The sequence below is a fragment of the Oncorhynchus nerka genome, linkage group LG7 (assembly GCF_034236695.1).
Source record: "Oncorhynchus nerka isolate Pitt River linkage group LG7, Oner_Uvic_2.0, whole genome shotgun sequence".
NCBI lineage: Eukaryota > Metazoa > Chordata > Actinopteri > Salmoniformes > Salmonidae > Oncorhynchus > Oncorhynchus nerka.
Genome location: NC_088402.1, coordinates 42,210,946 through 42,355,124, shown reverse-complemented (window position 1 = coordinate 42,355,124; position 144,179 = coordinate 42,210,946). Strand labels below are relative to the sequence as shown.

Sequence of the window (144,179 nt, the reverse complement as noted above, 5' to 3'; positions counted from 1 at the left end):
GCAAACTTTAAACTACACTTTTTATGGATATCTTTAAGAAATGGCTTTCTTCTTGCCACTCTTCCATAAAGGCCAGATTTGTGCAATATACGACTGATTGTTGTCCTATGGACAGAGTGTCCCACCTCAGCTGTAGATCTCTGCAGTTCATCCAGAGTGATCATGGGCCTCTTGGCTGCATCTCTGATCAGTCTTCTCCTTGTATGAGCTGAAAGTTTAGAGGGACGGCCAGGTCTTGGTAGATTTGCAGTGGTCTGATACTCCTTCCATTCCAATATTATTGCTTGCACAGTGCTCCTTGGGATGTTTAAAGCTTGGGAAATCTTTTTGTATCCAAATCCGGCTTTAAACTTCTTCACAACAGTATCTCGGACCTGCCTGGTGTGTTCCTTGTTCTTCATGATGCTCTCTGCGTTTTTAACGGACCTCTGAGACTATCACAGTGCAGGTGCATTTATACGGAGACTTGATTACACACAGGTGGATTGTATTTGTCATCATTAGTCATTTAGGTCAACATTGGATCATTCACAGATCCTCACTGAACTTCTGGAGAGAGTTTGCTGCACTGAAAGTAAAGGGGCTGAATAATTTTGCACGCCCAATTTTTCAGTTTTTGATTTGTTAAAAAAGTTTGAAATATCCAATAAATGTTGTTCCACTTCCTGATTGTGTCCCACTTGTTGTTGATTCTTCACAAAAAAAATACAGTTTTATATCTTTATGTTTGAAGCCTGAAATGTGGCAAAAGGTCGCAAAGTTCAAGGGGGCCGAATACTTTCGCAAGGCACTGTAGCTTATTCAAGCCTGTCTCAAAATACAACACTGCCCCTTTAAGACAAAAAAAATGCTCTTTACCTGACTTGCTTTTAAAAGATTTCTAGAAATGTACACGTGTTGTGCTCTTGTAGGAAGCAATCACTCCCCTATTGCTGACTACAAATGTTCTATAATTGAACTCACTAACTAGCAAAGGATATGAACAAAATGTGGACACCTGGCTACATGCAGCTCTCACTTTGATCTCAAAACAAGCACATCTATTCACGACCGCTCATGCTGTAAACACAGTCCAGTTCAAAGTGAATGGCACAGATCCATATATGGCAAGGATCTATTTGCATATAGGCCTACTGCAGCTCTGATTGTTTATGCGACACCGGTCTGTGTAGAATACGGGCTGAGTTGTCCAAGTCAATGCAATAGAATCCTACTCCGATGCATTCTGCCCACAACAAAATATCTTGCATAGTTAGTTTTGTTTCAGTAAGTTGCATTGAAAGTGACTAATATTGCATTGATTCTATCACAATTGCCACAGTAAAGATAAACGTTGATAGTGTTAACAGAGAAAACTCTAGAACAGTGGTCACCAACTTCAAGATCACTTTTTGAGTCAACTTAAAAAATGGAAGCCTATGCAATATTAACCAATTAAAAACAGTACTATGGCAATGAGGTTTGTGCAGTCGGCTATAGGCCCAATACATTATCACTGCATATTGTCTTTGCTTGAATTGCCATGCCTCTGCATTGTTGTTCAGAACATTTAAAAACATTATATTTCAACATTTGAGGTAGGCTATATGATCACACCGGTAATAGATCCCTTGTTTTATTTGTGAGGCACAGCTGAGTGAGCATACATTTAAATAATTAGCTTTGATTTTACTGGGCTGATGGTCAATCTCAGCGGAGGGAGAGAGCAGCAGACTGAGGTGACCGTGAAACTCGAGTTGCACCACATTATTTCGGCCTCAAGCACAAATTCATGTTGTTACTCCTATGAACAGAGAAAGTGAAATATTCCTTGATGTTAAAAAAAGACCCGCTAATAATAACAACAACAACGCAAGCCTATAGATACACTTTCATACTCATTCATTACTGCTGCAGTACTTGTTGAAGGAAGGACGTGCCTTTTAGGACTTATAAAAGTGTTGAATACAACGTGTTGACAGTGCTGGGCAGTGGAGGCTCCTCAGAGGAGGAAGGGGAGGACCAATGAAAGTTTTTCAATGAAGGTCTACAGTAGCCTCAGCAGCACTCTGTAAGGTAGCACCATGTTTTAGCCAAAGCTCACCCCCTTCCAAAGACTTACACAGTAATTATGACAACTTCTGGAGGATGTCCCACAATCTTTCAGAGCTCTTGCAGCATGAACTGATGGTGTCCACCCAATCAAAGGATCAGAGAATGAATCTAGTACTGAAAGCATAACATACAGCTATCTAACACTGCAGTGCATACAACGTGGTGAGTAGTTGACACAAAACTGTTTTTAACAAATTAATTTCTTCCAAAATTAAGAAGAAGCAAGAGAGCGAGAACGAGAAAGAGAGGCAGAGAGAGAGAGAGAAAGCTAGCTATATTTGGTTGTATTTTTTTTTTTTCACTTAGCTAGCGAATGCAACAACCTAGTTTACTCAAATACCCAGCTCAAACAGAGAGGGATGCTATGTTAGCTAGCAGCTGGCTATGGCTATCCAATACTGGACCTCTTCCAAGTCAAAGTAAGCTTTTGGTGGTATTAATTTATTGCCACCGGTCTAACTGCTAAACTGCTTTCTGACTGTACACTGTGCTGCATGATTGTAGGTGGTTTACCAACGCGTTAGTTCTGGTACGATGACTATGTTGTGACAAAGATGTAGGCTGTGTGTAGCAGTTACAGGGCATGATATGGTTTGGCTTGGAAAGGTTTTTTCGCCTGGTCACACAGCTAATGTGTTGTGCACTGAAGTCCACAAGGAAAGGGAAAAGGTGAGAGGAGAGCCCGTAGACAGTTGAGAGAAGGAATTATATGTACAACATGCAAAGTGATCATGCTGTTTTTATGTGGCTGCTATGAAAGTGAACTGTATTCAGGGGTGTATTCATTCTTTCGATTCTGTTGAAAAACATTTCTTAAACGAAAGCAAATGGAACGAAACGGGGATAAACATACCTGAATTTGTCCAATAGAAACTCTTGTTTGCAACTGTTGGACTAATGATTACACCCTAGATCAGCTAGATGCAGGCAAGACTGTGCAAGGCGGTATTGAATGTGTCACTGTCTGTCACCTTGATTACTCAAAATTCGCACGATCTGGGCACCTACATTATAAACTTTCATTCATAGACTAGGTTGTAGCAACCTCATGATGGGTATAGGGAAAAGAAGTAGTAGCATAAAACCAGCTGTGTTACATTGAGCTAGGTGAATGGAATAATGAATGTCCATGGTACTGGAGTGTGTGTGTGTGTGTGTGTGTGTGTGTGTGTGTGTGTGTGTGTGTGTGTGTGTGCACAAGTAGAAAAAACATGTTGATTCACCCTACTTGTAGAGGAACGCCTATGCAATCTTCCTCTCTGTCATACAGTAGCCGACCTACTTTTAGTCTTTGTTGTCCTAGACTAGGCTACCAGGCTAAAAGGCATGCCAGCAAGCCTAACCTAATTTCATGGCCGACGATGAGCCAACTCGTTCATGTTAGCCTAATATATCTAGTTACATGTTGAACTTCCATCCTCTCAGGGCAGGGGCACAATGTATGACTTTATGGTTGGATCAGAATTGCCATTATAATCATTGGCTGGTACACCAAGTCCATAAGTCCAAATCCCAATCTCCATCCATGGCTAATTTAGGAAAGGGACGATTTTATCTAACTAGCTAGCCACCGGAGGACAACTTCACAACGAGATGGAACAATTTTTTAAAATTCTATCAGTGCTTTTGATGCAATATGATTTGTGTGAAGTCAAATCCAAAATGGCTTCACTTGACACTTTTGTTTGGTGCGCCAGGACCATTCACAGTAGAGCTCACTCAGTTTAGCTCAACACTGATTGGCTATTATTTTATTTAAACATTATCAAGGGAGTCCAAATGCTTGCTGGCTTCTCTCGCTAATGAATTCAATGCTACAGGCGGCAACAATGTCATACTCTTTTTGGCCAGACATACTGAGACAGAGGGATGCTGTTTCGCTCAGTTGGATGCTTTCTCTGGTGAGATACATTCAGCCACTTGCGAATTGAAGGACAATTATGAAACACAAAGATCATAAATACGCGCCACTGCACACAAACACACACGCAGACACACAAACACGCACATACTATCACTCTGTGTCTGAGGGCACACTGTCACGTAGAGTAGGCCAGAAGGCTAAACTGAAAAACATAACCTGTATCAAATAAAAAGATGGCGGCGCCGCAAAAGTACTTCTGTGCTTCTGGGTGTTTATTTACATAGTGAATACGGAAGAAAAACAACAGTACTGTCATCCGAAGTATCCATTATGGGACAGCTATAAAAAATTACATTAAAATAACAATGCTGCCCCATCAACAGCTCAATCCAAAATGGTCCCCCCCTTGAACTGAAAGAGAGGCTCGTTTCTCATGATACAATATACCAATATAACATTTACAAAATCCCATCCCTACTGACATGGTGTCTTCCAATAAGCTCAGTCACATGAACGAGCCATTCGGGACAGGCACTACAAAGCCAGCCCGATTACCGTAGCTCTGGTCCTTATACCAGCATACCCGGACGCTACAGAGACGGAGAGAGAGGAACAGAACCAAACAAACAACGCACTCACCTCCATATCATTGATACAGTGCCTTGCGAAAGTATTCAGCCCCCTTGAACTTTGCGACCTTTTGCCACATTTCAGGCTTCAAACATAAAGATATAAAACTGTATTTTTTTGTGAAGAATCAACAACAAGTGGGACACAATCATGAAGTGGAACAACATTTATTGGATATTTCAAACTTTTTTAACAAATCAAAAACTGAAAAATTGGGCGTGCAAAATTATTCAGCCCCCTTAAGTTAATACTTTGTAGCTCCACCTTTTGCTGCGATTACAGCTGTAAGTCGCTTGGGGTATGTCTCTATCAGTTTTGCACATCGAGAGACTGAATTTTTTCCCCATTCCTCCTTGCAAAACAGCTCGAGCTCAGTGAGGTTGGATGGAGAGCATTTGTGAACAGCAGTTTTCAGTTCTTTCCACAGATTCTCGATTGGATTCAGGTCTGGACTTTGACTTGGCCATTCTAACACCTGGATATGTTTATTTTTGAACCATTCCATTGTAGATTTTGCTTTATGTTTTGGATCATTGTCTTGTTGGAAGACAAATCTCCGTCCCAGTCTCAGGTCTTTTGCAGACTCCATCAGGTTTTCTTCCAGAATGGTCCTGTATTTGGCTCCATCCATCTTCCCATCAATTTGAACCATCTTCCCTGTCCCTGCTGAAGAAAAGCAGGCCCAAACCATGATGCTGCCACCACCATGTTTGACAGTGGGAATGGTGTGTTCAGGGTGATGAGCTGTGTTGCTTTTACGCCAAACATAATGTTTTGTATTGTTGCCAAAAAGTTCAATTTTGGTTTCATCTGACCAGAGCACCTTCTTCCACATGTTTGGTGTGTCTCCCAGGTGGCTTGTGGCAAACTTTAAACAACACTTTTTATGGATATCTTTAAGAAATGGCTTTCTTCTTGCCACTCTTCCATAAAGGCCAGATTTGTGCAATATACGACTGATTGTTGTCCTATGGACAGAGTCTCCCACCTCAGCTGTAGATCTCTGCAGTTCATCCAGAGTGATCATGGGCCTCTTGGCTGCATCTCTGATCAGTCTTCTCCTTGTATGAGCTGAAAGTTTAGAGGGACGGCCAGGTCTTGGTAGATTTGCAGTGGTCTGATACTCCTTCCATTTCAATATTATCGCTTGCACAGTGCTCCTTGGGATGTTTAAAGCTTGGGAAATCTTTTTGTATCCAAATCCGGCTTTAAACTTCTTCACAACAGTATCTCAAATCAAATCAAATCAAATTTTATTTGTCACATACACATGGTTAGCAGATGTTAATGCGAGTGTAGCGAAATGCTTGTGCTTCTAGTTCCGACAATGCAGTGATAACCAACAAGTAATCTAACTAACAATTCCAAAACTACTGTCTTATACACAGTGTAAGGGGATAAAGAATATGTACATAAGGATATATGAATGAGTGATGGTACAGAGCAGCATACAGTAGATGGTATCGAGTACAGTATATACATATGAGATGAGTATGTAGACAAAGTAAACAAAGTGGCATAGTTAAAGTGGCTAGTGATACATGTATTACATAAGGAAAGGATGCAGTCGATGATGTAGAGTACAGGATATACGTATGCATATGAGATGAATAATGTAGGGTAAGTAACATTATAAGGGGTAGCATTATTTAAAGTGGCTAGTGATATATTTACATCATTTCCCATCAATTCCCATTATTAAAGTGGCTGGAGTTGGGTCAGTGTCAATGACAGTGTGTTGGCAACAGCCACTCAATGTTAGTGGTGGCTGTTTAACAGTCTGATGGCCTTGAGATAGAAGCTGTTTTTCAGTATCTCGGACCTGCCTGGTGTGTTCCTTGTTCTTCATGATGCTCTCTGCGCTTTTAACGGACCTCTGAGACTATCACAGTGCAGGTGCATTTATACGGAGACTTGATTACACACAGGTGGATTGTATTTATCATCATTAGTCATTTAGGTCAACATTGGATCATTCAGAGATCCTCACTGAACTTCTGGAGAGAGTTTGCTGCACTGAAAGTAAAGGGGCTGAATAATTTTGCACGCCCAATTTTTCGGTTTTGATTTGTTAAAAAAGTTTGAAATATCCAATAAATGTTGTTCCACTTCATGATTGTGTCCCACTTGTTGTTGATTCTTCACAAAAAAATACAGTTTTATATCTTTATGTTTGAAGCCTGAAATGTGGCAAAAGGTCGCAAAGTTCAAGGGGGCCGAATACTTTCGCAAGGCACTGTAAGTGCAATAAACGTTGCTTAAATTAAACATGAACGCTTGTCTGTATATTCTTTATACCATGAACTGTTACTGGCGGGAGGAAAGAATAAAGTGTGAAATGTATGTACTGAGATAGAGTTAACTTCTCTATCTTAGTACATACAACTCTCATTGTTAATGTAGCTAATAACGGAGCAGGGAGGCGCGATGAATGTGTGTGTGTGTTAGTGTACTGACGGACTTCTCCGTCACACACTCTATCTGTGGGGGCCCGTGAGGCGACTGTATTGGCACGGCTGAGGCTGCTGCGTTGAAGGTGTTCTTACTGCTTCTAAACATGGACGCCGGGGTCTTCATCGTCATCATCCTCTTCCTCGTTGTTGGCTCCCTTGTGCATGAGGGTGGTGCAGCTGGCTTCCCTAGAAACCAAAGGTAGGAAAACAGATATCAAAGTTCAAACATAACGGACATAAGTTCAGAGGTGTGGAAATACAATGCATTCGGAAAGTATTCCCTTTGGCACATTTTGTTACATTACAGCCTTATACTAAAATGAATTAAAAACATTTCCCCCCTAATCAATCTACACACAATACCCCATAATGACAAAGTGAAAACAGGTTTGCATTTTTTTTTTGCAAATGTATCCAAAATAAAAAACAGAAATACCTTATTTACAGATGTTGCTATGAGACACAAAATTGAGCTCAGGTGCATCCTGTTTCCATTGATCAGCCTTGAAATGGTTCTACAACTTGATTGAGGTCCACCTGTGGTAAATTCAATTGATTGGACATGGTTTGGAAAGGCACACAACTGTCTATATAAGGTCCCACAGTTGACAGTGCATGTCAGAGCAAAAACCAAGCCATGAGGTTGAAATAATTGTCCATAGAGCTCCAAGACAGGGTTGTGTCGAGGCACAGATCTGGGGAAGGATACCAAAACATTTCTGCTGCATTAAAGGTCCCAAAGGACACAGTGGCCTCCATCATTCTTAAATGGAACCACCAAGACTCTTCCTAGAGCTGGTCGCCTGGCCAAGCTAAGCAATCGGGGGAGAAGGGCCTTGGTCAGGGAGGTGACCCAATGGTCACTCTGACAGAGCTCCAGAGTTTATCTGTGGAGATGGGGGAACCTTCCAGAAGGACAACCATCTCTGCAGCACTCCACCAATCAGGCCTTTATGGTAGAGTGGCCAAACGGAAGCCACTCCTCAGTAAAAGGCACATGCAAGCCCGCTTCGAGTTTGCCAAAAGGCATCTAAAGGACTCACAGACCATGAGAAACAATATTCTCTGGTCTGGAAAAACCAAGATTGAAGTTTTTGGCCTGAATGCCAAGTGTCCCATCTGGAGGAAACCTGGCATCATCCCTACGGTGAAACATGCTGGTGGCAGTGACTGGGAGACTAGTCAGGATCGAGGGAAAGATGAATGGAGCAAAGTACAGAGAGATCCTTGATGAAAACCGCTCCAGAGCACTCAGGACCTCAGACTAGGGCGACGGTTCACCTTCCAACAGGACAACGGCCCTAAGCACACAGCCAAGACAATGGCTTAGGGATGAGTCTCTGAATGTCCTTGAGTGGCCCAGCCAAAGCCCGGACTTGAACCCAATCGAACATCTCTGGAGAGACCTGACAATAGCTGTGCAACGCCGCTCCCCATCCAACCTGACAGAGCTTTGCAAAAATGTCTAAAAAACAGTTTTTGCTTTGTCATTATTGGGTGTCGATTCCTGAGGGAAATGTTTTTTTAAATCCATTTTAGAATAAGGCTGTAACAAAATGTGGAAAAGGTCAAGGGGTCTGAATACTTTCCGAATGCACTGTACAAGAGATATTCAGAAGTTCAATAGAATGTTTCCAGTGCATATTATCAGTCTCTTACACCTCTAGTTTGTTCTTCCATTCAACCTTCTGATATAGCGAACATATTTATTCCCTAGCCTGGTCCCAGAACTTTGTGCTGTCTTGCTAACAATTGGAGTGACAATGGCCATAGGAGTTGGCAAGACAGCACAAAGCTCCCCCATCAGGGTCTCTCGGTTACACAGCGTGGCCTGGCTCTGATTCTTGAGTCTGTTGCGGTGGAACAGGTGAGGAGCCTCCTCCCGCGGATACGGCAGCAGGGACACCATGACTGGGGAGTGCTGGGCCACGAGCTTACTCAGGGTCAGAGGACAAAAAGCAGAAGACTGAGGACCAAGTTCAAACTGGTGCCTATTCCCTAGGCACTAGATGTTCATTTATTTGGATTTGGGCATAAGAGTGAGGAGCAATCCTACAGTGGGAGGACAAAATCACACAAGTCATACTGTAGAATTTCCTTAACTTCTTATGGCTGCAGGGGCAGTATTGAGTAGCTTGGATGAAAGGTGTCCAGAGGTGCCCAGAGTAAACGGCCTGCTCCTCAGTCTCAGTTGCTAATATATGCATATTATTATTATTATTGGATAGAAAACACTCTGAAGTTTCTAAAACTGTTTGAATGATGTTTGTGAGTATAACAGAACTCATATGGCAGGCAAAAACCTGAGAAGAAATCCAAACAGGAAGTGAGAAATCTGAGGTTGGTATATTTTCAACCCAGGCCCTTATTGAATTCACATTGGGATCTGAATGAAGTTGCACTTCCTAGGGCTTCCACTAGATGTCAACCGTCTTTAGAAGCTTCAATGAGGCTTCTGCTGTGTTGTGGGACTGAATAAGAGCTAATGAGTCAGCTTACTGGCAGAGAGCCATTTCCTGGTCATGCGCATTCCACATGATATCGACTTGCTTCTGTAGACACAAAGGAATTCTCCGGTTGGAACTTTATTGAAGATTTAGGATAAAAACATCCTAATGATTGATTCTATACTTAGTTTGAAATGTTTCTTTGATCTGTAATATAACTTTTTAAAGTTTTTGTCCGAGGTTTTTGTCCAAACGCACGAGCGTTTGGATATGTGTACCTAACGCTAACAAAAGCAGCTACTTGGACATAAATAACGGACATTATCGAACAAATCAAGCATTTATTGTGGAACTGCGATTCCTGGGAGTGCATTCTGATGAAGATCATCAAAGATAAGGGAATATTTATCATGTAATTTCTGGTTTCTGTTGACTCCAACATGACGGCTAATTTGATTAATTTTCTGAGCGCCGTTTCAGATTATTGCATGGTTTACTTTTTCCGTAAAGTTTTTTTGAAATCTGACACAGTGGTTGCATTAAGGAGAGGTATATCTATAATTCCATGTGTATAACTTGTATTATCATCTACATTTATGATGAGTATTTCTGTTGAATCGATGTGGCTATGCAAAATCACTGGATGTTTCTGGAACTAGTAAACGTAACGCTCCAATGTAAACTCTGATTTTTTATATAAATATGAACTTTATCAAACAAAACATACATGTATTGGGTAACATGAAGTCCTATGAGTGTCATCTGATGAAGATCATCAAAGGTTAGTGATTAATTTTATCTCTATTTGTGCTTTTTGTGACTCCTCTCTTTGGCTGGAAAAATGGCTGTGTTTTTCTGTGACTTGGTGGTGACCTAACATAATCGTTTGTGGTGCTTTCGCCGTAACGCCTATTTGAAACTGGACACCGTGGTGGGATTAACAACAAGATGACCTTTAAAATGGTATAAGATACATGTATGTTTGAGGAATTTTAATTACGAGATTTCTGTTGTTTTGAATTTGGCGCTCTGCTGTTGTCATATCATCCCGTTAACGGGATTGCAGCCCTAAAAAGTTTTAAGTTTTAATTATATTAAAATACCAGCGAAAGTAATTCTAACAACAAATATTATAAAATACCGTATATATAGCTGTACTATTAATCATCAAATATGTAGACAACAGCTGTGAAGATATCAACAAAAGAAACTCCCCACATATGATTAAGTTGGTTCTATTTATGGAGTGCAGACTTCAAGATTAACTTGGGCTGTTTTGGCCTGGTCCTGACAGCATAACAGCAATAGACCTCAAATCACTTACAGAACTGTCTGTCAGATGTTAGGAGCTGACATTAAACATCCTGTCACTCATATCTGACAAGTCTTAAATCTGTCTCAATCAGTCCTATGAGTCCTATGGGATGGGAGGTAGCTAGACATCATTCAAGCAGAGATGGCTTTCCAAACCAAACCATTTGGTTCTTTACTGCAACATAGAAATCACTCAACATTCAATGTGGGAGTGGATAGATAGCCACGCACGCACCCACACCACCCTAGCCCTCCCCCACTCCCCACACACCTTTGGTCTGTCCTTTGTGGCCTCCACCCTGTTCCTGAGGGTGGGGAACGCAGCAGGAGCCCTACCTCCTCCTGGATGCCCCTCGGGTCCTTCCTAATGAACGTAGCAGAAGAAGCTATACAGACACTGGGACAGACCGAGCAGATAGCCAGGTAAAGGTAAAGGTTACCTGAAAAATAGAGCTGAAATGCTACAGTTGGATTGGTGCAGCTAGTTTGTTTATGTTTACTGCTGCCGGCACCATCTTCAGGAGACAAAGGTACAGTTATCCATCCATCCATTCATTCAGGCAGTCAGCCAGCCAGCCTATTTCAAGGTGCTAGTAAAACACAGAATCTGGGTTTGTGTCACATCATCATTCCTTTTTTTTTTTCAAAAGACATGTACTAAGGTCATAAGAGCTATTCTGGTACTAGATGCAGACACACCGGGTGCTACGTTACCCTATAATAACCCTGATATACTATACCACCACCGCTGGTTAAACGGTACTGCCTGTCAAAGCAGTAGCCTCTGTTGAGTCAACATCTCCTCTGGAATATACAGTCGCAAAGGTCAAATCCCCACTCTGTGGTGTTTGGTACTAACCTCATTACAACTGCCTCTTTATAGGTCAGTGCCACGTCTCCTGTATAAACAATGCACTTAAAGTGATAGTTTAGCGCAGTAGGTGAAAATGTTTTGTGCATGGAGGTTTGGCCGCCACACACAATTTCTGGACGTATTAGATGTGGTGTATAATCTACGTACATAGATTATTCTGAATTTAGGCTTTAACTGCTAATCGCATTGGCTCTAAGCATCTTCTTAATAATAACCAAATTACTATATATCCCCTCCAGCCTTGCTGAGCGGTGACTGACCTGCCATAATCATTAATAAGTGAATTAAATAATAAATATAAAAAAATACATTTATATACACCTACCCAAATAATAGTGCAAAAAATATGTGCACAAATATAAGTCCAGAAAATATTGTAACATTTGCTACTGCTGTAGCTGCCTGTTACCGGTTAACCTCAAGGGCTTGGGTTTCATCATCCCGGATACATTGCCCAGGTATGCTGATCTGGTCATATGAAATAACTGAAATAATTGTCATTACTGTAAAATGAATCGTTAACACGTTCACGAGTGAGCGTCGTTATTGCAGCAACACGTGCTCGCTTTGTTAAAACGTTGCATTCGAGCCCTCTCGGGCAGTTTGTTGTTCTATTTGTGGCACATCGTACAATTGCTACATTGCAACATTCACAAAAACTCAATGGCAACATTATGTCAACCTTGTCACGTTTTACAAACTTACCGTTTCCTTCTTTTGTAGCTTCGGGCACGTCTACTTTATAAAATAACGCTTATCTTCGTCCCTGACTCCCCCGATTTGTTAACAAAAAATGTAGGCCTAGGGGTGTGTTGGTAAATTCAATCTGGAGTGTCAGAGTGCGCTCAGAGTGCGCTCAGAAGAGTGCGTTCAGATGCGTTCAGAGTGCGCTCAGAAGCGCTCAGAGTGCGCACTGGGCGTTCGTAAATTCCGAGCGTTGTCAGATGCGTTGTTAGATTGACCGTTGGTAAATTCCGAGCGTTTCGCTCTCTGAGCGTCCAGAGCGCATACTGGACGCTCTGGCCTAGGAGTAGGGTTGACCCCAGCGTTCACAACGGCTGTCAAGCACCCAAACTAACTGGATATCTTGCTGTCTTCTTCCAGACACAAATGAGATAACACCTCTCTGCCCATTTATCTCGCCCTAGCAGAGCTTTTTAGGCTGTTTTCATGTTGGCGTTGTTGAGCATTCATAAATCAATCAGTTATTCTGCACTCTGGCACACTCGGACGAAAGTGAAATCGGAAGTGGATAGCCAGAGTGAATTTACGAACGCACCCCTAGTATCTAGGCAACAGCAAATCGGTGTCTAGTGGGAAGCAGAACGTGACAGCACGCGAACAAAGAGAAGTGCAGAATCCAATGTATTGGTTAACAATGAGGAACCTATGCATTTCAAGACAGGTCAGAATTATTATAACAATTGCTGTGGAGTATCTAATGCATGTTCCTTGCTTTCATTGTAGATAATTGTTTTCTTCTTCAACAGGACACAATATCTATGCTACAAATAATAAAAAGCAAAGGCACACGGGGTATATTTTATTTTATTTTAAATGCCAGACATTTCAAAAACACTGTAAATTCAGTTCATTTCCCACATGAAAGAATTGACTTGGCATATTTCGACATGAGGTCATTTCCAAACTGTCAACAAAGCTAATAACAACATCTAACCTTCACAGAACATCTAATATCCTGACAATCATTTTCAATGCGCTATTTCGCTCAGACATCTCTCCCTGTTGTCTCAGAGAAGCCCATGACATCATGTTTATGAGGCCTTTGGGGTGAAGAGATGAACTCTCTCTATGAAGACATCCAAGCCCCATTCCTTATCCTTCACGCCTGGGAGAGCACCTGAAGACTGTATAAACTCAATATCACAACTCCTCCCTGGAATACATATCAAATCAAATGAATATTGTGAAACTACCTTGCCACAATTCTCTCCTACAATATCTTCTCATAGTTCACTCAATTGGTTTTTGTGTCAAATATCAAATTCAGTTCAATGACAGGTATACAAAGGAATATCAATAAAGGTACTATCAATGACAAACACAATTGTATTAATAAAACTCTTCAGAAAGTCTGTTTACACAAGGCACATCAAATGGAGGACATATAGAGAGGTGTTAACGAATGACAATGGAAGGTTAATAAACTACACGCATACTCTACTGTATGTTTGAATAAATATGCTACTCACATGCATCTAGAACAAATGGAAGACAAATATCATTTGAGCTGTTATTTCAGGGGAAGATCTTACCTTTGAACTATTCAGAATTGTATTTTTTTTTTAAGTGTCCAAGAGGTATCGTCAGTCCTTGTCCACAGACGACATGATCAGTGCTGCGTACCTGTTACAGACGTAACTTGTGTCAAAACAAGCTGTGCTTTCTTGTTGAATCTCAGAGGGAGGTCCAGTTCACGTGGTCTTACTTTTTCTTTGTCCCGTGGATTGATGGCCACCAAGGAGCCTCTGTGAACAAACGTTCATAGTTTTAGAAAAATATTATGTTACTCTTTTACAAAAAAAATGCGGGGAAATGGGTTACTGTTCAAATGATCTTTACATGGAGAATTTGTATTGGTCACACCGGTACAAGGATAGCTTTCCATCTGAACGTTTCAGATATTAAGGCATAATCAATATGATCCACAAAAGGAGTAGATGGAAGGATGGACACGCAAACGAGATTGGCCCTCAGGAATGCGAACCGAAGTGCAATGGTCTTCTTCATACCTTGTAAACCTTGGCACCAGGTATTGCTGGGACCACTTCTTCACTGTAGATCAACTTCTGATCTTCAAAGAACTGCCTGATACCCATCTCAACTATATCCACACCAACAACTGGGTGTCCCATATCTGCAAGCCTGCGTATCAACAGGTAGGAGGAGATAATTCAGGCATGTACAAGTTCTTTCTAAATAAAAATAAATAAAAAACATGTCTATGGTTATAGAAGTGTAATATTATGTTCGTGTGTGTGTGTTGAATTTCCGCAACCTACCATTTCATATCAACGGCTTTCCCACATAGTGGGAAGAAAAACCGGACTCCCTTCCGTTCACAGAGAACCTTGTCAATATAGCTCTCCAACATCCTATTACATAAGAAAAATGAGCTATGTTGTACCACTAAAAAAGGCAGTGAAAGGCATCTCAGTCATTTCACACAATAAGCCTATTCAGATGACAGACACATCTTGAATTATTAATTCCTTGAGAACTACAGCTAGAGATTCAGTAATATGAAAAGAAAAATAAGTACTGAGAGCCAATCTCTCCCTCTTTCCAACCTTGCTCCCATTCTCCCAGAGTCCTGACTCTATACGCCTGAGCTTCCATTCTGTAATACCTTCCACCCGCTCAGACAGCAAGAAAATAACAACAGAGGAAATGGGTGGAATGCCAGACCCAATCACATTGCCAAACTGACATTTTTACTGCTGATCAATTCAAATCAAATGTTATTGGTCACATACACATGGTTAGCAGATGTTAATGTGAGTGTAGCAAAATGCTTGTGCTTCTAGTTCCGACAGTGCAGTAATATCTAACAAGAGATCGAACAATTCCACAACTACTACCTAATACACCCAATCTAAAGGGGTGAATGAGAATATGTACATGTAAGTATATGGATGAGTGATGGTCGAGCGGCATAGGCAAGGTGCAATAGATGGTATAAAATACAGTATATACATGTGATATGAGTACTGTAAGATATGTCAACATTATTAAAGTGCCATTATTTAGAGTGGCATTGTATAAAGTGTCTAGTGAGCCATTGATTAAAGTGGCCAGTGATTGGGTCTCAATATAGACAGCAGCCTTTCTGAGTTAGTGATGGCTGTTTAGCAGTCTGATGGCCTTGGGATAGAAGCTGTTTTTCAGTCTCTGGGTCCCAGCTTTGATGCACCGGTACTGACCTCGCCTTCTGGATGATAGCGGTGTGAACAGGAGGTGGCTCAGGTGGTTGATGTCCTTGATGATCTTTTGCACTATCCATCCAAACACATACAGACAGCTATAAATAATGAGTCATCCAGAGGCCATTAACCCATAAAATATAATTTCTTCCTTCATAAGTGACAAATCAAATATTGTATGTGTGAAGCTGGATGATAGTACCATTGACATAAGTCATAAGTAGATGTACACATGACGAATTCAAGAGCAGAGAAGTATATGTAGCCAGTGATGTATATGCATTTGGAAAGTATTCAGGCCCCTTCCATTTTCTGTATTTTATTATTCAGCCTTATTCTAAAATGGATTCAATAAAAGTGTTCCTTATCAATCTACACACAATACCCCACAATGACAAAGCGAAAACAGGTTTTTAGACATTTTTGCAAATGTATTAAAAATAGAAAACGTAAATACCTTATTCACATAAGTACTCAGACCCTTTGATATGAGACTCGAAATTAAACTTCGGTACCGTTTCCATTGATCATCCTTGAGATGTTTCTACATCCTGATTGGAGTGCACCTGTGGTACATTCAATTGATTGGACATGATTTGGAAAGGCACACACCTGTCCATTTAAGGTCCGAAAGTTGACAGTGCATGTCAGAGCGCAAACCAAGCCATGAGGTTGAAAGAATTGTCCATAGAGCTCAGAGACAGGATTGTGTCGAGGCACAGATCTGGGGAAGAGTACCAAAAAATTGAAGCATTGGAGCATTGAAGGTCCCCAAGTACACAGTGGTCTCAATCATTCTTAATTGGAATAAGTTTGGAACCATCAAGACTCTTTCTAGAGCTGGCCGCCAGGCCAAACTGAGCAATTGGGGGAGAAGGGCCTTGGTCAGGGAGGTGACCAAGAACACAATGGCCACTCTGACAGAGCTCCAGAGTTCCTCATTGGAGTTGGGAGAACCTTCCAGAAGGACAACAATCTCTGCAGCACTCCACCAATCAGGCCTTTTTGGCAGAGTGGCCAGACGGAAGCTGCTCCTCAGTAAAAAGCACGACAGCCCGCTTGGAATTTGATGAAACCAAGATTGAACTCTTTGGCCTGAATGCCATGCATCACATCTGGAAGAAACCTGGCACTATCTCTACGGTGAAGCATGGTCATGGCAGCGTCATGCTGACTAGTCAAGGATCATATCACCGTAGACCCACCGCAATTTGCATACCGCCCCAATAGGTCCACAGACGATGCAATCGCCATCACACTGCCCTATCTCATCTGGACAAGAGGAATACCTATGTAAGAATGCTGTTCATTGACTACAGCTCAGCATTCAACACCATAGTACCCTCCAAGCTCATCATTAAGCTTGATCCCCTGGGTCTTAACCCCTACCCTGTGCGATTGGGTCCTGGACTCCCTGGTGGATCATTAGCAAACATTTCTACAAACTTGTTTTTGCTTTGTCATCATGGGGTATTGTGTGTAAATTGATGAGGAAGAAAATGATTTAATACATTTTAGAATAAGGCTGTAACGTAACAGAATATTTAAAAAAGTAAAGGGGTCTGAATACTTTCCGAATGCACTGTATATCATGTGCCTCTACACCTGTAGTCAAACATGATTTTGCTGAACCAGCTGTCTCAGCAGTTATTTAAATTGTATCATCATTCAGTAACTACTGATCCCATACAGTGGCAATACAAAATGGCTACTCACTCTTTATTACAGCTACTACTATTCCATTCAGGTAAAGAGATTTAGAAACTATTTTTACATTTATTTTTCCCTAAACAAAAACCTGGATCAATTATGTTACAAGTCTGGAAATGTATGACTTTTACAATACTGTGTTTACTAATGAGTAAAGAACATGGGTTTATTTATATAAAAAAATGTATTTATTGACATTTCTTCATTCCATCATAGGTAAAAACGATTCACCCAATTCAGGTCACATCATGCCACTAAAAAGCTGAAGACAAGCCACTGAGAGTATTTTCTTCAATATGTCCATATTTGAAACCTAAATAAGAGTCATCACTGGTTCCTCAGTTGGTCTTTAGAGTGATGAGATGCACTTTTTCTGTGAAGAAGTCCATGCCCCGAGCCTTCTCTCTGTCTGTGAGGGCATCCAGTGACTGCAGCAACTCTATATCACAGCTCTTCCCTGGAATTAAAAACAATATCACACATGGAAACTAATCTCTAAATCCTCCACGACGATGTAACACATCACATTTATTTCTATGTAGTTTGATCTGAAAAATCAAATACGGACAGAATTACAATCAGAGACTATCTCCGCCATGAAATAACTTACCAAATAGACTTTGCACTTGCTCGTCGGGCACAAAAAAAGGAGGACCTAAAGAAAAAGGGGTATTCACTTTAACTCGGATGTACTTACAAGTGACACGCAAGTACTCTGCGGTCTAATACAAATAGCATATCATCATTAGCTACAATGCTAGCTACAGGAAAAGCTGTTACCTTTGTACACTTCCGGGTTGTAGAGCAAAGTGTCCAAGAGGTATCGGCAGTCCTTGTCCATTAACGACGTGATCAGAGCCGCGTACCTGTTACATACAGAAGCGACAGAGTTTGCAATCAGCCAAAGACTCTTCCCATCATGCCATGCTCTGTTCTCATGTTGACTTTCAGAAGAAAATGAAGTTCATGTGGTCATACTTCTGTCTGTCCCGTGGGTTGATGGCCACCAAGGAGCCTCTGTCCCAAATCCCTCCAAACTGACCCTCAATGGCACTGTTATACAAAGTGAGAGGATGTCATACTGTAAATAGTCTCCTCCTTCTGACCCAGTCAAAAGAGAAAATGTATTGATAATAGTTTAGACTCTTACCTGGAGAAATTGTATAGATCACATTGGTACAAGGAGATATTTCTCTCTGAGCTCTGTGGAAGAAAAGCATACGAACCACACAAGTTAAACGCACTGCAACGTTAGCTCTTTCGCTATTGGAACATGACTGTGCATATTGGCCGCAGAGTCTTAAAATCATTCTATGGACTCCTTTCACAAACACCAATCATCATCTATGCTGGATCTGTAGCTGGTATGAATAAAATCCAAGACTTTGAACTTCTAGGGTAAGAATGCATCGTTTCCCCTATATGCCACCACAGCAATTGTTGGTTTTCATGCGTAGATGTATGCCTCAGGAAGACCACATCCGCAGGAAGAACCCCACACTGCCACCACTGCTGAAAGAAAATCCTCCAACACCTTGTAACATCTCGTCTTCCACATACTCCTCCATTGTAGCGTCATAGCAGCCAACCCAGCCGCTCTCTGGCACACAGTACCTTGTAAACCTTGGCTCCAGGTAATGCAGAAACGGTCTCTTCACTGTAAGTCATGTTACTCTCCTCAAAGAACTGCTTGATGGCCTTCTCTGCAATCTCCACCCCTACAACAGAATGGCCCATATCAGCCAGCCTGGAGTCGAACACGTGGTAAAAGACAGTAAAGTCAAAGGTCATTTATGGGATGTTAATTCATGAACTGTGACTTTCACTAGTTAATGTTAATTGAGAACACACGTTTGTTTGTAATGCACATCGCTTACCATTTCATGTCCAGAGCTTTCCCACATAGAGGGAAGAAGAACTTAACCCCCTTCCGTCCGTCGAGAACTTTCTCAATATTACTCTCCAGCATCCTGGAAATATAATCAAATTCGTCATATGAAGTTTACCTTATGGGCCTAGGAATAACATGCTGGCAAAGACATGTTAAACAAACATGCATTTAATACAAGCATGAATTCACTCTTTAATCCACATCATTGTAAGGTAAATAAAAGAGATCCTTACTTGTTTACGTGGGGCCGGTGCCAGCCTGTTTGGTCTTCCCTCCACCGTTCCTCCCACTCTCCCAGGGCCATCACTCTGTCCGCCTGGGCTGACAACATTTTGTTTGTCTGACACCAACTAGAGTTAGTCAATGAGGGGGAACAAAGAGAAAGGATAGGTGAAAATGACCTCTTTCACACAACTGATCCAGAGAGGGAGTTCACGCGTGGTATTCTATGCACGCTCACGGACACACAAGTAAAAACAGTCAATGTGGACTGTGCCAGGCTAATTGTATGGAATTGTGTCATGTCATTGTGACTCATGATCATTACGTGTGAAAGACTAGGGGTGTGCACTTTGAGGCAAAACTACAGATAAGGTTGGAAGACTTTGGGCTTTTCATGTAAAAAGGGCTCTTTGTGCACCTACCAATGCTTAGGGTCATTTGTCAATTGTGCAGGTCAGTCTGATGAGATATTGTCCCTAAAGTGGATAACACTACTAAAGGGACATGGAGTAGTCCAGACTCCAGACTGACCTAGTACTGGTCAATCATATGCTGATCAGGTGTGTCAAAGACCAGTGTAGGCCTATTCATGAGCAGAATTGCCTATAAACTGATCATGTTTAGACAAGGTGGCCTAAACATGATCCAAAGAACAGCTATCATTCAGGATAAACCATAATTTCACAGGCAACTTCATAGGAAACACAACAACATGGGATTTTGTAAAGGAACCTCCCCCTATAACACCAATCACCAGAGAATGAATTACATAATCTTGCTGTAGACATTTAGAAATGAGTAAGTGGGCGTATTATTACGATTGTGTTACGCAAGTTTTTAGTAGGCCCAAATAGTAGTCCTGTAAACAGAGCAGCAATTATATCGACTGCATTAGTTCCTTTAGCAGTGTGTATTGAAAATAGGTTGCCGTGCGCAGTCTTTCTCTAAACCAACCCCGATTCGACATAACGAATCAGCTTACCTAGGCTTCCCGCCAAGCATAAACATTACGCTGACGAACATAACTGAACTCGACTCGTACAACATGTCCACGGTCGTCGCTTACCTTCTCAAAAATGTTGATATCGATTTATACGTGATCTTCACGGAGCCACAGCCAATGAGTTGCACTACTGGTATGGGAGGAGCCTTTGTCAACACTGCTCTCCACGTGATCGACAGCGGATGTTCATTTCAAAGGAGATTTTTTCCCCCGCTCAACTTTCGTCCTCAGCCACGCAAAGAGCAGAATACAAAATGTACTCTAGTACAATTTATGTGACAGTACTGTATCTCTTACTAGTTTAAATATGAAATCCTTGCTCGAATCCCACTGAAAATTGAACCATTCTGCAGTAGTCATGACAAATAACGGCAGCAGTTGATTTTAAGGGATCACGTAATTACACTGTAGCACAGGTATTACAATTAATTGTAATAATTCAGTTACACTGTAACAACAACATGTAACTGGTGGTAATCGCAGTCTGTAATTACTGGGATGTAACAACGGAATGCTTGTTATCATGCTTGTTACAAATGTTAAAGTTTTTTGAAAGCATCTCAATACCCATATTTCAGCCTTCCCAGGTGGTAAGTGTTAGCCAATTGACCACCTCATTGACACAACTCTGCAATAAAGGGCTCTGGAGTCTGATGCCCAGGCCCAATGGCAAAAACGGGTTCACAAACGGTTCACATGAAAAACTACTTTAAATTGTTACATCTTTAAAATTACTTTAGGCATCAATTCAACCATTTTAGACACATTAATAAAAATTGTGAGATAGTAATGCTAGATAGTGCTTGTCAAATTGTAAACCTATTAAGATTAGTTGAATAATGGTTTATAAATCCACTTAAAATGATCAAAGACAAATTCTTATTCCATAATTTAACCTTGCAAGAGTTTCACTCTTTAGGAACAGTCTCCCTTTTGGAAGCATCATGTTAAGATCTGCCCATCTGCACAACACGCTTAAAATAAGGACAACCTACAACGTGCCCACGTGTTGATACTGACTTTATGTTACAGTGTGAAAGAATGGGGTCGAGTTCGAAGGTCAGTGTGCAGAATCAAGACATGAAAGATTGCAGCGAAAGAAACAATGTTGTAGGTCAAAAATGTAAACACAGGAGAGAGAAAGTTTTCTCCAGTGTGCCAGTGGCCATTGTAGGTGAGCAATTGCCCACTGAAGTCGGTTACAACCGCCAAACTGCAGTCAATTCAAGACCCTGGTGAGGGCAATGAGCACGCAGATGAGCTTCCCTGAGACGATATCCTTTTGTTGTTTCCTCAGCTGTCTGGATGGCTAGTGTCATATGATCCTGCAGGTGAAGAAGCCGGATGTGGAGGTCCTGGGCTGGCGTGGTTACACGTGGTGAGGCCGGGTGGACGTACTGCCAAATTCTCTAAAATGACGTTGGAGGCTGCTTAAGGTAGAGAAATGAACTTCCATTTTTTGGGGAACAGCTCTGGTGGACATTCCTGCAGTCAGCATGCCAATTGCACACTCCCTCAATACATTTATGGCATTGTGTTGTATGACAAAACTGCACATTTTAAAGCTATGCCTAATAAGCTATACACCTAAACTACAGTGTTTTCAGAAAGTATTCGGACCCCTTGACATTTTACAAATTTTATTAAGTTACAGCATTATGCTAAAATTGATTAAATAAAATGTTTTCCTCATACATCTACACACAATACCCCATAATGACAAAGCAAAACAGGTTCTTAGACATTTTAACAAATGAATTAAAATCAAAAACAAAAATTCCTTATTTATCTAATTATTCAGACCCTTTGCTACGAGACTCAAAATTGAACTCAGGTGCATCCTGTTTCCAATGAATATCCTTGAGATGTTTCTACAACTTGGAGTCCACCTGTGGTGAATTAAACTGATTGGACATGATTTGGAAAAGCACACACCTGTTGACAGTGCATGTCAGAACAAAATCCAAGCCATGAGGTTGAAGGAATTGTCTGTAGAACTCAGAGAAAGGATTGTGTCAAAGCACAGATCTGGGGAAGGGTTTCAAAAAATTTCTGCAACATTGAAGGTCCCCAAGGACACAGTGGCCTCCATCATTCTTAAATGGAAGAAGTTTGGAACCACCAAAACTCTTCCTAGAGCTGGCTGCCCGGCGACACTGAGCAATCGTGAAAGAAGGGCCTTGGTCAGGGAGGTGACCAAGATCCCTAGCTCCAGAGTTGATCTGTGGAGATGAAAGAAATAATACGTTTATAAAAGTTAAGGAAAATGTTTATATATTTTTTATATTTATGTTTAACTCACATAATATTTTGAAATTGACATTTAAAAGTATGCAATAAGGTTTCTGTCATAGAATACATGTCAAAAACGACAGTAGACATTTAAAAAAGTATTTATATAGCTTCCGAAATCTTAAAAAAAAAATGTTTTTACAATTTTTTGTACCAAGTTGGCTGCTAAGTGGCTTCAGTCAATACATTGCCCCCTGTCAGTCATCCGGTGTTTATACACAACATTGATAATAACTAGTGTCACGATCGTCGTCAAGGAAATGACCGGACCAAGGTCAACATACATACTTTTATTTTAAATGTCGCCAACAACAAACAACAAAATGAACTTGAAGCTCTGTAAGGCTATACATGCCACTAACAAAGGCAACAACCCACAAATGAGAAAAGTAAAAAAGGCTGCCTAAGTATGATTCCCAATCAGAGACAACAATAGACAGCTGTCCCTGATTGAGAATCATACCCGGCCAAAAACAAAGAACCAGAAAGCATAGACTTTGCCACCCGAGTCACACCGTGACCAAACAAACAGAGAATAAAAGGATCTCTATGGTCAGGGCGTGACAACTAGGGGTAATGCAGTTTATATGCTAAATTGTCATACATTCTTCTTCTTTACCACAGATTGCCACAAGGTCTCAGACTCCAGGATGGGAAATGCTTACAAGAAAGAAACAGAGTTGTCCGAGACAGAGTTGGCAATTTCCATTGTTACTTGTAATGTCGAAAAGGGAAGAAAAAGACAATCCCATTTTTCTAAATGAGCTATCTAAGCTACTTACCATACTATAGGCAAAAGATATGAGACATCACTAGAATAGTTATTTTTATGTTATTGAGAAAGGCTATGTATCTTTGATTAATCCAATTAATCTATTAATCTAACAATAAAATGTTGCAATGAAGTTGACTAAAATAGAAACTCGTCTTTTATTTGTATGTATTTTTACTTGTTAATGAGTAATAAGTAATAATATAGAAATTGCTCAAAGGTAACTATAAAGTTACACTTCACTTTAACACTTTAAATAGAAAAATCTTGTTTAACAACTAGCGACAACCTTACTTTTGCAGATATTACAGATATGTACTCTGTGGTGTTGTGAAGGAAATTTTACTTTGTGTATCTTGTCTTTGGTGTCATAAACAATCCTTGGTTCCTGCCTATGTCTGGTAGAGATATTACACTATTTGGCAGAACACCCAGAATATGTTCTATAAATTAAGACAGGAGACGTGCCAGACACATGGAACCAGCCCTATGAATAACAATGTAATAACAATGGACGTATGCAGATATTACATGTACTCTGTGAACTAGTGTGTTCATTTTCTCACTCGGATGGTGCTTCTGGAAGCCTTAAAATAATGGCCAGGTTGTCAGGATGGGTAATGTACTATAAAAGTACACATTCATTTCAAGTAAGTACCCCTCAATATACACTTCATTTTAACTTCATTTTAACTATCTAAATCCTGTGTAACACCTGGTATTTACATTGTACTTCTGTAGATATTACATGGTGTATTTGTGGTTGTATTGTCTCACTTGGATGGCAAGAGGTTCAGGTTTTCATAAGAGTAATGTACAGATTAATTATAAATTATTTTTTGTTATAATCTGGGATGACACCCGTATGTAGACCCCAGTCAGTGAGGTTGACCTACACAATATATACAAAAGTATGTGGACACCCATACAAACGAGTGGATTCGGCTATTTCAGCCTCACCCGTTGCCGACAGGTGTATAAAATTGAGTACACAGCCAAGCAATCTCCATAGACAAATATTGGCAGTAGAATGGCCTTACTGAAGAGCTCAGTGACTTAAAAGTGGCACCGTCATAGGATGCCACCTTTCCAACAAGTCAGTGCATCAAATTTCTGCCCTGCTAGATCTGCCCGGGTCAACTGTAAGTGGAAATGTCTAGGAGCAACAACGGCTCAGCCGCGAAGTGGTAGGCCACACAAGCTCAGAGAATGGGACCGGCGAGTGCTGAAGCGTGTAGCTCATAAAAATGGTCTGTCCTCAGTTACAACACTCACTACCTGTAAGGAACGACGCTGGAGAAGAGAAGTAGGTACGGTGAGTTGACATTTAATTTGAAACGGACAACTCTCCTTCCAGACTCACAATAAGCATCTCCAATCCAAAATTAAATCTAGAATCAGCTTCCTATTTCGCAAACAAAGCCTCCTTCACTCATGCTGCCAAACATACCCTCGTAAAACTGACTATCCTACCGATCCTTGACTTCAGCAATGTCATTTACAAAATAGCCTCCAACACTCTACTCAGCAAACTGGATGTAGTCTATCACAGTGCCATCCGTTTTGTCACCAAAGCCCGATATACTACCCACCACTACGACCTGTATGTTCTCGTTGGCTGGCCCTCAGTACATATTTGTCGCCAAACCCACTGGCAACAGATCATCTATAAGTCTTTGCTAGGTAAGGCCCCACATTATCTCAGCTCACTTGTCACCATAGCAACACCCACCTGTAGCACGAGCTCCAGCAGGTATATTTCACTGGTCATCCCCAAAGCCAACACTTCCTTTGGACGCCTTTCCTTCCAGTTCTCTGCTGCCAATGACTGAAACAAATTTCAAAAATCCCTGAAGCTGGGGTCTTATATCTCCCTCTCTAAATTTAAGCATCAGCTGTCAGAGCAGCTTACCGATCACTGTACCTGTACACAGCCCATCTGTAAATAGCCCAGCCAACTACCATATTGTTATTTATCCTCTTGCTCTTTTGCACCCCAGTTTCTCTACTTGCACATTCATCATCTGCGCATGTAATACTCCAGTATTAATGCTAAATTGTAATTATTTCGCCTCTGCGTGTAAGGTCCTGGGTGTCGTGAGGCTGAAATCAGGCGCAGGAAAGCAGAGAGTTCAATAAAGTGCTCCTTTAATGCACACACGGTGAACCACGACCACTCCACTTTTGGGTGCTCAAACAAAATGCCCCAGACACAGGGAACGAAAACAGTCTAGCACTAAATACACAAACACGTTCGTCTGTAGCAAACACCAGGGTTACAATGATCAATCCCGCACAAAGAAAAGGGCGGGCCGGCTGACTAATAAAGCCCAACTAATTACAACAAACTCAAAGCAGGTGTAATCAATAAACACATAAGGAGGGGGAGAAAAGAATCAGTGGCATCTAGTAGGCCGGCAACTACGACCGCAGAGCACCACCAGAACGGGAAGGGGAGCCACGGGAAGGGGAGCCACGGGAAGAGGAGCCACCTTCGGTTGATGTCGTGACACTGCGGCCTATTTATTGCCTACCTACCCACTCTTCTACATTTGTACACACTGTACATAGATTTTTCTATTGTGTTATTGACTGTACGTTTGTTTATATGTAAATTTGTGTTGTTGCTTTTGTCGCACTGCTTTATCTTGGCCAGGTCACAGTTGTAAATAAGAACTTGTTCTCAACTGGCCTGCCTGGTTAAATAAAGGTGAAATAAAAAATAAACAAATAAAATAATCTTTCTAAATATAGGTTTTTGCCAATTTGCAATTTATTCACTGTACATATGGACATACTGGACTTCTTCATTGTAAAAAAAAATGCACTTGAAAATGACCTTCCAACATCTCCCTTGGCTACTAAGGTCATGCTATTTACGGAATGCAACTGAGAAATGTATGTTTTTTCCCCCTCATTCTTACACTGACACTTATCTAATGAGGAGTTTGTCTCCTACGGTTTCAGATCATCAATTATGTATAAAAAAAATCCAATCCAATCTCATGAATATAAATTAAAACTTTTGTGCTTTGAAATATAATTTGTGTGTTGTGCTTTGACAATTAAGATCATATCATTTAAGGATATTATGAAGCTGAGCAATTATTCTAACGGTGCAAATTCACTTCAGGTTTCATAGAGTTTTGAAATAATGTTTTATTTTGATTAGCCTACACACTGGCTCATTGTGTGGAGTACGATGCAGTCAGGGTGTTTGGAACACAAGTTTATCCTAAATGTAGCCTACTTTGTTTACATTTGGAGAGAAAGCATCCTGGAATCACGTTGAAACTGTGACAGATGCTGTTTCTATTCTGCAGACAGCCCTGCACAGCGTTGTACAATGATCTCAGTCCTGGGAGATAGCAGATAGGGGATAGGCTATGATGTCATCATGAGAGCAGCCCGTTGACATGGGTGTTTTCTCATTTGGTCAAAAGTCCGTCCTCCACCCTCTCTCCTCCGTCCTCTCTCCACCGTGACCCGGAAATCGATAAGTGGTTGAGTGGTGGAGGAGATGTCAATTCATTAATAGGCGAACGGAAGAGTGTCCCCTCCCCGTCCTCGATAGCCACCTTTCATCGAGGATAGTCATGTAGTATCCTACCTGAGTCCTTTGTAGAACAATTCTTTAATCTCCCACACCCCCTTTGAGGCTTTTGTTTTTTGTTGCATGAGAAAGCATGCACAAGTTTCAAAAACAATATGCTACTCATCATTGTATCTATAAAATGTCATGCAAAACGAACTAAATTCGTTTTTAGCACTGTACACATTATATTTGGACTCCACCCTTGTAAATGAGTGGAAAAGGAGAGTCTCATTTCATACAGAGGCATTTTCATCCCAGGTTACCTCTCCTTGCCACCTCGCCTCGATTACCTATGACCTTTTTCAAAAGGAGGAGAGAGAAGATGGAGGAGAGAGGATGTAGGAGTTGAGCAAAACAAATTGAGAAAAGGCCAGGGAGCATGGAGCAGCCTCACAAAGGAGACAGAGACAGTGTGAGTAGTTACAACTTTTGAACACAGGGAGGCGCGAGGTGCATAGAAAATTACCAGCATTTGGGTGTGGGCTAGTCACAAAGAGGACCACCTTGATTATACTGATGTCTTTATCATCTTCCTCATATGAGCATAAAACCCTTTCCTTTCTCTTCATTTTGATGATAGCCCTGTATACTGTAGGCCTACAGAATATTTAATTGCCATTGTAACATATTAATTAGGAAATAGGCTAAATTATGAATTGTGTGTGTGTGTGTGTGTGTGTGTGTGCATGTGTGTGCATGTGTGTGAATTGAAATGTTCCATCCTTGTCCTTTCTGCTATACTGAAAAAAATATTTAAACGCAACATGCAACAATTTCAACAATTTTACTGGGTTACAGTTTATATAAGGAAACCAGTCGATTGAAATGAATTCATTAGGCCCTAATCTATGGATTTCAAATGGCTGGGCAGTGGCATGGCCATGGGTGGGCCTGGGAGGGCATAGGCCCACCCACGGTGGAGCCATGCCCAGTCAATCAGAATTAACAAAAGGGTTTTATTACAGACAGAAATACTCTTCAGTTTCATCAGCTGTCCGGGTGGCTGGTCTCTGACAATCCTGCAGGTTAAGAAGCTCGATGGGGAGGTCCTGGGCTGGCCGTTGGATGTACTGACAAATTCTCTAAACCGACTTTGGAGGTGGCTTATGGTAGAGAAATTAACATTCAGTTCTCTGGCAATAGCTCGGGTGAACATTCCTGCAGTCAGCATGCCAATTGCACCCTCCCTCAACTTGAGACATATGTGGCATTGGGTTGTGTGACAAAACTGCACATTTTAGAGTGGCCTTTTATTTTCCCCAGCAGAAGGTGCACCTGTGTAAGGATCATGTTGTTTAATCAGCTTCCTGTATGCCTCACCTGTCAGGTGGATGGATTATCTTGGAAAAGGAGAAATGCTCACTAACATGGATGTAAACAAATGTGTGCACAACATTTGAAAGGATTAAACTTGGAAAATGTCTGAGATCTTTTATTTCAGCACATGAAACATGAGACCAACACTTTACATGTTGCGTTAATATTTTTGTTGAGTATAGATAAAATTAAATTACATAAAAAGTCAGCATGCAAGACTAGTTTAGAGTTACGCAATGTGTATCTTGAAACCAAATCAATTGCCGACGTATGTACGGTTCACTTCAAAGTCGAAGCTGTTCTGTGTGCGTAATTCAGTGGTTCCCGAAATTCTCCAGTTGCGCGGAACCGCTGGCCAGATCCAGATGTGCCTGTTTTCTTTAAATACAGCTTGCGAGACCGAAGTACCTCGGCACCACGAGAACCAATCACAAACGCCGGGGGCGGGTCATCTTTGGAATGTTGTGGATGTTTAAAATGGACAACTTGTCGCAGATACCCCAATACCGGTATCGAATAATAACCTGTGCATTCACATGGAGGTGATTTGCAAATGATTGGTCGAGGAGTGAAAAGGAAATCGCCTGAGCGGGGAATTGCGCTTTGTTTCCCCCCGGTGAGGGTGAGTTCTCCGTCCGGAGAAAGCAGGCGGATTGCACTAGCGATGTAGCCCGGAGACTATTGCTGGGCGCTCTTATTTCTCTATGGTTGTTCAATAGCCTATATCAATGACTGCATATTGCACTCCGGAAGTAATCTTACAGGATTATCTTCAATCATAATATAGACAAGTGTTTATAGACGGAGAAGTGAACCTGCATGTGATATCGTGCACAGTGTCCAAGGGCATTGTGCCTCTTCAATGTTCATATTTAATATTAAGTGAACGAGCATAGCATAACCTACGGAGTCTGCATATTCGACTAGGTCATTACTGTCACTGTTGACATATTCTACGAGTAGCCTATCAACCGATGGCAGCGCATTTGAATGCTTGCTTTATTTGTCGCCACCACTCAATTGTTTATTTCCCCAATGCATTGTTTCCATAGCTTCTGCCGAATTGCTCCAACGGCCTCGACACACTCATGCTCAGATAAAGAGAGTGCAAATACGGGAGTGATAGACACTTGTCGTGACAAAGGGACAGGGTGCAGTCTATTACCAATAGGCTAGCATATAGTGGCACGTTGAATATTGAGTGAGAGTGAATGATCTGAAATACTCTGTTCATTTCCTTGGTGCACAGAAAGCGTGTGGTTTAATGTGGGTCCAGGTAGTGCGAACATCAAAATTACGCCACTTGTGGAGAGGGAGAAAACTGTAGCCTGTGAGCACAGACAGGGGCGGTGAGATTCTTTTTATGGACGCGCCCTGAGTGATTTGCGCGTGTCAGTCGTGTGTACTCAATCATGTTCTCGAGCTCGTAAATCGAGAGGACCGCCAGTGCGAAGTGCCTCAACCAGGAGGGGCATTAAATCCCCGGTGCCGCTAAAAAGGACGCTCAACTTGTACGCAAACAAACCGTGCCGCTGTAGCTAGAGGAGCGTCAAGAGAACAGAGGCAAGCAATGACAGATTTTGTTGACAAATTGCTGACAACTCGGTGAATATTGCCGACAAGGACTAAATACTCTCTTTCGAAAGTGGAAAACACAGTTTGCCTGTCATTTCCGTATAACCACAATAAAGGACCACAATAAGTACAGGTAACAACACAATAACCTCGGCTACTATTCTACTGTCTGCTTGCTTTTTGAGAATGAAGAATGATGTAGAAAATGATAAAGGTAGACTTTTCTCTGCTTCAGAAATGATCTAATATCGGTGTAATTGTCTTGATGCAATAGAACGATGGCACACGTAAATGACGTTTCAAATCTATTAACATAACATTATGCATGACCGTGTGTGTGTCTTGGATATGCCCTTGACACATTTTGAGTTGTGATGATGGATGACCCTGTTTTTTTTCAAGTGTGGGTGTTGAGAGATGCCTTTCTTGCACACTCCAATTGGATACTGGCTGAGCTATGAAGCTCAGCATCCCCGATGTTAAGAGAGGTGTCAGAACCAATTCAGTTGTGAAGTATGAGGGTGGAAAATGACATCGTGACATCCCATGACAATAACTCATTTATGGTATTGACTGATGAAGTGGTATTGACTGATGAAGTGCAGCCAAGGACAGGGTCAAACGGACACCCCGGAAATAATTTGAAACCAAAAACACAAAACCTGTGGAATGATTTCACATTCACTGCTACTCAACAGTCATAGTTTTTAACGGGATGGGGATGGGCCTGGAGAAATGTAACAACTCTCAAATTCATAGACAGAGCTTTGGATGCAAGAATTGACCATCCGTGATAACAAAATTAGTTTTAACCATGTTTTGAGGCTATACAGCGTTTGTGTACATTTACATTGTTTACAAACATTGGACTAAAACAAGCTTTTATTTGGGGTTTTCTTGCCAGAATTAATGAGTATACACTGAGTGTACGAAACATTAAGAACACCTGCTCTTTCCATGGCATAGCCTGACCAGGCGAATCAAATCAAACTTTATATGTCACATGTGCCGAATACAACAAGTGTTGACTTTACCGTGAAATGCTTATGATCCCTTGTTGATGTCACTTGTTAAATCCACTTCAATCAGTGTAGATGAAGGTGAGAAGGCAGGTTTAAGAAGGACATGGTTTTTGTATGTGTGCCATGCAAAATGCCTTTCAGTGGGGTATGGTAGGGTTAGGGTTAGGGTCAGGCGCACCGGTTTGTGTCAAGAACTGAAACTCTGCTGTGTTTTTTCATGCTCAACAGTTCCCCGTGTGTATCAAGAATAGTACAACACCCTGCGGAATGCTTTTGACACCCTGTAGAGTCCATACCCCAACAAATTGAGTCTGGGGGGGGACTCAATATTAGGAAGGTGTAAATCAATCATTTGTAAGTCTCAAAATGAATGTAGCAGCTAAGGATTCTAGCTTCTCTTTCAGGATACTAGATTTGAGTTATTATTTTATCTGTATTTGGAGAACGTACCGTAGTAAAGGTGTTGAAAGAATCATCATGCAGTCTGACTGTATAACTCCTCTTGAGTGTCATACCATGGTATCTAGTGATGTGGATAGGTGACTCAAAGTGACCCGTTCCCTGCTGCTCTGACAAGGATGGCGGACTCATTGCACCATGCCACACTTAATATATTACCTCATTTTGTATAGGGAAGGACGGGGTACGAGTTGGCTGCTTCTAGAATGGGATTCATAACAGCGGAAGCTATGTTTGAGTTATAGGATTGCTGGGCACTGCCATAACAAATCAGGGCACCCCCATAAAACACTGGCACCCCATAGTCATACAAATATTATCTTTCCTTGGACTGATCATCATGTAGCTGTGAAATTCTCCTTTTTCAGAATGGATCCAAGATCACATTTTGCTTTCATCCCTTGCAGTCAAGGTTAGGATATTTCACTATAATCTGATCCCAGATCTGGATACAGAGGGCATCTTCTGCTTAGAGCCCCATGCAGATAGCACGATAAGTTGTGTTCCATATCCTGCATGCTCTGCTGTGCGAGCAGCACTAGTTGATGTTGAGCTAGCTGCCCTAATTGTTCCAACCCATCTTGTATGTTTGCTTAATTAGCCCTCGTGGCGTCGGAGTGAGAGCAGCATATTGTTGAGACATAATTACAACCCCGGCTTGATTAATTATCGTTAAGGCGGTGGGAGGCTAGGCACGGGTTGTTCAGGGTAGAGGTAAACATCTTATTAAACTGTGTCAGTCTCTCGCAGACTCGCACCACGCAGAGCAACAAGGTTTTATTAGGTAGAAAAGCACAACTATCAAGAAAATGTCCTCATAAAAATACCAGGGCTTGATTAGGTTTATGGTGATTACGGTCCTCAGGTAATCCCTACTGAATTGAAAAATTCCACTCTACTAGTTCACTGTAGATTGAAAGAAAGCCATTTGTATGGCCATGGTCATGGATAAAAAATGTGTGTGTGTATACTACCTTGTAACGGGCATAAACTTGGGCTGAAAATGAGGCAAAGAGAAAGAAAACATGACATTTCAAGTCAACTAGAGGCCCATGGTGCCCTGGGCATTGGTAAGATTGCGCCGGAGCAGAAGGCAGACATTTTACGTGCCGCCCCCAACAGATTGTGTTTTTTTTGTTTGTTTATCTGAGTTGTTTGTAACTTATTTTTGTACTCATTTTGTACATAATGTTGCCGCTACCGTCTCTTATGACCGAAAGATCTTCTCTACATCAGGACTGCGATTACTCACCACGGACTAGCAGAATCGTTTTTTCTTCTTTCACGACTCTGGCGAGCCCAAGGCAGAGGACATACAGCTCCCTCGGGAACAGGCCCCAACCCCCGTGATCTGCGGGAAGAGGAGGCTGAGAAAGAGACGCCGGAGAGCGGGCTGCCTTCTGAGAATTCGTGGGCGAACTAATAAACCCCCACTTCCCTCAATTCTGCTAGCAAACATGCAATCTTTGGAGAATAAAATCGACGAATTACGGGGAAGATTAAACTACCAAAGGGACATTAAAAACTGTAACATCTTATGCTTCACAGTCGTGTGTGAACGACCACAATATCAACATACAGCTGGCTGGTTATACGATGTACAGGCAGGATAGAACAGTGGGGTCAGTCTGACGATCCTTGTCTTACCCATGTATTTTTGTAAATAAAAGCTGGTGCACTATATCTAAGGACGTCTCGAGCTATTGCTCGCCTGAGGTTGAGTATATCATGATAAGCAGTAGATCACACTACCTACCGAGAGAGTTCTCATCTGTATTCTTCATAGCTGTTTACATACCACCTCAGTCAGAGGTTGGCACTAAGACAGCATTGAATGAGCTGTATTCCGCCATAAGCAAATAAGAAAACGCTCACCCAGAGGCGGCGCTCCTATTAGCCGGGGACTTTAATGCAGGGAAACTTAAATCAGTTTTAACAAATTTCTATCAGCATGTTAAATGTGCAACCAGAGGGAAAATAACTCTGGACCACCTACGGTGACTGTACATACCCCGACCAGAAGCCATGGATTAAGGCAGTGTCCGCACTGAGCTAAAGGCTAGAGCTGCCGCTTTCAAGAAGCGGGATTCTAACCTGGAATTTTATAATAAATCCTGCTATACCCCCCGACGAACCATCAAACAGGCAAAGCGTCAATACAGGACTAAGATCGAGTCGTACTACACCGGCTTTGAAGATCGTCGGATGTGGCAGGGCTTGCAGAACATTACAGACTACAAAGGGAAGCACAGCCGAGAGCTGCCCAGTGACACAAGCCTACCAGACGAGCTAAACTACTTCTATGCTTGCTTTGAGGCAAATAACACTGAAACATGCATGAGAGCACCAGCTGTATGGGTGACTCTGCGATCATGCTCTCCACATTCACAAGGCCGCAGTGCCAGACGGATTACCAGGACGTGTCAGGATTTGATTTGATTTGACTGTTCCTGTATTCTCTTTTTCACAAAACGCACTTTCTGAGATGACCGCAGACGGATATGACAGCAGACAAACCTCGCCACAACCTCAGTCATTCCTGGTCAGGTTTTCCCCACAAACAGATACGTCCCCACAAACACACACGTCCCCACAAACACACATTGCATGGCCGAATAAGGCTAGGACTAAGAAGCCCTTAGAATTGCCGCTATGGCTCTCCAGCCTTTAATGACAGAGACCAGCGTTTAATTTGAGTCTTGTGTAGCCTTTCACATCACCGCAAAATGTGTTTTTCTTCAGGAAAAGTTCATTTCCCTGGACTAACATGTGTATTCAGCTTTAGTCCAGTAATCAAACGTGTGTGTGTGTGTGTGTGTGCAGGAAAACACACATGCACACTGCCTACTGAACTAAATACGTTGGCAGAAAGGCAAACAAGTAGGAGTTCAGCATTTGAGTCTCCGTGTAACTTTATCAAGGAGATCTTTAACCCTTATTTTACCAGGTCGACTGAGAACACATTCTCATTTAGACACTGACTGCCAACTCTTTCCTTCGTTGTTATTTTTAAAAACAGACGCTGCTGATCTTAGTGTCAGTTTACGGTCTCTGTTTTATATGCCCACGCAAATCATCTCTGACATCATCGTATTGCCTCCCCATGCACAGAGGAAATGACTACCCCCCGTCAGAGTTCAACGCAAGCTCATTTCAGTTTCTATCAATGCCTTCATGCACTTTCCCTACCCTGCTACCTTCCTGTATTATTGCATCTGAGTTGTAGTTGACAGTTGCTGTAAACACCATCCAATCTACTGATGGTTCAATTCAATTGCGTTTCCTTCGATAGTTGCAGAGACACTCTAGTTGGCCTTGAGGGAACAGCAGGCAACGTTGAGGGCAGGCGGGCAGTCCTCGAGGAGGAGGGATGAGCTTTGAGCAGGCCACTAGTCCAGCTGTCACGCTCACTGACTGAAGCATGTGAACTAACAACAAACCCAGAGACAGAGACTAGGATGCTGTGTAAGAATGTGGGCAGAGACGTTAGGATGGACAAGAGAACTTGGGGCTTGTTTGTCTTACTAATGAAGAGATTTCACAAGGGACAGTCTACACCTTTTAATGTTTACTGTGTGGCTTTTCATGCTCAGTGCAAACACACAGGTGGCAAGTAGATATGTTGTGTGTAAATAAACATTGGGGTCGTTCCATGCAGGGTTACAAAAAAGACGGTAACTGTAATCCGTTACCAGCAAACATATTGTAATCAGATTACAGATACTTTTGAAAAACTAGATGATTACTTTGAGGATTACTTTTTAAATTCTGAATGACATTCAAATCAGCATTGAAAAAAGGCGCAAGTTTAAGTTTGTTCAACCTGAGCGTATGACTGCTGTCGGCATCCAAAGATGATCAAACTTGAATAAAGGCTTGGATGTAAGGATGACAGCAGTGGTGTCGTCTACGGCGATACGGATGTCAGTTATTATTGTTATCTACATAGTGCATTGATGTGATTCACACTGCTGCTCTCTCCTTTAGGGGTTGTGGATGGCTGTTCACAAATCAAAATGTGTATTTGAACCCAATAATGATAGAATTCAAGAAATGTAAACTGCAGTGAAAAATGGGCTCTTGCAACAGCTGCACAGTGCGGATCCCAGCCTACGGAATAAAAGTGGGGCTAATTCATGCCAATACATTGTTTTTATCCATAGGCCTGATGGACACATGTTCAAAGGGGCAATATTTTGATAGACTTAAAGGGGCAATCTGTAGTTGCTACATCCATTTTTGGATTTATAAACTATAATTTATAAATGCCTCATGAGCATAGTTCAACTGTCACAATCCATGAGAACCCAAAATATAACCTTGTTTTTCTCCCATGTTTGTAAACATTGTAAATGTAAACACACACTGTATAGCCTCAAAACATGGTTAAAACAATCATTTTGATATCATGGATGGTCCTTGTATCCATAGCTCTGCTTATTAATCTGAGAGTGGTTATATTTCCTCAGGACCATCCCTCAGCTTCTGACCAAAGCACCTTGTTGATTTGCCCTTTAAACAGCTGCATTATTATCAAGATATTAAAGTGTCACCAACAAAACGTTTTAACCATAGGCCTATAGCAAATGCAGCATATTGCATTCATTTTTCACATGTAAATAGCACTTTTCAGTAGTGATCAACAGAGTAGGGCTGGCTAAAAAGTCCTTAGTTTTGGGGTTATGCTCAGATAAAACAATTTTGGCTAATCTATACTTCCATATTTACAAGTCTTATAAAGTTGCCACGACATCCCAGGCTGTGTCACAGCCTGCAGTGACCAGGAGCCCAATCAGGCAATGCACTATTGGCTAATTCATTTCCAAGTCCTATTCTTGAAGATCAAGGGGTATTTATTGGAATGACTGGAATTCTGATAGACTTTGGTTTTTAATGTAAAGATCGAATTTAATCATATTATTATATGTAGTAGAAAGCGATGTGTCAGAAGAAGCCTACATAACCAACCCATAAAGTAAAATGTAACATCCATATATGGCCAGCTATGTAAACTTTAACATTGATTTATCCTGCAATAGATGTGTTTCAATTGGTAACATACATTTTTATCTTCTTCTAATGCCTCTTAAGGGGAATGTAATCTAAAAGTAACTGAATGTAATCAGATGATGTTACTGAGTTTGGGTAATCCAATAGTTACATTACTGATTACAATTTTGACAGGTAACTAACAGATTAAATTTAGAAAGTAACCTACCCAAACCTGGTTTCCTTGTCATTTCAAGCCATGACACCCACCATCTCAGATTGATCTGTAATCGTTTCTGTAGTTAGAAACAGATAAGATTAGCATTCCTGCAACATTATTTTGTTGAAAGACGATTAGAAATCTAAGAAATTAAGCTAATTGATTGCACCCAAATTGGCCATTTAAATTTATAGGATTCATATAATATTCAATAAATATAGTACCAAACTCTAAGAAAAAAACTTAACAATGATTAAAAAGAATCCACATTTTTACTTAACTAGGCAAGACAATTAATAACAAATTCTTATTTACAATGATGACCTACCCCGGCCAAACCCAGATGACGCAGGGCCAATTGTGCGTCGCACTATGGGACTCCCAATCACAGCCAGATGTGATGCAGCCTGGATTTGAACCAGGGACTGAAGTAATGCCACTTGCACTGAGATGCCTTAGACCACTGCGCCACTTGGGAGCCCAATGACTAGTCAAATGAATGCATGGTCAAACGCCACCCACAGACCCCCAGTATACAGTATCAGTTCTCTGTGTTTGACATTTTATCCAGAGTGACTTACAGTTAGTGCATTCATCTTATTAAGATAAGTACATTTTAACTCAATGAAGTAGCTATCGGCAAAGTCAGAACTAGTAGGGGGGTGATTAAGTGCGAGTGTTAGTTCACGAAAGGCATTTTCATTTGATCTTTTTTTGGGGGGGGTCAAGATCAGAAGTGGGGGTGCTGTGGGTTTATTTACTTTACTCTTTGAAGAGGTATGGTTTCAGACATTTTTGGAAGATGGGCAGGGACTCTGCTGTCCTAGCTTCAGAGGGTAGCTGGTTCCACCATTGGTGTGCCAGGTGCCAGGACCGAGAAGAGCTTGGACAGGGCTGAACGGGAGCTGCCCTCCCGTAGGGATGGAAGGGCCAAGAGACCAGAGGTGGTAGAACGAAGTGCTTGGGATGGGGTGTAGGGTTTGAGCATTGCAAGCATTTGACATGTTGTATGAAGCCGCAACTTGGGAGTATTGTTTATTCATACTATGTAATTTATTCTCAGTGAATTTGTGATGTTTTTTTCCCCTGTTCAGAGAAATTAGCCATTGAAGTCGCTTGCATTTCCCCCATAAATTAAGTGAAATGACCAGGTTTTGCCCACTAGATGCCGCTGTTCTTGCTACTGCCCCTTTATCAATTTTGCTGGTCTCTTTGTTCATCAAATGTATGACAACATTTTCGTTGCAGCTTTGGGTAGAAAACCAAAAGCTTTTGCTCATAATGAAAATAAATGCTATGCTCATCCTCACATTTCAATCCATTCAACCATGAAAGCAATTCAGTTTGCCCTTCTCGTAGCAACCTAATTCTTCAACCCAAGAGGGCTATCCCTATGGTGCAATTCTCATATGTAGCCCAAAAATGTGATGGAGAAATGGGCTAGTGACTAAAATGTTGGGACAACCCTAACAAAAGAATACAATTATAAACCATTGCATGGTAGTCAATACAATTATTGGGAAACATCTCTGTTTGATTAGTGACATTTACCTTTCAACTCAACCCAATACCATTGCAAAATACTATACAATGTGTGTTTGTGACTTTTACCGTTGACAATCCCTTGAAACATTGAAACCATTAGAAATGCTGTAACCTAATAGTTTGCTTGTTCACGAAACACACACACGGGCGGTTCCCTGGACGCAGATGAAGTCTAAGCGAAGGAAAAACGGAATTGCTTTCATGGAGGACTGGCTTGAATTGTGAGGATGACCAGAATGTATTTTCATCATGAGCAAAAGCTTTTGGGTTTCTACCCAAACATGCAAGGAAAACGTTGTCATAAACTGGATAAAAGGGCAGTAGCAGGAACAGCGGCATCTAGTGGGTGAAACCTGGTACTTTCATTTAATTGACTTGGAAAATGTCCTGTTGACTTCAATCGCAAATATCTCTGAACAGGGGGTAAAAAAATACACCACCAAATTCACTGAGAACACAGTTCCATAGCATGAATAAACAATACTCCCAAGTTTCCCAAGTAGCACAGTTGTCTAAGGCACTACATTGGGGGGGGGATCCTTGTGACAGGCTGGGCGCCTGCAAGCTGACTTCGGTCGTCAGTCGAACGGTGTTTCCTCCAACACATTAGTAAGGCTGACTTTCGTGTTTTAAGCAACAGTGTGTTAAGAAGCCGTTTCGGAGGACGCAGCAATGAGACAAGGTCGTAACTACCAATTGGATATCACAAAATTGGGGAGAAAATTTTGTCAAATTACAGTAAAGTACTCCAAGGTACAGCATGGGGATTGTGGAGTTTGTGGGTGGTGTTTGGATTCCTCACAGAGGTTTTTGTGCATATCGGATGTTGGGTACTATATTTATTGAATATTATATGAATTCTATAAATGGACAATTTGGGTGCAATCGATTAGCTTAATTTCTCAGAGATCAAATTATATTTCAACAAAATAATGTCGCAGAAATCCCAATCTTTTCCATTTCTAACTACAGAAATCATTTCAGAGCAATCTGAGATGGTAGGTGTCAATCCTCTTTCTTGTGCTTTTTGGGGTGGAGTGAGGAGTTTCTGTATATTTAACTCTGTAATGCTCTGATGAGCCGTCTTCTTTTGTGTGTGTTGCCCTTAACACAATGCATCGGCGTATCTACATCACACATCTTAAAAGTCCTTCTTACTTGAATCCATGACTTACCTTAAAAGGCAAGTCACTGTCATCTCAAGGCTGTATTCCCTAGAGATACTGTGCTCTTTTCAAGTCTCATGTCTTCTAGTGAGATAAATTACTGAAGCATTTCCTTGGCTGCTTTTTCTGTATTGAGTTTTTAGACAGCTTCCACACATTCTTTCACCCCATATCTCAAGGCTAAGCTGAAATACTTCACAGATTCCTTCTTGATCGGATCTTGTGTCTGACATCAGCGTATTGGTGTTGGAACTAGAAACGAGTCCAAACCCTTGTTTTCCGTATGTGTCAAAGCTTCCCAATCCTGTCAGACCAGTGATCAACCATAGAAAAGATGGAAGAATGGGAAGGATGCAGTCTTAAGATCTTCCAACAAGAACCCCAAAGGTTCACCTCTGTCTGAACCCTGTACTTTCCCTTAGGCTCCGCAAGGCTCCTCAACAGACACTGTGGTCTGTCTTATTGCTAGGCTCCACCATACTGATCCATTCATCGTTGATGTCTGACAGTGGAGCCACACACACAGTGCCTTCAGAAAGTATTCACCCCCCTTTACTGTTTCCACATTTTTTTGTGCTGCAGCCTGCATTTAAAATGGACACAATACCCCATAATGCAAAGTGGATTTTTATTTTTTTATTTTATTTTTTACAAATGAATTAAAAATGAAAACCTGAAATGTCTTGAGTCAATAAGTATTCAACCACTTTATTATGGCAAGCCTACATAAGTTCAGGAGTAAAAATGTGCTTAACAAATCACACAATAAGTTGTATGGATTTTGTGTTCAATAACATTATTTTATTTATTTATTTTATAATGACTACCCCATCTCTGTGCCCCACACATCTGTAAGGTCCCTCAATCAAGTAAGGAATTTTAAGCAGAGATTCAACCACAAAGACAAGTGAGTTTTCCAATGTCCAGCAACGAAGGGCCCCGATTAGTAGATGTGTAAAAAGGAGAAAAAAAACAGACACTGAATATTTATTAATTAGGCTTTGGATGGTGTATCAATACACCCAGTCATTACAAAGATACATGTGTCCTTCCTAACTCAGTTGCCGGAGAGGAAGAAAACCGCTCCGGGATTTCACCATCACCAATGGTGATTTCAAAACAGTTACAGAGTTTAATGGCTGTGATAGAAAACAACAACAACAACAGCATTGTAGTTACTCCACAATACTAACCTAATTGACAGAGTGAAAAGGAAGCTTGTGCAGAATAAAAAATATTCCAAAACATTCATCCTGTTTGCAACAAGGCACTTAAGTAATACTGCAAAGAAAGTATATTTTTGTCCTGAATATAAAGCATTATGTTTGGGGCAAATCCAGCACAACACATCACTGAGTACCACACTTCATATTTTCAAGTATCGTGGAGGCTGCATCATGTTATGGGTATGCTTGTCATCGGCAAGGACCAGGGGAGTTGATTTGGATAAAAATAAATGGAATACAACTAAGCGCAGGCAAAATCGTATAGGAAATTCTGGTTTAGTCTGCTTTCCAACATACATTGGGAGAATAATTTGGCTTAAAATCTATGACAAGACTTAAATGGCTGTCTAGCAATGATCAACAACCAATTTGACAGAGGTTGAAGTATTTTAAAAAGAATAATGGGCAAATATTATACAATCCAGGTGTGCAAAGCTTTTAGAGACATACCCCAAAACACTCACAGCTGTAATCGCTGCCAAAGGTGTGTCTAACATGTATTGACTCTGGGTTGAATACTTATTTAATCAAGATATATTAGTGGTTCATTTTTCATAATTTATCAAAATAAATGTTCCAATATTTCTTCCACTTTGACATGAGAGTATTTTTTTTGTCACTGTCTATGATTTATTGAGAATTCAAGGCACACTTACCCAGCATGGCTACCACAGCATTCTGCAGCGATACGCCATGCCATCTGGTTTGCGCTTAGTGGGACTATCATTTGTTTTTCAACAGGACAATGACCCCACACACCTCCAGGCTGTATAAGGTTTATTTGACCAAGAAGAAGAGTGATGGAGTGCTGCATCAGATGACCTGGCCTCCACAATCACCCAACTTTAAGCTAAATGAGATGGTTTGGGATGTGTTGGGTGAAGGAAATGCAGCCAACAAGTGCTCAGAATATGTGGGAACTCCTTCAAATGTTTTGGAACAGCATTCCAGGTGAAGCTGGTTGAGAGAATGCCAAGAGTGTGCAAAGCTGTCAAGGCAAAGGGTGGCTACTTTGAAAAATCTCAAATATAAAGTATATTTTGATTTGTTTAACACTTTTTTGATTACTACATAATTCCATATGTGTTATTTCATAGTTTTGATGTCTTCACTACTATTCTACAACATATAAAATAGTAAAAGTAAAGGAAAACCCTTGAATGAGTAGGTGTGCTCAACTTTTGATTAGTACTCTGTCTGTGTGTGTTTGTGCATTTGCTTTGTTACTGACTAAGCCAAGTCCAAACGTGCTCTAGTTTTGTATTAGCTTACATTTATTAGCTAGCGCTCCCAGTGCTAATGGGTTTTCTGTGTTACTATGGTTAATGCCGTGTATTGCTACACTGCTGTTTTCATTTGCACAGTACAATAAACAGGATTGAGTTTTGGGTTCTATTGTTGCCTTGAGTAATGGTGGCAGTTGGTTACGGGGATGACTGATATATACAGATGGGGATAGTTGACATTGTGTAGTGGCAGTGTGGGAGTTTTCTTTTGGTGTCTTTTGTTTTAGGATATACTGTATCTTTCTGTTAGTTGGAGAAGAATGTGAGAACCTTTCCTTGTGATTACCATCATGTCACCATCATAACAATGATCATTATCATATCTCCCATAATCATTGGCAATCACCCTAAACCACAAATCATTAGAGTCATTATACTGCTCGGGTCAGGGTGGAACCAAAATGATTTTCCAATAGTTCCGTTCCGAGCAGAACCCCCATATTTCTGGAACCAAAAAATTATGTTAATTTTAATTATTTGTAATTTGTTGTTGGTATTTTACCCTCTTTTGCTCCCAAATTCTGTGATAACCAATTGCGATCTTGTGTCATCGCTGCAACTCCCCAACAGACTTGGAAGAGGCGAAGGTCGAGTCATGCGTCCTCCGAAACATGAACCGCCAAACTGCGCTTCTTAAATCCCAGCCGCACCAATGTGTCGGAGGAAACACCATTCATCTGACGACCGCAGTCAGCCTGCAGGTGCCCAGCCTGCCACAAGGAGTTGCTGGAGCACGATGAGCCAAGTAAAGCCCCCCCTTGCCAAACCCACCCGGACAACGCTGGGCCAATTGTGTGCCACCCTATGGGATTCCCGGTCATGGCCTGTTTGTGACACAGCCCAGGACCCAGGTCTGTAGTGACACCTGCGATGCAGTGCCTTAGACTGCTGCGTCACTCGGAAGGCCTTTAAAAAATAATAATAATAATAATTTAAAAGTACATTTTCACCCGGTTCTCAAGATTTCAGAATAACGTTTCTGTTCCGGAACATTAGAGATCACTTTCATTCCCTCTTCCTGTTTTCGTTCCTCAAAAAATCACGTTAGTCTTTACTTCCCTATGCCTGTTCCAACCCTTGCCTCAGGTTGGCTTTTTCTGTCAGATTGGATATTTGTCTCAGCTGTGTGAGAGTATCCTGAGGTAGATTGAGTTTCACTTCAGCAGGAAAGGCAGGGGATATAAAGCAAAAAGAAATTCAGAAAGGAAAATCAATATGTTAACTAAAGGAGCGGGTGAATTATTGATGAGGACTACGTGGTGGGATCCGTAGTGTCCTTACAACTTTGTCTGCTTGCCACTGTTCTGTGGGAGAGGAGCTTGGCTGAGCCAAAAACCAACACCCAGAATCTCTAAGGCTCTCAGTGAGCTCACTATCTGACACTACCTGACGTGGACTCACTTACACACAAGCACACACATACATGGACACATACATACACACACATATAGTCACAAGAGGCCTGCATACAGACACATAGTCGTAAGCACCTGCATACACACTCAAGTACCATACATACACATGGTTGTATTTAAACATACACAGACACAATGAGTCGGAAATTAACGTTTTAGTAGTCTTTCGATTTACAATCAAAGGACGTTATGTATAGTATGACAATACACTGGCCTAATGAGACAATGCATTGTTGATCAATATCGGGCTCCAATCATACAGGTGATAACAGGAAGAACAGGCAGGGTGGCCTTCAATTCCGCACGGATGGAGAAGGTAGAGGAATGTGAGGGAGAGGTAGAAGAGAGGGAGGGAGGTAAAAGAGAGGGATGAAAAGAGAAAGCGAGGGAGAGCAGGTGAGACCTGAAAGCTGCCTTTGTGTGGCGGCTGGCAGTAGGAACACTGGCCTGCTCTGTGAGGTTTTCCACACACACACACACACACACACACTGGGGAGTTATGGGGGGTGCTTGGGCAAACATACAGTGTTGAAAACCGTTGCATGATGTTTTCAAATATAACAACAACAAAAAACTCTCCCCACCCCAAGATGAACGGACATTACAACGCCATAAAGCGGCTCTATTTTCCCTTATTTTACACATCTCCATTTCAGTGGCTAAACGGCTCCCCATTTCCCCCTCCACTGCATCTGTATCTGATGCTGTTCAACTGGAGCTTGAAGTGCATGATGATATCAGAGCCGGCTGCTTCATGTTCGGCATACGAAAACCACGACAACACGGTTCCAGGACTGGACGTCAATTAGCGTAACCAGACCAAACATTAAAACTACTTTGACCATTTTCAAATATAGAGATAGTGGGGGTATATTTAAACTTTGAGAGTCTTGCTATGTGTGCGTCATCAGAGCTGTCAGCTATGTGAACTGAACTGAGCGAGCTCTGTGTTTGAGGAGACTAGCTTTAATCTTCAAGAGAGTTCTACATAAAGATTTGATCAGTTCAGTTCAACTTAAGAGGGTTGTATAGCCTAAAGTAGTCCAACTGCACTGTCATGTGTATGAAATTACCCTCCGTTGGGCTAATTTATTGCTGAGTCTGTACACGCTTCATGCTGATAGTGTATGTTTTGGTTTATACAGTATATCTGTAGGTTGGTATAAGGGTGTGTTGTGTGCTTTACATAATGGTTTGCTGCTGAATCATTTGAGACAGTGTTCCTTGACTTGTTAATGTACCTAGTGCTGCATCTGTGCTGTTAAGTGCTCCTCCGGTTGTGTACTGAGCTGTGATCTCGTTTGTTTACGTCCCCAGGAGAGACCCGGGAGACAGCGGGCGCCATGAGGCGGCGAGGAGGGCTTGAGAGAGAGGAGACATCGCCCTTCATCATCCTCAGCATCGGGCAGCGCAGGAAATGCACACACGCGCCACAGAGACTGTCTAGCAAGAGACAGGCTAACAGCACCCAATTCTGAGAGAGAGAGAGAGGAGAGAGCGAAACCGAAGAGAGTGGAGTCAACATCCATTTATTTATCCTCAATGGGCTTAAACTGGACTGGATCAGACTTGGAAGAAATGATGTCCAAGTTACCAAACTGTTCTATATTGGACCCTCCTTGTTAGACCTTCGAAACAACTCACCCACCTTTGTGAGGCTTGGAGCTGAGAGGCAGAGAGAGGGGGGAAAAAAGAGAGCGACAGCGATAGAGGAAGAGAACGAGAGACATTGGGCTCCATGCAGGCGCGTAAGAAGTATGTCCTGCTGGGGCTGTGTGCTTGCTGCTGGCTGCTGCTCTTCTACTGGGGCGGTGGGGTCCAGGTCCGTCTCCTCAAGCTGCTGGGGCAGCAGAGGGGCGATGTGGTGCGCCCCTGGCCCGACTGGACCGACAGGGTACTCCTTCCGGGCTATGCCCAGCTGGAGGAACTCCAGACGGGGCCTGGTTCTGCCGAGTCCCCCCGCCAGCGTCACCAAGCCTGGACGGGCATCTATAAAGACAGTCGCTGCCGAATGGAGACCTGCTTCGACTTTACGAGATGTCGACGTAGAGGGCGGGACGGGTTTCGAGTGTACGTCTACCCGTCGGAGAAGGGTGAGCGCGGGTCGGAGAGCTATCGTAAGATACTGACGTCTATAGGCGAGTCGCGGTACTACACCACGGACCCTCGCGAGGCATGTCTCTTCGTTTTGGGGATTGACACTCTGGACCGTGACCAGCTCTCGGGGCAGTTCGTGCCCAACTTGGATGATCGTATCAAGGGTTACCCGCTCTGGAACGAGGGACGGAACCACCTTATCTTTAATCTGTACTCGGGCACCTGGCCCAACTACACCGAGGACCTGGGCTTCAACATCGGTCAGGCCATCCTGGCTAAAGCCAGCCTCAACACGGAACACTTTCGGCCCGGGTTCGACGTCTCCATCCCCCTCTTCTCCAAGGACCACCCCCAGAAGGGGGGCGAGAGGGGCTGGTTGGTGCGAAACACGGTCCCACCGCGCAGGAAGTACCTGTTGATGTTCAAAGGGAAGCGGTATCTAACGGGCATCGGCTCGGACACCCGTAACGCCCTGCATCACATCCATAACGGGAAGGACATAGTGTCCCTCACCACATGCCGTCACGGGAAGGACTGGGAGAAACACAAAGACGCCCGCTGTGACCATGACAACCTAGAGTATGAGAGGTAAGTCAGGTTCCTAAGGGGCAGAACGGTGAATCGTAACTTCCAATTCAGATCCAAATGTACAAAATAGTACAAAAACTTTACAAAATGTACAAAAACTTTACTTTCATTCAGGGTAAGGGTTTAGTATTTTTTATTTTTTTAGTCCAGCGGAGGGTGATGTCATTCGTAATAAATGAAATGTTGCTCAGGGTTTGAGACTGCGTTGCTTATTATAGTATCTCATGTGTTCCCGATAATGCCTCTCATCCCTGATTCTCTCTGCTGGGCGTGTAATATTCAGTGCACCTATCCATAGCCTGTATGTAGTATAGGCCAGGGGTGTCAAACTCACTCCATGAAGTGTCTGCATGTTTTAGTTTTCTCCTTTCAAATAAGCCCTAGACAACCAGTGTGGGGAGTTCCTGCCTAATTAGTGACCTTAATTCATCAATCACGTAAAAGGGAGGAGCGAAAAACCGCAGTCACTCAAGGCCACCGTGGAATGAGTTTGACACGTGCTATAGGCCTATGCCAGGGGTATTCAAATCTTACCATACGAGGTCCAGAACCTGCTGGTTTTCTGTTCTACCTGATAATGATTTGCACCCACCTGGAGTCGCAGGTCTAAATCAGTCCCCCGATTTAGAGGGGAACAATGAAAACACTCAGTGGAACTGGCTTCAAGGTCCAGAGTTGAGTTTGAGGGGCCTAGGTGATAGGAAGAGCATGCTTGAAGAAGCACAGGGCAAAGTTATATTTCAAAGAAAATGTACTTCCTTCCTGAGTGTTTTGCGCTGCCCCCCTTAAAAGATTTAGATGCACTATTGTAAAGTGGCTGTTCCACTGGATGTCTTAAGGTGAACGCACCAATTTGTAAGTCGCTCTGGATAAGAGCGTCTGCTAAATGACTTAAATGTAAATGTAAATGTGTATATGCCTAGTTAAATAAAGGTTAAATATATTTACATTTACATTTAAGTCATTTAGCAGACGCTCTTATCCAGAGCGACTTACAAATTGGATGAAAAATACATTCAAAATATGAATCTAGGCTACACTGCAGTGGATAGGCGTTCCTTAGGTCCTACTCTTCCTGTGGTCCAAAGCTTGCTACTGATATAATTGATTTTAATATCAATGAAATGGACCTGATTTATATTAAATCATCTGTAACCGACTCTTTAGTCCTCAATGCTTTATGCTAGAAACAAGCTGTAAAATGCAGTGACTCCGATGCATATGGGATATCTTTGGTTTGTCTCTGACATTGAGTCTGCGCGACAACCTATAGCCGACAGATTGAATATCATTGTAGAATATTTGCACAAAATGCATCATGTTCTATTTTTAATACCCTCAAACAACGTTTAATACCCTCAAAGTTAGGCATACCTCGTTTCAAATGATCACTGTCAATCGTGAATGATAATTCTTCACATTTTACCGTTGAAACTGCATGCCAATCATTTGATCTCAATCAGTTTCATGGAAATACGCATTCAGATCTTATTGAATAACTGCTTTGCCTAGCGAATTAAAGCAGATGGCTGTTAACAAATTATTATAATTTCCTGTAGGCCTATTTTGTTTCAATCAAAGCATCGCCTGCGGCGAGCGCTGTGGAGGTTTTGTCCGCACGAGGAAAACATTTGACTCTTCAGCTTCAGATAAGAGATGACTGAGTGAGAAGGTGCTTTTGGTGTAACATATTATAGCCCTGCTATGCAACTTTACTAAACGAGCCCCATTGTGAGAAGTCATAATCCTCTATTTGTAATAATAGGTGATGAGAAGGACTATTTAAGATGTAGGCAACATCTTGATGGGGGTTATTTTGAGCGATTTGACCGTCCTTCGAATCGTGGTTCAGGAAGGACAGTGGTGGTCACGTATTGTTCCCAACCTGGTCTCAGAACAGTTCGTATTGTCCTGTAAATAAATCCGAGACACTCCATTTAGTATGATATGTTACGTTTCGTATGGTATGTATTCATTTGTGGATGTCCATCACCCATTCATATATGTTACGAATTAAAACATTTTTATTTTTAATTTTTACAAGTGCATATAGGCCTACCTGATGATATGTGGCTGCTGTGTTAAACAATGAATAGCTTTTTCTTGAATTCATTTATGATCAGATACTTCAGTTGTATCTGGTTCTTTTACTTTTTTTTTTGAGTTGATGAACAACTTCAGCACTGTTCCAAACTTAGACGGTCCTCTTTTTTTAACAACGACGAACGACATGAAATGCGTTTATAATCCCCCCTTATCCACCGGTGGTCTTCAAATCCACAACTTTATGGCTACTTTGCCATTGTAAATGCTTACAAAACGAACCGTTTCTAAAATGGCATATTTTAAGGCTCTGGTCTGTCCTAGGGGTGAGGGTAAACAGTAGGCATCTTCTCTGCTCTCCACTCTATGTTAGAATTATTATTCGGGGTACAGGGGATGATTACTTGTTGTTTGTTGTTCAGGGAGGTTTGGGTAAAAATACATTTTTACTGAAAGGAGGGCCATCCACTTTCGTTTCAGAGAGATCCGATTTTCTCCAGGTAACCCTCATTATAAACAACTTACAGTCCCTTAGTCTCTCACCGACGTCAATGCATGACTAAGTGAAGATTCTACTTAAGTGAAGTTCGGATTCTCCCCTTAGGGAGGGCTATTATTGTTAGGTTGTGTCATAACTTGTGTTCTGTTTCATCAGGAATACACTTGTTATTTTATTGCTTTGTTTTTTTAATCGTGCCGGGTGTTTTATTGGGTCCCTTAGATGTTGGGCTTTTACGAGTTTGATTTTCTCCCTCTCATCTAAATTGCGGTCTCCTTCTGGTTATTTTCTCTGTCGTTTACAGTTACCATTCCAGTTACTATCTCGTTAAGAGTATTGACTGCCGGTCGTGTGTTAGAGTTACAGTACAGAGTGTGGTCCTGGCTGTGTAAGGTCTCGGCGTCGAGTCTACGCCCCCTTGAAACAAGCCGACCTCCGAAGGCCGGCCGACAGACGGTTGGGGTATGTGCTCAACGTTTTGAAAAAGGGTCTGAAAGCGGAGAAGTGGGTTCATCCGTGAATAGAGGAGAGGCGTCACGGTGGGGAAAAGTCAGCTTGAAAAGAGGGAAAGTTGACGTGAATAACAACAGCCACTAATAGGGTAAGAATAGTGGGAGGCTATCTCTTCAGGTAGCTTCCACCCAAGTACACCAGTGATCTGGTCCAGGTCAGATACTCCTAGAATGAGGGATAGAGAGAGGGAGGTGGAGGGGTTAGGTATAGAGAGAGTGAGTGGAAGGCCCTCTCTTACCCAGTAATAACAGTTATAATCCGTCCGGGCCATAGCTACCTTTCTGGGTTGTTTACATTGGGCCGGTGGTGAGGGAAAGGGGACGGAGTGGAGTCCCACTCGACTCTGTATGAATGAGCTCATTTATTCCACACATAACCAACCGTCTGCTCAGACATCAGGGGGGAGAGGGGTGTCGAGAGCTTATGTTATATGATGGTGGGTTACATTTGGATATGGTGAGGGGTGCATGGAGTGGGGGTTAGGTGGGGGTAGGGGGGGCGAGAGACAGCAGCACTGTGTAAGAAAAACGCGCTCTTTCTCTCCCTCGGAGTTGGAAATGAGGTACGCACGGGGGCCTCGGAGTGAGGTGTGAAGGGGTGCGGGGGGATGATGGAGGCGGAGGGTGGGTGGTGGGTATTACGTTGTCCTCTCCCTGGCGCTCATATCCCGAAGAGTGTGGGGGCTTTTCGGGGATAACATGAGAACCATGCATGGAAATGGAGTCGGAATGAATGAAATGAAAGCGTGACAATATAAACGTCCCATGAAGCTGAAGGACTCCTTTTCCTCTCTCTTTCTCTCTCTCCTCTCTCTCTCTCTCTCTGTTCTCACTCCTTTTCTCTCTCTCTCTCTCTCTCTATTCTCACTCCTTTTCCTCTCTCTCTCTCTCTCTCTCTCTCTCTCTCTCTCTTCTCTCTCTCTCTCTCTCTCTCTCTCTCTCTCTCTCTCTCTATTCTCACTCATTTTCCCCTCTCTCTCTCTCCCTATTCTCACTCCTTTTCTTCTCTCTCTCTCTTTCTCCATCTCTCCCTATACTCACCCCTTTTCTTCTCTCTCTCTCTCTCTCTCTGTGTCTCTGTGTCTCTCTCTCTCCCTCTATTCTCACTCATTTTCCTCTCTCTCTCTGTCTCTCTCTCTCTCTCCCTCTATTCTCACTCATTTTCCTCTCTCTCTCTGTCTCGCTCTCTCTCCCTCTCTCTATTCTCACTCATTTTCCTCTCTCTCTCTTTCTCTCTCTCTCTCTCTCCCTATTCTTACTCCTTTTCTTCTCTCTCTCTCTCTTCTCACTCCTTTTCTTCTCTCTCTCTCTCTCTATTCTCACTACTTATTCTTCTCTCTCTCTCTTCTCACTACGTATTCTTCTCTCTCTCTCTCTCTCTCTCTCTCTCTCTCTCTCTCTCTATTCTCACTCCTTTTCCCCTCTCTCTCTCCCTATTCTCACTCCTTTTATTCTCTCTCTCTCTTTCTCCATCTCTCCCTATACCCACCCCTTTTTTCTCTCTCTCTCTCTCTCTCTCTCTCTCTCTCTCTCTCTCTCTCTCTCTCTCCCTCTATTCTCACTAATTTTCCACTCTCTCTCTGTCTCTCTCTCTCTCCCTCTATTCTCATTCATTTTCCTCTCTCTCTCTGTCTCTCTCTCTCTCCCTCTCTCTATTCTCACTCATTTTCCTCTCTCTCTCTCTCTCTCTCCCTATTCTTACTCCTTTTCTTCTCTCTCTCTCTATTCTCACTCCTTTTCTTCTCTCTCTCCCTCTCTCTTTATTCTCACTACTTATTCTTCTCTCTCTCTCTATTCTCACTACTTATTCTTCTCTCTCTCTCTATTCTCCCTCTTTTCCTCTCTCTCTCTCTCTCTCTCTTCTCACTCCATTTCCTCTCTCTCTCTCTCTCTCCTCACTCATTTTCCCCTCTCTCTCTCCCTATTCTCACTCATTTTCTTCTCTCTTTCTCCATCTCTCCCCATACTCACCCCTTTTCTTCTCTCTCTCTCTCTCTCTATTCTCACTCATTTTCCTCTCTCTCTCTGTCTCTCTCTCTCTCCTCTCTATTCTCACTCATTTTCCTCTCTCTCTCTCTCTCTCTCCCTATTCTTACTCCTTTTCTTCTCTCTCTCTCTCTCTATTCTCACTACTTATTCTTCTCTCTCTCTCTATTCTCACTACTTATTCTTCTCTCTCTCTCTATTCTCACTACTTATTCTTCTCTCTCTCTCTATTCTCACTCCTATTCATCTCTCTCTCTCTCTCTCTCTCTCTCTCTCTCTCTCTCTCTCTCTCTCTCTCTATTCTCCCTCTTTTCCCCTCTCTCTCTCTCTTCTCACTCCATTTCCTCTCTCTCTCTTCTCACTCCATTTCCTCTCTCTCTCTCTCTCGCTCTCTATTCTCCCTCTTTTCCCCTCTCTCTCTCTCCTCACTCATTTTCCCCTCTCTCTCTCCCTATTCTCACTCCTTTTCTTCTCTCTCTCTCTTTCTCCATCTCTCCCTATACTCACCCCTTTTCTTCTCTCTCTCTCTCTCTCTCTGTCTCTCTGTCTCTCTCTCTCTCCCTCTATTCTCACTCATTTTCCTCTCTCTCTCTGTCTCTCTCTCTCCCTCTCTCTATTCTCACTCATTTTCCTCTCTCTCTCTCTCTCTCCCTATTCTTACTCCTTTTCTTCTCTCTCTCTCTATTCTCACTCCTTTTCTTCTCTCTCTATTCTCACTACTTATTCTTCTCGCTCTCTATTCTCACTCCTTTTCTTCTCTCTCTCTCCCTCTCTCTTTATTCTCACTACTTATTCTTCCCTCTCTCTTTATTCTCACTACTTATTCTTCTCTCTCTTATTCTCACTACTTATTCTTCTCTCTCTCTCTCTATTCTCACTACTTATTCTTCTCTCTCTATTCTCACTACTTATTCTTCTCTCTCTCTCTATTCTCACTACTTATTCTTCTCTCTCTCTCTATTCTCACTACTTATTCTTCTCTCTCTCTCTCTCTCTTCTCACTCCTTTTCCTCTCTCGCTCTCTCTATTCTTACTCCTTTTCCTCTCTCTCTCTCTATTCTCACTCCTTTTCTTCTCTCTCTCTCTCTCTCTCTCTCTCTATTCTCACTCCTTTTCTTCTCTCTCTCTCTCTCTATTCTCACTCCTTTTCTTCTCTCTCTCTCTCTCTCTCTCTCTCTATTCTCACTACTTATTCTTCTCTCTCTCTCTCTCAATTAATTCAATTCGCTTTATTGTCATGACGTAACAATGTACATATTGCCAAAGCTTATTTTGGATATTTACAATATAAAAATAAATACAAATGAGAATCAAATTGTCAAGGGACAACAGTAACAACAATAACCAAGTGTCAAAAGAACCATACATTCAACAATAACAATAAGCATACAGTAGAGTACATGTGCAGGTTGATTGGTCTGTCAGACATTGTCCCTCATCTTATGGCAGGCAGCAATGTAGTGTGCTGCCAACCCACAGCTCTCTGCGTCCTCCCTCAACAGAACAGGTAGCCTATCCTCACCAGAGAGGTCTTTGAAACCTTGAATAAGGGTTTCAAATTTGGGAAATGACACTCTCTAATTGTTTTATATTTTTGACATTTTGTCAGGAAATGCAGCTCCGTCTCAGGTTCTGCTGTTGTGCAGTGCTTTCCTCTACAGGGAGCCAGGTTTCCCTCTCTCTCTCTCTCTCTCTTTCTCCATCTCTCCCTATTCTCACTCCTTTTCTCTCTCTCACTCTCTATTCTCACTCCTTTTCTTCTCTTTCTCTCTCTCTCTCTCTCTTTCTCTCAACCTGTATTTTTCTTTCTGCCCCCCTCCCCCTCTTACGCCTTTCCTTCTCTATCTGTTTCTCCTATCTTCCTTGGCTGTGGGCTCAGGCAGGCAGGCAGGTTGCAGCCTCTTAGCAGGTTGTACCAGGTTAATGAGCACTTGCATCTGGTCCACTTACAGATTAACCCGGGAGGACCCGGGACTGGAAAGGGTGGGGGGCGGGGCATAAATTAAGTAATGGGGAGAGAGAAACATAGACAGAGAGAGGGAAAGATCACGAGAGGCATGATGGAGAGGGGGATGAATGGGACTGCAGGAAAGGCGAGACATGGGGGGTTAGATAGAGAGGGTGTAACTGAGAGGGGGAGGAAGGGAGAGAGGCAGACAGCAGGAAAGAGAAGGAGAAGAAAAGGTAGGAAGGGGAGAAAGAAGGTAGGACTTCAGGCAGGCAAAGGACCCAGAAAGAAAGAGAAGCCAAGAGGGAGAGAAAGAAGGAGGGAGAGAGGGGGATACTTCAGGCAAGGGAGAGGCTTTACCGCAGCCTATTGGCCTAGTTTCCCTTCTTTCTCACTTTGGAGGATTCCGTGAGAAAGGAAAGAAAAACCTGCATTGTACAGTGAATGTAAATGAGGGAGTGTGTGAAAAGAGAGGAGTGGGAATGGAGCAGGGAGTTTCAGGAGACGCACACATAGATGCGTGCATGCACACACGCACACACACACACACACACTAGTAGAACACTTTGCAGAGTTGCTTTAGTCATAGTTGAAGCGCTAAGGGTGAAGTATAAGTATCAGGGGTGGGGGAAGGCAGGGGTAAGGGGGTGCGACGGAGTAAAGAGGGAGGGAGGGAGGGAGGGGGTGTAATGGCAAAATGATGTACCTCTCCATTCAGCTTAAATGGTTGTTCCCATGGCGACGGCCTTGCCATGTGGAAGACTGTATCACAGCATAGGCCATTATTCATGACCCAGAAAGAACTCAGGGAGAGAGTAGAGTAGAGGGATAAAAAGACCACTGTTCCCTATACAGCAGAATATACAGTAATATACAATAGATACATGAATATACAGTACAGTAAAGGACCACATCAGTATTACATGCATGTTGCGTTATAGGAATGATATCTGAAATTGTTGTTGTTTTTCTATAAATTATCTGACACTATCCATGGTCCTGTCTGTTACATGGCTTCATGACCCGAGTTGTACTGTAGTTGTACTGTAGTTATAGCTAGTGTTCCCGCAGTTTGACCATCAGTGTGTACTTGCATGCATGTGTGTATGGGTGTTTTGTTTTCTGAGCGGGTGGATGTGTTTGTGTGGGAATGTTTGAGTGCATGCCTTTATGTCTACGTGTGTGTGTGTGTGACATGTATAATAGTGTGTGTGTTGGATGTTGGCAGGCCCCAATAAGAAATCCTACACCCCACTGTAATTAGGGGCTGTGAAATTGTACCCCTGGAGAGCATGCGGTCTGTGCTGCTCGTGTTCCTGTCCAGAACAAACTCCTCTGTTTGTGTCTCTGTTCCCCAAAAAATAGAAGCGAGACAACGCCTTCAAATTCTCAACCTCTTTCTTCCGTTCTCCTTCTCTTTTCTTCATCCAGTTCTTCTCTCCCTCTCCCACACTCCCGTCGCTCTCCCTCTGTCTCTCTCATTTTGTTCTCAACCTCCACCCCTCTTTCCCTCTCTCCTTCCTTTTTCCATTTTCCAGTCTCTCTCTCTCCTGCACTCCCTTCTCTCTCCCTCTTTACTTCGTCTTCCGGTCTTCCTCTTGCACTACTCTTACTGCAAGTATTTCTTCCTATCGGCCTACTCCCTCTTTTTGAGTTATGCTTTTTTAAATTACCGCCCCTCCTTCTTTTTAACATTAAACTTAACAGCAATGCTGTTAAATAAGTGCACACGCACACACATCCTGCCCACACTTCCCACTCTTCCCACACTCATGCATTTACTCATGCATGCTTGCATGGACACGCGCTCATGGACAGTCACGCACACACACACACACACACACACACACAAACACACACACACCCTGCCTTTCACAAGCTGGCATAAAACACACCAACCAAAGGTTATAGGAGGGATTGGGAAGGTCTTGCCTTATCTCCGAGTCAAACAGGGTCTCGTTTAATCCAGCTAAAAAGAAAAGTGGACCAATGACCTCTCTACTGCCCCCTACCTGTAAGCTGACCTCATAGCACCCAGTGGTGGTGCCAGGTGGTTGCGTGTTATTATGTCTGGTTCCATCTCAGACGGTTGTTTGTTTTTGTCTGGCTACACTGTACCGGTAAACACATTCTTTTGAAATGCTAAACAGAATCAATTATGCTTGGCAAAGAAATTGTGACTCGTTTGCGGTCCTACATTTGCATATTTTGTTAACTTTTAATTGTTCTGGTAAGTTAACTGAGAACATAGGCTCTAGGGCCAAAGGCTCTTACTAGCTCTAGGGCCTCACATTCCTTGGCCAATTGTTTATGTCTTAAGCAAACCGCCCTCATTCTTTGCATTTAGCTGTCCTTCTCCTTTGGACCTCTGTATATTGAGTGGGAGTGTCCAGCCTGTCATGTTGTCAGGTGCCTCTCAGGTTCCTGATGTGGAGCCTTTTGGCCCCGGGGCCCATGCTGTCTTAACAGCAGCCCATGCCGGGGCCCCTAGATATACTAGTGTGGATGTCTTTAATGGGGGCCCATTCACCAGCCTAATAGGGCCCTTTATCCAGCCTGGCCAGCACCGCAGCGATCATAGCTGGAAAAGCCTCCGGCGTCCTCACTCGCTTTTGTCCGAGCCAACTGGAGCAGAAAGCCTTTGACAATATGGGAGAGACTAGAGGAGAGAGGGGGACTCTTGCCTTCTGCTGTTAAGACTCTCCTCCCTTTCTCGCTCTCTCTGTTATTCACTTGTTTACCCATTTGATAGCTTCGACTTGACCTTGTGAACTCACAACTCGGTATCCGGAGCTTATGGATGGTAGGGATTGGGGAAAATGGGGCATGTGAAAGCAAAGGCTCCAAACACTGTGTTTAATGTTTCATACATAATTAGGTGAAGTTGACCTTTTGCAAGTCTTTCAGGAGTGTCAAGACAAAGCGTCTGGAATAAATGTATTAAATATACTGTACATGTAAAGGTATGTTCATGTGTAGTTTTTTTGACCATCTATGAGGGAAAGGAACAGACAGATATGGTCATGGTTGAGAGGCTATTTACTAATGTACTAATGTATTAAGGTTAAATTGGGATTTGAAAGGGGTGGATTTAACCCCCAAAAACTGAGTTGACTTTCTAATGTGATTTTCCACTTTATGATTCAGAATAATCCTCCTTACCACTCTCCTTTTTGAGGTTGGTTGGAGTCCACTTTCACTGAGTCCCCACTCTCACCTCATACCGTAATGACCGATGACTGACAACCAAGTTAGCATAATCCAAACTGATTAATTTAGCTAGCATCTTCTCAACATGACATGTGCAACAGAGGCACCGGAGGATCAACATTAACCGCATAACGTACCCTTACACTTCTTAGCATTTGATACAATTGCACTCAATTAAAAAAATACTCCTACAGTATATTAAAAGTCTTATATGATAGGGTGTGATGGTATTGTGTGGTGTACAGTGTGTTGCAAAAGTATTCACCCCCTTGGCGTTTTTTCCTATTTTGTTCAATTACAACCTGTAATTTTAAATGGATTTTTATTTGGATTTCATGTAATGGACATACACAAAATTGTCCAAATTGGCAAAGTGAAATTTAAAAAATAACTTGTTTCTAAATATATATATATATATATATATATATATATATATATATATATAAAAAAAAGGAAAAGTGGTGTGTGCATATGTATTTGCTATGAAGCCCCTAAATATGATCTGGTGCAACCAATTACCTTCAGAAGTCACATAATTAGTTAAATAAAGTCCACCTGTGTGCAATCATGATCTGTCACATGATCTCAGTATATATATATATCTATATATCTATATATCTAAAATAACGACATAAATGCTGACACGGGGATGGAACAGACATAAAGGGGAGGCAATATATATATATATATATATATATACACACACACTGAGATCATGTGACAGATCATGATTGCACACAGGTGGACTTTATTATCTATATATCTATCTCTCTATATATATATATATATATATATATATATATATATATATATATATATCTGTTCTGAAAGGCCCCAGAGTCTGCAACACCACTAAGCAATGGCCACTACCAAGCAAGCTGCACCATGAAGACCAAGGAGCTCTCCAAACAGGTCAGGGAGAAAGTTGTGGAGAAGTACAGATCAGGGTTGGGTTATAAAAAAATATCCGAAACTTTGAACATCCCACGTAGCACCATTAAATCCATTATACAAAAATGGAAAGAATATGGCACCACAACAAACCTGCCAAGAGAAGGCCGCCCACCAAAAATCACGGACCAGGCAAGGAGGGCATTAATCAGAGAGGCAACAAAGAGACCAAATATAACCCTGAAGGAGCTGCAAAGCTCCACAGCAGAGATTGGAGTATCTGTCCATAGGACCACTTTAAGCTGTACACTCCACAGCAGAGCTGGGCTTTACGGAAGAGTGGCCAGAAAAAAGCCATTGCTTGAAGAAAAAAAAATAAGCAAACACATTTGGTGTTTGCCAAAAGGCATGTGGGAGACTCCCCAAACATATGAAAGAAGGTACTCTGATCAGATGAGACTAAAATTGAGCTTTTGGCCATCAAGGAAAACGTAATGTCTGGCGCAAACCCAGACATTGTGTGTTGTTGTACTCCAGCACTTTCGGATTTGAAATGACTCTGTACTCCAGCACTTTGGATTTGAAATGATTATTTCAGTCCTGACTGTGTTGTCAATAATGTGTGAGGATCGACGCTGGAGACAGGAAGCAGGTACAGGGAGAAAATGTAGTAATTAAATGACATGAAACAGGACAGGAACGACGTCTGGACAGGGGACAAAATAACGACATCAATGCTGACACGGGGATGGAACAGACATAAAGGGGAGGCAATCAAATAATGATGGAGTTCGGGTGGGTCCAATGAGGTGCAGGTGCTCGTAACGATGGTGACAGGTGTGCGTAATGATAGGCAGTCTATTGCCCTTGAGCTCAGAGAGGGAGAGCTGGAGCAGGCGTGACATAATGACGAGTGAGGAAGATACAGACACAAATATCATACCCCCAAGACATGTTAACCTCTCACCATTACAATAACAGGGGAGGTTAGCATTTTTGGGTGGGGTATGATATTTGTGCGTCTAACGTTCTCACTCATTATTGACGGTTCATTCAGGACTATCCGTAATCATGGTAGCATCCATATGAATGTATATTCTATTCTTGTTTACAATAAAAGTGACTACAAAATGACACAATACATTATTTGCCATTCATTTCTAATGGGTAGAACATCATCTGAAACGCAACCAAAACAGACAATGCCTCCAAGGTTGTAGAGTCACAAGCTTGATGTAATCATTGCGTGCTAGGAATATGGCAGAAAATACTCAACTCTTGACTACTTTAATACACATAAGGGAATTTGTCCCAATACTTTTGTCCCATTAAATTGGGGGGGGTAATGTCTAAACGGTTCACCTGATATGGATGAAAATACCGTCAAGTTTAAGCTGACAGTTGGCACTTTAACCTCCGTCATTGTATCAATTCAAATCCAAAGTGCTGGAGTACCTCGCCAAAAGAAGAGCACATGCATGCTTCACTGTCCCAATAATTACAGAGGCGACTGTATGTAGGGGTAAAGTGACTAAGCAACAGGATAGATAATAGACCGCAGCAGCAGCCTATGTGGTGAGTGGGAATGTGTGTGTGGCGTCAGTATGCATGTGTGCGCGCGCTGTGTGTGTGTGTGCGTAGGTGTGTGTTGGGATGTCAGTGTATGTATGTTTGAGTGTGTGGGTAGGTGTGTGTTGGGATGTCAGTGTATGTATGTTTGAGTGTGTGGGTAGAGTCATGAGTTCTCCTGTTTAATTAGAGCCTGGGAGCTGATGCTGGTTTGGTGTGAGTCCCCTGTCTCTCCACTACACACCGATGATGAATGAGACTTGAGACTGGCTGCTGCTTCCAGCTGCTCGCTCTGGGACCGTCTACTTTAGATTCTACACTGATGCTAGGTTATATGGGCTCTCGGGACGCAATTAATAATAATAATAACAATAATTAGGTGGGTGTGTGTTATACACAGGTGTGAGTTAGAAAAATTGTTTTGGGCATATCCCACTCCCCCTGAGACACGCTCGGACAGTGAGATCCCGGCCAGGGATCAGCCATTATTGACGGCAACCCTGGAGCAATTCGGGTTAAGTGCCTTGCTCAAGTGCACATGGACAGATTTTTCACCTCGTCAGACATTTACATTTTACATTTAAGTCATTTAGCAGACGCTCTTATCCAGAGCGACTTACAAATTGGTGCTTTCACCTTATGACATCCAGTGGAACAGCCACTTTACAATAGTGCATCTAGGTCTTTTAAGGGGGGGGGGGGGAGGGTGAGAAGGATTACTTTATCCTATCCTAGGTATTCCTTAAAGAGGTGGGGTTTCAGGTGTCTCCGGAAGGTGGTGATTGACTCCGCTGTCCTGGCGTCGTGAGGGAGTTTGTTCCACCATTGGGGGGCCAGAGCAGCGAACAGTTTTGACTGGGCTGAGCGGGAACTGTACTTCCTCAGTGGTAGGGAGGCGAGCAGGCCAGAGGTGGATGAACGCAGTGCCCTTGTTTGGGTGTAGGGCCTGATCAGAGCCTGGAGGTACTGAGGTGCCGTTCCCCTCACAGCTCCGTAGGCAAGCACCATGGTCTTGTAGCGGATGCGAGCTTCAACTGGAAGCCAGTGGAGAGAGCGGAGGAGCGGGGTGACGTGAGAGAACTTGGGAAGTTTGAACACCAGACGGGCTGCGGCGTTCTGGATGAGTTGTAGGGGTTTAATGGCACAGGCAGGGAGCCCAGCCAACAGCGAGTTGCAGTAATCCAGACGGGAGATGACAAGTGCCTGGATTAGGACCTGCGCCGCTTCCTGTGTGAGGCAGGGTCGTACTCTGCGGATGTTGTAGAGCATGAACCTACAGGAACGGGCCACCGCCTTGATGTTATTTGAGAACGACAGGGTGTTGTCCAGGATCACGCCAAGGTTCTTAGCGCTCTGGGACGAGGACACAATGGAGTTGTCAACCGTGATGGCGAGATCATGGAACGGGCAGTCCTTCCCGGGAGGAAGAGCAGCTCTGTCTTGCCGAGGTTCAGCTTGAGGTGATGATCCGTCATCCACACTGATATGTCTGCCAGACATGCAGAGATGCGATTCGCCACCTGGTCGTCAGAAGGGGGAAAGGAGAAGATTAATTGTGTGTCGTCTGCATAGCAATGATAGGAGAGACCATGTGAGGTTATGACAGAGCCAAGTGACTTGGTGTATAGCGAGAATAGGAGAGGGCCTAGAACAGAGCCCTGGGGGACACCAGTGGTGAGAGCACGTGGTGAGGAGACGGATTCTCGCCACGCCACCTGGTAGGAGCGACCTGTCAGGTAGGACGCAATCCAAGCGTGGGCCGCGCCGGAGATGCCCAACTCGGAGAGGGTGGAGAGGAGGATCTGATGGTTCACAGTATCGAAGGCAGCCGATAGGTCTAGAAGGATGAGAGCAGAGGAGAGAGAGTTAGCTTTAGCAGTGCGGAGCGCCTCCGTGATACAGAGAAGAGCAGTCTCAGTTGAATGACTAGTCTTGAAACCTGACTGATTTGGATCAAGAAGGTCATTCAGGGATTCGAACCAGTGACCTTTCGGTTACTGGCACAATGCTCTTAAAGGAACGTTCCACCCAAAAACAATATTTTGGTATTTGCTCCATTCGTCCATAGTTGACCGTCCAAAAATGTTTTGCTTGTCAGCAATGAAGTGTTCAAGATATGTCACTTTCAAAATACAGAAATCATCCTAAGGGGATGAAAGTTACATATCTGGAAAACGTGCCTTTACATACTACACCCAGCCAACATCACCTAGCCTATTTCAGTCAGTGTCTTCTACTCCTTCACCCCACACGCCCTTCCCTCTGACCCTACACCCCGACATTACAAGCGGTTTCCACTATCAACTTCCTAGCCAAGTCCAGACACAGCTCCATTCCGAGGACTATACCTAGCTTGGCAGCCACTGCTATTACTACTACTGTTGCTCCTTCACCCAATAGCCATGTCTCTGGACCTACACCCACTCTCACACCCCAGGTCAGGTTACCCCACACCCTGGCCTGATTGCCCATCCCTGTTCCAGCTTCCCCCTGGTTGTCACCCCTTGTCCCCTGAGATCCACCAGGCTATCTAGAGTGGTTCAGTTTAGTCAGGCTGGCAGGGCTGCAGTAACCAGAGCTTGCTCCTCTCTCTTTTTGTCGGGAATGAGTCCCCCCCCCCTCTTCCGTTCTCTCGCTTTCACACTCTCTAGTGGTTAGAGCGGTTGGGCCAGTAACCGAAAGGTTGCTGGATCGACTCCCCGAGCTGACAAGGTAAACAACCTGTCGTTCTGACCCTGAGCAAGGCAGTTAACCCACTGTCCCCCCGGTGGATGTCGATTAAGGCAGGCCCCTCCCCCGGTGGATGTCGATTAAGGCAGCCCCCCGGTGGATGTCGATTAAGGCAGGCCTCCCCCGCACCTCTCTGATTCAGGTGGGTTTGGGTTAAATGCGGAAGACATTTCAGTTGAATACATTCAGGTGGACTGACTAGGTTTCCCCCTTTCCTGCTCTGTCTCTTTGTTTTCAGATTTTCTGCCCCGTCTCCCTCTCTCTCTTACCCGTTCTCTTACTCTCGTTCTCTCTTGCTCTCTATCTGTTCTTCCCTTTCTCTTGATCTACCCTGTCTCTTTTACACACACACACACAAGCACACACACCCTTAGCAGGAAAATAAACATGTAGCTGAACACGCACTCATGCACACACACGCACACACACATTAGTTTTACTATCCTCGTGGGGACCAAACAATATGATTCCTATTAAAAATCCTATTTTCCCTAACCCTTAAAACTAACTCTAATTCTAAGCCTAAAATAGCCTTTTTCCTTGTGGGGACTGGCGAAATGTCCCCACTTTTCCTTGTATTACTATCCTTATGAGGACTTCTGGTCCCCACAAGGTAAATTAAAACCAAACACACACACACACTCATCCCACTCCATCACTCCTCCTAATAGGGTGTAGGCTGAGAGAAAGAGCCAGACTCCCTCCGTCAGCACAGTGAATCTATATTCATTCACTATCTCCACCGTGCCCTAGAGGCGAATGAACTAGAGAGAATCCATAGATCCAATAAGCCCACTGATCTATTGAGAAATTCTCTTTGGAATGGAATCTAGGAATCCATACTGCATGAATGCCTCCCCTGCAGAATGGATTAGATAACCTGCTCGCTATGTAACGTCCTAGCGTTATGGCTATCAGTTTGCCACTGCTGCCGTGGTAAGCATTTAGGTAATGTTGTTAGTGCAGCATAGAGCATAGATCGTTTCCTGGTTCTCTTATCAGTAAATCACCTACTCAATCCTGATGTTTTAGCCTGTGGCATTTACCTTCAGTGGAAGCACCATATTTGTATGCAATGAATCAAGACGATTAAATGAGAATGTCTTTGTGAAATATCGCAGAGAAATACAGTCTTAGTTAGTAACTCATACTTACAGTACAAATACAGTTGGGCTATTGGCTGTGTGGTAGCCTCCAAATGAACTGCATTAACCCTTGCAGCACCCCTTCCCTTTGGGTGGGAATGGAATGGCTGTGCTTGCTGCTCATTGGCTGGTGGGCTGCCTGTTATCTGGAATGCCTCTCTCTCTCTGTGTCTGTATGTCTGTCTGTTAGGAGAGACGGAGTGGAGATATCAATCCATCATATAGGGAGGCAGAAGGATTAGGTGTGTGTGTGTGTGGGTGATGGAGGAATAGGATGTGCAAGTGTGTGTAAGGAAGAGTTCATGGTTGTATGAGAGAGAAAACGAAAGTGTGCGGTAATGCAGCATTGATCCTTGATATTTAAACTCTGTCTCTGTCTACTGACTGCTGATTGCAGTGTATTCTTAATGCTCCTGCTCTGATGCTCCTCCCTGCTCTCTTAGCTGGAGTGGAGACCCCGGTGAGTGAAACGTTTAACCCAAACCCCACTCTTCTAATGCAAGCTTCTCCAACTGGCAACCCCGGGCTCGTGGGTGGTTTGGTTTGGCCACCCAAGTTTTCTGAGGGGTGGGGTGGGGGGGGGGCATAATAGGTTGTTAAAACTTGGAGCTGATTTCCTGGTGTTATCTTCATTTAAGAAATCTGTTCCCAAGTATAATAGAGGCACGTGATCATATACAAACGTAAGCAAGGTTTGAAATGATGTTTTAATCAAACATCTGTTTTGGCTTTGTGCGGTCAATTAAATATATAGTTTAAAAAAAATATATGTTTACATTTCAGTAGAAGCTCTTATGTTAAGTGCCTTGCTCAGAGGCACACCAACAGATGTTTCACCGAGTCAGCTCGGGGGTTTCAAACCAGTGACCTTTCAATTACTGGCCCAACGCTCTTAACCGCTAGGCTACCTGCCGACCCTGCCTGTTCCGGGCCCCCCGACCATCCGCTCAAGGAGAAATCGGCCCGCGGCTGAATCTTGTTGATGATTCCTGTTCTAATGTTCGAGTGCAGAGCAGACCAGTAAGCGAGAAACCCAGTTTTGGAACAAGTGGTAGAAATAGTCGGAGGGTTTGTGAAATGTTTGTTCTAGTGAAAAGTGTTGATTTGCTAATAATGCCGATTCTCCTTTTCTTCAGAAGGGTGTTAGAATAAGCAATACAGGATTGGATTTATAAGAACTGAACTCTCAGTTTTATATATTACCCCTGTATATGTATAAAACCTTCTTGGGGAAAAGAAATATGCAAATAAGCACTGTTCCAAATGTTCAGTTACAGAAATTTGACCTTTGATTTGTATGGTGGAGTTATGTCACACATGCAGCTAACAAAAACATATGGAAATGTCTGCTCTACCCAAAATTACAACCAAGTAATTGCAGCATTACCGCAAAAATGGAAGAGGAAAGTGGAAGGGGGGAAAAGTAATGAACTTGTCTGTTGGCCCTGCATTAAAGATAATTGGTTGAAGAAAATTGTGGTAAATAAAAAAGTATACCAGTTTCATTTAAGGATAAAAAACAGCCGTGCCATATAGATTGCAAAATAGTTGGAATCGGTACGTCTCAAGTCTCTTCATATGGCAGATGGTTTATGAACTGATACGCAAAACGACACCCGGATTAAAAAAATAAGATTTTTCCATTTCAATTTTTATACAAAATTCTTGCAACCAATATAATGTTATTTATATGGGGGGATACAACCTCTCCAGCTCTGCAGATTTCGCGGTGAAGAGACAGAATCATTAGATCATTTGTTTCGGTACTGTCCATAATGTAGCTTGTTTTTGGTCGCAGGTCCAGGAATGGCTGAAGAATTGCAATATTTACCTGGAGCGAACTGTGCAGATAGCAAAGGTGATCTGAAAAGTCATAGTCAATCAATCCATAATATAATAATACGTTTAGCTCAAATATTTATTTTCAATTTACAATCTGTAGAAACGATAAGAATAGAATGGTTCAGAACTTCTGTGAAACATCACAGCACAGCAAATAGAAATCCAAAATGGATGGTTTTAAGAGATTAGATGGCAGGGGCTGAATGGAGCTGAAGGTTGGGACTAATAGCAAATAATAACAACAAGATAACTAATGTAAAACATACTGTGCCCGTAAAATGTACATAGGTTCAGAACTTTTGTGAAAGAGGACAGTTTGAAATGGTAAATATATGAAACGGTAAATTAGAAAAATCAAACTGGATGGACATCAGAGATAGATGGGAGAGGTTGAGGTTAGAGGAATGGCATCAGACATAGATGGTTGAGGTTAGAGGAAGGGCATCAGACATAGATGGGAGAGGTTGAGGGTAGAGGAAGGGCATCAGACATAGATGGGAGAGGTTGAGATTAGAGGAAGGGCAGGCGTAAAAGCAAACTAAATAGATCTAATGTAAAATAGACTGCCTATAAAATGTATATCGTAATAATAAGCTGGAAGTAGATGCCTAAGCGTTGATGTTCACTAGTTACTCCAGTTATCGCAGTGGTGGTAGTAATAAAGGAATATATATATATATATATATTTTTAAAGTGTGTGTGTGTGTGTGTGTGTGTGTGTGTGTGTGTGTGTGTGTGTATATACAGTATATGTATTTATATGTGTGTACAGTACCAGTCAAAAGTTTGGAGACACCTACTCATTCAAGTATTTTTCTTTATTTAGACTATTTTCTACATTGTATAATAATAGTAAAGACATCAAAACTATGAAATGTAGTAACCAAAAATGTGTTAAACAAATCAAAATATATTTTATGTAGATTCTTCAAAGTAGCCACCCATTGCCTTGATGACAGCTTTGTGCACTCTTCACATTCTCTCAACCAGCTTCACCTGGAATGCGTTTCCAACAGTCTTATATGCTGAGCACTTGTTGGCTGCTTTTTCTTCACTCTGTGGTCCAACACATCCCAAACCATCTCAATTGGGTTGAGGTCGGGTGATTATAGAGGCCAGGTCATCTGATGCAGCACTCCATCACTCTCCTTCTTGGTCAAATAGCCTTTACACAGCCTGGAGGTGTGTTGGGTCATTGTCCTGTTGATAGTCACACTAAGCGCAAACCAGATGGGATGGCGTATCGCTGCAGAATGCTGTGGAAGCCATGCTGGTTAAGTGTGACTTGAATTCTAAATAAATCACAGACATTGTCACCAGCAAAGCACCATCTCACCTCCTCCTCCATGCTTCATGGTGGGAACGACACATGCGGAGATCATCCGTTCAACTACTCTACGTCTCACAAAGACACAGCGATTGGAACCAAAAATATCAAATTTGGACTCATCAGGCCAAAGAACAGATTTCCACCTGTCTAATATCCATTGCTTGTGTTTCTTGGCCCAAGCAAGTCTCTTCTTATTGGTGTCCTTTAGTAGTGTTTTTTCCCCCAGCAATTCGACCATGAAGGCCTGATTCACGTGGTCTCCTCTGAACAGTTGATGTTGAGATGTGTCTGTTACTTGAACTCTGTGAAGCATTTATTTCGGCTGCAATCTCTGAGGCTGGCAACTCTAATGAACTTATCCTTTGCAGCACAGGTAACTCTGGGTCTTCCTTTCCAATGGCAGAGTTCCTCTGTCCAGTGTTTGTGTTCTTTTGCCCATTTTAATCTTTTATTTTTATTGGCCAGTCTGAAATATGGCTTTTTCTTTGCAACTCTGCCTAGAAGGCCAGCATCCCGGAGTCGCCTCATCGCTGTTGACGTTGAGACTGGTGTTTTGCGGGTACTATTTAATGAAGCTGCCAGTTGAGGACTTGTGAGGCATCTGTTTCTTAAACTAGACACTCTAATGCAGTTGTGCACCGCGGCCTCCCACTCCTCTTTCTATTCTGGTTAGAGCCAGTTTGCGCTGTTCTGTGAAGGGAGTAGTACACAACGTTGTACGAGATCTTCAGTTTCTTGGCAATTTCTCGCATGGAATATCCTTAATTTCTCATAACAATAATAGACTGATGAGTTTCAGAAGTTCTTTGTTTCTGGCCATTTTGAGCTTGTAATCGAACCCACAAATGCTGATACTCCAGATACTCAACTAGTCTAAAGAAGGCCAGTTGTATTGCTTCTTTAATCAGAACAACAGTTTTCAGATGTACTAACACCATTGCAAAAGGGTTTTCTAATGATAAATTTGCCTTTTCAAATGATAAACTTGGATTAGCTAACACAACGTGCGATTGGAACACAGGAGTGATGGTTGCTGATAATGGGCCTCTGTACGCCTATGTAGATATTCCATAAAAAATCTGCCATTTCCTGCCACAAAAGTAATTTACAACATTAACAATGTATACACTATATTTCTGATCAATTTGATGTTATTTTAATGGACAAAAAATGTGCTTTTCTTTCAAAAACAAGGACATTTCTAAGTGACCCCAAACTTGTGAACGATAGTGTATATTTGCAAAGAAAATATATGGGGGATTGGAAGTGATGCAGACAATTACATTGATGGAAGCTACAATCTATCTGCAATATTAAAGCTGATCTACCCCCTAAAATAAATACAAATAAGTATGGTTCAACCTTGAAGTTCAACTTTGAACTTCCAATTCAAAGCTTTGATTGAAGTATGGCAGTGTATAGATACAAGCACGTTTGCCATATTGCCAAGCCCTCTAACACAAGCAACCCTGGTAAACAACAGATCCAGGTGAAGCTTCAAGTCTCTATCTCCTTTGATGTCAATTTCACACGCCATTTGATGTTATGGGAAGCAATCTTTCAAGAGCAGAATTTGCTTTTTTGACGAATGTATCAAGGAAAAGACACCCTGACCGCTTAAATGAAATGGACTGTGGTATGGTGTTGTGGCTCCAGTGAGACTATGGGTGTTTTGTGGTTGTTGTCAGAGACTGTTTATTATGGCCTGGCTCTGGCTACGGGGGGACATTTGACAAATGCTACATGCAAATCTCTCTGTGGTGACCTTTTTTTTGCTTAGCAGCAGCAGCTCTCAGGCTGTAGCTAAATCGGTGTCGGTTAAAAGAAAAATGGCTTTCGTTCTTTATGTTCTCTTTTCTGGTCCCTAAACCCTAATCTAATATAAATCTAATAGGGCTGGGTGGGAAAGTAATGAGGTTTATAAGTCCTATCTAACTCATCGGTTTTAGTTGTTGAGGGCTAGCCTTAGACTGCTAGGTTGTGTTCTTCCAAGTCAAATTGGCCTATTCCACAATTAACACCTTTCCCCTTTCCCTAGCCCTTGTCCCTTTGCAGGTCTGCAAGAACTGAAAGGTATAAGCAACAGTTAAGGGTCAACCTAGCTTTCTATTGCGCTTACATCTATCTAATACTTTCAGATCTGACTGTAAGGGGAAGAAGGGGCTTGGTTTCCAACTGACCGGGACATACTATGTCTATTATTGCTATTCATGGTGTGGCAGGTAGCCTAGTGGTTAGTGTTGGGCCAGTAACCGAAAGGTTGTTAGATCAAATCCCCAAGCTGTCAAGGTAAAAATCTGTCGTTCTGCCCCTGAACAAGGCAGTTAACCCACTGTTCTTAGGCCGTCTTTGTAAAAAAAAGAATTTGTTCTTAACTGACTTGCCTAGTTAAACAATAAATAAAAATGTTATTTGTCACCATGCTTCACAAAGAGTGAAATGCTTAATTACGGGCCCTTCCCAACAATGCAGGGAGAGGGAAAATAGACAAATATTAGAAAAGTAAAAACTACACAATGAGTAACAATAACTTGGCTATATACATGGGGTACCAGTACCGAGTCGATGTGCAGGGGTACTACAGTAGGTAGTTAAGGTAGATTTAAGCAATAAGGGGTGTGGTATATGGCCAATATACCACGGCTAAGGGCTGTATCCAGGCACTTCGTGTTGATTCCTGCATAAGAACAGCCTTTAGCCGTTGTATATTGGCTATATACCACACCCCCCTGAGGTGCCTTATTGTGATTATAAACTGGTTACCACCGTAATTAGAGCAGTAACAAGACATTTTTTGTCATACCCGTGGTATACGGTTTGATATACTACGGCTGTCAGCCAATCAGCATTCAGGGCTCAAACCACCCAGTTTATAAATGTACATATAACTAGGAATAAAGTGACTAGGCAACAGGATAGATAATCATTGTATTTATATTGGTTCTGGGTGTTCTTCCCCCTTCAAGACACATCTCTCATTTGCTCAGTCAGGGCCAGTTCCGTGCATGCCTGTTAACTTTTCAAACCTAATTAACCACTAATCTCTCATATGTCAGCTAGAAGGCAGGAGTTGGAGGAACTTCAAGCTTCTCTCCTCTTTGTACTTGTTCCCAAGAGCTTTAGAGAGCCACCCAACCCCCAACCAGACATTAGACATAAAATAAATCATGCCCTCATTCTCGACAATCAGTGCCTTCTGCAAACGTCAGCCGAGACAGGAAATTGTGGGTGGAGTTGAAGAGAATGACATGGTGTGGTAACTTTAACAAATAAAAAAGGGCTGCTCCTGCTGGGAGGGAAAGAGTGATGGACAGCGACGGGGGAATGTGTTGAATTTCCCTCTGTTGGAGCCAGAGCGCTGTTGAAGTCGTACATCTCAACAGTCGGGCGTGTACATCTAATTAGTCAAAAGTTGCTTTCCCTCTTTGTTTCTTTTGTCTTCTTTGCTCTAGGGTATGTGGGACGCTAGCGTCCCACCTGGCCAACATCCAGTGAGATTGCAGGGCGCAAATTCAAATACAGAAATGGTCATTATAAAAATTCAGAAAACAAAACATATTTTACAGGTTTAAAGATGAACTTCTTGTTAAACCAACCACGGTGTCAGATTTATAAAATGCTTTTCGGCGAAAGCATACCTAGCCCAGAACATACCTAGCCCAGAACATAGCCCAGTTGACAAATTATTACAAACAGTAACCAGCCAAGCAGAAGTGTTACAAAAGTCAGAAATAGAGATACAATTAATCCCTTACCTTTGATGATCTTCATATGGTGGCAATCAGAAGATATTCATTTACTCAATAAATGTTCCTTTTGTTTGATAAAAAGTCTCTTTATATCCAAAAACCTCTGTTTTGTTTGCACGATTTCTTCAGTAATCCACAGGCTCAAACGCAGTCAAAACAAACATCTCAAACGATGTTTATATTCAACCCTCAGGTTGTTTTTAGCCTAAATTATCTATAATATTTCAACCGGACCATAACGTTGTCAATATAAAAGGTAAACAAGAAATGCACTCTCTCGGGATTGCGCATGAAAAAGCTCTGCGACACAGTAGGGTCCACTCATTCAGACTGGTCTTACTCCCTCATTTATAAGAATACAAGCCTGAAACAATTTCTAAAGACTGTTGACATCTAGTGGAAGGCATAGGAACTGCAAATTGAGTCCTAAGTCAATGGATACTGTAATGGCATTGAATAGAAACCTACAAAACCAACAAAAAAAACTTCTTGAATGGATTTTTCTCAGGTTTTCACCTGCCAAATCAGTTCTGTTATACTCACAGACACTATTTTAATGGTTTTGGACACCTCAGAGTGTTTTCTATCCAAATCTACCAGTTATATGCATAACACATCTTCTGGGCCCGAGTAACAGGCCGTTTAATTTGGGCATGCTTTTCATCCAAAATTCCGAATGCTGCCCCCTACCCTAGAGAGGTTTTAACAAACTGCACAAGTGACACACTAGATTCATGCTAAGTTTCCTCCACATTGCTTCCGCTTAGCGCAGATCAAGGAGAGGAGATGTGGGGAGGAGGCTTATTGGAATGCACCCCCTCCTGTAAATATTTGTATCTCTTTATGCAAGAAGGGTACGGAGGCTATGCTGTGTGATGTTTGGATGAGATATGTTATTCATTACTTTTTATTTATTTGATTTAATCTTTGTTTAACCAGGTAGGCCAGTTGAGAACAAGTTCTCATTTACAACTGCAACCTGGCCAAGATAAAGCAAAGCAGTGCTTCAACACAGAGTTACACAAAAACAAACGTACAGTCAATAACACAAAATAAAAGAAAAATAGAAAAATCTATGTACAGTGTGTGCAAATGTAGGCGAGTAGGGAGGTAGGCAATAAATAGGCCCTAGAGTTTAAAATAATTACAATTTAGCATTAATACTGGAGTGATAGATGTGCAGATGATGATGTGCAAGTGGAGATACTGGGGTGCAAAAGAGCAAGAGGGTGTGTAATAATATGGGGATGAGGTAGTCGGGTGTGCTATTTACAGATGGTCTGTGTACAGGTACAGTGATCAGTAAGCTGCTCTGACAGCTGATGCTTAAAGTTAGAGAGGGAGATATAAGACTCCAGCTTTAGAGATTTTTGCAATTTGTTCCAGTCATTGGCAGCAGAGAACTGGAAGGAAAGGCGGCCAAAGGAAGTGTTGGCTTTGGGGATGACCAGTGCAATATACAGTGGGGCAAAAAAGTATTTAGTCAGCCACTAATTGTGCAAGTTCTCCCACTTAAAAAGATGAGAGAGGCCTGTAATTTTCATCATAGGTACACTTCAACTATGACAGACAAAATGAGAAAAAGAAATCCAGAAAATCACATTGTAGGATTTTTTATGAATTTATTTGCATATTATGGTGGGAAAAAAGTATTTGGTCACCCACAAACAAGCAAGATTTCTGGCTCTCACAGACCTGTAACTTCTTCTTTAAGAGGCTCCTCTGTCCTCCACCTGTATTATTATTAATTACCTGTATTAATGGCACCTGTTTCAACTTGTTATCAGTATAAAAGACACATGTCCACAACCTCAAACAGTCACACTCCAAACTCCACTATGGCCAAGACCAAAGAGCTGTCAAAGGACACCAGAAACAAAATTGTAGACCTGCACCAGGCTGGGAAGACTGAATCTGCAATAGGTACGTAGCTTGGTTTGAAGAAAGCAACTGTGGGAGCAATTATTAAGAAATGGAAGACCACTGATAATCTCCCTCGATCTGGGGCTCCACGCAAGATCTCACCCCGTGGGGTAAAAATAATCACAAGAACGGTGAGCAACAATCCCAGAACCACACGGGGGGACCCAGTGAATGACCTGCAGAGAGCTGGGACCAAAGTAACAAAGCCTACCATCAGTAACACACTACGCCGCCAGGGACTCAAATCCTGCAGTGCCAGACGTGTCCCCCTGCTTAAGCCAGTACATGTCCAGGCCCATCTGAAGTTTGCTAGAGAGCATTTGGATGATCCAGAAGAATATTGGGAGAATGTCATATGGTCAGATGAAACCAAAATATAACTTTTTGGTAAAAACTCAACTCGTCGTGTTTGGAGGACAAAGAATGCTGAGTTGCATCCAAAGAACACCATACCTACTGTGAAGCATGGGGGTGGTAACATCATGCTTTGGGGCTGTTTTTCTGCAAAGGGACCAGGACAACTGATCCGTGTAAAGGAAAGAATGAATGGGGCCATGTATCGTGAGATTTTGAGTGAAAGCCTCCTTCCATCAGCAAGGGCATTGAAGATGAAAAGGGGCTGGGTCTTTCAGCAAGACAATGATCCCAAACACACCACCCGGGCAACGAAGGAGTGGCTTCGTAAGAAGCATTTCAAGGTCCTGGAGTGGCCTAGCCAGTCTCCAGATCTCAACCCCATAGAAAATCTTTGGAGGGAGTTGAAAGTCCGTGTTGCCCAGCAACAGCCCCAAAACATCACTGCTCTAGAGGAGATCTGCATGGAGGAATGGGCCAAAATACCAGCAACAGTGTGTGGAAACCTTGTGAAGACTTACAGAAAATGTTTGACCTCTGTCATTGCCAACAAAGGGTATATTTGTAAGTATTGAGATAAACTTTTGTTATTGACCAAATACTTATTTTCCACCATAATTTGCAAATAAATTCATTAAAAATCCTACAATGTGATTTTCTGGATTTTTTTCCCTCATTTTGTCTGTCATAGTTGAAGTGTACCTATGATGAACATTACAGGCCTCTCTCATATGTTTAAGTGGGAGAACTTGCACAATTGGTGGCTGACTAAATACTTTTTTGCCCCACTGTATATCGTTAGCTCTTTTGTATTCATATTATTGGATTTAACATTTAATTGGGAATGTACTCAGCAGCATAGTACAAATGCTAGCACCTTCTGCAAGTCTACAGTTTTTTAATTGTCGGATACCATTTCCCCCAGAGTCTCTCTCTTTCTCTTCTATCCATCCTCCCCTGTATGCTAAGCCCATCCTTCATTCTCTCCCCCTCCTCAGCCAAACATCTCCTGACCCACCGTTCCCCCCGGTAGGCCGTCGCCGTAAATAAGAATTTGTTCTTAACTGGACTTGCCTAGTTAAATAAAGGTTGAATTAAAAAAAGAAAATAATTATGGACGTCAACACGGCGACACTCCATCTTAACTCCTCCTCATTTACTGGACTGGTTGAACAGTGCAGAAGAGAACCTCCCCCGACACGTTTTTCTTCCTCTCGTCAAGACCAGTATGTAGAGGATATAGTTTCAGGTGTTTATTTTACACCTGCTAAGTTAAAAAACGTCAAACAACCCCCTCCTGAGCCTCCGTCGCGGCACACCATCCCTCACCTGGAATCCATTTGAGTCTCCGCTCCTATCACCCCGACCCTCTGATTAGAGAATGAGAAAGTGTGTGTGTGTGTGAGAGAGAATGAGAGAGATTTATCATCAAAACAACCTCGTCTCTGTAGCAGCCGGCCAGCGTATTGTATAAGGTGTTTTTCTCACTCTGCCTTGCAGTTTTAATAAGGCTTTTTGTTTTCACTGCTCTAGCTATTAAAGGCCGTGTGTGTTTGCATGTGTATGTTCACAAGCGAATGTACACACATGCATATGTGTATTTGTGTGTGTGAGAGAGCATGCATTTTTGTGTGTGTGTGTGTGCTAAGCCAGATCTGTTTGGGCACGCTCTCCTGACTCATCACCCCTTCCTATTCCCGTGTCTGTCAGGGGGCTTGTAAAAGTGAAGAGAAAGTGAGAAAGATGAAAGAACTGAAGAGTCAGTTTTGTCTACCCCCCTCACTGATTCCCAAAGCAGAGCTTCTGAATTCTAGGCTAGCAAACAAATTTGAAGAATGGTGCTGTGTGCTTATGAGGGGGAAGTCGTTTGAAGAGCCTCGCGGTCTCGCTCACCTTGTTCTGAAGAAAGACAGCTGGACGGGTTGAGAAACACTCGAGAGGAGGAAAAAACAGAGAGGGAGGGCGGGGTGTTGTTGCTGGGAAATTGTCTCAAGGATGTGTGTCTGTCTGATTGAAGTGCCACATATGAATAGGACCTATCAGCTAGAGAATGCCACTGAACGCAGAAAGAGATACTCTCTGCCAGATGTTTATGTTCCTCACACTGGAACTTACATCCTAGTGTGTGTGTGTGAGTGAATATATTAGTGGGGGAGAAGGAACACATGTGCTCTTGAATATATGTAAGTGTGGGCGTTTGTGTGTGTGTGTGTGTGTGTGTGTGTGTTTGTGTTTCCGTGTGTGGATACGAACGGTGTATTCTTTTGTGTGATGTGTCTGTGTGCGTGATCCTCTCCCCTGGAGATGTGGTGGATGAGTGCAGCCCAGCAGGATAGTTCTTCCTCTGAGCTCTCTGTCTAATTAACTTTGCTACTAATTACAGCATCATGCAACCAGGAGCCACTGTGTGTGTGTTTGCGTGCGTGCACCCGTGTTTGTGCGTAGCAGGGAAGTACGTTTTCCTCTCGGTCTGTGTGAAAGATACAGATAATGTGTGTGTGTGTCCATATAAAAGTGTGACGGTTCTAGACTGAAGGACGGTTCTAGACTGAAGAACAGTTCTAGACTGAAGGACGGTTCTAGACTGAAGAACGGTTCTAGACTGAAGAACAGTTCTAGACTGAAGGACGGTTCTAGACTGAAGGACGGTTCTAGACTGAAGGACGGTTCTAGACTGAAGTACGGTTATAGACTGAAGGACGGTTATAGACTGAAGGACAGATGCTGTCATATTCAAGTTTTGTGAGACAGATGTGTTGAATGTTTTTTCGATGGGTTGGCAATGGGCTGAATAATAGATCAAGCTGTTACAAGCTATCAGAGCAGGACGTGTGTGTGTGTGTGTGTGTGTGTGTGTGTGTGTGTGTGTGTGTGTGGGAAAATGAAAGACAGGTTCATGCACTCAGTGTGATGTGAAGAGCATGTACTGTATGTGTTGGATGGGAATGGTTCGCTAGCTAATCGAGCACTAACGTTCGTTCGAATATACGTGTATTCGAACACTTGATTATTCACACTTTAAAAAAATATGTTAGACCTATTTTAACAATGAAACAGCTTTGTCTAAATTAAATTAAATTGCCCATGTTACATTGTTACACACAGGGATATACCATGACATTTGAAATACATAATTCAATAAAATAATCTTTAGAATGTAGTGTTTACAGTGCATTCAGACCCCTTGACTTTTTACACATTTTGTTACGTTACAGCCTTATTCTAAAAAGGATTCGATCCATTTAAAAAAACTTTTTTTTTTTACAAATGTATTAACAATCAAAAACGGAAAGATCACATTTACATACACTAACTACTGTTCAAAAGTTTGGGGTCATTTAGAAATGTCCTTGTTTTTGAAAGAAAAGCCATTTTTATTAAAATTAATCAGAAATACAGTGTAGACATTGTTAATGTTGTAAGTGACTATTGTAGCTGGAGCGGGGTCTCCCACTCCTCTTTCTATTCTGGTTAGGGCCAGTTTGCTCTGTTCTGTGAAGGGAGTAGTACACAGTGTTGTACGAGATCTTCAGTTTCTTGGCAATTTCTCGCATGTAAATAGCCTTCAATTCTCAGAACAAGAATAGACTGACGAGTTTCAGAAGAAAGTTATTTGTTTCTGGCCATTTTGAGTCTGTAATCAAGCCCACAAATGTTGATGCTCCAGATACACAACTAGTCTAAAGAAGACCAGTTCATTGATTCTTTAATCAGAACAACAGTTTTCAGCTGTGCTAACATAATTGCAAAAGGGTTTTCTAATGATCAATTAGCCTTTTAAAATGATAAACTTGGATTAGCTAACACAACATGCCATTGGAACACAGGAGTGATGGTTGCTGATAATGGTCCCCTGTAAAAAAAATATAAAAAATATTGCCTATGTAGATATTACATAAAAGATCTGCAGTTTCCTGCTACAATAGTCATTCACAACATTAACAATGTCTACACTGTATTTCTGATCAATTTGATGTTATTTTAATGGACAATTGTTTTTGCTTTTATATCAAAAACAAGGACATTTCTAAGTGACCCCAAACTTTTGAACGTAGTGTAAGTATTCACACCCTTTACGCAGTACTTTGCTGAAGCACCTTAGGCAGTGATTACAGCCTTGAGTCTTCTTGGTTATGACGCTACAAGCTTGGCACACCTGTATTTGGGGAGTTTGTCCCATTTTTCTCTGCTGGTCCTCTCAAGCTCTTTCAGGTTGGATGGGGAGCGCCTTTGCACAGCTATTTTCAGGCCTCTCCAGAGATGTTCGATCTGGTTCAAGTCTGGGCTCTGGCTGGACCACTCAATGACATTCAGAGCCACTCCTGCATTGTCTTGGCTGTGTGCTTAGGGACTTTTGCCCCAGTCTGAGGTCTTGAGCGCTCTGAAGCAGGTTTTCATCCAGGATCTCTCTGTACTTTGCTCCGTTCATCTTTCCCTCAATCCTGACTTGTCTCCCAGTCCCTGCCGCTGAAAAACATCCCCACAGCATGATGCTGCCACCACCATGCTTCATTGTAGGGATGGTGCCTTGTTTCCTCCAGACGTGATGCTTGGCATTCAGGCCAAAGAGTTCAATCTTGGTTTCATAAGACCAGAGAATCTTGTTTCTCATGGTCTGAGAGTCCTTTACGTGCCTTTTGGCAAACTCTAAGTGGGTTGTCATGTGCCTTTTACTGAGGAGTGGCTTCCGTCTGGCAACTGTACCATAAAGGTCTGATTGGTGCAGTGCTGCAGAGATGGTTGTTCTTCTCGGTTCTCCCATCTCCACAGAGAAACTCTGGAGCTCTGTCAGAGTGACCATTGGGTTTTTAGTCACCTCCTTGACCAAGGCCCTTCTCCACCAATTGCTCAGTTTGGCCGGGCGGCCAGCTACGGACAATTCCTTCGACCACATGGCTTGGTTTTTGCTCTGACATTCACTGTCAACTATGGGATCTTATATAGACAGGTGTGTGCCTTTCCAAATCATGTCCAATCACTTTAATTTACCACAGGTGGACTCTAATCAAGTTGAAGAAACATCTCAAGGATGATCAATGTAAACAGGATGAACCTGAGTTCAATTTCAAGTCTTATAGCAAAGGGTCTGAATACTTATTTAAATAATATATTTATGGTTTTTCTAAAAATGTGTTTTTCTCTTTGTCATTATGGGGTATTGTGTGTAGATTGATGATATTTTTTTATTTTATTTCATCCATTTTAGAATAAAGCTCTAATGTGGAAAAGGTCAAGGGGTCTGAATACTTACCGAATGCACTGTACGCATTGAGCTAATGCTGCTTCAGACATCACGTGGCTTTGACAGTAGACTACATTGTTTACAGTTGCGCACTGTAAATGCAGCCTACAGTACTGAGAATGCACAAAGTGATTGTTTTATGTTAAAGCAAATGTTTCTATCTCATGGGCTATGGGTTATTATCGGTTGCGTTTGACATTAAAGGCATTTCACTATCATAATGCATTTAGCTCTCTGGCGAACCCTGACACAACAGTATGCTATTTTCCCAACTTCAAATAGCGATTGGTCTATAGGCTAGGACCAATGGAGTGTCCACAAGACCTGACAGATCAATACAACACACTCACCAGAAAACTTTTTGGGAAATCGAATGTTCAAATGCCCAACCATAGTATGTGTCTGTGTGTATTACTGTGTTTTTGATGTGGATCAGTGTCTGTATGTATTTTGAGAAGGATACTTTTTTTGTGTGTGTGTGTGTGTGTGTGTGTGTGTGTGTGTGTGTGTGTGCACAAGGATGGACTGGGGAATTCAAACCCCCCCATCCCTCGAGGCCCCCATTATTAGCCAGATAATGCTAATTCTGCACACAAAAAACCTGAGTTAGACTGGCCCACTAGGCTACAAATGGACCAGCCCATCTGGCATTTGCGCCTGTGTGTGCCCCCCTCTAGGTGTGAGCTCACTGTCAAAGACGAGCAGTCAGCCATCAGACTGGGACAGATGTTCGAGTGGCTGCTGGTTGGCACCATCGCCATGGTGATTATAAGAGGGGGCTCGGTTAATTGGCATGTGCTAGCCCTCTCTCCTGGCTCTGTCTGTCTGTCTGTCTGCTCTCAATGTCACCTTTTGCTCCCTGAAGAGGTGCTTTATTCAATGCAGTCTGTGGAGGTCTGTGTGTATGGGAGGGGTGGAGGGTGGGGGGGTAGCTAAATTAAGATCTGTCAGTCAAACAACGAGTCTAGCTGTGCAGGATTACATACCCCCGCCTCTTCCACAGATTCACACACACACACCTGCAAGCAGTGTTGCGCGCGCAAGAGTAACACACATATATCCTATATCACATTCTTAGCATACTGTCGCTGTCGGATGAAAACCTTGTTACTCCAACTTTCCCAATTTTAAGTTTGACATCTATTGAAAGCAGTAACTCCTTTCCCAAAACAAGATGTTGTTTTGTCGTCCTGTGGAAGTGCTGTGAAGGATATGATATTTGGAAAGTCATTTTCTTGACTGCTGAAGCCAGTTTGTCTGATTTTCCGACAAACGGCAGTTACAGTAGCTGTTGGCTTGTTTGTGTTTCATTGTTCTGTAGAACGCAGTTTGTCAACGCAAATGGTCCTTTGGGGATAATGAAGTCCCTACTCTAAAGGCTGTTGTTGTCATTGGTGCTGTGTATGGGTGAGTTAGGGGTTGAGGAAATGGATACAGGCAAGCGGTAGTATTCTGTATTTGTATTTAAGTACGATGTTCGCATGAGTTGCCTGTGTGCTACACTCTTAGGAAAAAAAGGTGCTATCTATAACCTAAAAGGGTTATTTGGATGTCCCCATAGGAGAACTCTTTGAAGAACCCTCTTTGGTTCCAGGTAGAACCCTTTCCACAGAGGGATCTACATGGAACCCAAAAGAGTTCTACCTGGAACCAAAAAAAGGTTCTACCTGGAACTGAAAATGATTCTCCTATGGGGACAGCTGAAGAAGAAATATTAATTTCCACAAAGTTTGCTGCTTCAGTGTCTTTAGATATTTTTGTCAGATGTTACCATGGAATACTGAAGTATAATTACAAGCATTTCCTAAGTGTCAAAGGCTTTTATTGACAATTACATGAAGTTGACGCAAAGAGTCAATATTTAAGACCTCTGCAATCGGCCCTGGCATGCTGTCAATTAACTTCTGGGCCACATCCTGACTGATGGCAGCCCATTGTTGCATCATCAATGCTTGTAGTTTGTCAGAATTTCTGGGGTTTTGTTTGTCCACCTGCCTCTTGAGGATTGACCACAAGTTCTCAATGGGATTAAGGTCAGGGGAGTTTCCTGGCCATGGACCCAAAATATTGATGTTTTGTTCCCAGAGCCACTTAGTTATCACTTTTGGCTTATGGCAAGGTGCTCCATCATGCTGGAAAAGGCATTGTTAGTCACCAAACTGTTCCTGGATGGTTGGGAGAAGTTGCTCTCGGAGGATGTGTTGGTACCATTCTTTATTCATGGCTGTGTTCTTTGGCAAAATTGTGAGTGAGCCCACTCCCTTGGCTGAGAAGCAACCCGTCACATGAATGGTCTCAGGATGCTTTACTGTTGGCATGACACAGGACTGATGGTAGCGCTCACCTTGTCTTCTCCGGACAAGCTTTTTTCCGGATGCCCCAAACAATCGGAAAGGGGATTCATCAGAGAAAATGACTTTACCCCAGTCCTCATCAGTCCAATCCCTGTACCTTTTGCAGAATATCAGTCTGTCCCTGATGTTTTTCCTGGAGAGAAGTGTCTTCTTTGCTGCCCTTCTTGACACCAGGCCATCCTCCAAAAGTCTTCGCCTCACTGTGCGTGTAGATGCACTCACACCTGCCTGCTGCCATTCCTGAGCAAGCTCTGTAATGGTGATGCCCCGATCCCGCAGCTGAATCAACTTTAGGAGACGGTCCTGGCGCTTGCTGGACTTTCTTGGGCGCCCTGAAGCCTTCTTCACAACAATTGAACCGCTCTCCTTGAAATGGTTGATTTAGGTGCAATCTTACTGGCAGCAATATCCTTGCCTGTGAAGCCCTTTTTGTGCAAAGCAAAGATGACGGCATGTGTTTCTTTGCATGTAACCATGGTTGACAGAGGAAGAACAATGATTCCAAGCACCACCCTCCTTTTGAAGCTTCCAGTCTGTTATTCGAACTCAATCAGCATGAGAGAGTGATCTCCAGCCTTGTCCTTGTCAACACTCACACCTGTGTTAACGAGAGAATCATTGACATGATGTCAGCTGGTCCTTTTGTGGCAGGGCTGAAATGCAGTGGAAATGTTTTTTGGGGGATTCAGTTAATTTCCATGGCGAAGACAGACTTTGCAATTAATTGCAATTCATCTGATCACTCTTCATAACATTCTGGAGTATATGCAAATTGCCATCATACAAACTGAGGCATCAGACTTTGTGAAAATTAATATTTGTGTCGTTTTCAAAACCGTTGGCCACGACTGTAGTACTATGTTAGGATAGGGTAAAAGGCAGTAGTATGTGTGTTGTGTAAGCTTAGGTTAGGGGTCAGGAGTTCGTAAACAGTAGTTTGTGTATTGGTGCTATGTAGGTCTAAGAGTTATGGGGTGGATAAAGTGAGTTAGGAGTGGCTAAAATGGTTGTGTGCTTAGTGTATTAATACTGTATAAGAGTGAAATAGGGATGGGTAAAGACGGTTGTTGTTGTGCTTGGTGTTTACCGCCAGTCTCCGGGCTGGATGAATGTTCTAGACAGCCTCTGGACCAGGGCCAGTCTGGCCACACTGGGCTCTGTGTGTGTTGGAAATGTGGAAATGCCACAAACAGGACAGTCACTCAATAAGGCTGCAGGCGGCATGATGTGGCACTGAATAGAACAGACCTGGGCAAAGGTACGGCCCGGGGACCGTATGTGGCCCGCGACCTGATTTCAATATGGCCCGCGGAATCATGCTCGGATGACATAAAGAATTTGCGATGAGTAAAGTTTTGAAAAACGCATTTGTTATTTAAATTAAAAGCCCAATGAATACTCGCCTTAATGATTTAACTCCCACCGCTTGTGGGACATTTATTTTGAAGGCACCTATAAATAACTACTGCACGAGGCCAGACAGTGACTGACAGGCTGACACACACGTCAAGTTTACAAATAGTAGCTAGCTAGAAATTGTGCAAAAATTAGTTTTCCAAAGAAAAGGAAAGTGGACAATGAATGTAGGGTGTTCCAGCGAGAGTGGACATTGAAATATTTCTTTATTGAGGTATCAGGGAAAGCTGTGTGCTTACTGTGCAAAGAGATCATCGCTGTCTTGAAAGACTACAACTTGTCCCAACACGTCCAGACGAAGCATGTAGGAACATGTCTTCTGAGCAGAGGGCAAGTCCATCGAAAGAGTTGCTTTCTTCAGTTGCAAAAGCAGCAAGGACTTTTCATAAAACTGCACCCAGCAAACAGAGTAATGTACGGTCCCACAAAATTGCTAAACATAGCATGCCATTCGCTGAGGGCGAATTCATTAAGGAATGTTTAATTGACTCTGCAGAAATACTTTGCCCAGACAAGAAAGAGCTGTTTGAAAATGTTTCCCTGTCAAGATGAACAGTGACACGGCGTGTTGAGGACATTGCAGAGAATATGGGAACAACGGTTGAAAGACAAGGTAAAGGATTTCACCTATTTGTCCTTGGCCCTGGATGAGAGCAGTGATGGCGTCGTTGTTGATATTCTTACGAGGTCATAACCCCAGACTTATAAATGACAGAGGAGCTGGCTTCAGCGCAGTCAACGAAGAGCACAACCACAGGGAAAGATTTATTGGAGGAGGTTAATAAGTGTGTGGCAAAGCTGGGACTGAGTTTTGAAAAGTTATCCAGTGTGACCACTGATGGGTGCCCAAACCTGACAGGAAAAAGCGTTGGCCTTTTGAAAAGGATACAAGATCAAGTAGCTGAGCTGAACCCAGATCAGAAAATTATTATTAAGAGCAAAATCTTTAAACCACAGGCAGTTTGTCTCACTGTTGGAAGAGACAGTCGGGTCATGCACATCTCGCCTACCACAAAAACGTGAGATGGCTGAGTTTGGGGAAGGTGCTTTAAAGGATGTGGGACCTGAGGTCAGAGATTGCTGAGTTTTTGCAAATGAAAGACAAATATGTAGATTTCCCTCAACTGCAAGATAAAGAATGGTCTGCTGAATTTGCCTTCACCGTGGACATAGTGGCCCTCATGAATGAACTGAATTCCAAACTACAAGGGAAGGGCCTTTTTGCACATCAGATGTTCAGCTTTGTCAAAGCCGCCTTGAAGGGAAAATGACCCGCCAAGTAGAAACCAACAATCTCACCCACCTTCCGACACTACTAGTGTGTTCCCTATCAGATTACCAGCATACATCACTGCTGTGTGCTTTGAACGGTGAGTTTTCTCGTCGTTTTGAGGATTTCAAAGTGTTGGAAAATGACATGCTGTTGGTTTCCTCTCCTTTCACCTTCAATGTGGATAACGCTCCCACTGACCTGCAACTTGAGCTTATCGAGCTTCAGTCTGATGCAGTGATTGGAGAACTATTCAAAACAATGTCACTAACGAGGTTCTATGCATCTCTCGATGAACAAATCTTTCCAAAGATGACGAGTCATGCTCAGAAGATGTTTGTACTGTTTGGGTCAACCCATGTAAGTGAACAGACATTTTCAGTGATGAAATATAACAAGTCAATTCACAGATCATCTCTTACTGACTTTCAGCAATCCTGCCCATAGAGACGTCAGAAACTATACCTGACTACACTGCTCTAGTCAATGCCCATCAGAGACTTCCCTCCTCACACTGATTGAGTAGTTTAAATGTAATGTTGAGCTCTCTCTCTTTCTTGTGTTTTTGTGCATACCTGTTAACAAGAGTGTCCGTGGTACTGAATGCACAGTGTACTTTTCCCTCCGTGTAGTTCATTGCATGTTTTATAATGAAAATACCTACCAAAAGGAGAAGTAAGTTGCATATCTGGATGTGATTTACAGTATATATATGTGTAAACACAGTCATACACATGATGTATAATCCTGTACTATGATTCTAGCCCAAGATGGCAAAAATATATTCTAATGTGGCCCTCCATGGAAAATCATTTCCGAGGCCTGGACTAGAAGGTGTGTGTTTGTGTACAGAGACAGCAACTTGTCAATCCAATATGACTTTCACAGACCATTCTAACCCGATTCCCACAGTATTTGGTCATAGGGCAGTTACTGGCCCTTAAAGGGGTAGTCCAATGATAGGGGCAGTAACTAGCCCTTTTAAGGTTCAGTCTGGTTATAGGGCAGTTACTGACCCTTAAAGGGGCAGTCCAATGATAGGGGCAGTAACTAGCCCTTTTAAGGTTCAGTCTGGTTATAGGGCAGTTACTGACCCTTAAAGGGGTAGTCCAATGATAGGGGCAGTAACTAGCCCTTTTAAGGTTCAGTCTGGTTATAGGGCAGTTACTGGCCCTTAAAGGGGTAGTCCAATGATAGGGGCAGTAACTAGCCCTTTTAAGGTTCAGTCTGGTTATAGGGCAGTTACTGACCCTTAAAGGGGTAGTCCAATGATAGGGGCAGTAACTAGCCCTTTTAAGGTTCCGTCTGGTTATAGGGCAGTTACTGACCCTTAAAAGGGTAGTCCAATGATAGGGGCAGTAACTAGCCCTTTTAAGGTTCCGTCTGGTTATAGGGCAGTTACTGGCCCTTAAAAGGGTAGTCCAATGATAGGGGCAGGTTATAGGGCAGTTACTGGCCCTTAAAGGGGTAGTCCAATGATAGGGGCAGTAACTAGCCCTTTTAAGGTTCAGTCTGGTTATAGGGCAGTTACTGACCCTTAAAAGGGTAGTCCAATGATAGGGGCAGTAACTAGCCCTTTTAAGGTTCCGTCTGGTTATAGGGCAGTTACTGGCCCTTAAAGGGGTAGTCCAATGATAGGGGCAGTAACTAGCCCTTTTAAGGTTCAGTCTGGTTATACGGCAGTTAATGGTCATAAGTTAGTAGCTGGTCCTTAAAGGGACGGTCTATTAAGTACACAGTACCATTCTCTCCTCTATAGAGGGTGGTCACAGAGTCGGGTCACACACTAAAACACGGGACAGGAATTCCACGGAACATACTGTTGAAGTCGGAAGTTTACATACACTTAGGTTGGCGTCATTAAAACTCGTTTTTCAACCACTCCACAAATTTCTTGTTAGCAAACTATAGTTTTGGCAAGTCGGTTAGGACATCTACTTTGTGCATGACACAAGTCATTTTTCCAACAATTGTTTACAGACAGATTATTTCACTTATCACAATTCCAGTGGGTCAGAAGTTTACATACACTAAGTTGACTGTGCCTTTAAACAGCTTGGAACATTCCAGAAAATTATTTCATGGCTTAGAAGCTTCTGATAGACTAATTGACATAATTTGGGTCAATTGGAGGTGTACCTGTGGATGTATTTCAAGGCCTACCTTCAAACTCAGTACCTCTTTGCTTAACATCATGGGAAAATCTAAATAAGTCCTCAGAAAAAAAATTGTAGACCTCCACAAGTCTGGTTTATCCTTGGGAGCAATTTCCAAATGCCTGAAGGTACCACGTTCATCTGTACAAACAATAGTACGCAAGTATAAACACCATGGGACCACGCAGCCGTCATATCGCTCAGGAAGGAGATGCGTTCTGTCTCCTACAGATTAACATACTTTGGTGCGAAAAGTGCAAATCAATCCCAGAACAACAGCAAAGGACCTTGTGAAGATGCTGGAGGAAACAGATACAAAAGTATCTATATCCACAGTAGTTAAAGCTTGGTCGCAAATGTGTCTTCCAAATGGACAATGACCCCAAGCATACTTCCAAAGTTGTGGCAAAAGGGCTTAAGGACAACAAAGTCAAGGTATTTAGAGTGGCCATCACAAAGCCTGACCTCAAATCCCATAGAAGATTTGTGGGCAGAACTGAAAAATCATGTGCAAGCATGGAGGCCTACAAACCTGACTCAGTTACACCAGCTCTGTCAGGAGGAATGGGCCCAAAATTCACCCAATTTATTGTGGATAAGCTTGTGGAAGGCTACCTGAAAAATTTGATCCAAGTTAAACCATTTAAAGGCAATGCTATCAAATACTAATTGAGTGTATGTAAACTTCTGACCCACTGGGAATGTGATTAAATAAATAAAAGCTGAAATAATCTCTACTATTATTCTGACATTTCACATTCTTAAAATAATGTGGTGATCCTAACTGACATAACAGGGATTTTTTTACTAGGATTAAATGTCAGGAATTGTGAAAAACTGAGTTTAAATGTATTTGGCTACGGTGTATGTAAACTTCCGACTTCAACCTTACGTGATCCAAGGGAGAGCTCAACATTCCACTCATTCCTATGGGTGTGTGTGTGTGAGACGCCGAAATCAGAGGTCACACGGAGTACCATGTCATATGATGGACGTCAGATGCTGTGTGAAATCGGTCTTCTTTGATCCCTGTGTGACGTACATCAGCCTACTCTGTTAGTGGATCCGTGGCTGATGACGTGTCTTTGTGTATGTCAAATCAAATGTTAATTGGCACATGCTTCATTAACAACAGGTTTAGACTAAGAGTGAAATGCTTACTTTACGGGCCCGTCCCAACAATGCAGAATACAAAACCCCAAAAAATAGAATTTAAAAAAATGTGTAACATGAGGAATAAACACTCAATGAGCAATGACAGCTTGGCTATATACACGGGGTACCAGCACAGAGTCGATATGCAGGGGTAGGAGGAAATTGAGTTAAATACACTACATGACCAAAAGTATGTGGACATCTGCTTGTCAAGTATCTCAATCCAAAATCATGGGCATTAATATGGAGTTGGTCACCTCTCTGCTGCTATATCAGCCTCCACTCTTCTGGGAAGGCTTTTCACTATCTGCTGGAACATTACTTGCTTCCATTCAGCCACGAGCATCAGTGAGGTCGGGTACTGATGTTGGGGCGATTAGGCCTGCCTCACAGACGGTGTTCCGATTCTTCCCAAAGGTGTTCGATGGGGTTGAGGTCAGGGCTCTGTGCAGGCCAGTCAAGTTCTTCCATACCGATCTCGACAAACCATTTGTGTATGGACATTACATTTTACATTTAAGTCATTTAGCAGACGCTCTTATCCAGAGCGACTTACAAATTGGGCCTCGCTTTGTGTCAGGGGCATTGTCATGCTGAAACAGGAAAGGGCCTTCCCAAAACTTTTGCCACAAATTTGGAAGCACAGAGTCATCTAGAATGTAATTGTATGCTTGTAGCGTTAAGATTTCCCATCACTGGAACTAAGGGGTGATTCATCACTCCAGAGAATGCGTTTCCACTGCTCCAGAGTCTAATGGCGGCGAGCTTTACACCACTCCAGCTGATGCTTGGCATTTCACATGGTAATCTTAGACTTGTGTGAGGCTGCTCGGCCATTGAAACCCATTTCACGAAGCTCCCGACAAACAGTTGTTGCTTCCAGAGGCAGTTTGGAACTCGGTAGTGAGTGTTGCAACCGAGGACAGACGATTGTTGCTCCTAGACGTTTCCACTTCACATTAACATCACTTACAGTTGACCGGGGCAGCTAGAGCAGGGCATTACATTACATTACATTTAAGTCATTTAGCAGACTTACAAATTGGTGCATTCACCTTATGACATCCAGTGGAGCAGCCACTTTACAATAGTGCATCTAAGGGGGGGGGGGGGGGGGGGGGGTGAGAAGGATTACTTTATCCTATCCTAGGTATTCCTTAAAGAGGTGGGGTTTCAGGTGTCTCCGGAAGGTGGTGATTGACTCCGCTGTCCTGGCGTCGTGAGGGAGTTTGTTCCACCATTGGGGGGCCAGAGCAGCGAACAGTTTTGACTGGGCTGAGCGGGAACTGTACTTCCTCAGTGGTAGGGAGGCGAGCAGGCCAGAGGTGGATGAACGCAGTGCCCTTGTTTGGGTGTAGGGCCTGATCAGAGCCTGGAGGTACTGAGGTGCCGTTCCCCTCACAGCTCCGTAGGCAAGCACCAGGGCAGACATTTGATGAACCTGTAGGAAAGGTGGCATCCTATGACGGTGCCACATTGAAAGTCACAGAGCTCTTCAGTAAGGCCATTCTACTGCCAGTGTTTGTCTATGGAGATTGCATGGCTGTGAGCTCAATTTTATACACCTGTCAGTAACAGGTGTGGCTGAAATAGCCGAATCCCCGTATTTGAAAGGGTGTCCACATACTTATGTATGTACATATAGGTAGAGGTAAAGTGACTAGGCAACAGGTTAGATAATAGACTGTTGCAGCAGTGTATGTGATGCGTGTATAAGTCAAATTAAACTTTATTTGTCACATGCGCCGAATACAACAATTGTAGAACTTACCGTGAAATGCTTACTTACAAGCCCTTAACCAACAGTGCAGTTCAAGAAAGAGTTAAGAACATATTTACCTAAAATCTAAAGTAAATAATAATTAAAAGTAACACAATAAAATAACAATATCGAGGCTATATACAGGGGGTACCGGTACAGAGTCTGTGCGGGGGTACAGGTTAGTCAAGGTAATTTGTACATCCAGTGTGTACAGTAAGTGTGGGTGTGGAGCGACATTTTGCCTCTCTGTTCGTATGTGTGTTGGCGTGTCAGCGTAAGTGTGTGTAGGTAGAGTGCCGTGTGTGTGTTGGCGTGTCAGCGTAAGTGTGTGTAGGTAGAGTGCCGTGTGTGTGTTGGCGTGTCAGCGTAAGTGTGTGTAGGTAGAGTGCCGTGTATGTGTGTTGGCCGTGTCAGCGTAAGTGTGTGTAGGTAGAGTGCCGTGTGTGTGTTGGCGTGTCAGCGTAAATGTGTGTAGGTAGCGTGCCGTGTGTGTGTTGGAGTGTCAGCGTAAGTGTGTGTATGTAGAGTGCCGTGTGTGTGTTGGAGTGTCAGCCTAGGTGTGTGTAGGTAGACTGCCGTGTGTGTGTTGGAGTGTCAGCGTAAGTGTGTGTAGGTAGAGTGCCGTGTGTGTGTGTGTGCATGGAGTCAAAAATAGTTAGTTCAAAAAGGATCAATGCAGATTTTCCCGGTAGCTATTTGGTTAACTATTGAGCAGTCTTATGGCTTGGGGGTAGAAACTGTTCAGGAGCCTTTTGGTCCCAGACTTGGTGCTCCGGTACCGCTTGTCGTGCGGTAGCATAGAGAACAGTCTATGACGTTGGTGGCTGGAGTCTTTGAGAATCTGTAGGTCCTTCCTCTGACACCGCCTGGTATAGAGGTCCTGGATGGCAGGGAGTTTGGCCCCAGCAGTCGGATGCCGAGCAGTTGCCGTACCAAGCGGTGACGCAGCCAGTCAAGATGCTCTAAATGGTGCATCTGTAGAACGTATTTGGGATGTGAGGGCCCATACCATATCTTCTCAGCCTCCTGAGGTGGAAGAGGTGTTGTCATATCCTTTTCATGACTGTGTTGGTGTGTTTGGACCATGTTCGGTCCTTAGCGATGTGGACATAGAGGAAGTTGAAGCTCTCGACCCGCTCCACTACAGCCCCATCAGTTTCCTGTAGTCCACGATAAGCTATTTTGTCTTGCACGCATTGAGGGAGATGTTGTTGTCCTGGCACCTCACTGCCAGGTCTCTGACCTCCTTCCTATAGGCTGTCTCCGTCAGGAAGTCCAGGATCCAGTTGCAGAAGGAGGTGTTCAGTCCCAGGGACTTTAGCTTCATGATGAGCATGAAGGGGACTATGGTGTTGAACGCTGAGCTGTAGTCTTTGATCAGTATTCTCACATCAGCCTTCCTTTTGTCCAGGTGGGAAAGGGCAGTGTGGAGTGCAATAGAGATTGGATCTGTTTGGGCGGTATACAAATTGGAGTGGGCCCAGGTTTTCTGGGATGATAGTGTTGATGTGAGCCGTGACCAGCCTTTCAAAGTATTTCATGGCTACCGATGTGAAGGCTACGGGGTGATAGTCATTTAGAGGTTACTTTGGCGTTCTTGGGCACAGGGACTATGGTGGTCTACTTGAAACATGTAGGTATTACAGACTGAGAGAGGCCAGGGAGAGGTTGAAAATGTCAGTGAAGATACTACATGCTCCGAGTACCCGTCCTGGTAATCCGGCCTTGTGAATGTTAACCTGTTTAAAGGTCTTACATTGGCTTCGGAGATCCTTATCACACAGTCATCCGGAACAGCTGGTGCTCTCACTCATGGTTCAGTGTTGCCTGTCTTGAAGTGAGAATAGAATGCATTTAGCTCGTCTGGTAGGCTTGTGTCACTGGACAGCTCTTGGCTGAGTTTCCCTTTGTAATCCGTGATAGTTAGCAAGCCCTGCCATATCCAACGAGTGTCAGAGCTGGTGTAGTAGGATTCGATCTTAGCCCTGTATTGACGCTTTGCCTTTGTCATCAGAGGATGTAGAGGGATTTCTTATACGTTTCTTGATTAGTGTCCCACTCCTTGAAAGCGACAACTCTAGCCTTTAGCTCAGGCCTGATCTTGATTACGCCAGTCTTTGTTGACAAAGAGACACACCCCACGGATCTTACCGGACGGACGCTATGGTTCTGTCCTGCCGATGCATGGAAAACCCAGATGACTGTATGTTATCCGTGTCCTTGTCCAGCCATGACTCTGAAATGCATAGTATATCACAGTTCTTAATGTCCCGTTGATCGGATGGTCTCGAAAAGAACTCATCCAGTTTGTTCTCCATTGATTGCACGTTCGCCGTAGTCTCCTCAATGTGCCCGCACGGCGACCTCCATGGACGCGTCCTATTCCTCTTCCGAGTGTCGAGGATTAGGGCCTGGTCCGAGGTGGGCAGTGTGCCCTGTGCCAAAGACTCATTGAAGTAGAAGCCTTCGTCCAGATTGAGGTAAGGGATTGCTGTTCTGATGTCCAGAAGTTTTTTTTGACGGTCATAGGAAACAATGGTGGAAACATTATGTCCAAAAAAATGGCAAGATCAGCGCAAAATAAACACATAAAATAACAGAAGTGGTCAGAAGCCCGCAATACGGCGGCTAAGCATCCCAGCGCCATCTTCAGCTATGTGGGCTGAAGGATATCAATAACATAAATGTGTTTCGGCTGTTCCAGTGTTTGGGTAAGCAGAAAGGGCATTAAACATAAACACTGAGACACACACGCTCCATGACGCTGCTTCCCTTGCCGTGGTCTCTAGGCTCTGCAATTTATCTGTCCAGACTTTGTTTAAACAGGTGTCACACACTCAACACAGACACACAGACTCCACATAATCCCAACAGATGCACACACACACACACAGCAGGGGGCCATTAAGACACACATTCAAGAAGGCGCATGCAGGCCTGCAGGTTCACCTCACACCGTGACCTGACCAGCCCATGCCCAAAAGCGAATCATCTGGCTACTCCGCACGCATGCCAACTAGGCTGGATTAACCTTCAAAAACAGGAAGCTTAGAATAGGCCAATAAGGGTACAGTATATCCATGGAAATAGAAGTCCACTGTTTTTCTTTTTGTTAAATACTTTTCTAAGAAACGTACACATCTGTGGTACTGAGCTTCCATGTTGCAATGAGTTTTTCCATTGCAAATGTGCTTACAGAAATGGTACAATGGCACATCAGTTTGCCCCTATAATTCCAAGGTCTCGACCATTTCTTAATTTTTTTCATCTTAGCCACATACTGTGTACACAGTCCACAATCATAGGGTATCCTGTAATGACAAAAGAGAGATTGTTTACTCCCAAGAGCCCAGTTGTGTTGGAGTTGGGGAAATATGAGATTGTAGGGGTTTCGTGGCAAAGGAAAATATAATCTGTCTGCTATAAAGACTCCACCCTAATTCAGGATGTTCTTATATAGATTACTTGCATATTTGAAGGATTTAATCAAGACCCACAATGCAGCAGTGTCTAGTTTTTCTTCCACATTATAATCTACCGGATCTCAAGACGCACGCAGGCACACACTGATCTATCGTCACACGCCAGCTCAGATATAGGCACACGCAGATCTGTGGAAACCCACATACACACATCTGTACTGATCCACACATACAAACAAACACTTCCGCACTGAGCCACACACACTCCCCTACCTCCCTACCTCCCAGGGGAGTGTGTCAGGGCCCTGACTGATTAAAGCTTGGCATTGGTTGGTGGCTCTGTCAGCGTCATAGAACACAGGCAATTGTGTGGATGGCCTGCCACCCATTTCCCAGGTGACATATTCTCTAATTTGTACATCTGCTGTGGACCGAGTTCTTGCCCCCCCAAAAATGGTGGGACCAACAGCAATAAGGCATCAATAATAATAGTAGCAGGGTTGGGTAGGTTACTTTTTATAAATGTAATCCGTTAGTTATTAGTTACCTGTCCAAAATGTTAATTAGTAGTGTAACTTTTGGATTACCCAAAATCGGTAACGTAATCTGATTACATTCCGTTACTTATAGATTACATTCCCCTTAAGAGGCATTAGAAGAAGACAAAACTGTATGTTACCAATTGATCGACATCTATTGTAGGATAAATCAACGTTAAAGTTTACATAGCTGGTCATATATGGATGTTAAATGTTACTTTGTGGGTTGGTTATGTAGGCTTCTTCTGACACATCGCTTTCTACTACATATAATACTACAATTAAATTAAATCTTTACATTAAAAACCAAAGTCCATCAGAATTCCAGTCATTCCAATAAATGTTATACCCCTTGATCTTCAAGAATAGGACTTGGAAATATGGAATTATAGATTAGCAATTTTTTTTTACCTGAGCATAGCCAGCCCTACTCTGTTATGGAGGACTGATTGGGCTCCTTTATTTGAAAAATAAATGTTGCGCTCATCGATATCATGATTTTATTTTTTATTTTATTTTTTATTTCACCTTTATTTAACCAGGTAGGCTAGTTGAGAACAGGTTCTCATTTGCAACTGCGACCTGGCCAAGATAAAGCATAGCAGAGTGAACAGACAACACAGAGTTACACATGGAGTAAAAAATTAACAAGTCAATAACACAGTAGAGAAAAAAAAGGGGAGTCTATATACAATGTGTGCAAAAGGCATGAGGAGGTAGGCGAATAATTACAATATTGCAGATTAACACTGGAGTGATAAATGATCAGATGATCATGTACAGGTAGAGATATTTGTGTGCAAAAGAGCAGAAAAGTAAATAAATAAAAACTGTGGGGATGAGGTAGGTGAAAATGGGTGGGCTATTTACGAATAGATTATGTACAGCTGCAGCGATCGGTTAGCTGCTCAGATAGCTGATGTTTGAAGTTGGTGAGGGAGATAAAAGTCTCCAACTTCAGCGATTTTTGCAATTCGTTCCAGTCACAGGCAGCAGAGTACTGGAACGAAAGGCGGCCGAATGAGGTGTTGGCTTTGGGGATGCTCAATGAGATACACCTGCTGGAGCGCATGCTACAGATGGGTGTTGCCATCGTGACCAGTGAGCTGAGATAAGGCGGAGCTTTGCCTAGCATGGCCTTGTAGATGACCTGGAGCCAGTGGGTCTGGCGACGAATATGTAGCGAGGGCCAGCCGACTAGAGCATACAAGTCGCAGTGGTGGGTAGTATAAGGTGCTTTAGTGACAAAACGGATGGCACTGTGATAAACTGCATCCAGTTTGCTGAGAAGAGTGTTGGAAGCCATTTTGTAGATGACATCGCCGAAGTCGAGGATCGGTAGGATAGTCAGTTTTACTAGGGTAAGCTTGGCAGCGTGAGTGAAGGAGGCTTTGTTGCGGAATAGAAAGCCGACTCTTGATTTGATTTTCGATTGGAGATGTTTGATATGGGTCTGGAAGGAGAGTTTGCAGTCTAGCCAGACACCTAGGTACTTATAGGTGTCCACATATTCAAGGTCGGAACCATCCAGTGTGGTGATGCTAGTCGGGCAAGCGGGTGCAGGCAGCGATCGGTTGAAAAGCATGCATTTGGTTTTACTAGCGTTTAAGAGCAGTTGGAGGCCACGGAAGGAGTGTTGTATGGCATTGAAGCTCGATTGGAGGTTAGATAGCACAGTGTCCAATGACGGGCCGAAAGTGTATAGAATGGTGTCGTCTGCGTAGAGGTGGATCAGGGAATCGCCCGCAACAAGAGCAACATCATTGATATACACAGAGAAAAGAGTCGGCCCGAGAATTGAACCCTGTGGCACCCCCATAGAGACTGCCAGAGGACCGGACAACATGCCCTCCGATTTGACACACTGAACTCTGTCTGCAAAGTAATTGGTGAACCAGGCAAGGCAGTCATCCGAAAAGCCGAGGCTACTGAGTCTGCCGATAAGAATATGGTGATTGACAGAGTCGAAAGCCTTGGCAAGGTCGATGAAGACGGCTGCACAGTACTGTCTTTTATCGATGGCGGTTATGATGTCGTTTAGTACCTTGAGTGTGGCTGAGGTGCACCCGTGACCGGCTGAAACCAGATTGCATAGCGGAGAAGGTACGGTGGGATTCGAGATGGTCAGTGACCTGTTTGTTGACTTGGCTTTCGAAGACCTTAGATAGGCAGGGCAGAATGGATATAGGTATGTAACAGTTTGGGTCCAGGGTGTCTCCCCCTTTGAAGAGGGGGATGACTGCGGCAGCTTTCCAATCCTTGGGGATCTCAGACGATATGAAAGAGAGGTTGAACAGGCTGGTAATAGGGGTTGCGACAATGGCGGTGGATAGTTTCAGAAATAGAGGGTCCAGATTGTCAAGCCCAGCTGATTTATACGGGTCCAGGTTTTGCAGCTCTTTCAGAACATATGCTATCTGGATTTGGGTAAAGGAGAACCTGGAGAGGCTTGGGCGAGGAGCTGCGGGGGGGCCGGAGCTGTTGGCCGAGGTAGGAGTAGCCAGGCGGAAGGCATGGCCAGCCGTTGAGAAATGCTTGTTGAAGTTTTCGATAATCATGGATTTGTCGGTGGTGACCGTGTTCCCTAGCCTCAGTGCAGTGGGCAGCTGGGAGAAGGTGCTCTTGTTCTCCATGGACTTCACAGTGTCCCAGAACTTTTTGGAGTTGGAGCTACAGGATGCAAACTTCTGCCTGAAGAAGCTGGCCTTAGCTTTCCTGACTGACTGCGTGTATTGGTTCCTGACTTCCCTGAACAGTTGCATATCGCGGGGACTGTTCGATGCTATTGCAGTCCGCCACAGGATGTTTTTGTGCTGGTCGAGGGCAGTCAGGTCTGGAGTGAACCAAGGGCTGTATCTGTTCTTAGTTCTGCATTTTTTGAACGGAGCATGCTTATCTAATATGGTGAGGAAGTTACTCTTAAAGAATGACCAGGCATCCTCAACTGACGGGATGAGGTCAATGTCCTTCCAGGATACCCGGTCCAGGTCGATTAGAAAGGCCTGCTCACAGAAGTGTTTTAGGGAGCGCTTGACAGTGATGAGGGGTGGTCGTTTGACTGCGGCACCGTAGCGGATACAGGCAATGAGGCAGTGGTCGCTGAGATCCTGGTTGAAGACAGCGGAGGTGTATTTGGAGGGCCAGTTGGTCAGGATGACGTCTATGAGGGTGCCCTTGCTTACAGAGTTAGGGTTGTACCTGGTGGGTTCCTTGATGATTTGTGTGAGATTGAGGGCATCTAGCTTAGATTGTAGGACTGCCGGGGTGTTAAGCATATCCCAGTTTAGGTCACCTAACAGAACAAACTCAGAAGCTAGATGGGGGGCAATCAATTCACAAATGGTGTCCAGGGCACAGCTGGGAGCTGAGGGAGTTCGGTAGCAGGCGGCAACAGTGAGAGACTTATTTCTGGAGAGAGTAATTTTCAGAATTAGTAGCTCGAACTGTTTGGGTATGGACCTGGAAAGTATGACATTACTTTGCAGGCTATCTCTGCAGTAGACTGCGACTCCTCCCCCTTTGGCAGTTCTATCTTGACGGAAGATGTTATAGTTGGGTATGGAAATCTCTGAATTTTTTGGTGGCCTTCCTGAGCCAGGATTCAGACACGGCAAGGACATCAGGGTTAGCAGAGTGTGCTAAAGCAGTGAGTAAAACAAACTTAGGGAGGAGGCTTCTAATGTTGACATGCATGAAACCAAGGCTTTTTCGATCACAGAAGTCAACAAATGAGGATTTAAGCACTACTGAAAATGTATATTGAACATGTGAAAAATGAAAGGCAATTGCTATAGGCCTATTGTTTACCTTTGTGTTGGTGACACTTCGATATCTTGATAATATGCAGCTGGTTAATGGGCAAATCCTCAGATGAAACAATAGCAAAACGGCCGCACAGCCTCTGGGATGGACCTGGAGAAAGGTAACCACTTTCAGATTAATAGACAGAGCTATGGATGCAAGGACTGACCATCCATGATATCAACATTGATTGTTTTAACCATGTTATGAGGCTATATAATGTTTATTTACATTCACTTTGTTCACAAACATTGGATAAAAACAAGCTTGTATTTTTTGGGTTCTCATGGAGCGTGACAGTTGCACTACACTCATGAGGCATTTATAAATTATGTTCTTCAAGAATCAATGAATATACAGTACCAGTCAAAAGTTTGGACACATCTACTCATTCCAGGGTTTGTCTTTATTTGGACTATTTTCTACTTTGTAGAATAATAGTGAAGACATCTAAACTATGAAATAATATATATGGAATCATGTAGTAACCACCCTTTGCCTTGATGACAGCTTTGCACACTCTTGGTATTCTCTCAACCTGCTTCATGAGGAATGCTTTTCCAACCGTTCCGATTGTTCCCACATATGCTGAGCACTTGTTGGCTGCTTTTCCTTCACTCTGAGATCCAACTCATCCCAAACCATCTCAATTGGGTTGTGGAGGCCAGGCCATCTGATGCAGCACTCCATCACTCTCCTTCTTGGTCAAATAGCCCTTACACAGCCTGAGGTTTGTTTTGGGTCATTGTCCTGTTGAAAAACAAATGGTAGTCCCACTAAGCCCAAACCAGATAGCATGGCGTATCACTGCAGAATGCTGTGGTAGCTATGCTGGTTAAGTGTACCTTAAATTTGAAATAAATCATGACAGTGTCACCAGCATTGCACCCTCACACCTCCATGCTTCACGGTGGGAACCACACATGTGGAGATCATCTGTTCACCTACTCTGCGTCTCAAAAAGACACAACGGTTGGAACCAAAAATCATACATTTGGACTCATTAGACCAAAGGACAGATTTCCACCAGTCTGTCCATTGCTCGTGTTTCTTGGCCCAAGCAAGTCTCTTCTTATTGGTGTCCTTTAGTAGTGGTTTCTTTACCGCAATTCGACAATGAAGGCCTGATTGACGTAGTCTCCTCTGAACAGTTGATGTTGAGATGCGTCTGTTACTTGAACTCTGTGAAGCATTTATTAGACTCAGAATGTGTTTGTCACTCATTTTGTTGGTGGGGGATGGGCCAGTCACACCTCTCCCAGCCTATGCAGCCTATGTAGTAGGCGTTGAGGTTGATGGTGCTGTGGCCATGGATGGGGGGGTCCAGGGTGCTGGCCCGGGGTGTTGTCTCTGATCTCGGGGGGGGGGGGGGTGTTGACACCACGATCCTTGAGTTGGGGAAGATTGCGGAGGCCTTCTCAATCACTCCCCGTAGTGAAGTCGCCACCCTCTCCTGCTGAGCACGCAGGTCGTTGCTTCCGGTGTATATGATTATGTGGCTTGGCGACCCGAGATGGGCCTTATCAAGCAGCTCCATGGCACTCTGCGTTGTTGGGCACAACACCTTTCTCCTGTCTAGGGAAAAGTTTATTATCCTGAATAAATTTCCATTTGAGTCCATCAACAGGACAAATGTCACACAGTGTTTCTTCTGGACTGGAGGGGGTAGAGGGGGGGGCAGTGCTGGGGAGGCAGGCAGTGCTGGGGAGGCCTGGCTGGTTGGGGTGGGCTCCTCTGCTATGTGCGGGCAGGTCACAGGGTGGTGCCCGAGCTTCTCCTGCAGTCTATCCGCTTTCTCCCTCTCTCCCTCTCTCCCTCTCTCCCGCTCTCTCTCTTTCCAAGATGAATGATTCATGTTGATGACCCCAACAGAACAACACATCTGCTTCATGCCCATCACATACGTTATTTTTGTCCTCTGTCCTTCTCTGCTTCTCCTTTCTCTGCTTCTCCCAAGTCTGCACACGTCTAGATTGACTGAGTTGTTGTTTATTGCGCAATGTCTCTATTAACTAAGCAGCAGGAGCGCTGATCTAGGATCAGGTCATGTATTCTTACTCATTATGACATTAAACGCTAAACTGATCCTAGGCCTACTGTAGATCAGCACTCATACTCTGAGATGGTTTAATGGCACTGCTGGCCCTGGCTGGTGGAGTAGCTGACGCAATCAAATGGGGGGGGGGGGAAGAGAAGAGAGAGACCACTAGGTTCAAACAACCACAGATGTTACTGATGAAATGAGAATCGGAATGAATAGTAGCTTTATGTTGAGATGTTTCCATAAAACGCAGCCAGTCTATTTTCTGTGTGTAGTCGGGTCAACTCCATGTCGATTCAGGAAGTGAATCGAAGTTCATTGTGTATTTTTTGTTTCAGGAGTTTACAATGCTTGACTTATGAGTGGACTTTTATTTATTTTTTACCAGGTAAGTTGACTGTGAACACATTCTCATTTACAGCAACGACCTGGGGAATAGTTAAAGGGGAGAGAAGTTGGGATGAATGAACCAATTGGAAGCTGGGGATGATTATGTGACCATGTTGGTATGGGAATGGAGCCAGGAGACTGGGGTTAACAACCCTACTCTTACGATAAGTGCCATGGGATCTTTAGTGACCACAGACAGTCAAGACACCCGTTTAACGTCCCATCCTAAAGAAAGCACCCTGGACAGGGCAATGTCTCTAATCACTGCCCTGGGGCATTGGGATATTATTATTATTATTATTTTTAGACCAGAGGAATGCTCCTACACCACTTCCAGCAGCATCTGGTCTCCCATCCAGGGACCGACTAGGACCAACCCTGCTTAGCTTCAGAGGGAAATCAGCAGTGGGATGGTGTGCTACTGACTTGAATTGGAGTGGAAGTAGGTCCAATTCTAGTGACTGAGGTATCAACGTCTATCTCTTGCTATTATAAATTGATGGGTATTTACCGTGTTATCACTGAGTACCTAATAGGAATGTTGCAAATACTGTTTTTTTTCTTCTTTTTTCTTCTTAAGTGTATACATGTCAAAATAGTACTACCTACGGTATGTAATGTGCTCATGCTTTGCTCCCTTAGTGTACAACTTGAAAGCGGCGGCACTAAGTGACAGTCGGTCAGCTCTTGTTATGCCTCCACCTGTGGACGAGCGGTCCAACTCCCATCAACCACTATTCATACAGCTGCTCCTGTGTTATAAGGGCGGCTTCATTTGTATAATGCCAAAATAGGCCTAACGAATGGTCCTTTCAAAGCCGGCGCAGTCATTGACGGGTCAATGATTGTCTATCTGTTTATCTACTATTATGCCATATGGGGTTTGAGGTCTATAGGTGGTCTGCTAATGATGACCGGCCTGTTGACGTTGCTCTGGTTTGGTGTGGTTTTAGGGGTGAGTGGTTTTTAATGCGTAAGGAGGATTGCAGACAGCTGTTGGTTTCTGTCAAGACGAGGGACTCGGGGTAAAGAGTGTCTGGCTTTGTTTGTTTTTTTCAAGACGTTGGACACACACACACACACACACACACACACAGGCTACACAGAAAAATGCCCACACCCATAGATGGAGACACAATTTGTCTCACACAATCACGATGACGCTCGCGCAGACAGGCACGCACACACACACTCCACAGTGTTGTGCTGTGTGAGCCTGCAACACTTGCGAGCAGCAGGGGAAAAAACTGTCAGTGATGTGTAAATTCACTATAAATTATTCAACACCGTTTCCATCACCCAAAAGACGGCCAGTTTTCTAAATTTCTCTGTCCGTCAACCTCCCCATATCCCCCCCCGCTCCCCCTCTCCCTATAACAGATAAACCAACTACAGACAGTCTGCTTTTTCTTTTGTAGTCTCCAAGTCTGTGATGGACATGAGAGATAGAGCGTTTAAATCTAATGGAAAATGAAAATAGCGATTTAGACTCCTGCCCCCCTCCGATTTAGACTCCTGGCCAATCTAGTGGAAATCGCTCAGCTCTGCCTCCAGGACAAGATTCCTCCTAATAGACCTGCTCCTCTTTCCACAATCTCTCTCTTTGCCCCTCTCCACCTTTTGTGCGGACCACAGGAGGCTAGTGAGGGGAGGACCGCTCATAATAATGGTATCAAACACATGGAAACCATGTGTTTAATCCCACGCCGTTCATTCCGTTCCAGCCATTACTATGAGCCCGTCCTCCCCAATTAAGCCACCTGTGGTACAGGGCCCTCAATCTCTTGCTCCCTCGTCCAATCTGTCTCCTCTTCCTCTTGTCACAGAGGGACTGTGCTTCTGCGCTGCGCTACACTGTCTGTTCTTTTAGCCTAATGGACAGCTGTGGTCTCATTTCTACATTTAACATCCTATGATGAAGTTTCTCATACTCTCAGCCCTGAGTGTGTGTGAATGGGTAGGAGTGTGTGCGTGCGTGCGTGCGTGCGTGCGTGCGTGTGTGTGTGTGTGTGTGTGTGTGTGCTAGGTTGAAGAGTAAGTAATAGTACTAAGGGATCAGCTGGTGGTCCGGTCGTATCAGTCCAGATTATAGAGCTTAGTCCTTTATCCACATCTCACTGTAATTAACAAAGAGAGAGAGGGGGAGGGAGGGAGTGATGGAGAGAGAGAGAAAGTGAGATGGAGAATGAGAGAGAGAGAGGAGAGGGAGAGATGGAGAGGGGTATTAAAAGAAGCACGCAGGCACGCACTAATGTACGGGGACACACACTGATCCCCTCCACACACACACACACACACACACACACACACACACACACACACACACACACCAATAGAGGAGAGTGGATTGTGTGTAATGACAGAGTGTGCTAGTGGACTGTGTATTTGTGTACATGATTGTACATGTGGACCTAAGTACTATGTCCAGAACAAATAGCAGTGAGGATATGAACCTAAGCTCTGTGTGGTTTATACTAGAGAGCAGTTACAGTTCAAGACCTCTATAATATCCCAATTTGTGGGTAGACGACACAGACTGGGTGGGATCCACCGGGGGCGCTGGACTGGACATGTCACATAGGTCTGCCTGCACAGTGGTGAATCACTCTCTACCATATATTTAGGTCAGAGGTTGAAGAGGAAGAAATGTCGGGCCCTATGAACGCGTGTATAAATTCATGCACGTTCGTGTGACATGTGGGGCAAAGGATGTGTGTGCAATGAAGTTGTCCTACGTTGCCCATACAAGATAGCTTGTGTTCAATGCTGGAGCTCCTATATACGTATGTGTGACTAAATCCACAGTGCTAAAATGATAAAGGGTTTTAGTCAGGCAGTGCTAAGCACGTAGCCTCAAATGGCTTTTACTTCACTTCATAAACATCCGAGGGTCACATTGTACATTCATTCGAACACCCAACCACGAATACGGATGGTAGATGGTGTTGTATTGTGTAATGTATGCGTGGATACTATCCAATTCAATATGACTTTATTATCCCTCATGGGGAAATTGGCTACGTCTTTACGTAAAAAAAAAAAATAAATAAATAATAATAATAACTACAGGGGAACATTGCAATTAGCGTAGCTCCTAGGTAAAATAATCACAGAGGAATAACAGGGCAGTAGCAAGGAATACCGTAGCTACAAAACACATCAATAGCAGATATCCTAGAGGCTACACGCGGAACTGAGCTAACTTCGGCGCGATCACATCTCCCGTTCCTTCTTAGATGTTGATCAGTGAAATGATTTAAAGAAATAATTGCCATACATCATTTCCCTTTTAGAGAAATGTTGTACAAAGGAAATCAAAGTAATACAAGAAAAAAGAAAAAAGAAGATACTGTCTAAGCTTTGATATTTTGGCTGTTATCCTTGTCTCCGTCTGAGTGATGCATTTGAGTAATATATAAATCTTAGACGTGGTGTGTGTCAAGGGAGGATTTGGACGGAAGCCATACAGACAGAGAGATAGATGGGGGACATGAGACAGGCTTATCTGTCCGTCTGCTGCAACTGTCGTGATGGGGGTGCATCCATAGAAACAAAAACGCACACGTACAAGATGGGATTAAACATCTGCACACACTGTAGACTTACACGCAGGAGAGGATGCCCTGCCACGTGCACACATACAGTATAGACATGCACGCCAACACACACCGTAGACTTACACGCAGGAGAGGATGCCCTGCCACGTGCACACATACAGTATAGACATGCACGCCAACACACACCGTAGACTTACACGCAGGAGAGGATGCCCTGCCACGTGCACACATACAGTATAGACATGCACGCCAACACACACCGTAGACTTACACGCAGGAGGAGAGGATGCCTTGCCACGTGCACACATACAGTATAGACATGCACGCCAACACACACCGTAGACTTACACGCAGCAGGAGAGGATGCCCTGCCACGTGCACACATACAGTATAGACATGCACGCCAACACACACCGTAGACTTACACGCAGGAGAGGATGCCTTGCCACGTGCACACATACAGTATAGACATGCACGCCAACACACACCGTAGACTTACACGCAGGAGGAGAGGATGCCCTGCCACGGGCACACATACAGTATAGACATGCACGCCAACACACACCGTAGACTTACACGCAGGAGGAGAGGATGCCCTGCCACGGGCACACATACAGTATAGACATGCACGCCAACACACACCGTAGACTTACACGCAGCAGGAGAGGATGCCCTGCCACGTGCACACATACAGTATAGACATGCACGCCAACACACACCGTAGACTTACACGCAGGAGGAGAGGATGCCCTGCCACGGGCACACATACAGTATAGACATGCACGCCAACACACACCGTAGACTTACACGCAGGAGAGGATGCCTTGCCACGTGCACACATACAGTATAGACATGCACGCCAACACACACCGAGCACGACATGCACCTGTCACTCTGAAAGTTTGAGTGATGACACACAGCAGCCTATTGGCATTTTCTGTTTACAATGGAGAGAGAGAGATGAAGGGAAAGAGAGATGGGTGATGGAGGGAAAAATGAGTTACATATTAGGGATATTGTTACTGCTATAGTAAGGCATTACTAGCATGGGGACTGGGACCATCCTACTTTCTCTCTCTCACTCTCTCATGTAAGAGAATACTTGGAGAGCTCGTTCCTCCTCACATTGAAACCTGAACTGCATATTAAACCTTACACTGTCTCTCTCTGCCTCTCTATCTCTCTCTGCCTGTCCCTCTCTCTCTCTCTCTGTCCCTCTCTCCCTGCCTCGCGCTCTCTCTCTCTCCCTATGTCTCTGGCTCTCTGGCTCTTTCTCTCTCCCTGTCTCTTTCTGTCTCTCTTTCTCTGCTCTTTCTGTCTCTTTCTCTCCGCCTCTCTCTCTCCCTTTCTCTGCCTCTTTCTCTCTCCTGTCTCCCTGTCTCTGCCTCTTTCTCTCTCCTGTCTCTCTGCCTCTTTCTCTCTGCCTCTCTCTCTCCCTCTCTTTCTGCCTCGCTCTCTCTCTCTCTTCCTTTCTCTCTGTCTCGCTCTGCCTTGCTCCCTCCCTCTCTGCCTCGCTCTCTCTCTCCCTGTCTTTTCTCTCTCTCTCTCTCTGTCTCTCTCCCTCCAACTGTATTCTCTTAGGTATTTTCTGTGTAGGGTGTAACCCTAATCTTGACCCATATCCTTCAGATATAAACTGCTACAAAATATCTCCTGCTCACACACATCCTGTTCCTCTCTTTCTTCTGTCTAGTTGTCTATTCCTTGCTCTGTCTCTCCCACACATTTTTCAGACTTTCTATCCAAATTTCTCTCCCTCCCTTTCTCACTCATTCCCCCTGCCTCTCTCTTTCCTCTGTCTCTCTCTTTCCTCTGTCTCTCTTTCCTCTGTCTCTCTCTTTCCTCTGTCTCTCTCTTTCCTGTCTCTCTCTTTCCTCTGTCTCACTCTTTCCTCTGTCTCTCTCTTTCCTCTGTCTCTCTTTCCTCTGTCTCTCTTTCCTCTGTCTCTCTCTTTCCTCTCTCTCTCTTTCCTGTCTCTCTCTTTCCTGTGTCTCTCTCTTTCCTGTCTCTCTCTTTCCTGTCTCTCTCTTTCCTGTCTCTCTCTTTCCTCTGTCTCTCTCTTTCCTCTGTCTCTCTCTTTCCTGTCTCTCTCTTTCCTCTGTCTCTCTCTTTCCTCTGTCTCTCTCTTTCCTCTGTCTCTCTCTTTCCTCTGTCTCTCTCTTTCCTGTCTCTCTCTTTCCTCTGTCTCACTCATTCCCTCTGCCTCTCTCTTTCCTCTGTGTGTGGTGCTGGGGCCATCCCAAAGGCATCAACAGCTGGCCTCATCCCCTCTCTCTCCTTCTCTCTCTCTCTCTCTCTCTCTCTTTCTCTCTCTCTTTCTTGTAGCAGGAATGGCCAGTCTACTGCAGTATGGAAAATGAATAGAGGCAGCACTGTGGGCTGTAGTGATGTATGTAGACTGAACAGACAGTGCATGGTTGGAGTATGAGTAGTACTTCTCAGACTGTATCATTCCAAATACATACTGGCAGTGTGGCCGGGATGGCTGTTGTATGTGTTATGCTTTAACCTTTAACATGAATCCTATGTTAACTGTATGATGGGTGTAGAAGTACTGTATGCCAGTGATGTGGAGAGGAAGTGTGTGTCTGTGTGCATGCGTAGGTGTGTGTGTGTGTGTGTGCATGCGTAGGTGTGTCTCAGGGTTAGCCCTTCAGTCTGTTTTGTGTTCGCTGAGGTGAACAGAGCATGCACACTATTGACTATTTAGCCGAACAGCTAATCCATACTGCCTGTCAGACACACACACACACACACACACACACACACACACACACACACACACGTCATTGACAACTGACCTTTGCACACTGCTCGTGAGAAATTGGTTGTGGGATCAACTGACCAGCAGCCGCTGTCAATCAAGCGGTCCTGCTCGATACTCTCCCCTTCGTTCTGCTTCATTACCTCATTCATGTTTTAATACGGGGACTGGGATTGGATGGAGGGATTGGGTAGGGAGGAAGGAAGGAAATAAATATTTTGGGGAAGAGAGAGGTAGAAGATGAGAGGGAGAAGAGAGGTAAAAAGGAGAAGCATACATTGAAATGTAGAGGTGAGTCTAGTTCAAACATCCATGTGCACACACTTAACAGTCATTCATACACGACACACACACACAGACACACACACACACACACACACACACACACACACACACACACACACACACACACACACACACACACACACACAGTGATGATAGCCGTACCACATTGAGCCCTGGGCCTCAGCATGCTGGCAGACGCTGCCGTGTGTGTCTGTGTGTGTCTGTGTACCGTCTGTGTACCGTGTGTACTGTGTACCGTGAATTTGTGTGTGTGTGTGTGTGTGGTCTGTCTGGTGTGTTAACAAACTCTTTTTTTAGCATCTCCAGGCCTTCATTCCGGAGCGAGTGTGCATATGAAGTGGCTGTGTTGAGCGTAAGAATGATGATTTGAAACAGATCCTATAGGGTAGATTGAGTTATTTGGCAACTTTAAGTGACTTGAATGATACTAACCTTTTGAATGTCTTTAGAAATCAAATCATATACGGGCTGCATGGTGCGACTATAGGTTGTTGATTAGAGAAAGTAGCAAAAGAAGCTTGCGCTCTGGTCCTTGCCTCCAGGCTGGACAGCTGTTCTCTCATCAAGTGACAATATTATCACCCATCAAACTATTCTCAATTTGTCACGTTCTGACCTTAGTTCCTTTGTTATGTCTTTGTTTTAGGTTGGTCAGGGCGTGAGTTGGGGTGGGTAGTCTATGTTCTATTTTCTATGTGTTTGGCCTAGTGTGGTTCTCAATCAGAGGCAGGTGTCGTTCGTTGTCTCTGATTGAGAATCATACTTAGGTAGCCTGTTTTCCCCATTTTGGGTGTGGGTGTTTCATTTTCTGTTTAGTGTTTTTCTGCACCTTACAGGACTGTTTCGTTTTTTTTCGTTTACTCACGTTATTGTTTTGTATTTCAGTGTTCCGTTATTAAAATCATGAACACGTGCCATGCTGCGCTTTGGTCCACACCTTCTTCCACCTACAACAGCCGTTACACAATTTCATATTTTTCTTTACTAATATATCAAATTAGTTTTGATTTAGAATGGCCATCATCAAATGGGCAGGAACAGGGGCAGGGGGGGAAATACATGTCATCTGTGTGCACTCAAATATGGAAAGGAGGCCATGCGCTTCCCGCCAGTCTCTTTATCAATGATGCCGGGGAGGCTACTTCGTTCTTTTCATGATACTGTTTTGATGTTTGTGTTTGTGATTTTCGATAGCATTTACATTGATGCCAGAGTGGTTAGAGAGACAATAGAGCCCTGAGTACCAGGCCATTTCCTGATGGTAGTGATGCACTGATATTACATTTTTGCCCGATACCGATATCCAATATTTTCCTTGCTGTAAAAACCCTGATACCGATAACCAATATAAACAAAGATTGCGGCCTTTTAAGCATTCTAGTACAGTTAAATAGTTAACACACAGACTGCTGCGTCCATGAGTAAGGCACTGCATCTCAGTGCAAGAGGCGTCACCGGTTCGAATCCAGGCTGTATCACATCCGGCCGTGATAGAGAGTCCCATAGGGCGGTGTACAATTTACCCAGCGTCGTCCGGGTTTGGCCGGGGTAGGCCGTCACTGTAAATAAGAATTTGTTCTTAACTGACTTGCCTAGTTAAATAAAGGTTAGACACACACACCACACTAACCAAAAAGTTATTTTGTTAGCATTAAGTATGTCCCCATTACCAGTAAAACATCAAAACTTATTTCTTTCACTTACTTGCTGTGCTGTTTCGTCGTTCATTTGTTCAGTCATTTCATTCTCAACCAGGATTTCTATGGAACGCCATTTAGGTCTTTGATATGGAATGCCTTTTGGGTCTTTGCTATGGAACGCCTTTTGGGTCTTTGCTATGGAACGCCTTTTGGGTCTTTGCTATGGAACGCCTTTTGGGTCTTTGCTATGGAATGCCTTTTGGGTCTTTGCTATGGAACGCCTTTTGGGTCTTTGCTATGGAACGCCTTTTGGGTCTTTGCTATGGAACGCCTTTTGGGTCTTTGCTATGGAATGCCTTTTGGGTCTTTGCTATGGAACGCCTTTTGGGTCTTTGCTATGGAATGCCTTTTGGGTCTTTGCTATGGAACGCCTTTTGGGTCTTTGCTATGGAACGCCTTTTGGGTCTTTGCTATGGAACGCCTTTTGGGTCTTTGCTATGGAACGCCTTTTGGGTCTTTGCTATGGAACGCCTTTTGGGTCTTTGCTATGGAACGCCTTTTGGGTCTTTGCTATGGAACGCCTTTTGGGTCTTTGCTATGGAATGCCTTTTGGGTCTTTGGTATGGAACGCCTTTTGGGTCTTTGCTATGGAACGCCTTTTGGGTCTTTGCTATGGAATGCCTTTTGGGTCTTTGCTATGGAACGCCTTTTGGGTCTTTGCTATGGAATGCCTTTTGGGTCTTTGCGTGTCAAAAAATATACTATTTAACGTGTCAAATAACACTATTTGACCAATCAGGACCTGAATATGACTGCACGTCACATAATAATTAAATGGGTTCATACATTTTTTACGTAGTTATTACACTATCACTCGTATTTCATATGTCATAACGATTCATCGATACGTATGCTATGATGCTGGTAGAGTTGTCTCGCGCACCTACAGTGCTGGTCATAAAAAAAAGCTAGCTAGCTCATGGTTGCAAACGATGTTCTTCACCAAAAACATAGCAAAACGACAATCGGTTTCAGTAGCTATATAGTTAGATAGATAACTATATAGCTAGGTGTCAGCATCTAAAATAACTCTAATTTACAAGAGTTCGTATTTGATTAATGGTGGTTGGACCCATCTATGTGAAGCTAGCCATAATAAGGATTAGCCACAATAGTGGACTTTGCGGTAAGCCTTCAACATAAAAGTATGGCATAATTCTACTATTTGTATTAATTTGCATTACTGTCAATGTCACTTTTATTTTGAAGGCTTACCGCAAATTCCACTTGTGTCTAATTCTTATTGTGGCTAGCTTCACAACACAACCCGGTGAGGTCGATCCTCACTAGCCAGATGAAGCTAGCTGCCTGCTTATAACATTAGCTTTGGGCAACAGGGTTAAGTAGCTGGCTAGCTATTTATTTTCATGAACTAAACAGTCACCTGGAATTCTACTGCGGTCATGACTCATGACTGCTGGTGTGGAGGTAATATGGTCACCGCAACAGCCCTACATGTGTGTGTGTGTTTATGAGAGAGCAAAAGATACAGACAGAGGACAAAGACGTGTGTGTGTGTGTGTTTGTTTGTTTGTTTGTGTGTGTGTGTGTGTGTGTGTGTGTGTGTGTGTGTGTGTGTGTGTGTGGGTGGGCTGGAACAGTGTGTGTGTGTGTGTGGGCTGGAACAGTGTGTGTGTGTGGGCTGGAACAGTGTGTGTGTGTGTGGGCTGGAACAGTGTGTGTGGGCTGGAACAGTTTGTGTGTGTGTGGGCTGGAACAGTGTGTGTGTGTGTAGGCTGGAACAGTGTGTGTGTGTGTAGGCTGGAACAGTGTGTGTGTGTGTGTAGGCTGGAACAGTGTGTGTGTGTGTGTGTGTAGGCTGGAACAGTGTGTGTCGCCCCAACTGCTCAATTAGATCCTGTTTTCCTCCGACATGTATTTCCTCCATATTTCATGTGTAATATCTAACAACCTCAGCCCCCTCGGGGCACAGGGGACCGGATGAGCGCCTGTGAGGCGTCTGCAGATCATACACACAAACAGTACATGTATAGTGCACTCAAAGTGCAGAGAACACACACACACACACACACACATACAGTACACTGTATTAGAGTCATACTGCAGTGCACACGTTCACACTCTGTACATAGGCTTACTCTCTGTATGACATCCGTCAGCTATCCACATGTAGCGCTTCAATAAAGGTTGTAGGAAGCTCTACGTGTAACCCACACCCTCACACTGATCAGAGCACATTTCAATGAGGGCTCGTTGAAAATAATCGTACAATCAGACAAACTACCCTTTCATACATTCCAGTGCATATGCATGCATGCATAGGGGAGAGTGTGGTGACTTGAGCTAAAAGGGTAAGTTGAGCCACCCCTTGTTTCTAGGAAACCAATACGGAAGATGAATAATTTGACCACATATTTTGGCAGCGGTCATCATTTCATGGAGTGTGTGAAGGATGAAACCAACATGGAAAAAGTGGTAAGCAAGTTAGGTCCCCCAAAAATATGAATTTGTTGAGTTTGAGGTTTCGTGATGCTTGTATCATTAAGTTAATTAACCAAAGTAGACCATTTTAAGAATCTTCTATACATCAGTTTGGGTCCCTATAAGCTTCAATATGAGGTCCTAAACCAGTGGGCACCAACCAGTCGATTATGATCTCCAAGGCATTCCTAGTCGATCACCAAACGTGTGTAAAAATACAACGATAAAGCCTTGCATTCCAATTTTCCAATCAAGTGCACTTGATTCAGCAGCCCTAGCGCTGGGAAAGCAAAATCTTGAACCATTTGGTATGTTTGAAGGTAGATCTCCACATAGCTACCCGGCAGGCTCAGAGAGCAGATCAAATGCACGTATAGGCCTGCCGCTGGCCAATCAGATAGCTCAGATCACCGTGTATGCACAGTTTCCTTGAGTCACACACTTGAAAGAAAATAAACCATCCAATGCGCGTTCTCCCTACTTCCACTCGCGCTACAACCAGCACTGCAGCTGCGATTAATGAGCACAGCAAAGTGTTCTGACAAGCTTGCGTTGTTAACTTTCTCTGGTCACAGGAGTAACAACATGAATTGGTGCATGAGGCAGAAATAATGCAGTGCGACTTGAGTTTCGCCATCAGCTGGAAGACTGTGTCCCCTTTTCCCAGCGGAGGGAGGGAGAGAGGAGGGACAGCGAGTCAAATGAGAGGCAAAAAAAGCTCATTATTATGCTCACTCAGCTGTACCTCACAAATCATACAACAAAGTATCTATTACCAGTGTGATCATATGCTTAACATTTTTAAATACAGCATCATTTCAAAAAGGTCTGATAAGAACAACATTGGCAGGGCAATTCAAGCATATAGCCAATATACAGTGATAATGTATTGGGCCTATAGCTGACTGCACAAACCTCATTGCTACAGAACTTTTTTTAATTGGTTAATGTTACGTTCCTTAAGTCATGTTCAAAAAAGAAGATCTGAGCGGTAGATGTCGGCATGTATCTTGACAGAGTGATTTCGACTCAGAGAAGGTTGATGACCACTGTCCTTAACCTAGAACGTGCATCCTTGTAGCTGTGTGAGCTAATATAGTCAAATGTTTCTCCTTAGGGTAAGTTGAGCCAATGGAAGTGTTTTCTTCCCCGGCTTAATGCAAGGTATAATCGCTGGGATATGAGGTAACAACAGGGCCTGTGTTATGTTAAAATAGTTTCTTTTTTTTAGGTACAACATGTTTGTTAGGTGTTAAAGGGATATTTTGGGGATTTTGGCAATGAAGCTCTTTTATCTACTTCCCCAGAGTGAGATGAATTCGTGGATACCATTTTTGTATGTCTCTGCGTGCAGTTTGAAGGAAATTGCTAATTAGCGTTGGTGCAGAGACTGAAAGTCCCTTTCAGCCTGTGTTAAAATATGCTTAAAATGATTAAGAGACAACAACAAAAAAGCGATTGTGATTGTGTCGAATTGTGCTTGTGAAATAAAGATACACATGGCTGACCCAGCCTGGCTGACCCAGGTGAATCCAGGTGGAAGCTGGGATCCTTTATATATGCCACCTGTTAAATCCACGTTGAGACGTGGATTGTGTATGTGTGCCATTCAGAGGGTGAATGGGCGAGACAAAAGAATGAAGTGCCTTTGACCGGGGTAGTGGTTTGTTTCAAGAACTGCAACGGTGCTGTGTTTTTCAGCTCAATAGTTTCCTGTGTGTATCAAGAATGTTCCAACACCCAAAGGACATCCAGCCAACTTGACACAACTGTGGCAAGCATTGGAGTCAACATGGGCCAGCATCCCTGTGGAAGGCTTTCGATACCTTGTAGAGTCCATGCCTCCAATGAATTGAGGCTGTCCTGAGGGCAATATTAGGAATGTGTTCGGTACACTCAGTCTATATGTAGATATCTTTGCTACCTACATACATACTGACAGAGAAATTAATTCATGCATATTTCACACACATTATTACATATTAAATCACAGTACTGTACATCCCACACCCATAATAAGCATGAGAAAAATGCTCACATACACTTAACATACCCCTTTAAGTATACACACACTCACATTCAATGGATCATGAAGATGGCGTACAGAGAGGAGACATGCTCCATGTCCTGTTAGCAGACAGAGAACAGTCTGTTACTACTGGCGCTGCTCCACACAGACACAGACACTTCCTCGCTAATTCAATAGGAGAGAGAGAGAGAGCGAGAGAGAGAGAGAGACTGTTCATTTCAACAAACTGCTGTTAAACGATTTCTTTGTTCCCTTGCATTAAGTAAAATCTCTCATTAAAAAACAGCAACAAACAAATCAGTATGACCCAGAGTGAGAGGAAGCAGGTCGCCAGGAACATGCTCACTCCACTCCCACCACATGCTGGGGAGAGATCTCTCCCTGTCTCTCTCGAATGGATAAGTGGCTGTGCAAGTTCATCCAAAGACACATTATACACACTCAAATGATAAATGACACACATCGGCTCGTATCCACTAACTATCGGACACAGCCCCAGATTTGAGTAGATATAAGCATGTACACGAGCAGAGACAGAGACAGAAACACACACACACACACACACAGACTGTAGTTTCAGCAGAAACAGGTGGAAAACAGCACAACATTGCAGTACAGCGGTGGCAAATGGAAAACAATGCACCCTTTCACTCCTCTAATTCTCTAGTGTGGGTGTGTGTGTACATTATGTGGTTGTGTATGCGGATTTTGTGTGGGAGGGTGCAATCTTCATTGTGTATGTATGTGCGCTTGCATATGTGTGTGTGAGCCTCTATTGAATAGCTGGTGGATGTTTGCCTACAGTATGTGAATGTGTGTATTACTGTAAGTGTGTGTGCATTTGTATGTATATTATTTTTTTACTATTTTCTACATTGTAGAATAGTAGTGAAGACATCAAAACTATGAAATAACACATGGAATCTGTAGTAACCCAAAAAGGTTTAAACAAATCAAAATATGTTTGAGATTCTTCAAAGTAGCCACCCTTTGCCTTGATGACAGCTTTTAAAACTCTGGGCATTCTCAACCAGCTTCATGAGGTAGTCACCTGGAATGCATTTCAATTAACAGGTGTGCCTTGTTCAAAGTTAACTTGTGGAATTTATTTCCTTCTTAATGCGTTTGAGACAATCAGTTGTGTTGTGACAAGGTAGGGGTGGTATGCAGAAGATATCCCTATTAGGTAAAAGAACAAGTCCATATTATGGAAAGAACAGCTCAAATAAGCAAAGAGAATCGACAGTCCATCATTACTTTAAGACACAAAGGTCAGTCAATCTGGAAAATTTCAAGAACTTTGAATGTTTCTTCAAGTGCAGTCGCAAAAACCATCAAGCATTATGATGAAACTGGCTCTCATGAGGACCGCCACAGGAAAGGAAGACTCAGAGTTACCTCTGCTGCAGAGGATAAGTTCATTAGATTTGCCAGCCTCAGAAATTGCAGCCAAAATAATTGCTTCACAGAGTTCAAGTAACAGACATCAACTGTTCAGAGGAGACTGCGTGAATCAGGCCTTCATGGTTGAATTGCTGCAAAGAAACCACTACTGAAGTATACATATAAGAAGAAGAGACTTGCTTGGGCCACGAAATACGAGCAATGGACACATTAGACTGGTGGAAATCTGTCCTTTGGTCTGATGAGTCCAAATGTGAGATTTTTGGTTCCAACCACCGTGTTTTTGTGAGTCGCAGAGTAGGTGAACGGATTATCTCCCCATGTGTGGTTCCCACCGTGAAGCATGGAGGAGGAGGTGTTATGGTGCTTTGCTGGTGACACTGTCAGTGATTTATTTAGAATTCAAGGCACACTTAACCAGCATGGCTACCACAGCATTCTGCAGTGATACACCATCCCATCTGGTTTGCACTTAGTGTGACTATCATTTGTTTTTCAACAGGACAATGACCCAAAACACACCTCCAGGCTGTGTGAGTGCTATTTGAGATGGTATGGGATATGTTGGACCGCAGAGTGAATGAAAAGCAGCCAACAAGTGCTCAGCATATGTGGGATCTCCTTCAAGACTGTTGGAAAAGCATTCCTCATGAAGCTGGTTGAGAGAATGCCAAGAGTGTGCAAAGCTGTCATCAAAGCAAAGGGTGGCTATTTTGAAGAATTTCAAATATAAAATACATTTTGATTTGTTTAACACTTTTGGTTACTACATGATTCCATATGTGTTATTTCATAGTTGTGATGTCTTCAATATTATTCTACAATCTCAAAAATAGTAAAAAATAAAGAAAAAACCCTTGAATAAGTAGTTGTGTCCAAACTTTTGACTGGTACTGTATGTATACATGTATACACCACAACCCTGAAAGTGACGCCCATTCAACAGCTCGCCGATAAATCCACATCAACATCCCAATCAATGCAAACATCAGCAATGTTCACATGTTAAAACTCCGAGCGTGTGTCTCATCACTCACAGAGGGGTAAATAAACATAGGTCTGTACAGTCAAGACAGAGACAGGCTAGATTAACGGCAGCCATATTTTACGCTGACGCCCCTTGGGCAGGTAAACAAGACCGTTGCCAGCAGGAGCAGAGGAGAGACGAGGCTACAGGAACTCTTTCATAAGAAACTTGTTTATGCTGTCTGTCTGTTGACGGCTCTTAGAGGAGTGAGAACCATGATGGACCGTTAAACGGTTCCACTGGCTTGATAATGGCTTGCATTCACGAGGTGCTTTTTGCTGCTTTTCAACGTGCTTCACATTTAGGTGGTTGGGGGTGTGGGGAGTAGGACCAGGACGATACAGGTATTGCAATATTTTGTCTGCGGCAAACATGAAAATACAAAAGCAGACCAAACTCTTTGGTCCTTTAAAAATCTGCTCTATGTAAAAAAATATTGTGTCTTTTATACAGTAGCTTGGAGAATAAATCAATGTGACTGGATGACAACATATTGTGTTCTATAGTTGTAACATATTGTGTTCTATAGTTGTAACATATTGTGTTCTATAGTTGTAACATATTGTGTTCTATAGTTGTAACATATTGTGTTCTATAGTTGTAACATATTATGTTCTATAGTTGTAACATATTGTGTTCTATAGTTGTAACATATTGTGTTCTATAGTTGTAACATATTGTGTTCTATAGTTGTAACATATTGTGTTCTATAGTTGTAACATATTGTGTTCTATAGTTGTAACATATTGTGTTCTATAGTTCTAACATATTGTGTTATATGGTTGTAATATATTGTGTTCTATAGTTGTAACATATTATGTTCTATAGTTGTAACATATTGTGTTCTATAGTTGTAACATATTGTGTTCTATAGTTGTAACATATTGTGTTCTATGGTTGTAATATATTGTGTATTTTATACAGTAGCTTGGAGAATAAATCAATGTGACTGGATGACAACATATAATGATGTTTGTTTCCAACATTGGGGCTGTTTTCCTAAAGAAGTTAAAAACCGCTTCGTGTTTAGTTTCCTTGCCACGATAATAACGAGTATCGCAATACTGGTATCGTCCCAGCCCTATCGGGGAGGTCACCTGAACTACCTAGCTCAGAACTTTGAAGGACCCAACTAGGTGTTGCATGGTACCCATTTTGCACCAGAATGTTCTCTATACATTCGATTGACACAGATGGTTGGGAACACAGGACTCTTTTAGTAGCTCTGTGGGACTTTCTTTTGCTCAGATATGCACTGATTTCAGGTCAGCTCTGTCCACCCCCATCACAACCTGAACAGTTCATTTAAACCCTTAACAACTCGTTTATGATCACTTCTCTCTACCCACAGCCTTAACCCTCTCTATTATAAACATAACAACAAAACTGTCCCCATGCCAGTTCTTAATTTAACAACACAAAACCACACTCACCTCAACCGTCAAATAGAGGGGATGCTGGTGCCTTGGCTAATCATGGCCTTTCACACCCAAACCACTGTAGGAATGATATCCAATCAGATGCCAGAATGACCACAAGCGTAAACATACATTTAGGGCAAATGTGTTGCTGAAATGAAGCAACCCATTGTAACGTGTCAAATCATCATAATGCTGTTGGATTTGATTAAAAGCCATGAACTCCATTCCACTGCTATCATCCCCATCTGCCTATACCAGAGAGGACAACATATGGCACTTTTTGACCACCAACGCAATTATAACCACAATCCACTAACCTTAACAGAAACCATTTACCCTTACTTCTATATTAAATAATGGAAGAAAAAAAACAAATAAATAGTTCATGTACCAGGTCATCTTAGTTGACAATATTGCCACTTGTGTCAGATCCTTTCTAGCATGGCTTTCTAGCATGGCTTTCTAACATGGTTTTCTAGCGTGACTTTCTAGCATGGCTTTTTAGCATGGCTTTCTACCATGGTTTTCTAGCGTGACTTTCTAGCATGGCTTTCTACCAACAGTCTATCAACAGCCTCATGCCAAGTCCTGAGAGGAATGTGTACACAGAATATGGGCACTGTTATGTTGCAGTTACACAGTTGGATTGGCTAGAATGTCTTTCAGTGTGACTGACTGTACTTTTTGAAATGGAAACTACAGAAGCTGACACTGACCCTGTGTGGGTCTAACCTATGGAGAGGGTTTTCTTTTGCCTTTCTTCTTCACAACACAGTCATCTAGTTCATGCAGCGGTCATTGGCAATATAATGGCACGGCTATGTCTTCCTATTGTGCTCTCTAACGCAACACAGCACTCTGTTATATAACAGGTCCAGTCATTCCAACCATATTGAGTGTGGGCTTGTGTCTCAACCCCCAGCATGAATTGTGCCCAGACACACTGTTGTGTAGGCATCTTTACAGAAGCCTAATGTCAATAAGACCCCCTTTGACCCGAACATAATAGTCTTTTGCCTCTAGAACTGCTACCTTCATGGTCTTTGTCCTCCAACACCAACTCTCCATCTCTCTCTCTCTCTCTCTCTCTCTCTCTCTCAGGTTTGATTATCAGGAGCTGCTCCACAACTCCACCTTCTGCCTGGTTCCCCGGGGTCGTCGCCTGGGCTCCTTTCGCTTCCTAGAGTCTTTACAGGTAAGATGCCAAATACGGATCACAATGCACTAGCATGGTCCTAGAAGAATGCCAAATACTGCACCCAATACGCTAGCCTGGTCCCAGAGATATGTGACCTGCTTGTGCTGTCTTGTCAACTCCTATGACCAACTCCTGGGACCAGGCTACGAGTACGAATCCACCTCTGAACTATCAAGATGATGGATTGACGTGGACCGTGTTAGCTATTAGCAGTCATAGCCACACCCTGCCCAACTATCGGATGAATATCCTTATGTTCTGTTCTAACGTGTACAATTTAAGGTTAACACTTAGGATGGTGTTGACTGATTTGCGATAAGAAAAAAAAATATATATATTTGGAAAGTTTAACATTGAAAGGGTTTACCTTTCATCAAACTCTGCTTCAATAAACCATGTAGTTCATGAAATAATGGTCTTGGACAGACTGTGTGGAATTACCACCCACGTTGATGTTTTGGTGAAGGAGCTGTCTTCATGGTTTTTACCTACCAATAAACCTCCCAGACTCTTGTGTTCCCTGCCCATCTCTCTCTCTGAGTCTCTCAATGGTCCGGAAGCTTCCATAGGGTTGCCAGCCTGCCACACTGCTGATCTGAGCTGAATGGGCAAATCCACTGAACGCGGGGCTTGGCAGGGAAGCTCACTCTCACACAGCTAACTCACTCCTCCTCTGCACTCACTCCCCCGCTCTCTCCCTCCTTCTCCCTCTGTTTCTCTTCCCTCTCTTCCTCTTGTCTCCTTTGCTTTTCCATTTAGGCCAGTCTGAGATTTGTAAGATCTCCTTTTCTCGTCGTGCCAGCCCAAGCCCACAAAAGAATGTGCAATTACCCGTGTGGTATGAAACTTACTGCCAGCGTTCCAACTCTCGGTGCATACACTCCTGCGGGGGCACACACACACGGACAAATGCCTGAGTACACACACACACACACACACACACACACACACACACACACACACACACACACACACACACACACACACACACACACACACACACACACTACCCCTGATGCTCCTCTCTTCATCTCCCAATGCAAACAACCAAAAAACAACAACACACATATTCCCATATGCTGAGCACTGGGATGCAGTCAGAGGAATACTTCTTAGTCAGTCCGCCTCAAAGCACACCATCTCTGGGGAAGTGGCTCAGGCGAGCCCCAGGCCTCAACCCTGTTACCTGGAGCGTAGCCTAGTGTATCTTAGCGTTGTCTACATGGCTGCCTGAGTGAGGGCCGGTCTCTGGTGAGGCAACTAGTGAAGCTTCAGACCGCCAGAGGGGGAAGTCATCTGATATCAGTCTGAAGCTGGTTCTGGCTGCTCTCCTGTGATTTAATTAGAAAAATAAATAAAACCAACAACCAGGACCGCAGCAGAGAGAGAAGGAGAGAGCTGAAAAAAGAAAAGTACAACAACATCAAAAACCCGGCTGTCAGTAAACAAGGGGATATGGCAACATCAAACTGTTATCCCCCCTCCTCTCCCCATTTCTCTCCTACTCCCTCCCTCTCTCCATCCTCCCTGTGGAGTGTACTTAATTAGCAGACTAGGAGTTTGTTAAATCGGTGTGTGTGTGTGTGTGAGGGAGTGAGTGACGCAGCAGAAGTTTAGTCTCTTTCTCTCTAGGGCCCCAAAGGGCTCCTGGGACTGGCAAGATAGTAGCTGTGCCCCATGCAACCTCCCCAAGAGAGTGTCTCACACACACACTGCGTCATTGATTTCATTATCTTCTCAGACTGCCTTATTGAAGTACCACCTGCTAGTATACGTTGCTATGTGTCAGAGACGGAGACTGGAAATCTAGACAACATATATTTTTTTTATTGAACGTCTACCACAAGCAGAGCACATGGACAACGGTAGCCTTACCAATTACCCTGTCCGTTTGCCTGTCTTTGTCCGCTTGTCACACTGACTCAGCCTTTCTCCTTCTGTTTCCACTCGCTCGCTCTTTTTCTCTCTCTCTCTCTCTCTCTCTCTCTCTCTCTCTCTCTCTCTCTCTCTCTCTCTCTCTCTCTCTCTCTCCGTCTAGGCGGCGTGTATTCCAGTGTTGCTCAGTAATGGTTGGGAGCTGCCCTTCTCTGATGTCATCCAGTGGAACCAGGCTGTCATAGAGGGAGATGAGAGATTGCTACTGCAGGTAACACGTGGCACCGACGCACCGCACGTTCACAGCAGGCCTGGAAGCAATACTGTATAACATTTTTGGAAAGGACGAATTATGAAATTGAAATTCAAAATGGATTTGACCCAAAACAACGTTAGGCCGCAATGTGCACACACACACACACACACGCTCGCATGTACGCACGCGCGCACACACTCTTTCCTCTCCCTCACACACTCTGACCACCCACAAGTATACACACACATACACACACACACACACGCCCTGGGGTTAGGGATGTGGAAATTGAGTTTTGAGGGAATAAAGCTGGTGACGGGAGGTTGAACGAGGCCAAGCACATCAGAGAGACAGGATATCATTGAGGGGTGAATCTCTCGTTCAGAAATAGAGATGAGAGGAGAGAAAGAGAGAGAGAGAGAGAGAGAGAGAGAGAGAGAGAGAGGAGACGGGAAAGGAGGAGGGAGGCCCTTTGCTTCCTCAGGTTCCAATCATTAGAAGACCTGCTATAGACTAGGTTCTAGGGGAGTCAACCGGCTACCCGACTGGCCTTTAAACATCACTGTAGAAGATGCAGACTTCCCTGCTAGGCTAACTTGATTTAATCATAATCAAATCACATGGCCATTTAGCAGATGTTTTTATCCAAAGTAATGGCCAGTTGTAGACTTACAGGCTAGGTGAGTCAACTGGGTATATATTTACTCCTTCTCTAGCAATCTGACACATTCATGGTATTTAGTTTAGGAGAGTGAACGGGGTGAGTGTGGGCTATTTTCATTTGGTGCCAAGGGCGTGACCCCCCCACCCCTTTATTTTCCTCCAGTACAGCGTAGCGTCATCACGTAACTAGCCTGAAATGTTGGGATCATGTAAACCGTGTGTGAAGTAAGAGTCCTACCTCTGATGGAAGTAGTCTGCGCTATAGACCCAGCTAGGTGAGCTAGGATAGCTGCTGGGCACCTGTCCTCAACCCTAGCTCTCCCTCTGACAAAATAATACCCTTTGTAGTGGATTTTCCTCTGGCTGGGATGAAATAATGTAGCTAGTGTCAGACCTGTCTTCGTCAAAGCGGGTTGAGTCGAAAATAAACTGTTAGGGGCTGTTTCGGGGGTTCAAAGGGTTTACAACCTTTCAGGTAAAAACGGAGCATTATACTGTAAGAAACAGCTATTCATTTACCAGGCAGTGTAGAGAGCAGTGTAGAGAGAAGTGTAGAGAGAAGTGTAGAGAGCAGTGTAGAGAGCAGTGTAGAGAGCAGTGTCGTTCTACGACGAACATTTCATCCTGATGGTTTTATCCTGTTAAATACATGATTGACCTTGTCTGCTATTCCCTCCCTTTTCTTTATCTCTCTCCCTCGCTCTCTCTACCCTCCTATCCTCTCTCTCACCTTCCACCTTCCCTCTCTCCCTCCTTCCCTCGCTCTCAACTTCCACCCTCGCTCTCTCTACCCTCCTATCCTCTCTCTCACCTTCCACCTCCCTCTCTCCCTCCCTCCTTCCTCCTCCTCCTCTCTCTCCCCCTCCCTCCCTCCCTCCCTCCCTCCCTCCCTCCCTCCCTCCCTCCTCCTCCTCCTCTCTCTCCCAGGTCCCCTCTACAGTGCATGCGGTGGGAAATGAGCGAGTCCTAGCTCTGAGGCAGCGGACCCAGATGCTATGGGATGCCTACTTCTCCTCCGTGGACAAGATAGTCCTCACCACACTGGAGGTAGCTGATAAGGAGTGTAGGGTCATTAGGCACCAAACGGGAGGAAACGTACTGAAACAGGGAAGGACTATCTGGACCTTGTCCAATAAGAAATGCCTGTTTTTAGTTTTCTGTTGAAAAATGTTTTGCTACCTGGTGTGCTCTAATGAACGACCCATAAACTGAGAGGGAGATGGATTCACCTCACGTTCAATTGTATGGGATTGGATTGGATGTTTTGTTCTTGTACTGACGCCAGCTGGTCAAAGTGAGGAAGTGCATGTACTTAAGCAACAGATAACTGCATTTGTATTCTTGAGGTGATTACTTCAGTTTTACACACACACACTTGGCCAGCCCACATGATCATAGATAATTATGGTTTGAACATATGGGTACTTCAGGGTGTTCTAACAGATTAACATACGTAGCTCCCCTCAATCCTCACCTTGTCATATCTCTCTCTCTCTCCCCCTCTCTCTCTCTCTCTCTCTCCCCCCCTCTCTCTCTCCCCTCTCCCTATCCCCCCTCTCTCTCTCTCCCCTCTCTCTCTCTCTCTCTCTCTCTCTCTCTCTCCCCCTCTCTCTCTCTCTCTCTCCCCCTCTCTCTCTCCCCCTCTCCCTATCCCCCCTCTCTCTCTCCCCTCTCCCTCTCTCTCTCTCTCCCTCCCCCCCCTCTCTCTCTCTCTCTCTCACTATCGCCCCCCTCTCTCTCTCTCCCTCTCTCTCCCTCTCTCTCCCTCTCTCTCTCTCGTTCTCTTTCTCCCCTCTCTCTACCTCCCTCTCTCTCTCTCTCTCTCTCTCTCTCTCTCTCTCTTTCTCTCTCACTATCTCCCCCCTCTCTCTCTCTCTCTCTCCCCCTCTCTCTCGTTCTCTCTCTCCCCCTCTCTCTCGTTCTCTCTCTCCCCCTCTCTCTACCCCCCCTCTCTCTCACTCTTGTTCTCTATCTCTCCCCTCTCTCTATCCCCCTCTCTCTCTCTCTCTCGTTCTCTCTCTCCTTCCCCCTCTCTCTACCCCCTCTCTCTCTCTCTCTCTCTCTCACTATCTCCCTCTCTCTCTCACTCTTGTTTCTCTCTCTCTCTCCCCTCTCACTATCTTCTCTCTCTCTCTCTCTCTCTCACTATCGCCCCCCTCTCTCTCTCTCTCTCTCTCTCTCTCTCTCTCACTATCCCTCTCTCTCTCTCTCTCTCTCTCTCTCAGATAATTAAGGACCGGGTTTTCTCTCACGTATCCAGAAATAAGTACATGTGGAACGCCCTGCCAGGGGGCCTACTGGTCCTGCCAGAGTACTCCACACACCTGGCCCACTTCCCCTTCTATTACCTGAGCCTAGGTAAGGAACCACACCAAACTGGACTAGACCGGTTCTGACTAGTTCATACCTACCTCACTAGACTGGCTCATAGATATATGCTCTATAGGGTCTCCTCTGATAAAACAAAAATAGACATTTCATAAAGTTTCTAATTAGTACACGAAGCAAATCTAATATTTGTCTGCTTCAGTAATATGTTACTACTTTCATACTGTATATGCAACGCTGTACTGTGCAAGGTAGATCGTAAAAGTGTTGTTTCCCTGATACATAGCAGGTTGGGATAAGTAACGTGGCAGGTTAGGATAAGTAACGTGGCAGGTTAGGATAACTAACTTGGCAGGTTAGGATAAGTAACGTGGCAGGTTAGGTGAATTACGTGGCAGGTTAGGTGAATTTAGTGTGACACGTTATTAGACTGAGGCTAAGGGTAGGAGAAGGGTTAGGGTTAGGCTTACCTACAATGATACAGCTACGGACCAATAGCGAGCATCAATGGGTAGAACTTGACATCAAGAGAGGCCAATATCAGAAAACGCACCTAATTGCGGTCGGCAATTACACCCTTGTAAAAGTAGAAATTATTCTCCCTTACCTTCTCCTCTCTCCTCATTCCTTCCTGCAGGGGTCAGTCCAGGTCAAGAGTTCACCGCCATCATCCATGCCGTCTCCCCATTGGTCTCCCAGTCTCAGCCAATCATGAAGCTGCTTCAGGTGGTCTCCAAGTCCAAATACTGTTCACAGGTGAGTGTGTTTTAGCGTGTTGGTGAATAAGAGGTCATAGGTAGCAAACAGATTGCTCTACATTGCTTCATTAAGCCTAATAACCCTTATGCTTATTGTGTCACACTCTATTCCCTCCCCCTTTCAGATCATCAAGCATTCATGCATACTGTGTCACACTCTATTCCCTCCCCCTCTAGATCATCATCCTGTGGAACAGTGAGAAACCACTGCCCCCCAGGAGTAAATGGCCCCCCATGCCTGTCCCCCTCACTGTGACAGACGGTAGGAGGAAGGTGAGTGACAATGACGAGTCACCAAATCCAGGCCACGAGTGTCAAAATGACACACTGTCATTCCTGTCTGCCTCTCTCTGTCTGTTTAGCTCTCTGCCACCCCCTCTGACCGTGAATCTTTGTCACTGCTTGTCATTGACTCGTCCTCTCTCTCCCCATACCAGACCTCAGGGGAGCAGACAGTGTCCCCTGTCATTCCTTCATTCTCCCAACGCACAAACCAACCACATTCAAACTTAACAAGGAATGGAAATGACCATCTCTCCCTCTCTCTCTCTCTCTCTGCAGACGAGCAGTCGTTTCCTGCCCAACGTGGCTATAGAGACAGAGGCAGTGCTGAGTCTGGATGAAGATACAGTCCTGCTGACCAGTGAGGTATGACCTTCCTATGCAACAACACACTGTGGTAGAAAACACACACAGACACACGCTTAACCCATCTAACTGTACTCACTCTTCCCGCAGGTGAACTTTGCCTTCTTGGTGTGGATGAGTTTTCCTGAGCGCATCGTGGGCTACCCCCCCAGGAGTCACTTCTGGGACCCAGTGAAGAACGCGTGGGGGTACACCTCCAAGTGGACTAACGAGTACTCAATCGTTCTGACAGGGGCAGCCTTCTACCACAGGTGCTGTAGCCATAGAATCGGCCTCCCCATTCAAGTCACCCGGTCAAATTGCCAGGGTTCCTAGCCCTTTCTATGCATTCTGTTTCTATGGCTGCAACCTCATGTACAGCTGAGCAGTAGATCTACTGACCCACAATAGAACCTAGTCAACAAACTAAGAACATTCAACAGATGGTCTATGGGCTGTGACTACTGCATGGGGACCCATAATGCCCTTGCGTTACCATGCTTCGTGTACAGTTCAATATCAATACCCCCAACCGACGACATCTGACAAGTAGATACATACATTGTCTACATCACCTATTTACATCACCTTTGCTGTCTCTCAACCTTCCATTTCCTCTCCATCAGGTACTATCACTACCTGTTCTCCCACTACCTGCCCCCTTCCCTGCGGGCGCTGGTGGACCGCACCTCCAACTGTGAGGACATCCTCATGAACTTCCTGGTTTCCGCCGTCACCCACCTGCCGCCAATCAAAGTGGCCCAGAGGAAACAGTACAAGGAGCTTCCCAGCCCACAGGTGAGGCCACACCCATCAACGGTGAATCTGACCAATGAGCTGCCCAGCCCACAGGTGAGGCGACACCCATAGATGGTGAATCTGATCAATGAGTGCTCATTATGATTTTTTTTTTCTTTTTTTTCGATATCAAAGCATGACAGTTGTATTGGTGTCCAAAACAAAGACAGTTAAATCACTTTTTAACTAGGGTTAGACAGAGTTACATCACCTTTTCTGCGCTCTCAGGCACAGAATAAAGTTGAATGTTATTGCAGTGAGAACACACAATACTAATCAAGAGCAAGCCTTTATGTTCAGATGACCTCGGCTGAAAGTCAGCCCGTTGAACAACCTCAACAAAACCCTTTCCTGTAAATGTCTGCTGCCAATAATTGACAGTTGCTGATAAGAATGACAACTCTCTTTAAACGTGACAATACCTTTACTCCAGTCTATTTCAGTGAAGATGAGATTGTCCCAGAAAGACAGACAGTGCATGTCAGCCTGTACGTCACAGACTCAAGGTTATTCCTTCCTACTCTATCAGACTGTCAGACTGTTATTCCTTCCTACTCTATCAGACTGTCAGACTGTTATTCCTTCCTACTCTATCAGACTGTCAGACTGTTATTCCTTCCTACTCTATCAGACTGTCAGACTGTTATTCCTTCCTACTCTGTCAGACTGTTATTCCTTCCTACTCTGTCAGACTGTTATTCCTTCCTACTCTATCAGACTGTCAGACTGTTATTCCTTCCTACTCTATCAGACTGTCAGACTGTTATTCCTTCCTACTCTATCAGACTGTCAGACTGTTATTCCTTCCTACTCTATCAGACTGTCAGACTGTTATTCCTTCCTACTCTGTCAGACTGTTATTCCTTCCTACTCTATCAGACTGAACAACCCCATGTGTCCGACGTGAGATCGACTAGCCATGGTAATTGTAACAGTTCCCTAGTTTTCTGACCGGTAATATACGTATCAGCCACATATCTTTATCAGCCTATAGATAAGGTTGAGTTATGACGTCGCCAGTAATTATCTACGGTAAACATTCCCATGGTATACAGAACCATAATTCCATTTGTTCATCCCGTCTGTACATTGATGTGATGTGCCACTTTTGCGTGCGACGGCGACCTTGGTTTCAAACTCGCCCTCTCTCTCTCTCTCTCTCTCTCTCTCTCTCTCTCTGTCTCTCTCTGTCTCTCTCTCTCTGTCTCTGTCTCTGTCTCTGTCTCTCTGTCTCTCTCTCTCTCTCTCTCTCTCTCTCTCTCTCTCTCTCTCCTCCATGTCCTCTTTTCTTATCTCCTCCTAGGGTACGAAGATGAGTGCTCTGTGGGCCAACCCGGAGCACTTTGCCCAGAGGCAGGAGTGTGTGAACAGCTTCGCCAGCTGGTTCGGATACATGCCCCTGGTCCACTCCCAGTTCCGCCTGGACCCCCTGCTCTTCAAGGACCAGGTGTCTGTCCTGCGAAAGAAGTACAAGGACCTGGAGCGTGCCTGACGGACCAACAGACGGATAGAGGAATACAGTGTGGAGGCCTGGTCTGGCGGTTAAATGTAGACAGACAGACAGACCCTGGCGGACTGATCTGATGATGAACGAGGGAGAAAGGGGACCTAAAGCGAAGAGCTAGACTCCGCCTCCAGGGGTCTGAGACAGCGGGCTATTTGAGGAGGAAAATATGGAGGAGGCCTTATGTCTCTTGTGACTGGTTCTCCGTTGGTAATGGACGGGTGAATGAACACTTGTTGAAGATGTCAACCACTCCCGTTGTCGTCTGAATGGAGGCGGACAGTATTTCATGTCGAAGGAAGGCGCCAAACGGACAGTTGCTGGTGCAGTGCACTGCAGCCGGTGTATTTCTGCAGTACATCTGGGAGTTGGGACAGTCGTAAAGCAATTGATTCATTTCACATCACGTAACTGTAAGACCAATAAAAACATTTCCCAAGTGCAAATGGTGGTATTCAACTCGCATGTAGACCTTTTCACGTCACAAAGCATTACTCCAACTGCATTCACCCGACCCTCCAAGGTATCAAAGGCAAAGCAAAGATTTCTCACAAAATCAGTGTGTTTACAATGTGTTTATTTTGCGGGAAAAGTCTCACCTATTGCTTGTGGTTTCTTTCGAGATCCTGCGCAGTGTGCAAAAATGGACTCCTCAGCAGTCAGCATGCAAGGTTCTCAACCCTTAAGGTAAACAGGTGTGTTGCCCAGCACTCAGGAAGCGAATCACTTAATGATGCTAAGACATGCACACCTGAGATAAATAGCTGCCATGGGCTAATTTACGATGAGATCCCATTGTCTTCAACTCAGGTCACAGGTGACACTAGTGTTGGAACACGAAGAATAAGGGCAGATGTTAAGCACTGACACTAGATCAGCCTTTTGTTCACTGAGTGGACTTCATAACACTGAATTCAAGTTTATTTAGCTGGTCCTGAGTCAGTGATTATAACCCCTAAAAAAGGCAGAGGAAAACATATGTAGTTAAAAAAAAAAAGATAAGTTAACTCAGTTCGGCCTCCCGGGTGGCGCAGTGGTTAAGGGCGCTGTACTGCAGCGCCAGCCGTGCCACCAGAGTCTCTGGGTTCGCTCCCAGGCTCTGTCGTAAACGGCCGCGACCGGGAGGTCCGTGGGGCGATGCACAATTGGGCTAGCGTCGTCCGGGTTAGGGAGGGTTTGGCCGGTAGGGATATCCTTGTCTCATCGCGTACCAGCGACTCCTGTGGCGGGCCGGGCGCAGTGCACGCTAACCAAGGTTGCCAGGTGCACGGTGTTTCCTCCGACACATTGGTGCGGCTGGCTTCCGGGTTGGATGCGCACTGTGTTAAGAAGCAGTACGGCTTGGTTGGGTTGTGTATCGGAGGACGCATGACTTTCAAACTTAGTCTCTCCCGAGCCCGTACGGGAGTTGTAGTGATGAGACAAGATAGTAGCTACTAACAATTGGATACCGCGAAATTAGGGAGAAAAAGGGGTAAAAATTCAACAAAAACTTTTAAAAAGTTAACTCAGTTCATTCAATGTCTCTGAAAGCACCACACTGTAAAGGTAGTTTTGTGTGATCTATCTCACACCAGAACAACAATGGTTGGAAGTACTAGGGCCTAGAGTTTTCTGGGTCAGGAAAAACTCATGGCCCCTAGTGGGAGGGCATTGTGAAGTGCAGTGAGAGAGGGTTGGCGGGAGGGGTTGAGGTCATCTGTGATGTTATTTCCTGAGTGTCAGCAAGGCATTGACGTTCCCATAGCAAGTTCCTCATCTGGTCCAGAATCTTAATATCCTAGTTCTTCTGCCTTACCTCCTGTGGGTGGGACCATGACACACAGAACCCAATTAGAATCAATGAAATGTACTAGCTGTTGGTTTTCATTCCACAAACAATATTGAAATCAGTGACATAGAGGGGAAGTGGACTTGTCACAAACCTCCAGCACTTCTTGTCTCTCCGGGTTTATAGCTGGACTGCAGGGCTCCACTCTCGCAGGGCTCCACTCTCGCAGGGCTCCACTCTCTCAGGGCTCCACTCTCGCAGGGCTCCTCTCTCGCAGGGCTCCACTCTCGCAGGGCTCCTCTCGCAGGGCTCCTCTCGCAGGGCTCCTCTCTCGCAGGGCTCCACTCTCGCAGGGCTCCACTCTCGCAGGGCTCCTCTCTCGCAGGGCTCCACTCTCGCAGGGCTCCACTCTCGCAGGGCTCCACTCTCGCAGGGCTCCACTCTCGAAGGGCTCCTCTCCTCTCCTACATATGGCACCAGCTGGACTGCAGGGCTCCACTCTCGCAGGGCTCCTCTCCTCTCCTACATATGGCACCAGCTGGAAAGAAGACGCGTTATACACTAAGTTCCTCACGTCACTGACACACGTCAAAACAACTGCACGACAAGTAATATTGTCAAAGGTGACATAGACAGAAAAACAGATAGAGCTTGTGTATAGACAGAAAGACAAACGTGTGCTTGATTCACACTAGAGGGCTGACCCGAATCGTACTGTACTGGCTAGGATATTTTATTTTGACATGATCCATTCCAGCATGGTTCCAGCAACTATGGTGAATGCATAACCACGCCAGCCCAGTACAGCTTGGACAGGGTTAATGGAGTGAAAGGGTAATGGAGGGATGCTGTACACAGACCGAAATTGAATTGAGCCCTACCTCTGGGAGTTCTTCCTGCAGGTCAGAGGTCATCTCCACACAGAGCTCATAGAGGAGGCGGAGCTTGAGGAGGAGCAGGGCCAGCGGATGGAGGTGCTCCTGGAGTTTCCCGAAGCGGTCCTGATACACAGCCTGGCTCTGGGTCACCCCGTTAGGCAGCTGACAGACAGGGGGGACAACCACAGAATGAGGCTAAATACTATATTGTATAAACAGTATTACTGTATGTTGAATCTCTATGGGGAAACGCTTGATGAGACCGACAGACAGCACAACTCAGTACATCATTCTTTAATGAACCCCCCCCACTCAGACAGATATGGTGGTCAATTTAACAGCAGACATTTAAATGAGACAAGGATTAATACAGATCATATGAAAGCATCATGTATATAATTGATGTGTCCGTCCTTTGGTGAACACGCTATTATATTACCTGTGTGGCTCTTGTGATCTGGAAGATCTCCATAGTGAGTGTGATGACGGTCTCCTGGCTGATGCGACAGAGTAACACGGGAGATCTCTCAGGGCTCCCTGAGGGGGCATAGGGAGCTGGACGGGGCCTGAGACGGCACCTAGGGGCAGGTGGTACTGCTGCTGCTGGGGGAGCATCCCAGCCAGACCAAGCCCCTTCTGAAGGAAGGGTGTAGCCATATCGGATCTAGGGAGAGAAAAGGGGAGGTCAAAGGGCAAGAGGGGGTGTATTTTACCCCTTGTTTCGATCTTGTCTCATCGCTGAAACTCCCCAATGGGCTCGGGAGGCAAAGGTCGAGTAATGTGTCCGAAACATGACCAGCCAAACCACGCTTCTTAACATTTACATTTACATTTAAGTCATTTAGCAGACGCTCTTATCCAGAGCGACTTACAAATTGGTGCATTCACCTTATGACATCCAGTGGAACAGTAGTGCATCTAAATCTTTTAAGGGGGGTGAGAGGGATTACTTTATCCTATCCTAGGTATTCCTTAAAGAGGTGGGGTTTCAGGTGTCTCCGGAAGGTGGTGATTGACTCCGCTGTCCTGGCGTCGTGAGGGAGTTTGTTCCACCATTGGGGGGCCAGAGCAGCGAACAGTTTTGACTGGGCTGAGCGGGAACTGTACTTCCTCAGTGGTAGGGAGGCGAGCAGGCCAGAGGTGGATGAACGCAGTGCCCTTGTTTGGGTGTAGGGCCTGATCAGAGCCTGGAGGTACTGAGGTGCCATTCCCCTCACAGCTCCGTAGGCAAGCACCATGGTCTTGTAGCGGATGCGAGCTTCAACTGGAAGCCAGTGGAGAGAGCGGAGGAGCGGGGTGACGTGAGAGAACTTGGGAAGGTTGAACACCAGACGGGCTGCGGCGTTCTGGATGAGTTGTAGGGGTTTAATGGCACAGGCAGGGAGCCCAGCCAACAGCGAGTTGCAGTAATCCAGACGGGAGATGACGAGTGCCTGGATTAGGACCTGCGCCGCTTCCTGTGTGAGGCAGGGTCGTACTCTGCGGATGTTGTAGAGCATGAACCTACAGGAACGGGCCACCGCCTTGATGTTAGTTGAGAACGACAGGGTGTTGTCCAGGATCACGCCAAGGTTCTTAGCGCTCTGGGAGGAGGACACAATGGAGTTGTCAACCGTGATGGCGAGATCATGGAACGGGCAGTCCTTCCCCGGGAGGAAGAGCAGCTCCGTCTTGCCGAGGTTCAGCTTGAGGTGGTGATCCGTCATCCACACTGATATGTCTGCCAGACATGCAGAGATGCGATTCGCCACCTGATCATCAGAAGGGGAAAGGAGAAGATTAATTGTGTGTCGTCTGCATAGCAATGATAGGAGAGACCATGTGAGGTTATGACAGAGCCAAGTGACTTGGTGTATAGCGAGAATAGGAGAGGGCCTAGAACAGAGCCCTGGGGGACACCAGTGGTGAGAGCACGTGGTGTGGAGACTGATTCTCGCCACGCCACCTGGTAGGAGCGACCTGTCAGGTAGGACGCAATCCAAGCGTGGGCCGCGCCGGAGATGCCCAACTCTGAGAGGGTGGAGAGGAGAATCTGATGGTTCACAGTATCGAAGGCAGCCGATAGGTCTAGAAGGATGAGAGCAGAGGAGAGAGAGTTAGCTTTAGCAGTGCGGAGCGCCTCCGTGATACAGAGAAGAGCAGTCTCAGTTGAATGACTAGTCTTGAAACCTGACTGATTTGGATCAAGAAGGTCATTCTGAGAGAGATAGCGGGAGAGCTGGCCAAGGACGGCACGTTCAAGAGTTTTGGAGAGAAAAGAAAGAAGGGATACTGGTCTGTAGTTGTTGACATCGGAGGGATCGAGTGTAGGTTTTTTCAGAAGGGGTGCAACTCTCGCTCTCTTGAAGACGGAAGGGACGTAGCCAGCGGTCAGGGATGAGTTGATGAGCGAGGTGAGGTAAGGGAGAAGGTCTCCGGAAATGGTCTGGAGAAGAGAGGAGGGGATAGGGTCAAGCGGGCAGGTTGTTGGGCGGCCGGCCGTCACAAGACGCGAGATTTCATCTGGAGAGAGGGGGAGAAAGAGGTCAGAGCACAGGGTAGGGCAGTGTGAGTAGAACCAGCGGTGTCGTTTGACTTAGCAAACGAGGATCGGATGTCGTCGACCTTCTTTTCAAAATGGTTGACGAAGTCATCTGCAGAGAGAGGGGGGGAGGAGGATTCAGGAGGGAGGAGAAGGTTGCAAAGAGCTTCCTAGGGTTAGAGGCAGATGCTTGGAATTTAGAGTGGTAGAAAGTGGCTTTAGCAGCAGAGAGAGAAGAGGAAAATGTAGAGAGGAGGGAGTGAAAGGATGTCAGGTCCGCAGGGAGGCGAGTTTTCCTCCATTTCCGCTCGGCTGCCCGGAGCCCTGTTCTGTGAGCTCGCAATGAGTCGTTGAGCCACGGAGCGGGAGGGGAGGACCGAGCCGGCCTGGAGGATAGGGGACATAGAGAGTCAAAGGATGCAGAAAGGGAGGAGAGGAGGGTTGAGGAGGCAGAATCAGGAGATAGGTTGGAGAAGGTTTGAGCAGAGGGAAGAGATGATAGGATGGAAGAGGAGAGAGTAGCGGGGGAGAGAGAGAGCGAAGGTTGGGACGGCGCGATACCATCCGAGTAGGGGCAGTGTGGGAAGTGTTGGATGAGAGCGAGAGGGAGAAGGATACAAGGTAGTGGTCGGAGACTTGGAGGGGAGTTGCAATGAGGTTAGTGGAAGAACAGCATCTAGTAAAGATGAGGTCGAGCGTATTTCCTGCCTTGTGAGTAGGGGGGAAGGTGAGAGGGTGAGGTCAAAAGAGGAGAGGAGTGGAAAGAAGGAGGCAGAGAGGAATGAGTCAAAGGTAGACGTGGGGAGGTTAAAGTCGCCCAGAACTGTGAGAGGTGAGCCGTCCTCAGGAAAGGAGCTTATCAAGGCATCAAGCTCATTGATGAACTCTCCGAGGGAACCTGGAGGGCGATAAATGATAAGGATGTTAAGCTTGAAAGGGCTGGTAACTGTGACAGCATGGAATTCAAAGGAGGCGATAGACAGATGGGTAAGGGGAGAAAGAGAGAATGACCACTTGGGAGAGATGAGGATCCCGGTGCCACCACCCCGCTGACCAGAAGCTCTCGGGGTGTGCGAGAACACGTGGGCAGACGAAGAGAGAGCAGTAGGAGTAGCAGTGTTGTCTGTGGTGATCCATGTTTCCGTCAGTGCCAAGAAGTCGAGGGACTGGAGGGAGGCATAGGCTGAGATGAACTCTGCCTTGTTGGCCGCAGATCGGCAGTTCCAGAGGCTACCGGAGACCTGGAACTCCACGTGGGTCGTGCGCGCTGGGACCACCAGATTAGGGTGGCCGCGGCCACGTGGTGTGGAGCGTTTGTATGGTCTGTGCAGAGAGGAGAGAACAGGGATAGACAGACACATAGTTGACAGGCTACACAAGAGGCTACGCTAATGCAAAGGAGATTGGAATGACAAGTGGACTACACGTCTCGAGTGTTCAGAAAGTTAAGCTTACGTAGCAAGAATCTTATTGACTAAAATGATTAAAATGATACAGTACTGCTGAAGTAGGCTAGCTGGCAGAGGCTGCGTTGTTGACTATGTAGGCTAGCTGGCAGTGTCTGCGTTGTTGACACTACACTAATCAAGTCGTTCCGTTGAGTGTAATGGTTTCTACTGTGCTACTGTGCTGCTATTCGGGGCTAGCTGGCTAGCTAGCAGTGTTGATTTACGTTACGTTGCGTTTAAAGAACGACAATAGCTGGCTAGCTAACCTAGGAAATCGCTCAAGACTACACAATTATCTTTGATACAAAGACGGCTATGTAGCTAGCTATGTAGCTAGCTACGATCAAACAAATCAAGCCGTTGTACTGTAATGAAATGAAAAATGTGATACTACCTGTGGAGCGAAGCGAAATGCGACCGGATTGTTGAGTGCGGAAGTTCTGTTCTTAACACCCGCCCGCTTAACCCGGAAGCCAGCCGCACCAATGTGTCGGAGGAAACACTATTCACCTGACAACCGAAGTCAGCCAGCAAAGAGTTGCTAAGACGCGATGAGTCTAGTTAAAGCTCCCCCCGGGCCAAACCCTCCCCTAACCGGGGCAATTGTGCGCAAGCCTACGGGACTCCTAATCACGGCAGGTTGTGATACAGCCCGGGATCAAACCCGGGTATGTAGTGACGCCTCTAGCAGTATTAGACTGCTGCGCCACTCTGGAGGATTCGCACAACAAGCTTTTATCAAACATGAAAATCAAAGTAATACTGCTTACTTAACTAACCAAAGATTTGTTAAACCAAGCTAAAGATATTTGGAGAGGCATTTACTCGTGTGGCTCAGTTGGTAGATAATGGTGCCTACAACACCAGGGTTGTGGGTTCGATTCCCACGGGGGACCAGTACGAAAAAGTATAAGTCTGTATGCACTTACTACTGTATAAGGATAAGAGTGTCTAAATGACTAAAATGTAAATAATAACAACAGCGCCCTTGTTATGCTAGCTACCCCAATAATGGACTAATGGAGCCTAACGTTACTCCTTATAGTCCAAGAACATGTTCTGTTTTAAAGGCGAATTGGCTCTGGAAGCCAAAACAGCCAAATAGTCCATCTAAACACGAATCAATTCTCAATTGCGGTACGGTTCTAGAAACATATATCCTTCTACTTTCATATCACATTAAAATAATCTCACAAATGTAAAATATAGACTTACCATTTTAACCCATTTTAACAGTTGCAGCCGACAGTCTTTTTTCAGTGACATGTTTGTGGCGTTCTTTTGTTTACACACAGGTGTGTAATTCTATATGGTTATTCTATATTATAAACTGGGTGGTTCGAGCCCTGAATGCTGATTGGCTGACAGCCATGGTATATCAGACAGTATACTGCACCACGGGGATGACAAAACATGTATATTTATTCCTCTAGTTACATTGGTAACCAGTTTATAATAGCAATAAGGCACCCCAGGATTTGTGATATATGGCCAATATACTGAGGCTAAGGGCTGTGTCCAGGCACTCCGTGTTGTGTCGGATGCCACACCTCATCGAGACTTATTGCTTTATTATAGCATGGCATTGTTGAATAATCCTTTTTGATTGGCTTGAAGGGCATTCTGGAGCCTGCATTATTTCACTATAACGCACGGTATATTTGCGAGATAGAATTCAATGGCTAGTTCATTTTTACATGTATTGTTTGAGCTGCTTTTGAAAGCAAAAGTCAAATTGATAACAGAATTGGTATTGTTGAATACGATTTTCATAATAGCAGGCTTGGACTGATGGTTTGGTTAGCTAAACTAGCAAGTCTGTTAGCTACAGTTTGGTAACCACAGCAACTACTATCTATTAAACTTATCATCTACTTCAGTGGATGTTGAACACATAGTGGCCAATGTGTTAAATTATTGCCATGGCAGAAAAGAGAGAGTCCTCTCTCGTGGCTGTATGTGTTCTCTGGAGAATAATGCAACGCCGTGGAAGGTCAACTTTAACAACTGACAACAGGGTCCAAGGAGTGACGGAGAAGAGCCAGTGGGACCTGAAGTACCATCTATCTTCCAAGGCGTTTTACAAGCCTGGATGACTGTAATGGCATACCAGGAAACACACACAGCTCTTCAGAGAGAATACAAGGGCCCCTCAAAAATGACACAGAGTTTTCATTGCGTCTAGCGTACCTGAGTCGTAGATGAAAACACACGTTGTAACGTATTTGTGAAATAAGGCATTTATCTAGTCAATTTTAAGATTTGTTTTTATTCTTTCACAACAATAATAAACATATATGTTGACATAACTCTGTAATGTTTTTATATAATTATTTTGAAAAAACTGTTATTTGAAATGTGTTTTTATGGCACAAATAGGGACCAAAGATACTATACTGAACAAATGTATAAAATGCAACATGTAAAGTCTTGGTAACATGTTTCATGAGCTGAAATAAAAGATCCCAGAAATGTTCCATATGCACAAAAAAACAAATATTTCTCACAAATTTGGTGCACAAATTTGTTTACTTCCCTGTTTGTGAGCATTTCTCCTTTGCCAAGATAATCCATCCACCTGAAAGGTGTGGCATATCAAGAAGCTGATTAAACAGCATGATCATTACACAGGTGCACCTTCTCCTGGGGACAACAAAAGGCCATGAGCAGTTTTGTCACACAACACAATTCTACAGATGTTGAGGGAGCGTGCAATTGGCATGCTGACTGCAGGAATGTCCACCAGAGCTGTTGCCAGGGAACTGAATGTTCATTTTTCTACCATAAACCACCTCCAATGTCTTTTTAGAGAATTTGGCAGTACGTCCAACCAGTCTCACAACCGCAGACCACGCGCCAGCCCAGGACCTCCACTGAGGATTATTTCTGTCAGTAATAAAGTCCCTTTTGTGGGGAAAAACTCATTCTGATTGGCTGGGCCTGGCTCCCAGCTAGGTGAGACTATGCCCTCCCAGGCCCACCCATGGCTGCTCCTCTGCCCAGTCATGTGAAATCCATAGATTAGAGCAGAATACTTTTTTTTTCAATTGACTAATTTCCTTATATGAACTGTAACTCAGTAAAATCGTGGAAATTGTTGCATCTTCCGTTTATATTTTTGTTCGGTATAGTAAAACAACAAAGGCTAGGGTCTATTTTACTCAATTTCCGCCTAACTGACATGCCCAAAGTAAACTGCATGTTGCTCAGGCCCTGATGCCAGGATATGCATATAATTGGTAACATTGGAAAGAAAACACTCTGAAGTTAGTAGAAATGTTAGAATAATGTAGGAGACTATAACACAATAGATATGGTAGGAGAAAATTTGAAGAAAAACCAACCAGATATTTTCTTTGAGAGACCATGCTCTTCCATTGGAACATATAGGGAAATAATTCAATCTAGCTCCCAGTATGCAATTCCTATGGCTTCCGTTGGGCGTCAGTAGTCTTTGTTCAAGGTTTCAGGCTTGTTTCTTCCAAAACGAGTAAGAAATATGAGTTTTACTACAGGGACACAGACTTAGAAATTCGATGAAGAGGATACACACCTGCTAATATCATTTTCCTATTGAACAATACTTCTTTCCTTATTTAATATTATAGTTTAATTACATTTTAGGGTATCAGAGGATTAAATAGAAACGTATTTTGACTTGTTGAAACAAAGTTCAGGGGTACATTTTCGGATTCTTATCTTGGCATGTGGAACGAGTGGATTACTCAAATCGATGGCGCCAACTAAACAGACTTTTTGGGGTACAAAGAAGGATTTTATCTAACAAAACGACACTACATGGTATATCTGGGACGCTTTGGATGACAAATCAGAGGAACATTTTCAAAAAGTAAGTGAATATTTAGTCGCTATTTGTGAAAACAGTGCCTGTGGAAAAGTATTTTGATATGGGGCGCCATCCTCAAACAATTGCATGGCATGCTTTAGCTGTAAAGTCTACTGTAAATCGGACAGTGCAGATAGATTAACAAGAATGTAAGCTTTTAACCGATATAAGACACTTGTGTCATGACTGTCCTGATTAGGTCAGGTTACAGGAGACCACAACCCTACAGATTATCTCTCACCCCCAACAGAGGAGGAGAGATCTAGGGGTCTGAAGATGTGGTGGTTTTATGCCCCCTCACACCCATGGTAAATCTTAGGCCACAGACAACATTCCTTTGTCCTGTTACTATGGAGAACCAACCTCAGAACATTAAACATGAAATAAAGGGACTTTGAAACAATGGTTTCCGTCAGCCACAATGGTGGTCATGACGATAGATGGAATATGGAAATGTATGTCATTTTTGTTTTGTTATTAAAAGTTAACAGATGACGTTATTACGAAAACATTGTAACTGTAAGAGCTTTCCTGGGATATGTTTGATGTTTATATATTGTACGTTGTGTGGAAAATGTCCAAATCAATCAGGACTCCTGGACATGGGAGGAGATTCTGAACGGTAAGGGTCCCTGGGCACAGGCTGGAGAATATCGCCGCCCCAAGGCTGAGCTGGAGGCAGCGAAATCCGAGAGGCGGTGGTATGAGGAGGCGCCCCCAAAAATGGCGTGGCGAAGTCAGGTAGAAGACCTGCGCCAACTCCCCGTGCTTACCGTGGAGAGAGAGGGACCAGGCAGGGACCGTGTTATGCCGTGAGGCGCACAGTCATAGCCCGGTGCGGTACATAGCAGAGCCTCGTATCGGCTGGGCTAGAGTGGGCATCGAGCCAGGTGCCATGAAGCCGACTCAGCGCATCTGGTCTCTAGTGCGTCTCCTCGGGCCGGGGGACATGGCACCAGCCTTACGCATGGTGTCCCCGGTTCGCCAGCACAGCCCAGTGCGGACTATTCCACCTCGCCACACTGGCCTGGCTACGGGGAGCATTCAGCCAGGTAGGGTTAGGAAGGCTCGGTGCTCGAGACCTGCAGTGCGCTTCCACGGTCCGGTCTATCCGGTGCCGCCTCCACGCACCAGCCCTCTGGTGGCAGCCCCCCGCACCAAGCTGTCTCTCCGTCTCCTCCCTATAGGTGCTCCCACCTGTCCAGTGTTGCCAGAGTCTTCCTCATACCCAGCGCTGCCAGTGTCCTGAGCTGCCAGAGTCGCCCGTCTGTCCTGAGCTGCCAGAGTCGCCCGTCTGTCCTGAGCTGCCAGAGTCTCCCGTCTGTCCTGAGCTGCCAGAGTCTCCCGTCTGTCCTGAGCTGCCAGAGTCTCCCGTCTGTCCTGAGCTGCCAGAGTCACCCGTCTGTCCTGAGCTGCCAGAGTCGCCCGTCTGTCCTGAGCTGCCAGAGTCTCCCGTCTGTCCTGAGCTGCCAGAGTCTCCCGTCTGTCCTGAGCTGCCAGAGTCTCCCGTCTGTCCTGAGCTGCCAGAGTCTCCCGTCTGTCCTGAGCTGCCAGAGTCTCCCGTCTGTCCTGAGCTGCCAGAGTCGCCCGTCTGTCCTGAGCTGCCAGAGTCGCCCGTCTGTCCTGAGCTGCCAGATTCGCCCGTATGTCCTGAGCTGCCAGAGTCGCCCGTCTGTCCTGAGCTGCCAGAGTCTCCCCTCTGTCCTGAGCTGCCAGAGTCTCCCGTCTGTCCTGAGCTGCCAGAGTCTCCCGTCTGTCCTGAGCTGCCAGAGTCTCCCGTCTGTCCTGAGCTGCCAGAGTCACCCGTCTGTCCTGAGCTGCCAGAGTCGCCGGTCATGCCGGCGCTGCCGGAATTGCCCTTCTCCCGCCTGTCCGGTGCTGCCGGAATCTCCCGTCCAGTCGGGACCCATGGCTTGGGTCCCCAGTCCGAGGTCGGCGGCGAGTGTCGCCGCTCCTATCCGCCACCGCGGACAGACACCCACACAGAGCCTCCCCTATAGGTTCAGGTTTTGCGGCCAGAGTCCGCACCTTTGGGGGGGGGGGGGGTGTACTGTCACGTTCTGACCTTAGTTCTTTTGCTATGTCTTTGTTTTTGTATGGTCAGGGCGTGAGTTGGGTGGGTGGTCTATGTTCAGTTTTCTATGTTGTGTTTGCGTTTGGCCTGGTATGGTTCTCAACCAGAGGTAGGTGTCGTTAGTTGTCTCTGATTGAGAATCGTACTTAGGTAGCCTTTCCCACTTGTGTTTCGTGGGTGTTTATTTTCTGTGTCTGTGTGTTCCACACGGAACTGTTTCGGTTGGTTATGTCACGTGTCGTTTATTGTTTTGTTCCAGTGTTCGATTGTTTTAATAAAGAGCATGAACACGTACCACGCTGCGCATTGGTCCTCCGATCCTTCCTACACCTCCTTGTCAGAGGAGGAGGAAGACAGCCGTTACACAGAGAATTGCCCTAAAGCCAGTAACGCCCACTTCTGACCCGAGGGTATAAGACCTGTGAGTTAAGAATGAACATATCAGATATAAGTGACCCAAGCCACAGCCAAGGTCTAAAAAGGTCTAAAAAGTCAACGAACCCAAAACGCAACACAAGGTTGAAAACAAAGAAATATTTTTTTCTATCCAAGCTACGGATGAGAAGCTGTGTCTAAGCGGGTGAATTCAAGCCGGACCATCTAGCCCCCACTCTCCATCGAATCGTGGTATCTACACTGTTTCATTCCTACGCTGTGAGCTCTGAGCTACAGAGCTGTCTGTCCTCAGAAGACCCCTTCCAGAGCAAGGGCGAGGAAACAGACCACTAAGCCAAAAGGACACTGACATCGTGAGGACAACCAGAGAGTTGCGCCGGAGAAGTGCGTCATTGAGAAGCCTAAACGACCCACGCGGAGCTTCCCATCTGAGACCTCCCACACGTAATTACATCATTATATTCTGACCCATAAGAGCGGCAGTTTGGGGCAAGGCTAGGGTTAAAATAAGCATAGCTGACAAATGCATCCAAATGTACTGTATATTTATCTTGTGTACTTTCACTTTTTCTCTCTCTTTTAAATCCCCATTTTGGGTGACACGCGCGATAGTGTTTTGGCCTGTTATACTAAGTTCTAACTAATAGCATAGACTGTGTTTTGTGTATGTATATCTTTTTATCATCATTTTGGCTTTCTAGTAAATAAATAATCAACTAAGATTGGTGTGGTACGAACTCATTGGTGAGACCCGGGTCCGTGCAGATTCCCGGATTATGCGACGTTCAGAATGAGACTGTAGAGGAAACTGATTAATTAGCGACTGTTGTAAAATCGATATTCTGATATTCTTTCAGTTGGTTTGGGAAATAGAAACTCAATAAAACTATTTTTCCCATGGTGCCCCAGGTTAATGAGGTAATAATTGCTTGATTCATTTAATCACGCAATTAGAAACCTTTAATCATTCGATGAGCAACAGTCGTCACATTAACTAATACAATATCACGACAGTTGTATGTACTTAGATGTTTAATATCCATAATTTGTTTGATTATTTATTTGAATTGCGCGCCCTCCAGATTCCCCCGGAAGTTGTCCCGCCAGCGGGACGCCTAGCCTTATGCAACAGAATATCTGAACTTCATCGTCTGATCTGATTGGCAACGACGTTCAGATATTCTGCGGCATTCAAACGTTTATCTACCAGTATCACTGGGGTCTACAACTAAAACACACCCTACAACCTCAAACTGCCACCACAGTAAGTACGTTAAGTTTCAGCAGGTCACTCTATTTCATGGAACTGCCACCACAGTAATTACGTTAGGTTTCAGCAGGTCACTCTATTTCATGGAACTGCCACCACAGTAATTACGTTAGATTTCAGCAAGTCACTCTGTTTCATGGAACTACCACCACAGTAATTACGTTAGATTTCAGCAGGTCACTCTGTTTCATGGAACTGCCACCACAGTAATTACTTAGATTTCAGCAGGTCACTCTGTTTCATGGAACTGCCACCACAGTAATTACGTTAGGTTTCAGCAGGTCACTCTGTTTCATGGAACTGCCACCACAGTAATTACGTTAGGTTTCAGCAAGTCACTCTGTTTCATGGAACTGCCACTAGCAGACGCTCTTATCCAGAGCGACTTACGTTAGGTTTCAGCAGGTCACTCTGTTTCATGGAACTGCCACCACAGTAATTACGTTAGGTTTCAGCAGGTCACTCTATTTCATGGAATTGGAGGTCTACCACGTGAAGTGGCCACTCATTTATTGAAATGTTTTTACTCCAAACACACAGGCTCCCAGTGGAGAAATGGAAACAGTGCCAACAAAAGAGAAGAGGTGTTAATGTTACCTTGATTAAGCAACTCTTTGTGTTTAAACACAAAATGAGACTGAAGGTGACAACTATATTGACATGTACTTTAGCGGGCAAATTGTTCGAAAACAATATTCTGACTGAAGTAGTTATCTTGAAAGAAGTAGCCATCTTTCAGCTAGCATAATATGGACATGTTACGCTTTGCAATGTTAATGACAATGGATTAGTGATCTAATAGCGGCAGACGTGACAAAATGTTTAGCATTCAATTTTACTAAGTTAAAATGTAATTACATTAGGTCAAAGTTCACTGTAATATCCTGTAAACTAGTGTTTTCCATAACTCGTAGCTGGTGTAATATGGACATGTTTTGCATTGTTACTGACAATGTATTTTTCAGATTTTTCAGGGGGTGCTCAGCACTCCTACTTCCCACGGCTATGTACTGATCTGAAAGATGAGGTCATTATGCTTCCATAATGTACTGCTAGCGATGAGTGTTAATGTTCAGACTGAGAGTTGGGTCTCTTAAAACTCTCCAGAAGACGCCTTTGTACAATTACTTGTGTTTCTCAAAGTCAGATTTAGCGTTTACTTGTGTAAATTACAGTTAAAAAAACAAAGAAAATCAGGAATTCTGTCTAGACATGGATAGCGTTGAATTAGCAAAATAAACCAAGTTGAGTGAATGTTATTGTTTGTTAGCCATACTGTTACATAGCCAGCTAGGTTAGTTAACGTCGGCTTGCTAAATAATGAATGAAATACTATGAAGCAAGTTAGGTAGTGAAATAAAAACATACATTTCTTTGTTTTTTAAACTAATTTAAATGTGTTTAGAGTCAACACACTTGCCGTGTTCCAAACAACTGGGATCTCGGAAAACGAGCTCCAACTGGGAAAAAAATCGATTTGATACGGTCATCCAACTCAGAATTCCAATATGGCTGCCAATGCAATGCCATATATGGATATGTGTGTGTGAGACGTCTGAACTCAGTAGCTCTACTCTCATTGCTCCTAATGATTTGTTTACATTTTTTGCATCCTCACCCATCTAGTTATTTGTAGCTAGCTAGCTAGTGTTAGCTAGCTAGTGTTAGCTAAACAATTGCCAGCAGATCGTTTTGTGAATAGAACTTGTGTGTATCGCAATCAGATTAAATTTTATTAAATATTTTTTGTTGCAAACTAGCTAAGTAGCTATCTATCTATACCCATTTCTAACGAGATATCTCTTGACTGTGTTGCAGGCTACATGCATATTTATGGTGTTAAACAAGGTGTTAGACGAGGTTTTATATTACATTTACCTGCACATGTACCTAGCTACCAGCCTGTAACTATATTGCAGAGTCTTTCAGAGTCAATATCAGAGATTCAACAAGGTTGTTTTGAGACCTAACAAACATTGTTTACCAAAACCAATTTAAAATACAAAAACAACAAACCACAACAGGACATTTCCTTAATCCCACCTGGCCTATCAGAGGTTAAGATGGAACCACCAGCAAATTGCTTACACCTATCCAATACTTCTAGATCTACACAACAAGTGTCTAAGGGCTATGGTTTATTTGGGTTTCAGAGATTAGTGCCAATGGACCAGGCCCAGATCAACACTGCATTTATGTGGTCTAATGGCCAACCCCACAATAACAACAGACTCTATCTGCGCTATTAGGTATAATAGGCCTGACTATACTAGGGTTAGTAGGATCAGGCTTTCCTGACCTGTCATGGCATGTAGGGCATTGGTCACCAACCCTGTTCCTGGAGAGCCACAGGGCATGCAGTGGAGGGTTTGTAAGTGTTGGGCTTGAACCCGCTGCTTACCCTACAGCTCCACATGGTTAAACGGTGTCTAATGTGATGTCGCAGCATGCTATTTATTTACTCTACAACATAGCTACAGGTTTAAAAGCAGGCAAGGTAAGTCGACTAGGCCTACTTATTATAGGCAGGGTTGGATGATGACCACTTAGTACCCGCAGGGCAGGTCATCCGTTACCTTGGTCTTTAAGGGGAGGGCAATATCTGCACTTGCAACGTCATCGTAGGTTAAGATTGATTCGTCAGTGTGTGTTAGCATTAATAACTGCATTGAAACCTGAAATTGTATTTGTAAATGTTTCATGATGTATCTGATCAATTATGTGCCGGAGGGGTCTCAGGCACTGCACCTCAGTGCTAGAGGTGTCACTACAGACCCTGGTTCGATCCCAGGCTGTATCACAACCGGCCGTGATCGGGAGTCCCATAGGGCAGCGCACAATTGGCCCAGCGTTGTCCAGGTTATTAGGGGAGTGTTTGGCCGAGGTAGGCCGTCATTGTAAAATAATAATTTATTTTTAACTGACTTGCCTAGTTAAAGAAAGGTTAAATAAATAAATAATCATATTGATCTCACTTTCTCTAGTTCAAGAGCCAAGGAGAGAGGATGTGCATGGAGAGGAGGCCCAACCCACAATGTATTTATGTACTTTTGTAGATCACTTGCTCTGACCCAAATGATAAAAGATTCCACCAGGATATGTGAAAGAGTGCAAAGTACGATTGACTTAATATTGGTGTCTGATAAATCTAAAATATCGCAGAGTAGAGTAATAGTATTTGGAATCAAAAAAATACTGTGTTGAAAATTTTAGGGAGGAAGTGGGTACAATTGACTGGCCACCTGTGCTAGATAGTGTAGGGGTAGACAGTGCCTGGGAAGTCTTTAAATGTAGATTCCTTGATGTGGTGAATACGATGGCTCACATTAGACGGGTCAGGGTAAAGCAGAGATCTAGCCCTTGGTATAATCATGAGATTCTAGAATCTATCCAAGCACGGAATAAGGCCTTTAAAAAATGTAAGAACTCTCAAGAGCAGCATGATTTTGTCCTATATAAACATCTCAGAAATGAAGCACAGAGCAGGATGGAAGCTAAGAGGGGTTACTTTGCTGAGAAAATAATTGAGAACAGAAATTACCCTAAAAAGCTTTGGAAATCATTTAAGGAACTAGGCTGCAGTAGTACCACCAAAAACAAACCAAACAGTATTGGACTGAACATCAAGGGGGAGATGGTATATGAAAAAGCAGAGGTTGCCAATGAATACAACTCTTTTTTTACTTCTGTTGCTAGCAAGCTGGTTAGCAAGCTGCCCACCAGTTCTGGTTTGTATGGAAGCAACCAAGTCAAGACCTATTCTGTAGAGTTAGGGGTTCAGCCAAACACTTTTTATTTTGCAAAGGTAGCAACAGCCAAAATAGTCAGTATGCTGGCAGAGCTTAAATGCTCCCAAGCCACAGGCCTGGATAATATTCCTGCAAGGTTTCTTATAGATTCTGCTGAGCAAATTGGCCCTTGAATTAGGCATATCATTAATCTCTCTCTTGAACAAGGCACCTTTCCCAGGGACATGAAACAAGCTAAAGGTATACTTCTGTATAAGAAGGGGATAAAGTCTGACCCTGGGAATTATAGGCCTGTATCTATCCTCTGTGTAACATCAAATATCCTGGAGAGAGTTGTTCACAAACAGGGTCTAACGTATGATTTTCAGTCGTGTTTTTAGAAAAACATACTCCACTGATTCATATCTACTTTACTTGACTGGCTTCATCAGGAAAGAGATTGATGGGGGAAATATGGGTGGAATGGTACTGCTTGACCTACAGAAGGCCCTTGATACAGTTAACCACTGTCTGCTAATCTCCAAACTGGAGGCACTGGGGTTAAGCAGTATCCCTCTAGGCTGGGTAAAGTCATATTTATCAGGAAGGAAGCAAGTAGTAGAGGTTAATGGTTCATTGTCTCAGGCAAAACCAATGAGTTGTGGCGTTCCGCAGGGAAGCGTGCTTGGGCCTCTGCTGTTTTTATTGTACATTAATGATATGAAAAATGCTTGTTCTTGCCATCTTTTTCTTTATGCGGATGACTCCACACTTCTGGTGTCTCACAAAAGTAAAACTATGTTGGAGAGCCTACTTAGCACTGAGCTTACTAATATTAGCAAATGGCTTGGAGATAATAAGCTATCTCTGCACTTAGGGAAAAGTGAAGCAATTATTTTTGGATCCAGACCTAAATTGTGTAGGTCGTCTGAAATCAGAGTGGAGTTAGGGGGTGAGGTGTTGACTACTAAAACCTCTGTTAGCTACTTGGGGTGTAACCTTGATGGAAGCTTGGGAGGTGTGAGTATGGCCAATAAAGTGCTAGAGAAGGTTAATGCCAGGACTACATTTTTGGCTAGAAAGTCCAAGCTGTTTGATAAGTACTCCATGAATGTGCTAGCTACTGCCCTCATTCAATGCCATTTTGACTATGCTAGTACTTCCTGGTTTGGGGACTTATCTAAACTTATGAAGGGGAAGCTCCAGATAGCCCAGAATAAGCTGATCAGGGTAGTATTGAAGGTGAGGCCACATACTCACATAGGCAGTAGCTGCTTTCAGGAACAAAAGTGGCTGCCTGTTGAGGCTAGGGTGTCACAGAATAGACTAGGTTTGGTTTACAGGAGTATTTATTGTCCTGCGCCCAGATATCTAAGTGATTACTTTCCTCGTGTTAGGGATGCACACAGTCACAGCACCAGATCAGGTGTTGCTGATGTGTGCTTATACAGGTTCAGGAGTAATGCTGGGAAAGGTACTTTCTTGTATACTGGAGCCTCAGAATGGAATGAGTTGCCTGTAAAAACAACGTCTTCTCTGGGCAGTTAAAAAAAATATATATATATATATGTTTGATGTCCTCTGTGCCCTTATGAATAACCCCTGTGATGTAACTGGAATGACGATATAGATGTTCGTCTTCTCTGTTTTAGTGTTATTATTTCACTGCCATACTGTGTTGGATCTTGTCTAGCCATCTTGTCTCAAGAGGACCACAACGGAAATAAGTTCCAGACGTTATTGTGTGTTATCCTCGATGATTTTATTCATGTGCATGTATGGCTTTTTCAAGTTTTATGTGACCTTGATTTTAAAAACACACAATTTCACAACGAAATGCAGCATCTCCTAAGCAGTGAGATAATAGCCTTCACACTGATAATAGCACATGAGCAATTTCACAAGCTGATTGTTTACAATTGAGTCTCTTCCTTCCTTCTGTGTGTACGATAGCTGTAAATACATTGGGAGACGATGAAGGCCATTCTAATAATGTTGTTGACCCAGCCATACTGTACTAGCAAGGGAGCCTTGTCCGCCGCATACAGCGTAATAGAAAATGTATCGGGATGCTGTGGCTTGTGGCAAATTCATGGCTAAAATTACACAGTGACATATCGATTAGTCATGACTAGTGCTTAAGTCTGTTGCTGTGACCGTATCACCTCCACACTCGCAGTCACGAGTCATGAAGGCAGTCAAATTCCACATGACCATTTAGTCACAGTAATTAGGCTTCTCCAAGCTCTGATGCTGCTGCTGGTCATTAGTAGCCTACAAAACTTGCTAACTGCCTGGTA

At 43.9% G+C, this 144,179-nt stretch overlaps 2 protein-coding genes and 1 pseudogene across 6 annotated transcripts; 1 reads left to right on the top strand and 2 right to left on the bottom strand.

The window, feature by feature from the left end:
- Nucleotides 1-17,495: 17,495 nt before the first annotated feature.
- LOC115132758 (probable thiopurine S-methyltransferase) lies at nucleotides 17,496-20,615 on the bottom strand. 2 transcript variants are annotated; one of them, XM_029665497.2, is made up of 9 exons: nucleotides 20,510-20,615; nucleotides 19,455-19,571; nucleotides 19,208-19,300; nucleotides 18,945-19,077; nucleotides 18,481-18,533; nucleotides 18,309-18,383; nucleotides 18,111-18,196; nucleotides 17,941-17,985; nucleotides 17,496-17,787 (listed from the first exon to the last, which is right to left on the bottom strand). In XM_029665497.2, the coding sequence occupies exons 2-9, from the start codon at nucleotides 19,550-19,552 to the stop codon at nucleotides 17,669-17,671; spliced, it is 702 nt and encodes a 233-aa protein (XP_029521357.1). In that variant the 5' UTR covers nucleotides 19,553-19,571; nucleotides 20,510-20,615; the 3' UTR covers nucleotides 17,496-17,668. The 2 variants fall into 2 exon arrangements, with proteins under 2 accessions (XP_029521357.1, XP_029521356.1); XM_029665496.2 differs by having other exon boundaries at nucleotides 20,426-20,515.
- An 8,245-nt stretch (nucleotides 20,616-28,860) lies between these two features.
- Nucleotides 28,861-124,392, top strand: LOC115131708 (exostosin-1c). 4 transcript variants are annotated; one of them, XM_065020524.1, is made up of 12 exons: nucleotides 28,861-29,038; nucleotides 44,643-46,010; nucleotides 115,041-115,134; nucleotides 117,176-117,283; nucleotides 118,859-118,978; nucleotides 120,157-120,289; nucleotides 120,897-121,015; nucleotides 121,195-121,290; nucleotides 121,579-121,665; nucleotides 121,756-121,916; nucleotides 122,271-122,496; nucleotides 123,746-124,392. In XM_065020524.1, the coding sequence occupies exons 2-12, from the start codon at nucleotides 45,064-45,066 to the stop codon at nucleotides 123,932-123,934; spliced, it is 2,280 nt and encodes a 759-aa protein (XP_064876596.1). In that variant the 5' UTR covers nucleotides 28,861-29,038; nucleotides 44,643-45,063; the 3' UTR covers nucleotides 123,935-124,392. The 4 variants fall into 4 exon arrangements, with proteins under 4 accessions (XP_064876596.1, XP_029519506.2, XP_029519507.2 ...); XM_029663646.2 differs by having other exon boundaries at nucleotides 28,861-29,044; XM_029663647.2 differs by lacking the exon at nucleotides 28,861-29,038 and adding an exon at nucleotides 29,057-30,130 and having other exon boundaries at nucleotides 122,271-122,442.
- Nucleotides 124,370-127,517, bottom strand: LOC115132582 (mediator of RNA polymerase II transcription subunit 30-like; annotated as a pseudogene).
- Between the last annotated feature and the right edge of the window lie 16,662 nt (nucleotides 127,518-144,179).

What these genes read in the sequence shown, in the direction of transcription:
- LOC115132758 (XM_029665496.2), bottom strand. Translation starts at nt 20,490, where the DNA reads ATGTTGTACGAGTCGAGTTCAGTTATGTTCGTCAGCGTAATGTTTATG. An exon ending in AACCCACGGGACAGACAGAA is followed by an intron (nt 18,197 to 18,308) that starts GTATGACCACAT and finishes TGTATGTAACAG; the next exon opens with GTACGCGGCTCTGATCACGT. An exon ending in GCAAGTGCAAAGTCTATTTG is followed by an intron (nt 17,788 to 17,940) that starts GTAAGTTATTTC and finishes TTTTAATTCCAG; the next exon opens with GGAAGAGCTGTGATATAGAG.
- LOC115131708 (XM_065020524.1), top strand. Translation starts at nt 45,064, where the DNA reads ATGCAGGCGCGTAAGAAGTATGTCCTGCTGGGGCTGTGTGCTTGCTGC. An exon ending in ATGAGAGATTGCTACTGCAG is followed by an intron (nt 117,284 to 118,858) that starts GTAACACGTGGC and finishes TCTCTCTCCCAG; the next exon opens with GTCCCCTCTACAGTGCATGC. An exon ending in TAGTCCTCACCACACTGGAG is followed by an intron (nt 118,979 to 120,156) that starts GTAGCTGATAAG and finishes TCTCTCTCTCAG; the next exon opens with ATAATTAAGGACCGGGTTTT.